Raw genomic sequence first — 144,179 nt, forward strand, 5'->3', positions numbered from 1 at the left:
GGCACAATTTCACAGCTGACTGGGTGAAACACAGGCAATATTGAAAAAGGCCATAATTTCTCGCGGTTCTTGGACATGTTTCATAGCTTCTTGGTAGATTTCTGGATAGAACTGTGATGAACCAACTGGATGCTGCAAAACAATTATGTATAAGTACAGGTTTTGAATGGGTTTTGTGTTTATTTCTGTGAGTTATAATAGTGTATACTGTGTGTTCATTCTGAAGTTTAACATCAAGACTGATGCCAACAAACATAGTGTATCATAGCTCTCTGAAACAAAATAAATAATAACAACTAAAACCACTGAAAGAAGACACTTACTTTGGTGTTTGCATGTTTCTTATTTGTCTAAAAACAAAACAAAATTAATGAATTAAATACTAGTATTAATACTGAAAACATCCAAATATTATCCAATGGAAGACCCAGCTGAGGTAAATGCTCATGTATATCTACCACAGAACAGAACGGTCAATATTTGCTTCCAGACTGCCTGGGGAGGGGGGACACTCACAAATGGTAAGATTAATAATTATAATAAAAAGATGGGTCCGGATGCAATCATGTAAAGAAGAAGGATGAGTACATAAAAACAAATATGGACGTATATGTTACTTGCTATTTTTTAAGAGGGTAGGAGAGAGGGGGATATTAAAATGCTGCCCTGTTCTGAACCATTAAAAAATGTGTAGGAACAATGGCTAGACAGAACATGTGTTCGTCTAAATCAAGCACACAGTGTAATATGGGCAGTGCGTTTAATATTTAATAGGATAGAGCATCATCCTAGATTTACTGTACAAGCTATAACAAACAGCATGTACACATCCTTTGTATTCTCCAATATCGTGTAACACTCCACTTCCTGGGTCAGGCCTTTCTTTACCAACTGAGACTAGTTTTGTAATATCCATCTATTTAAAAATAAATACAATATACATTTTTTAATTAACTGATGTTTTGCAGTAACTACTCATGGTTAAGTTTGATGGACTGGTGAATTTTCAGAATTTCTCAGTTGGGTCAATTAAACAGGCTCTACGGTTGGTGCCAGTCTCCAGATAAGTTGAAAGAATATGAATTACTTATGATTATATAAAGTTAATGCTTAAAGAATACCCATAACAATTTTCAGGTCAGGTCAAGTACACTCCAAAAATAAAATAATAAAAGTACTGTTATTCTACAGAGTGCTATTTGTAAAAGGATAGTCGAGCGACTCTGGTCAGTTCTTTCAAAACTGTTGTCATTCAATAAATGTGTAATTAGGTAGTTGCAATGATTGGTCGACCATCTGAAACAACAGTGGGTCAAAATTTATAGGCACCACTGTACATAAAGAGCACATTAGACTATCTGTCAAGTTTAAACTTACCCTTCCTTTAGGTCATTTATAGGAAGAGGGATTCTGCCTCCTCTGTTCAATGCTAAAGTGATATTAATGGCATTTAGCCGATCTGGGTGCCATACATTTTTCACAGCTCCAAGAAAATCTCCGAGCATCTGACTTGTCAACATCTCTTCAATATTGATGTTCTTTATAAAATATTCTGCTCTATCAGATGAGAAAGTTAAAGTTTAATTAGCTGATGTCTAGACAAGTATTTAATACCTATTCTAATTAACAGACCAGAATCATAACTGATATGTGAGGCTGTAATACACTTCCATATTCAGGTAGTCTATGAAATGTAGTTAAATTGATTTACAGGTACGGTCAACATAATAGAATTTAGCAGCATAACAGCTCCAAAGCCAGTGCCTCTGCTTGCATGCTGATCATCTGCAATAAAAGATCAGAAGTGTGCTTGTCAGTGTTTAGCCTAGAAATGTAAGCTATTCCAGGATCTCAACGGGTGACATACGGCAGGGAATGGTTGACATAGAACCATTACCCTCAGGTATCACCCTGCATGTTGGCATATATATATTTCATTGTTAGTATGTATTCACCCCCCTTGGACATTTTCACCCTTTGTTGTGTTACAACCTGAAATCTTGTTGCACTTAAATGGGATTTTTTTTTCCCCCTTTTATTTACACAACCTACTCAACACTTTGAAGAGGCAAGAGAATTTTTATTGTGAAACAACAGCTAAAAAAAAGAAATGTCTTGGTTAGATAAGTATCACCCCTCAGAGTCAATAATTGGTAGAACAGCCTTTGGCAGCAATTACAGCTGTGAGTGTTTTGGGGTAAGTCTCTAAATGTTTGCACATCTGGATCGTGCAATATTTGCCTTATTACTATTCTTGTCAACTCTATCAGGTTGGATGGTTATCGTTGGTGGACAGCAATCTTCAAGTCTTGCCACATATTCTCAATCGGATTCAAGTCTGGGCTTTGACTGGGCCACTCTAGGACATTCACTTTCTTGTTTTTAAGCCACTCCAGTGTTGTTTTGGCTGTGTGCTTGGAGTCATTGTCCTGCTAAAAGGTGAATCTCCGTCCCAGTCTTCAGTCTTTTGCAGATTGAAGCAGGTTTTCCTCAAGGATTTGCTTGTATTTAGCTCCATCCATTTTGCCCTCTACCCTGACAAGCTTCCGAGTCTCTACTGATGAAAAGCATCCCCATAGCATGATACTGCCACCATCATGCTTCACAGTAGGGATGGTATTACTTGGGTGATGTGTTGGGTTTGCGCCAGACATAATGCTTTGCATTTTGGCCAGATAGTTTTTGCTTCATCGGACCACAGAATCTTTTTCCATATCTTTTCAGTCTCCCACATACCTTTTTGCAAATTCCAAGCGGGATTTTACATAGACATTTTTTTAGAAATGGCTTCCTTCTTAAGAACATAAGAACATAAGAAAGTTCACAAACGAGAGGAGGCCATTCGGCCCATCTTGCTCGTTTGGTTGTTAGTAGCTTATTGATCCCAAAATCTCATCAAGCAGCTTCTTGAAGGATCCCAGGGTGTCAGCTTCAACAACATTACTGGGGAGTTGATTCCAGACCCTCACAATTCTCTGTGTAAAAAAGTGTCTCCTATTTTCTGTTCTGAATGCCCCTTTTTCTAAACTCCATTTGTGACCCCTGGTCCTTGTTTCTTTTTTCAGGCTGAAAAAGTCCCTTGGGTCGACACTGTCAATACCTTTTAGAATTTTGAATGCTTGAATTAGGTCGCCACGTAGTCTTCTTTGTTCAAGACTGAACAGATTCAATTCTTTTAGCCTGTCTGCATATGACATGCCTTTTAAGCCCGGAATAATTCTGGTCGCTCTTCTTTGCACTCTTTCTAGAGCAGCAATATCTTTTTTATAGCGAGGTGACCAGAACTGAACACAATATTCAAGATGAGGTCTTACTAGTGCATTGTACAGTTTTAACATTACTTCCCTTGATTTAAATTCAACACTTTTCACAATGTATCCGAGCCTTTTTTTATAGCTTCCCCATATTGTCTTGATGAAGACATTTCTGAATCAACAAAAACTCCTAGGTCTTTTTCATAGATTCCTTCTCCAATTTCAGTATCTCCCATATGATATTTATAATGTACATTTTTATTTCCTGCGTGCAGTACCTTACACTTTTCTCTATTAAATGTCATTTGCCATGTGTCTGCCCAGTTCTGAATCTTGTCTAGATCATTTTGAATGACCTTTGCTGCTGCAACAGTGTTTGCCACTCCTCCTACTTTTGTGTCGTCTGCAAATTTAACAAGTTTGCTTACTATACCAGAATCTAAATCATTAATGTAGATTAGGAATAGCAGAGGACCTAATACTGATCCCTGTGGTACACCGCTGGTTACCACACTCCATTCTGAGGTTTTTCCTCTAATCAGTACTTTTTGTTTTCTACATGTTAACCACTCCCTAATCCATGTACATGTGTTTCCTTGAATCCCAACTGCGTTCAGTTTGAGAATTAATCTTTTGTGCGGGACTTTGTCAAAAGCTTTCTGGAAATCTAAATAAACCATGTCATATGCTTTGCAATTATCCATTATCGATGTTGCATCCTCAAAAAAATCAAGCAAGTTAGTTAGACACGATCTCCCTTTCCTAAAACCATGTTGACTGTCTCCCAGGACCCTGTTACCATATAGGTAATTTTCCATTTTGGATCTTATTATAGTTTCCATAAGTTTGCATATAATAGAAGTCAGGCTTACTGGTCTGTAGTTACCTGGTTCAGTTTTGTTTCCCTTTTTGTGGATCGGTATTACGTTTGCAATTTTCCAGTCTGTCGGTACCACCCCTGTGTCAAGAGACTGCTGCATGATCTTGGTTAGCGGTTTGTAAATTACTTCTTTCATTTCTTTGAGTACTACTGGGAGGATCTCATCCGGCCCAGGGGATTTGTTTATTTTAAGAGCTCCTAGTCCCTTTAACACTTCTGCCTCAGTTATGCTAAAGTTATTTAAAACTGGATAGGAACTGGATGACATGTGGGGCATGTTGTCAGTATCTTCCTTTGTAAAAACTTGTGAAAAGTAATCATTTAACATATTTGCTATTTTTTTTTCTTCCTCTACGATTTTGCCATTTGTATCTCTTAAACATTTAATCTCCTCTTTGAATGTTCTCTTGCTGTTGTAATATTGGAAAAACATTTTGGAATTGGTTTTAGCTCCCTTAGCAATGTTTATTTCTATTTCTCTCTTGGCCTTTCTAACTTCCTTTTTGACTTGCGTTTGCAGTTCTGTGTACTCTTTCTGCGTACTTTCTTTTTGGTCCTTTTTTAATGCTCTGTAAAGTGCCTTTTTTCGCTGAATATTTTTTTTAATTGATCTATTAAACCATTTTGGCAATTTAGTTTTACATTTAGATTTGTCTACTTTAGGGATATAATTGTTTTGCGCCTCTAGTACTACATTTTTGAAGAACAACCATCCTTCTTCTGTGGGTGTTTTCTCTATTTTACTCCAATCTACTTCTGTTAGTCTCTGTTTCATACCTTCATAGTTTGCTTTTCTAAAATTGTAAACCTTAGCTTTAGTCTTTACTTTTGGGGATTTAAAAAACACTTCAAATGAGACCATGTTGTGGTCTGAGTTTGCCAGTGGTTCTCTGACCTCTGTTTTAGTTATTCTATCTTCGTTATTTGAAAAGACTAAATCAAGGCATGCCTCCCCTCTAGTGGGTGCCTTCACAAATTGTGTTAGGAAGCAGTCATTTGTCATTTCCACCATTTCTATTTCATCCTTCGCGCTACCCACCGGGTTTTCCCATTTTATTTGGGGGAAGTTGAAATCCCCCATTAGTATGGCTTCTCCTTTGCTACACGCATTTCTAATGTCATTGTATAACAGATTATTGTGCTCACCGTCTGAATCTGGCGGTCTATAGCATGCTCCTATTATTATGCCCTTTGAATTTTTGTCAGTTATTCTGACCCATATTGATTCGGTTTTATTTTCTTTGTCCAGGTTTAACACCTGGGCTTCAAGACTGTTTCTTATGTATAGCGCTACCCCTCCTCCTCTTCTGTCCTGCCTGTCTTTCCTATACAGTGTATACCCACAAATATTATATTCGTCCCCATCACTCTCAGACAACCAAGTTTCTGTAACACCTATCACATCATAGTTACCTGTTAGTGCAGTAGCTTCAAGTTCTAGAATTTTGTTTCTGATACTTCTAGCATTTAGATAAATACATTTAATGGTTGTCTTACCTGAGTTGTTGTTCTTGTTTTGATGCGGTCTCCCTTCTGTTTTTTTGTTGATTTCTCCCCCCTTCCTTTCTAGTTTAAATGCTTCCGAACCTGCTCGAGGATCTTTTCTCCGAGTAGACTAGTTCCCTTGTTATTTAAATGCAGTCCATCCCGTCTATACAGATAGTCCTCGTTGTAGAATGTGGTCCAATGATCAAGATAGGTGAAGCCTTCCCGTGTGCACCACGTCTTCAGCCATTCGTTTTGATTAATTATTTCCAGCTGTCCATATGGTCCTTTGCAAGGTGCGGGTAGTATACCAGAAAATACCACAGTTTTGGTTTTCTCTTTTAATTTCCTTCCTAGCTCTCTGAATTTGTTTTGCAGGGATTTTGGTCTGTCTCTTCCAATGTTGTTTGTACCGATGTGGACGACTACTACCGGGTCGTCTCCTGTTCGTTCTAGGAGCCTGTCCACGTTCTCAGTGATGTGCTTGACCGAGGCTCCCGGAAGGCAGCACACTGTTGTAGTAAGGGGGTCCACCCCCACCCCCATTTTTTCACACATTGAAAGTGGATAATACAATGGGAGTCAATGTGACTTTCACAAACATTATTAAAAAAAAAACTATAGCAATACAAATGTTGACGTGAGGGTGTGCATGAAGTTTAGAAGCTAATAGGGAAAACTACCCATATGAGCACTCAATAATGGATTTTTATATCTAACCCATTTTACAGCGAACAGCAGGCACACAGATACCAATGTGAGCCACTATTCAGATGTTATCAGCTATTTTGTCACAGTTGTTTTCTCTTACCCTGTGCAAACATTTCGTTAAGGACAAGGTTGTGTCTTGCAGTCTCAAATGTACGTTTGTTATAGGCAGTAATCTGACCGGGAATCAAGAAAAAAAGTATAATCTCTGATTAGAATGATAGAATGTGCTTTCCACAGTTTGCTTAGAGATTCTGTGTAATGTATGTTTAGATTTAATAAACACAAAAACTTTATTTTGTTTGAAAAAATCCAAAGTGGCAGATCTTAATACTTGCCACATCCCTAAAAGATTGAGTGTATTTTTACTGCAGTGTAACGACAGTGACACCAGCAGGGTTTTCATGAGAGCTACAGGATGCCAGTATTTAATGTATCTGCTGCTATATGAAGAGCATTAAAGAGACCCTAATACCATTTATTGTATTCGTGCCTGTTGCAATTGTGTAGATTTTTTTTTCTTTTCTTTTCCATCAATCAAACACAGTTGTAATACAATACATACATTTTGTACACAGAGTAAACATGTGAAACGTACTTCCTTGGTCTCTCCCTAGATGGTAGTATAACCCTTTATGCACCATGGTTACACAAAAAGGCTATGGAGCCTAGGTATAGTTAATCAATAAATCTTACTTGCCATTCTATTCACTATGTTTATCTCACATGTACAGCCATGGCCAGAATGTAGAATGAATTCATTTTGCTTCATAAAGTTGAATGAAATCTGTTGAATAATGTTACATTAACATATTGAATTACATACTGCTTTGTAGCTTTCAATGCACTTAAGGAAAAACTGACAACAATTGAAAAATGTGACATTTCAAAATCTAACATGAAATACTGTACTACTATTATGGCCTCCAGTAGACTTTTGTGATATTATTTTTGTAGTTACTTGCATTACATTAGGTTAAATAAAAGATCAAAAATTGTGTTTATATAGTAGTTTTTTTTTTTTTTTTTTTTTAATTATGTCTCAAACCTAAAATTCTAGGGTGATGCTTTTGGCCATAGCTGTACAGTTTTAAAAGGAAACAGATAAGCAAGGCATGCATTTGGAAGGGAAATGCTTAATACTATATATGTACCTCAATGATAATTGGTTTGCCCACAAGATCAGCTGCTGGAGAGCAATAAAGCACTCCATCACTATATGGTATTCTCTATATATTTAACAAAGCCAGACAGGTCTATCTGGGTGGCCCATTAAATATGTGTTAAATGTGATGGGGTCATTCCTTGCATCGCCTATGCAAACACCACAATCAGTAAACGGTATTAAACAGAAAGTATGGTATAAATTAAAGTGACCAAATATAAGAGTCCGAATTTAAGTAATATTATAGATGCTTGAATCCATGCATCCATTCATATTTAACAAAATATTGTGAAGGAGTTCAGTTAACTCAGTGACACATGCCTTTATGAAATTGTATCTGTGAGTCAAATGCTTGAGTACAATGTGAAATATTTTACAGAGTCTACATGGGATCTATATAAATCCTTATTGTACTACAATACACATCATTTCCACTGGTGTACTGTTAAAAAGGGGTTCTTCAGTGATGTAGATATTTCTAACAAAGTTCAGTTTAACCATTTGACTGCCACTGAATGTGCTAGGTACATCTTCCTTGAGTAATGCAAAAATATAGGATTTTCTACCTCCTTTAAAATGTATTTATTTCCATTAAAATAACCTTGACGTTTTTTATTTAACTTGTAAAGGGACTGTTGATTGTTCAAGGGAATCAATGCACTCAGTTCAACTGGGGCCATTCTCTCCTGTCAGTGCAAAACTACTTGCTTCTGTATGGAAGTACCCAATCAACTAGTTACTCTCTTAAAAAGGAAAAAAGGTTTAGATACAATAAATGTGCTTTTATTCAATATGCTTGGTGGTGGCATTGTGAAATGATTTTTATCCAGAGCTGTTCATACTAATGCACACTAAAGCTTTGCTTTGTTTACATTGGAAACCCCGCCCCATACATAAGAAAGCAGCTTGAACTGACAGAAGATAACAAGCGATTAGCCTCATGAAACTGTGCACAGGTGAATCACTTTGACAATCATAGTCACTTTAGATGTTAATAAAAACAAAATGTCTGTGTACAATAAATCAATGAACTTTTAGACTTTGAAGGAAGAAAAAAATATAACTGGTGAAGAGTTAAGGGGTTAACCAAATTGTACTAATGATTAATTAGTTAACATCAGCATACTTGGTTTAGGATAAGGAGGGAATTCCCCCTTAAAATACTCTCTTTCCAAAACATGAACAGAGGACCCCAGCAGATGGATGAACATTCCAATCAGCATGCACCTTAGAGAGGATAGTGTAAACTGGAAGAGAAAGATAATTGAGAGGTGCACTCGGCAGAACTGTCACATAGCCCCACTGCTAATGATACAGTACTGTAGGCATCCCCAGCAGAGGATACTAAGTTGAAATACATGGATCACATTATTGATATTGAAGAGCTGAGCTCCTCAGGACTGTGGAGCAGCAGATACTGTACATGACCCTTTATCAGAACTGTATCTCAACTCAGGGACCAGGTTTCAGATCCAGCCTTGAATGAACAGGGTGTGAGCCATGTCTATTACAGCCTGCATAACTGGCTACAGATTTAGCATTCTCAGCTTCAAGGGACAGAGAGTAGAAAGAATGAAGATGTACTCAAGGGCACTCTGCATCAGCTGGGATTGTGGTGTTCAGGCAGAACAGCAAAGGAAGAGTTGGATATTCTTGCTATTAGCACTTTTACTGACCTTTCACATTGTCAAAAGAAATGCTGGTGTGAGTTATTTACGCATGACAACTGCAGTTTACAGCTTTTTTTGTCATTAAAGTTTAAAGCTTTCCTTTGGTCTTTGCAGTATTCACATATTGTGCAGGAAACATTTTTGAAAAAAAAAAATCATTTAGTGCTTCTGGTTATCGGATTTTGCTATACAATACACTGTTGTTAGACTAGACCCCGTTCACACTTGCGATTTAAGGCGGCCCAGGGCCGGCCTAGATTTAGGCCGCCATTTCAGTCTGGCCCAGAGCCTGCAATACGGGACCAGAGTCAGCTTTTACATATGTATGAATGCAAAGCAGACTTACGCCGCCTTTTCGTATCACATTACCAAGTAAGCTTGTATCTTACTTAGAATTTGAAAGTGTAAAAAATTGTATTTTCACTGTAATATTTCAATGCCTGTTATTGTTAATGTTATTCTACTGTTGATAGAGCAGTAGTTTATTATGTGTTGTGCATGTTGCTGAGCAAAGTGTATTTGATATATGATGGTGTATTGCTAATTTAGATTAGGGCGCTTCCCTTAAAGAGGTTGCCGTAGCTACGTGTGGAACAAGGGTTTTGTTACAGCTATATGTTTGGTACTCTTCCAAAAGTAATGCTGATGTTCAATCTTTACTGGTAATGGTTAGGGACCAGAGAATAATAATGACAATGATAACAATAAGATTCATGCAGGTTAAACTAATATGTATAAATGAAAAGAAACATGTGTGATGTAAAATATAGGACTGTTTAAATAATATAATGTTAAATAATAGAGTTTATTTTTGTCTAAAATAATTCCAGGTGTAACCTGTCATTGAATAATTAATTCATTATTATTTAATGCCATGTGTTTCCTTAGGAGGGAGCAGTAGTATTAGATGGTCAGCCATAAGCTTGTCTTGTGAATGTCAGTCATATATAACCTGTTAGTCAGTTGCAATCTGAGTGAAGTATCCATTATGAAAAAAAAAAAAAATTATACCTGTGAACAACTAGCAAGTTGGTGTTTCTTTTATTCTAAATACCGCTGTGTTCTTGAGAGAATAATGTATACACCATAACATTGTTACTGTCCTGCATTACAAAAAAATATATTAATAAGAAACATCTACTACAAGGATTTGTATATCCCAGTTGCTCTTCCATTCTGAGTTCAGGCTATCGTTTTCATTAAACTGCAAATGTGAACAGGGTTACAGACCTAAATATGTGACGGCCCTGGGCCAGCACAGTAGTGTGACCCTGCAGTGGTTCTGTGATCCCAAGCAAAGAATGAATCTTCTATGTGTGGCCTGTTGTGAACACAGAAGCATTACAGAGCAGATGGTGCTCCACTTTAAACCTGAACCCCTGCTGAGTCTGAAGTTCAACACAGAACATCAGCTGAGCAAGTAGAACTACTCTGAGAAGGTGTAACATTGGACTATATAACCTTATTGATTGTTATTAGAAACCTAAATACTTGACATGACACGGTCTTTGTGGTGATTTTTCAGTTAATATGATTACCCATAAAATTCTAAAGATTAAATCATTAACATATGTGTATGTAACAGCATTTGCCTGGGAAAAGTTCAATACTGTATAATCTGCTGCAGTTTCAGAATTTAACACTTGACAGTCAACAGGTCACATACATTTAGTAACTTTCTATTTTAACTGTTAAACTGCAAACTATACTGTACATTTGTTTTGAAGAACAAATATTTTCAAATGTACGCTTTCCATTAAAAAAAAACCTGTTAACAGAGGCCAAGACCCCTACACAGCACCATCAATCAACATAAATCAAGACATTTGTTACTGAAACATTACTTTTGGTCACAGGAACATTACCGAAATGTTGGTAAGATAAGCCTCGCCAATGAAAAAAAAAATTATGAAATTACTTTCTGTGTGACTGTCAATTTTTATATATATATATATATATATATATATATATATATATATATATATATATATATATATATATATATAACATCACATTGGTTATTATCACACTCCAGTTAATTTTCATTATAACAAACACCCTGAAACTTCTCATTCAGTTAAAAAGCACACTGACCTTAAATTTAAGGCTTCCTGTATCTGTAAACAGCACAAAAACATATATGTACAGTGGTAAAATGACATGTGGCCTAGGCTGGTCAGCGGTACAAATCGTAAACCCAGACTCAGAGCTGTAGTTCAGCATTTCTTGCATACTTTTATTTCTCAAAACCAAAACAAATACAGGAACTAAGCAAAAGGTTTTAAACAAAACACTTTTAAATACTTCAAATTAACCCCCCCCCCCAAACTTCGGCTATCGTGGTGTTTAACCAGAGAGCCAACTTGCTGCTTTCTCGCTTTTCTCTCTCTCTCTCTCTCTGAATTCAAGCTGAACTATCTCTCAAATGCTCATCTGCTCACCCCAACAAACATTTCATTATTCTTTATATAGGATATGGCCAGGGTTTAATTGATAATCAATAATTCAATCACCACCTGGCCACATTCCACACTTTTCTAATACCCAGTTGCTCAGTTGTGTTCCTCCACAGCTGAGCCAAGATGGCTGCCTGCAACAAAAACACATTATTTCCGCGTGCAGGGCTTCCACATATATATATATATATATATATATATATATATATATATATATATATATATATATATATATATATATATATATATATATACACACACACACCCCATTACACTGGAATGTAATGGACCCCATTAAGATCACTTTACCCTCTTGTGGAGAAGTGACAGGACAAAAGGCTCAGATAGATGTTGATCCTAAATCCTCTCTCTAACCATTCTGCACAACTGGAAGGAGGCTAGATCTTATCATGGGGATGGGATCAATAAACAGTATTGTTGAGTATTCTTTAACAAGGTACAACCTTGTCATCATGCTATTGTTCCTTCAGCCATTTTCTACATAAACTATTTCAATGTCACTAACTTTCCTCCCTGCATGTAAATCTTCCTGAGTAGTAGATTCAGAGAAAAGAAAGAATATTTTGCAGAAAAAAAAAAACCCTAATAAATATTTAGTATGTAAGTTGTGTGTGTTTTTGCTGCATTGAAGATGTAAATAATTTTTCAACCTTAATTCAAGTATGCATGACAATGTCAGAGGACTTTAATAGGTGATGGTAAGTTGCAGGGTTTTTTTATTTTTATTTTTTACATATTAAATTATATATTTGGCAGAATTCTCCCTGAAAGTTATTAAACAATACCTTGTTAGCAACTATGTAACTAGCTTTATTTTGCAGACCTTTCTTTATGCATTCACATGGAACAAGATCTGAACTGTTAATTTAAATAATCAAGGACATTTTTGGGGAAAACTTTCTTCAGTGGAATAGGGTTAATAAGTTCATGGTCCTTGTAGTGCCTGAATGTGAATGTTTACACTGAAACTACAAATCTACTTAACATTTAACAAAGCTTTCTTAGAGTCATTAGGCAATCACATGTGCAATCACATCAGCATTCCCATCCCAGGTTTATAGAATTTCACATTTTTAGGCAGCTTTCATTGAACTAGTGGAGGCGGTGATTTTTGTCTTCCAGTTTTTTCAAGTTCTGTTTTGTTTGTGAGAACGTTTTGAACTGTAACAGCAACACACTTTCTGGAAGTTTTAAGAGGCCTCTTCTTTGGTTTTAAATGTTCATCTGAAGTGTTAATCACCAACTGTATAGCTGCATAGTAACACTATTTAGAATGGCAAGAGCATTTTTTCATAAATGGTAGTGTATGTGTCATATTTTCTTTTTTTTACTCTTTAAACCTTTGTAACAGCAAACTTACCATAATGCATATACAACAGTAAAGGTTGCACTTTTATACATAATAGATATAATGTTTAAATGTGTTTTTAAAAAAATGCCAAATGCAATTCTGTTTTTTATTATTTTTTTTATATTTCTCCAAGTCTCCAAAGAATGCTGTAGAAGAATGTACTATATGACATAATACTGAACACTTGTCAAGGAGTCAATGTATGGTAATAAAGTATTACATATCTTGGCTTAACAATGTTTCATGTTGTGATGTCCTTAGGCCCATAAGCAACCATTTGTTAATTATACTCTTGTTTTAAAACTAGCCAAATAGCTTTTTCCTTCTGCTTAGGCATAATGCACAATTCTGTCATTTAAAGTTATTTATATTGTTTTGATTACATTATTTTATTATATTATACCACTTGGAAGGCTATATAACATGAGCATCAGGGTCTAGTTAATTGTAAAAGTCTGTTTTAATCTTGTGAAGAAGACAACCTTTGAGGTCTTGAAAGCTTGTGGTTAATTTCTGTTTAGTTAGTACAATAAAAGGTATCACATCTCCTATTTGTCTATGATCTTGATGGTTAAAATGCATTTAACAAAGGAGTACTGGCAGAGTCACGGGAGAGGACAGCATTTTGGTTTATACCAATTTTGGTTTATACCAATTACCATGCCCATTGGGTTTCATAGAGCGCCAGCCACTTTCCAGCAGATGATGGATCACGTCTTGAGGCCCCATTAGCAGTATGCCGCTGCTTACATTGATGATGTGGTCTTCCACAGTGAGGATTGGCCTAGCCATCCTTGTAAGGCAGCGGCAGTACTGCAATCCTTGTAGGAGGCTGGGCTCACTGCTAATTCAAAGAATTATGAAATTAGAAAGAGTATTTGGGGTATTGAGCATGTGGTGCCCAGATCAGACAGCTGATTGCAAAGGTGAAAACCTTGGCTGACTGTCCGATTCCTACGACTAAAACCCAGGTGTGCTCCTTCTTGGGATTGGCAGAGTATTATCGTAAATTCATCCAGAACTTCTATGCTCTCACCACTCCCTTGACGGACATCACCCTGAAGGCTGCCCCAAATACAGTCCAGTGGACACAGCCTTGACAGAGGGCCTTTCTTGCTCTGAAGAAGAGCCTGTGTAGCAAGCCATTGCTGTGCAGTCTGGATTTCAGTAGGAGGTTCACCCTGAAGACGGATGTGTCAGAGACAGGTCTTGGGGCAGTGTTGCCTCAGGAGGTGCAGGGAAGTGAGCACCCAGTCCTGTATATCAAACAGGAAGCTCATTCCCCCTGAAAGGGACTATAGTGACATGGAGAAGGAGTGCCTTCTGGAAAAGTGGGCAGTTGAGGCACTCTGGTTGTACCTTCTAGGACGAAACTTCACCCTGGTTACAGATCATGCCCCCTTAGCATGGCTTCACAGGATGAAAAATAAGAACGCCCATAGTGGTACTTTGCCAGGATGTGAGTGGTGCAGATAAGGATATGTCCAAACAGAAGGTATATTTATAAGTGTTCATTGTTTTATTTCAAAACTGTTCCCTTTACTATCAGTGGTATTGGAAATCCAACAATTCTTACAGCTCCCGGGTGCAAGTTCTCGTGCGTAGTTGTGATGCACAGTGAAGAACTTATCTGAAGCAGCAGAAAGGAGCAACAACTGGCTCTGGTTGAGACAAAAAGGTTTTGGTTGGGGACCTCAAGCAGTAGAAAAAAAAACGTAGATGTAAAGGAAGGTAAGTAAGCTGGGCATAGCTGAGTGGGGGGCGGAGGGGGGGCGGACACCAGAATCACTGTCAAGCCCTCTTAAGGAGTTGTGGGCTAGTTGACGAAACACCAAGGATGGAAGGTACCCATTTGAAGGCCCCAGAGAAGTACTCTCCTCAGCTCAGTCCAGGCAGTTGTCATGCTGATGTGCTAGGGAAACCGCACTGTGATTGATCCCTGGAGCCAGCATTGTAGCCGTTGTGTGTGCTGATGCACCAGGGAGGCAAAATAGGGTGATTCCTGTAGCCAGCATTACACTTCATCCATTAACACCCGGCAGAAGGATATCTACATCATCAGATGGAAGGAAACACAGATAGATCACTTTAGTTTACAGTAAAAGAAGGTATGGTGCTTATCTTGCCGAAAGCTGAGTCCAATATCAGCATGAGTTTAACACCCACCTGTTATGGAAATCATGCAGTGGTAAGAAATGTTAAAATCACACAGTATATCTATCTATGCCCCATTGTCACACAGAAATGGTCTGATAGACACTGGAAGTATTTACAGTGAGAAACACAGGGGATACCAAATTAGACAGCCAACCATATCACAGTCTATGGCTGTATTATTTGGTACTCCCTGTATACATCATGCAGTGGTGCTGCTAGAAATGTCAAATTGACACAGTATGTCTACCTATGCCCCGTTGTCATACACAAATGGTTTGATTGATAATGGGAGTATTTACAGAGAGAAACACAGGGGATTTTCTAATTAGCCAGAATATAATATGTTGAATCTTTAATTATGCTTTTGATCAGTTTAGCTGGAATCGCAACACGGACACCTGGAGCTTTAGGACTGAATTGCAGGTTAGTCATGTTGTTCTAATTCTCCAGTGTATTTCAAAGGGCCCTAGTTATGAAGGAAGTAGGTTTTGAATGGATTGTAATTGTTTCGCTTAAAATAAAGAGTTACTGCCATTTCTTATTTTTCAGAAACATGTGCACTCACTTTAAAATATATCTTTTTACAGTACATCTAACCATCATAAAATTGTTCCACAGATAACACCGTGTAACAATTTTTTTTATTTTTTTTGGTTCCTGGGTAGTAACTGTTATTTCCTAATTGCTTATGCCTCAAAAGTATAGAAAATGGCTATTATTCCCCACAAACTTTGCTTTTGTGACCAGGACAATGATATTTTGAAATTTACCTATCTTCCAGAACATTCCAGATAGATAGTGCTGAGTAAACTTGGAGTAACTTCTAGAACTTTCTAGAACTTTCCAGTAATATAAAGTAGTATAAATACAGGGGCCTTAAGCCCACCAGTTCAGTTTAGTTCCAGCTGCCTAAGTAGATACATATCTGCATTTTTCTGAGATGGCATCAAGAGGCTGCAAGCATCTGGCAGACGCATTTTGCTATGTCTGCAGCCAATTTATCAAGACAAGAGCGAAAAAGCACTCCGTGGAAGCATCCGCTAAGATGTGTGAGGCCTACAAGGCATATTTCGGCATGCCTGTCGGGGATCTAAACAAACCCTGGGCACCTCATTTCATCTGTGAGCACTGCAAAAAAACTCTGGAAGGTAAGTTTTCAAATGTCGGACTGGCAAGAATGCACCTGCTATCACATATCCGGACCTTCCTTCATCCATCGCCCCAGTGCCACACTGCCATGAGCTCCCCGTACCCACTCCTCTGGAGAGAGAGCAGCCGCCTTTAGAAAAGAGCAGCAAGTCAGAGAGCGAGGAAGATGTTGTAGATCCAGATGACAATTTCAGAGGTGGGGCTGAGGAGAGAAACCCATACTACCCCAACCAAAAAGACTTCAATGACTTGATTAGAGATCTTGGGCTCACCAAGTCCAATGCCGAGCTTTTGACGTCTAGGCTCAAGCAATGGAACTTGTTGGATGAAAGTGTGCAAGTCGCAGATCAGAGGAAGCGTCACCAACCTTTTTCCAGCTTCTTCATCCGTCAAGATGGGTTCTGCTTCTGCCACAATGTGACCAGTCTGTTCGAGGCAATCGGAATCCCCTGTAACCAGAATGAGTGGCGCCTCTTCATTGACAGCTCATCCAGGAGCCTCAAAGCCGTACTGCTCCATAATGGTAACAAGTACCCGTCTCTTCCCCTGGCTCACTCAGTGCACCTCAAAGAGGATTACAACAGCATCAAGACCTTGCTGGACGCCTTGAAGTATGATGAGTACGGCTGGGAGGTCATAGTAGACTTAAAAATGGTGGCACTCCTGATGGGTCTCCAAGGCGGTTTTACCAAGTTTCCCTGCTATCTTTGCCTTTGGGACAGCAGGGACACGTGTTCTCTGTGGGGAGGAACAACGTCAAGTGGGAGCCACTGGTGGACCCCCGGAAGGTGCTGATGCCACCACTGCACATCAAATTGGGCCTTATGAAACAATTTGTCAGAGCTCTAGATAAGACTTCTTCCCTAAGCTATCTGAGGCAAAGGTCAAAGCCGGTGTCTTCGTCGGACCACAGATAAAGAAGATCCTGGAGTGCAATGAATTCTCCAAGAAGCTCACTAGTAAGGAGAAAGTGTCTTGGAACAGCTTTGTCGCCGTGGTTCGGGGCTTCCTGGGCAATCACAAGGCCGAAAACTATGTGGAGCTGGTTGAGACTCTGGTGAAGAGTTACGGCACAATGGGCTGTAGGATGTCCCTCAAAGTCCATATCCTTGATGCTCATCTTGATAAATTCAAGGAAAACATGGGAGCGTACTCGGAGGAGCAAGGCGAGCACTTCCACCAGGATATACTGGACTTTGAACGTCGCAACCAAGGACAGTATAACGAGAACATGATGGGAGACTGCATTTGGGGGCTGATTCGTGAAAGTGATTTACAGTATAATCATAAATCTCGAAAAACTACTCACTTCTAAATCTTTTGTAGTCATTTTTGTATTACTTTAGTATAAACACATGTTAATTTGGATTCATATGTTGTTTTTTTCTGACTTTATGTGAACGAAAAGACACAAATTTGCCCATTTTCTCATTGGAAACAGGTAAATTTTGTGGGGAATAATAACCATTTTCTATACTTTTGAGGCATAGGCAATTAGGAAATAACACTTACTATCCAGGAACAAAAATTGTGTTACATAGTGTAATCTAAGAGACCTGCACCAAACCTGTAGAGAGAAGAACACACTGTAACCTTCCCTCTGCCATTGCTACTGTTAACATAATTGATTTTGGTGTTTTTATAATATATTTCAATTTTAACATTGAACCACAAATGGCACATTAATATGAACCAACAGATTTCAAGAGAATTTTCTGAGATTCAATATTATATTAAATATAATAAAATTACAACATCTCTCTATATACAATTTCAAAACACCAGCACTTAGCCAGCCATTCGAACACAATATTGCCAACAGGAAAGCTTGCACAGGTGTTGAAGGTAAGACTAATGAAATCAGCCTCACTTTCATTAAGCCAACTTGAAATGGTCTTCAAAGTAATGAAACTTGCTGAACTTTTTAATAAATAATCCATTGATAGAAACAGTTTTCATTATACCTTGAAGTTTACAAAAAAAGGTTTAACAAGACAGAACAAACCAAACAAAACGAACAAGACGAACACTCAACCAAACAAGTATTGTGGAGGTGTTGAACCAGCATGAGTTTATGTTGACTCAGAAATGTCTTCATTTAGACAATATGGGGAAGCTGTGAAAAAGGCCAACAAGATGCTCGGACGTATAATGAAAAGTGTTGAATTTAAATCAAGTGAAGTAATGTTAAAACTTTACAATGCATTAGTAAGACCTCATCTAGAATATTGTTTTCAGTTCTGGTCACCTCACTACAAAAAGGATATTGCTGCTCTAGAAAGAGTGCAAAGAAGAGCAACCAGAATTATCCCTGGTTTAAAAGGCATGTCATATGCAGACAGGTTAAAATAACTGAATCTATTCAATCTTGAACAAAGAAGATGACGCGTCGATCTGATTCAAGCATTCAAAATCCTAAAAGGTATTGACAATGTCGACCCAAGGGACTTTTTCGACCTGAAAAAAGAAACAAGGACCAGGGGTCAAAATAAAATTAGATAAGTGGCTTTCAGAACAGAAAATAGTAGACACTTTTTTACACAGAGAATTCTGGAACCAACTCACCAGTAGTTTTGCTGAAGCTGACACCCTGGGATCCTTCAAGCTGCTTAATAAGATTTTGGGATCAATAAGTTACTAACAACCAAACAAGCAAGATGGGCCGAATGGCCTCCTCTCGTTTGTAAACTTTCTTAAGCTCTTATGATCTTATGAATATGCGTCATTAAGACGTGTTTCTCATTTAAATACCATATAGTTATTCCGCCACCTTATGTTATTTGCACCCATTCCACCTTTTGGAAAACAGCAGAAAAGTGCTTCATTTTTAATTCAGGATAAGAGTCGGCTTAAAACAAATGGAGCCCACGAGTTTCAGACTGCCAGAAGACATCTTTGATATTCAGGGCCATTGTGAGAAATAAGCAGCATCAAAACAAGCCTCTTAATAAAACTAATTGGTTCCTCATGAAGTTGTTTTCATTGTTCCCAATCAAAACTGTCCATAGCAACAGTCAGGGTCTACATTCCAGCAGTCACTAACAGTGTGTAGAATTGGTTTTCTGTGAATGGTTGAACTAGTCTAGTAACAATTTAATAACAATCATGTTATTAAATATAGGAACAAGCACAACAAGGTGCAATTTAATCTCAAAGTGTGTCTGGGTAGTTTTTAAGTGTTTAATGAGAGCTTCCCACAGATTACTGTTTCGACTGTGTTCCGCACTGTTTTGCACTAACTCCATGGTATTTCCAACCATTTCAGTTATGTTTTGGTATTTGCAGAACTGGAGTTCTCGCCCCCACACACCCCCCACTCTAAACTTCCTTTTGCAGTTTACTGGATCAAACCATTAAGAACAGCGAGGTACGCCACCTGTCACACGTATGTATTTATAATACAATCTGTACTCTGCAAGACAAATTATTTTTCCCATAACATACTATTGTAATAAAAAATGAATATATATATCCTTGTCGGTTACTTTTAATAATATATGCCTTGTTATGCTCTACCACCACCCCTGTATTGTGTGGTTGGCAGTGCCTCTCTTTGCCTGCAGTGGCGTTGTGTAGCGGTGTTAGAATTAAAACAGCAGTCTGTCAAACTGGTTGGAGACACAGATTGGAGTAAGACATGTGGAGAAAAAAAGGCAAACAAAAAAGGAAACAGATAGACGAAGACTGTCCAGCTGCACGCCACTGTTTCTTGGTGTAAAGTACCAAACAGAACGATGCCAGTTTTTTGGCCATTGTCTGTTCTGTATGAGAAAAGACATGCGCGTAAGTGTGACTTGTTTTCTACATTGTAACTACAAGTAAGGTTGGTGTTTAGTGAGCTGTTTTCTTGTATATGTTTAGTGGATTTATCAGCTAATGCTGCTGTGGCCAGACAGTTCTGTAGATGCAGCGGGTCCTTTCTGCTTGTGAATGTATGTATTGACATATTTTTGACATTCATTTTTATTGTAATGTAATCTAACATTATTGACAATATTTTATTTGGATTACAATATAATTTCAGCAATACCTTGTTGTGTTGACATGATGTATGCAAAACTGAGTTTATCAGGCTTATGTACTCATTGTACAGGAGCCTATGTATATTTACAGGATCGTTTTGAGGAAAGTTGTTAGAACAATTTGAGAACCTACGTGTTAGAATTTAATTACCTGTATGTTATTTATGTTTTATTTGAAGATTTACGCCAAAACCATTACATTAAAGCAAGATGTACTGTTGTTGTGTACGTATGTTTACGTCACGTGTTAATTCTTACTTTGCAGTAATATTTTCAGGCTTGATATCGTGTAGCCTGTTTTTGTTAGCCTCGCGGGTGTGCTGTGGTTGTAGCACGTTTATTCTGATTCGACGATGAATGATGTGCATTTATTCAGGTCTGCATTCATCTCACAAATCTGTGTGAACTGAGTACATGGAATTCATACTGTATTAAATCATGAGTTCATTCATGTTTCGTATGTACTGTGGTGTGTCTGGGGAAGAAATACGGTTACTGTATGTGTTTGCACTGCAGTATGCAATGCAAAAAGCACTGCCTCGTCTCATCTGTTTTTATGAATTTGTTTATAAGCAAACTACAGTGTTTTCATTGTAACACACTTGACAGGTAAATAGATATATTTTCTAAAGATTTTAGATTGCTCCTTTTCAAATCGGTAAATGTAAATCAGTACAGTACATCAGTAGAGCTGTTGCGACGCACACTAGCCTAAGCCTTACTGAAACAACTCTTAGCAAATGCGACATTTTTGGATTTGCAAAGAAAAAAAAAAAAGCATTTATTTTGTGCAATATATGTCAAATTATGTTCTGCCATTGCCCTAAGCACTTTTAAGACCAAAATAGTTGAACATATCCTGATGTTGCTGTCTGGCAGAGGATATTTGACACAATTTTGCATCATGTTGACATCTACCAGTATAGCTTTGCAGGGTTTTTTAAAGAACTGGTCTGCAGTGATGCATTGTAGTATATTAGAGCTCAGTGAATGTAAATGTCAAGAGTAAGCTATACAATAAAATTATGTTACTATTAATGTAATAATAGAATCTGCTGTACATTCATTCAGATAATTATAAAAACAGGTGTAGACCCAAACTCTTAACATTTTTTCTCTTATTCACTTTATTTTCATCAAAAGCTTACAGTGCATTTAATGTTAGTTAAGCAATGTATGTCTCTTTCTGCCTTAATTTATTACAGAACAATAGTTGACAATTTGCCAATGTTATTTGTGCCAAAACTTTTTTGTCGTGGGCCGGTTCTGTTTTGTAGAATCTGGCAGTGTTAAAATATGCACTTTGCAGTTTTTAATTATGAAATTATCAAGTGCTGCTGTGTGAAAAATAGTTTATTATTTCTTTCTGCTTTGTGTTTCTGACAGCAACACCTGTAAACACCTTTATAATTAGATGCTTGAAAAGAAAATGTGCAGGATTTGAAACTCTTGATATGCAGATTGGGTCTCCTGCACTGAAATAAAAAAAAAAAAAAAAAATGATGAAAACAGAGGCATCAGGAGAAAGATCAACCCTTCGAAGTGCCTCTCCTCACCGGAATGCGTACAAGACTGAATTTCAGGCACTCAAAAGCACATTTGACCAGCCCAGAATCGATGGAGAGCAAAAACCAAAGGCAGGAACTCAGAACACTCAGCAGACTAGAGGGAGAAGATATGGCTCCAATGTCAACAGGATCAAGAATATATTTATGCAAATGGAATCAGGACCAAATGAGATTACTCGGACGACATCTAAAGCGAAGGGAAAAATAGGAACTTCTCAAAAGATACAAAAACCGAAAGAGTTTGTGGATAAAGTGGATGTTGTAAAAGTGGTAACCACAGTTGGCAATCAGGTTAGCAAGTCTGACACTCGTCGGGATGGACCCTGTCACTCCAGATTCTCTGAAACGCGGAAGATGTTTGAGCAGACCATCCGTACAACATCTGAATACCATACTTTAAACAAGGACAGAAAAGGTTCTCAGGAGTGTTTGGATGACTGGAGGGTATCCCGTTCTAACAGAAGCAGCACAGATTCTCTGGACAGCTTGTGTTCAAGGACAGATGCTTCTTCTCCAACAGTAAGCCAGCTCAGCGCAGTGTTTGAAAATGCTGAACAACAAAATGGAAGCTTGTTGGAAAAATCTAATGATGAAGGACACAACAGGCTTAGTGAGGAGGACTCTAGCCTGCAGCAATCACAAGTTCAAAGAAATCAGGATTTTGTTGAGCGAAAACAAAGAATTCCACCTTCATCATCTTCAGAGGACCTCTTAAGCTCCAGTCCTTTGTCAGATAAAACAGAAGAAATGGGTCAGCTGAGAACTGGGGGGCAAGACGAGAATGAATTTGTTCTTTGTAACACTGTTGATTTAGATACTTTGAATAGCACTAGACCACTGGGAACAGTGACAGATGCAGATTGTCCATTATCACAATGTCCTGACCGCCAAGACAAATCAAAGAGAACGACTACACAGATTGAAATGATGGTGGGTCAAAAGGAATTAACAGCAAGTGAGGACTCCTCAGTTTGTTTTGAGACAGAGATCACTGAGGGTACTGACTTCAGTTCTACCTGGGTTTCTGATGACCAGATAAATGACCTACATGTACGATATGCAGAAAACAAGAAGACAGTTGATACTCCTGATAGAGACATTTGTAATCGGGGTTGGGGTGAAAGCTATACAGATCCTGAGGATCAAGAAGGCAGTGATGAGAACAAATATTATGAACTGGATAACAGTACTTGGGAAATGCCTGGCTTGCCTGAAGAAGAAGAAGAAGAAAAAGAAGTGCTCCTATCAAATAGAAAAATTCGATTTAGCACAGCTCCAATCAAGGTAAGATTTGTTGTACATAACAGCAGTTTATAATGTGAAATGTTTGGGAGAAGGTAAGTCTTCAGTTGGTAGCAGTCCAACAGAGAATGGTATGTATTTCATAGTCGCAATAACACTGTACCACTGCAGGCTCGAGCTGGCAGACAAAACCAATATTGCAGAGAAGCAAGGGGAATTAGGAGACACAGGAAAATGGATGAAGATCATTCATCTATTTCATCAAATCTTAAAAAAAAATGGTGTGGAAACAAATCATTAAAGATAAATAAGGTAGGACAGCAATCAATTGAAAAGTGCTGTTTAAATTAAGTTTTAGATGTATTCAGTGCCATGTAATGTGCCACCCCACCCTCCTTCCTTGCCCTTCCTTGGTCTTGCTCTTTTATCATTCTTAAATTAATGTGTAATTTTCAATTTGAAAAAATAAAAAATAAAATATTTTATAAAATATACATCTTTATCCCTTGCGTCTCCTTGCTGCCCTGTTTTTATTGCGGATATGAAAGACATTTTTATTTTCGCAGAATGGGGTGCAAATGCACGTCAATAAATTACCATGTGCATTTTGAAGAATGAGTTCTCCTGTTGCCCCGGGTCAGACAAGGACACTCTTTGTATCAAAATAAAGGAAAACGATTAAAGTTTAATCACGTATAAGGATATCCCGCGTTCTTCAGAGTCATGAGATATGTGCATCTTAAACTTGCTGGGGTGCAGTGACGAAAGGTTAATAACTGGTGGTGTACAGGACTGTTCTGGTATCTACTGACTTTTATTGTAATAAAACACCATCTGTTTTGGGATTATTTACGCAGAGATGTTTAGATGAGTGCTTGAAAACCTTAATCTTGTTTAAGACCTGGTAAAACCTTATTCTTTCAAGTAGGACATTAGTTTGTGGCGACAATGAAATGTAAAATGTACAAAATAAATAACATTTTGAATTTTTAAAACCTTTACAACACACAATGTGTGACCAAATTCATTATTACGTATACATACGTTGCATTTAGTATTTGTTTAGTTTTAATTTTAATTGTAATCATTGTTTAATATTCTTATCTTAAGCCAAGTAATGATTCATCAAGGCTGCTTCTAATTAACGACTTGCTGCTATGAGAAGCGAGGTAGGAGGCCCTGGATCCTTTTGTCAACCAGCACAGCTTAAAGACTCAGATCAGCCTTTCAATATGTCTTTCTTCTTCCCCTCTCCTCCCTGGCATCTGTGTCACCCTTTGGGGGTTAGATGGGTCCATGAACCCAGGACCACTGAGAGTGATTGCAAACATCATAAAATAGTATATATAATGATATATATATATATATATGCTAATTTTTTTAAACTAATTTCTCTTTAACCTAAGCTTATCCATCCTAAAATTGGGTAATGGTTAGAAGTAATGGAAGTCAGACTTTAACACAGAATTCATCTGTACTGCACTGCTAGTAATAAGGGAAAGAATCATTTTAACATAATTTACACACATTATTTAGTAAACAAACAAAAAAAAGACCTGTTTTTAAATTATAGAGGTTTGCTTCGTGACTTTGGTTGGCATCAGTATAATGATTTAAGTAGTCTGCAGCATCTCAACTCCACCAGATACAGTATGTGTTATGCTCAGTTCAGTTGAATTTTATAACTCACACAGTGTTTTAACTTAACTTGTATTATGGAGTTACACTGCTGTAAAACCGCTGCTTCATTGTACAGGTTGAGATAAAATGTGTCATTAAGCAAGTATAATATCCATGGAATAGTCTAAGCTGGATCTAAAAATACATTAAAAAAAAAAAAAAAAAGCTGTACAATTATCCCCTTAATTCGCTACACTCAAGTGAAATAATGTAATTCACTTTAATTGCTTGGACAATTAAAAATAATAATTAAAAAAATACAGTGGCAGCTGTAATAAAAAAACATTTGAAGCTAAATGACTAAATATTTGACATTTGAATCAAATCTACATTTTTTTTTTTTTTTTTTTTTTTTACTTAATAGCGAATATTTAACTTTTCCTCACCAATAGTTTACTAAACTTATCAAAGCATATTTGTTGGAGAGAGAAGTGCTGCAAAATAAATAAAATCAAAGAAGCAAAAACTAATTATGATTAAAAAATAGCAGCCTGTAGCTTTGGCAATCAGGCAAGAGCAATGCAAAAAGAATCAGATTTAGATGATGAGGCTCAGTTATTTCCACAAGCAACAAAAAAAAAAAAAATCAACAGTGTGGATGTTTTTTGGCTTCAAAAACAATGCAGACGGTGTGGTAATGGAGGATGACTTTCCAGTGTGCCAAACCTGCAAGAAAAAAATTATTGCAAAAAAATGGAAATACATCCAACATGTTTGTCCACCTGCGTGATCATCATCCTGCACTGTCTAGGGAGACAGTGGGAACTTCATCTTCAAATGTAAGTGAAAGTCTACAAAGATTGTTTTTGTATTTTAAAGCTTTATTTAGCTTTGCAAAGCAACCTGTCAGATAGCTAGTACTACAAAAGATTAGGATTGTATAATAGTGGATACTTTATCATGCTATAATGTTGAAATCTTTCAATCAATGGACAGGTGGGATTGAAAGGTAGTAAAGGCAGAGATTAAAACACAATCATGTGGCTCAGGGGATACGGAGAAAGAAGAGAAGATACATTTAATAGAACACAATAATAAAGCAAGTACCTCAGGACAAAGAGGGAAAAAAAGAAAAGTTAAGCTGGGGACACACTGCCCGATGCGATCAATAGCGACGCGATTTTTCAGTCGCATCGGGCAGTGTGTTATGCTTTGCGGTGCGATTTTACAGGATCGGCCGATCGATTTCAATCAGCTCGCAAAGTTTAAACATGTTAAATATTTTGCGATGCGATTCCCTCACGTCGGGGCAGTGTGTTATAATTAGGGGTCTACTTAAATCACGGTAAATTTACGTATTTTTCACGGGTAGGATGCAGATTAAAATTGGGATTTTGCTGACATTTCGCGGACCTGTTTAAACATTAAGTAAACCTAAGTAGACAGTATTTCAGAACACTATAAAGCCTAAAAATAGTGGTACCTGCTTCCTTACTGAAACAGAGTGCTGTCATTTGTTAAAGGCAATCATGCACTGCAGTTGACTTGCCCATACATTGAGACTGCACGTTCTACATCCAGATGTGGAAATCGATTAGAAACAGCCCCAAAACTCATTTACTGGCATACTTTAATAAAGGGAATATATGCAGCACCCTCATTGTCATGTTATTTGTCCTATCCAATAATTTATTTTATTAGTACCAAGTTAAAACAATGAAAATGTGCCTATTCGGGTCTAAAATTCCAACTGTGAAAAAGTAAGTAGCAGGTTGAATGGAGGCGGCTGTGTTGCTAGATCATTTTAGTAGTGATTTAACTTGCAGACATGAATACTTTTTGTCTGCGCTAACTTTCCAGTTTGGTTTCTGAAAGCTGTTTATTTTACATTGTGTTCAGCAGCCTCTGTAGTAGCCTTTTGTTTAATGTGTGATTCTGAAGCTAAATAGCGAATGATCATGTTTTCTCCAAAGACACATTAAGATATGCAAAACAATTACCTCCATCTGCATGTACAGTTTCTTTGGGACATACCTTGACACGATCAATCACCGAAATATACTTAGCTTTTTTTCTTTTGTCGTCCATTTCTATTATTTTACCTCCAATGCTGAAAATTTGATTTTAGCAACCTAAATCAAAACAATGCAGCACTGACTTTGTCCCACACCCTACTGCACAGTACAGGTCACAGATTAAAACTTCGTTGTCATTTGAATAGTAAACAAGAATGTTAACTGCTTTGGAGAATTTTTTTTTTGTAACTTATTTGTGGACGTTTTTTGTTAGTCTTTTTCTTAAGTTCAGTGCACACAGGACGGCGAAGGAATAAAAAAGGGAAATCTACAGAAGGAAGATACGTAGTTTGCGTCGCTTGCATTGTGCAGTAAAAGACTCCTAAAAGAGGTGAATTTCGCGATGACCCCTCAATTTCACTATTTCTACAAAATCGTGATTTAGGTAGACACCTAGTCATAACCACTCGCAAGTCTCAAAGTCAGCAACCAGTGAGTTCAACGCGTTCAGTCATATGACTAGAAACAGACTCGCATGTATTCTCTCTATTAATATTAATACACACACACACACACACACACACACGGTATTCCATTGGTTTGTATATGATGTGTACTATGATGTTAACTATTAGACTAAATGTTTACTAAATGTTTACTTAACTGCTGCTATAACCATGATTTATTTATTATTAATAGTGTTTCAATTAAATTATACCGAATAACGTTTTTATTTACAATGAAGGGAAAACATAATACATTTTTTCATTATAAACATTTGTTTCAACACAGTATGTTCCCTACAGTGTAAGTAAACATGTGATTAGTTATAATTAAAACACTATAGGGCTGTGTGGCAAAGTGGTGAATATGTGCAGGTGAGTGCAGTGCAGAGTGGATAAATGACACAGACGATGATATACAGGTGCAAGGGTGTTTATTAAATGAATTCAATGTCCAGAGCCTTATAGCAAACCTGCAAATAATAATAATGTTGGAAGTGGTACAGCGGCGTGTATCACTTGTAATTTATAATCCCACGGGTTTGACCCGTAACCCAAAGTCCGGTTCTTTCACCCACACAAAACACAAAACACAGACACAATTCCGACAGTGCGTGATTTTAGTGCTCGTGGTGCAAAGGAGACGGTTCCTGTAGTGGAAAGGTGAGTGGTGATGTCCGGGTTTTATGCTGGCCTGCGGCTGCAGCTCCGGATCGTGCTCAGTAGTCTTAGTGAAAACAACACAAGACAAACAGTGTTAATACACAAACAAGCAGGACACTCACGGTTTCGGTATACAGATGGGCTCCTTCTGGGTTATTTAGCGTAACCATCTGCAAAGGAACAGATCACAAAGCCACGCCCCCCCCATTTATACCCTCGCCCATGACCCCTAGGTTAACGAGTGCATCCGCTCCTCCAATCCTCAGATGCCAGGCCGTTTACCGTCCGGGTCAGTGAGCTTGGGTGCCGTAGCTCCACCCCTTTCCTAAATGGCCGACTTCCACCTACCCTTCTGAATAAATTGTCTTGCCATTTGTTTAAGGTTACTCTGTTCCTTCTTTCTAGTGCCCTCACCGGTCGGGAAGGAGATCTAACACCAAGCGTCATTCGATCTCTGTCACAGGCTGTCAGGACTTGTTTTTAAAAGTTGTCCAACCGGACATATACAATCCAATGAAATACCTTGTGTATGTATGTATGAATGTATGTATGTTGTGTGTGTATGTATTAATAGAGATATGCATGTCTCCAGTCATATGTGGTTTTCACGATCACGCCGGCATCTTGCCAAAATTGTATATAGTACTATCTTAGCCTTAGCCAGCTTTTGCAGATGTCATTGATTTTGCCCATTGCCGCTGTACTTTATCCATCCAGGGCAGGTCAAACATAAAAAAAAAATCACAAAGTATGTGATGCCCGCTGTCAGAGGTGTTTTTTGCAACGAGACCTCCGCCAGAGAGATGCCACGATCGCATCGGGCAGTGTGTCCCCAGCTTTAGAGAGCTCCTATTTTAACATAGCCTATTTTATGTATACTTACTGTATTAAATTATAATTTTGGTTATGGAGGATATTTAATGCCAAAATTTAAAATATTAATTAATGCATAAATAAATATAGAAATAAGTAAAAAAGATATAGACATTTATTTATATTTTTGTTTATTTATTAGTTTATGTACTTATTTATTTATATATTTGTTTATTTATTAATTTATGTATTTGTTTATTTATTTTTTACGACTTAGTATGAACAGCTCTTAGTGACAAACTAACAAAGTATTGTCTTAAGTATGTCTGGCGCAACTGAAATAAGAGAGTGCTTAGTTTTAAGCTAACTAGTAACAACTAAGGACTTAGAGACTGTATGTTCTAACTTAGGAATTAATTCATGCATAGCAGGTGCACAAGAATCAGATGAGCAATACTGTAGTTAATGTGTGTGTGTGCATGTGGGGGGGGGGGTTAATAAATATTTAAGATCTTTTTTTTCTCTCTTTTAGGTCAATCAAAGACAGGACAGCTGACTATTAAAGCAGCAGTAGAGTTAGGAAAATGATATGACCCTGAATCCAAGCCAGCGCAAGAGCTTAATAAGGCAGTGCTATATTTTATTGCAAAAGACATGCAGCCATTTCAGATAGTTGAAAAGGCAGGTCTTAAACAGCTTTTACAGAAGCTGAACTCAGAGTACTCTCTGCCTTCTAGAAACTATTTTGTAAACAGAGAAATCCCAAGCATGTATAATGATCTGAGATCTGAAGTTGAAAGCTCAATTAAATCTGCCAAATGTTTTAGCGCCACAACTGGGGCTTGTAGCTGAACCCTTCCTGAGACTTACATGGCATTTCGTAGCAGATGACTGGAAGCTTCAGACAAATGTTTTGGACACTTTTTTTTTTACCAGAAGACCACACTACAGAAATCATTATAGAGGTGTTTTTTTTTTTTTTATTTACTGGAAGAGTGGGATTTGATCCATTATCAGAGGTCACTGCTGCCACTTGATTTTTCTTCAAATGCAAAAAAAGCCTTTTCTGTGCTCCCTGGTGTGATAGGGCTAAGCTTCTATGGGCATAACCTTAATTTAGCCATAAGCAAGGCTTTAAAGATACCAAGAGTTGAGGCACCTGTAAAAGCCTGTCACCACCTGGTTTAAGGATTCACCAGAAGTTGGACGAGAATAAGAGAACTAAAGAAAAGACAGAATGAACTAGGTTATCATCAGCAATCTCTTATAAATGATGTTATTACCCGCTGAGGGTCCACGTGTGCAATTCTGTCAAGATTTCTAGAGCAGCAGCAAGCTGTTTGCGCAGTCCTTGTGGCTGATAGCAATACCTGGAGATGTGGCCCAAATGCTTGGCAGTCTAAATCCATTTACTGACTCATTGGCAAGTGAGAACATCAGCAGCATCTTATATCTTGCTAGCATCCTGGATCCAAGATTCAAAGAAAGCTTTGTTCCAGATGTTGACGCTACCCTTTTGCTAATACAACAAGAAGCATTTGCTCTTACAAATTGTAACCCAGGCACAGAACAAGATGCCATGGCTGCAGCAGCCACCAAGAGCCATCCACATATTTCAGTGCTTCCAGGCTATGCAGTGAATTTGGTTTCTCTCAGGCAAGTGTGACACAGCAATCCAGTGTACTGGATAAAACCGAAGGTCTGCCTGGATTACTCAAGTACATAACTCAGAACAAGCAAGCTAATCCTTCTACAATCCCCAGTGACTTGCGTGTAATGGAAGAGCTCTACCCCTACAGATCTGTGGTATGTCTTTCCATGGATGAAGGTCCTCTGATTTGGTGGAAACTTAATGCTTTTCATTTTCCAAGCCTAGCAAATTTGGCCAGCAAATATTTGAGCATTACAGCTACCAGTGTACCCTCAGAGCGCATTTTCAACACTAGTGGGCACATTCTAACACCGTTTCTTTCACGTGTAAGCACGGAACATCTGAATAGTCTTCCCGGGCGTATTGATTTTGACTGCTGTTTAAGAAAATAGGAGCATTACTTAGGGGCACTGTGTTTTCTTTATTTTAAGTATACAGTGCTCACAGTACTGAGCTGTTTTTGTAAACTTTGTTTTAATTAGAAAAAAAACCTTTTTTGGATATACTTAAGGCTGAATGTTTCTTGAATTTGTTTAAATGCAATAACTTTAAAACATACCTTTTTACGTGTCCAAATTGTTAGTGAAAATGTGAATGTTTCAATGGTATTAATCCCTGTCTAGCTACTGTAAGGGTGATTTGATTGTGAATAGCTGAATAAGACATTAGTTTGGGTATTTTAGTAAAATAAAAATAAAATTGCGGGTATATTTTTGAAACAATTAAACAGACCCAAATTGGTGATTCTTATTTGTGTATGCCTAAAATCATTAGAATGGCTTTTCTTTTATTTTGAGGCAGTCCTGATTTCCATTGAATGTGTTTGTTTTTATAGAGGTGTTCATTTTTGAAGAACATGAAGGGCCCCATTTTGAAGGGAGTGCAACGTTTGCCCTAATTTTTCTGAAAAGAATAAAACCATTTTAAGATTGTTTCTTACTACTTTTACAACTCAAAATAATAATTAAATTCCTCCAACCTGCAACAAATGTGTTTCTTGATAGTCTCATGATATTGACCATGCTTTTTCCTTTCAGAATGGGGGAAAACTTTGCATTTACTTCAAAATCGGACCTGTAATATCATGACACTATATCGCGATCGTTTCTGGACTAATTTCGTGATAATGAAAAAGTTAATATCATGACATCCCTACTAACAACCCTCCATTCCGAATTGTAATCTTGTTTTAAATCTCTGAAGAGGAGTCTCCAATAGAAATGTAGGAATGTGCTATCACTCAGTAGTTGGGGCAGAATGTGCTGTCACTCAGTAGTTGGGGCAGAATGTGCTGTCACTCAGTAGTTGGGGCAGGTTTAAAGTATTCAGAAGGAATCAATGATAGATACAAGGCAGGAAAGCAGGACACTGCTCAGCTGTGCTGGGAAATGTATTTTTGTATTTGTTATAGGTTTTATTTTTTAATGGGAAAGGGGTGAAGTCAACGTGAATTGATGAATCATTTCCACTGTTTTTTCTGGTGGTTTCCGGTGTTTATTGGCTATCCACCGATTCGTATTTTTTTTTTGTATCTGGTGTTTTATCGGTTTCTATTGGTTAAAACTGAAAATCAGAAGCTCTAGTTGTAAGCTCTCTTTTAGTATCATAGACTTGCAAGTATGAAGAATACACCTGACACAAGCAAATTAGCTATATTATCAAGATCTTTGTAATTCTGTATTAGAAAATATAATATTATATATGTGTCTTCACATGTGTTGATATTAACAAGGCTTATATAAATGTGACATTAGTCTGGCATAGCAGCAATAAATACGATATGTATTATATAATGTGACAGCAGTGTTGGCATTGTGGATTTTGTCTTCTGTTCTTGGAAAAAAATGTCATGCCTGGAGCAATGTAACAATTTGCTTGAAAGTTCCAGAACAAATAAGAAAGGCTTGTCTAAACAAATTTAAACTGACACCTGTTCCTGTACATTTTCTAACAACGTTTCACATTATTCATAGGATCTCTATCTCCTTCAAGTCCTTGGGTAATTATGTGTTGCTATTTTGCCATATTTTGCTCTTCAGTGTACTTCTCATAAAGCAAGCCAAGAACATTTTGAAACAAATTTCTCCAAGTGTTTCATGTGTGCGATGGATTTTAGAGCAAGATTTTATGGATGTACTATATTAAGATTGTAATGCCCCAAATGATTTAGTTATGAAAAGGTCCATATTTAGTCATATATTTCAGAGAACAAAGTAATGTGGCTTTAAATGCAGACACTTTTTCTTAATCTGTGACCCCTAAAAAATGTAAATCGGCCTGTGTGGTCACCACATCATCAATGTGTGCGGCGGAGTACTGATGATGGGGAGATACTGGTCCATCAGTCTATGAAAGGTGGCAGGGGCTCCAAGCAACCAGAAGGGCATGATCTGGAAATGGAACAGGCCATCTAATTTCATAATTTCCATTACCAATTGTCTAATTTCAGTTTACATTACCAATTCTCCCTTATCACCTCATATTTGCCACTTAGCATACTGCTTAGATTCTGAAGTAGGATATAGCAACAGTACCTCATCTCATGGCTGAAAAGTCAGAATCCGTGCTTGTTTATTGTACTGCTTGCTGCTCCTGGCGATGCTGGGCTAGTTTTAAATTCTCTTGGGCCAAACGATTCCAGGCGGTCTTTCAACATTATTACAAACTTGACTGTTTTTAGAACTTTTTTTGCTCCTCCCACCCTTCTTTCGCAAGATCAAGGATACCTTGTTGCTGCCTCCCATAGAGCATCTCAAAAGGAGAGAACCTCTCGCACTGCGAACATGAAGTAGGGGAGGAGTTTAGCACAATGTTTCTGCTCTTGGTTGACAAATTGGTTCAGTATCTGTTTTAAAGTCTGATTAAATTGTTCCACCAAACCATCGATCTGCAGGTGATAAATGGATGTCTGAATGGAACGAGTTTGCAATAATTTATACAATTCCTTTAAACATTGTGACATGAAGTTCATTCCGTGATCAGTCAGGATTTCTTTGGGAATCCCTGCTCTTGCTATGATCCCTACCCTTGTGCAATTGCAGCAGCACTAGTAGATCTCAATGGTACTGCCTCTGGATATCTGGTTGCGTAGTCCACCACTATTAAAATGCGTAAATCCAGAGTAAGACTGGCTCAGTGGGCCCACTATGTCCATAGCAATGTGTTCAAAGGGAGTCTTAATCAGGGGCAGTGGGACCAGTGGGGCTGGCAAGCCCGCACCGGCACTACTTGCTGACGTTCCAAGCATTCCGCTACATATTGTGTCACACCACTAAAAACTCCCATCCAATAAAATCAAGCCAATATTCGTTCTCGAGTCTTGTCGATACCTAAATGTCCTGAAGCCAGGACATTCTCCGCCAACTGCATGATCTAACATTGTAAAGATTGCGGAACGAGTAATTGTGTTACAATCTGACTTATGCTCATGGCCTGGGATACTCTATCATGGTTCTCCCCAGGCCTTTTCAGCTGGCTGAAAAAAACCTGATCCGCCCTCTTGCAGATGCTACTGTGCCTTTAACAGTAAGGATTGATTGCGCTTCTAGCAGACTAGATCAGTTGCTCGTTGCTGGGTTAAAAAAAAATCTTTGCGCCATATGACAGCTGTGTTATGTCTTGACACAACATTTAACCAATCAGAGAATTGAAGAGGTGGGTGTTCTGTAAAGCACTTCGAGAGGCTAAAATATTAAAAATGACTGCAAAAAAAGTTATTATTATAACCAATTATTAATAACCAATTATTTTCAAAGTAAAAATAGTGACAATGAATGCAGGGGGGTCAAAATAAGCCGGCGATCGGCGCAATCCACCACCTAATACTATATTTACTATATTTATTAAAAAATATTAAGATTATTTGGGGGTATTATCATTCAGTCCATTTTTTGTCACATTGTACTGTAAGGTGATATATAGTACATAATAGCTATACATATGCGACCAAAAAAAAAAAGCATATTCCTTTTGTTGTGATATTGTAACAATATGTACCCAGGAGCTTGTGAAAGAGTGTACGTCTTTAAGAAGAAAGGCTGGATGGGATATCAGCTGTTGTCAGCTGACATACAAATGCTTAACTGCAGAGGTGCTGTATTACACTGTGGTTTCATGCAACAGTTATGATGGTGACCAAATGTGTGTGTGCACTGTTGTGTTAAAAAAAATGTTAAAATTAACAGTTGCATTCAAAAAGTGCAGAATAGCGAAAAACTAAAATAGACGTGCATTAACCCTGAAAACTTAACATAAAGAAAACAATTTAAATGAAGCAGTAAGCTCAGTAATTAAGCTAAAAAGGAGGTGAAAGGGTTGCTGTTTTTTTTTTTTTTTTTGTTAACTCCAATAAACCTACGTTATCTTTCCCCAGTCAAATCGTAGCGTGCCTAAATAAGCAGGTAATTTACCATAATAAAAACAGTAGTGAAAAAGAAAATGTAGAACATAAAAAAGCACAACCAGGTATAGTCAATAAAAGACAACACTTTCTTTAACTTCTTTGTGGTATTATATATTTAAGGTAAGGCAAGTTTATTTTTCTGTTAAAAGTGCTCCCGGCTATAATATTCTGCTGCTCGGCTTTACAGCTCACTGCCCTTGTCTTTGGTAGGAGCACTGTTGGTTTGTTCACCGGTTTCCTCCTTGGTTTGGCTTCCAGGAACATGGTGTGCATCCTCTCCATCATGGTTGCCATTCCCTCCTGATGTCTCCGCTCCTGTGCCTCCAGCATCGCCGACAGTGTAGCCAGGTTCATCTTTCTATCCCTCTTCTGAACACCAACTGTGGTCAAGTGCGAGTGGTGCGGTGTACAAACTGATGGTCCAGGCAGTAATTCTTCCAAAAATGTCTGTGTTTATTAAATACAAAAATAAAAAGCCACCCCTCAACCAGAGATGGTATCGGGGGGTACATGGCGGGTTTACAAAACCCAAAACAAAATACACAGTAATCCAACCCACATCCGCGGTGCACGAAACAGTGCTCCTTTTAATCTTGGGAAATCGTGGTGTGTGTTGGTAATGTGCAGCGAAGTGAAGTGCTCAGGGTTTAGTGCTGGCTTTTCCTAATGAAAGTTTTTCTTTTTTTTTTCTTAATAAATGTCTTTGATTGTTTTAGATATATATGCCATAGTTTTGGCCTAGTAACATGATTACTCAAGGCATCTTAATCCAGTCAGAAAACAGTTTTCATTGGCTGGAAAGATTGCTTATTGCTGCATCTAGAGTCGTTAGTTTGAATCAGCAGTGCAGCCGTTGAGGCGGCTCTTATTTTCCTGAACACTCACATGAGAATGAGATTAACAACAGCTGTGGTAGCAGTAGGCTGAGCCTAAAAATAATTGAACATTACTAAAGTGGGGAGAAAACGATAAATATAATTGGCAAAACACAAAATATATATATATATATATATATATATATATATATATATATATATATATATATATATATATATATATTTTTTTTTTTTTTTAAATGCACTGTACAACATTAATATAGCATTTAGATTTTAAGACCATGTCACTAACATACTTTGCATTTAATATTTTCTGGCTTTGCTTGGCTTCCATCATATACAGGGGTTACAGTTTTGTTCATTGGCTTTCAGCACCCCCAGTTTAAAAATTGTTCCAGTGCCACTGCCCGTTGGTGATGCATATTCCCAGCGACAGGGATGTAATATGTCATATAGTATGAATAAGGGAATGCATGAAAGAATCACTGTGACTAGGATGACTGCAAGGGTATTTTCAGACCAGGAAATGAAACCAAAACAGAGTGGTAAATGGATTGAATTGCTCTGTTGTGCTGGTTTATTATAAATCAAAAGGTTGAACACTTTGTAAAATAAAAACAGCACAGTAGCCAAAACAGACAAACAAAACTAACAGACACTAACAAACGGGACGAACACTACACAAACAACTACTACATGAACGACTGTCGTGCTGGCTCTACAGCGCTCGTAGTAATTTTTATATTTATTTATTTTCTCCTCTTTCTCCCCTGTTCTTTCTCCCTGAATACCCAATCTCGAGCGAGTGAAACAGTCACCCTTTTATGCAGCTGTACTGAGATTGGATTGCTAATCAATTGAAATCTCGGTACATCTGCACGTGAACTACTTTGTGCACTTCCCGTGCTTCCATACAAATACCCCTTTTAATCAGCATGTGAAGTGATTGTGCCATCCTCGTGTCTATATAGAAATACACCTTTTATAACAGTGGTGCTACATAACCCCACATGATATCCCTTGCACCAATACATGTACACCAACATTAATACACCACACACAACATGTAAACATAAAATACACACGGGCGGGGCACACTGCCACAATCTCACTGACATTTTGAGGGCTTCTGGTGTTAAAAGATACATGTGTAGGGAGTTTTTAAGCCAATCATAAAATACACATGTCTGCTACATTGTACGTGTCATATTTTCTCATACATCCAAATTTTTAAGAGCTTTTGACAAAATTAAATCCCCTTAAACACTATATAAACACTGGGCAGTATAAAAATAGGGCAGAGCTGGATTTGCTGATGCCTTATAGCAGAAATAACTACTATTCTAATGAGATTCACAGCCTAGAAAGATTTCGAAATAACACACATTTACTTCTCAACTGTTTTCTATTCATTAAACCAGTTCTTCAAATTGTATTCAATTTAATTGTTTTACATAATCAAATGAATTAACCAGACCTAGTAATGTGTAGTTTTATTAAAATGACACTGTGTACTTTAATAGCCTACTGTAGGATTTAGTTGCAAAAAAAGAGATTGCTATAAGTTAAAGGTGAAATAATTGTAAATAATATAGATAAAAAAGAAAATGTGTAATTTGTATGACACATTATACAGAACTATATTCTGTATTTTACTGTTCATAGAAGTTTTTTATTCATGTTTTATGTTGCAGCAAAGAATGAACAAGGTATTTTCAAGAAACTGGTTTAATTTTTTAGATATTTTAGTCTTTTGAATGTAACTTGACTTGTATCCCCCAGTTTGGATCTGGAAGCAGTGTTTTGAAGATGTGGCCTGCCAAACCGTACAATATGTAGAGAATTCTACCACACAGAAGTGCTGCCCTTAGCAACAACCTCTCTGACTAGCTCAAAGGCATATGTCTGCAAAATGCTAAGACCCCTCTAAGAATGTAGCACATCTGAAACTTCCAACAGAAACAAGAACTGTCAGGTTATGATTTATAAACAGATTCTAAGGGTAGGGAATCCAAGATGCCACCAACAGTCTGAACTGCATTGATCAGAGTTGTGTTACAGTTTATATGCAGGGGGAGCAATAATGGTGTACCAATTTCACCCCCCCCCCCCCCCCCCCCCCCCCCCAAAAAAAAAAAAAAAAAAGCTCAAAGCCTTACATTGTTGCCTCATTGTTGCCTGCAAGAAAATTAAAATAACTCAATTAGGTCATCATAGACAACATGTTGTGTGGGTACATGATTGCTGCAGACTGATGCTTGCAAGTCAAATGAAAAAAAAAAGGTAAACACAGTTTTAGAATTGTAAATATATGTTTGAAAATAGGCATCTATACTGTTACGTTCAGACAGTGTTTAATTGTTACTACTTTTACTGTACAGAATGAACCATTCAAAAAGATACTATTAATTATTGTTATTCATCGTGGCAGATAACCGTTCCCATCTATCTCAAATGTACTGTATATCAAATAAATAACAATAACAGCAATTGTATTCACGCACAAGACACGGACAGCAAAACAGCTGTCTTGATTCTTACCATCTGTGGGCTGTACTGTAGGTAGGAGTCATGGCACCAAATGTTAATAAGCAGCCAAACAACATGGAGATGCATTCTTGAGGCACAGAAGCTTCCTACAGAGTTAGCTGTGCATTGTGTGAAGAAATATTGATTGTGAAAGTTCAACCTTTAAAGCTGAATGTTCCTTTCAGACAGACTGGCTGCCAATAGAAAATACTATTTTTATAAAATGTTCAAACAGAATAATAATATGCAATCATCAATAAAACATTTATGTTTTATGATTAGGCCTTCCTCGTTTTACTGTAGTGGTGATATTGTTCAATTTAAAGCTTTGGTGAACCCTCATTGACTTTTTTTCACTACAAGCATGCTACCTCACATGTAATACATATTATAGGAAATGTCCTCTTCACAATTGTTTTATCTACTGGTTCTCTTGGGTCATAATCTGCTGCTGGAAATCTGAACTAGTGGTTGTGATTGGCTGATACTGGGTAAACATAAACATAGATTATGTAATAATACTGAATTATTGGTCTTTGATAGTGTAAACACTCAACCATATTTTCAGTGACTTGCCCGATCTCTTAACAGGAGTAATGCACTGTGGCAAAGTTTGTGTCGTATGTTGCGAGTGGTGTGTTAATGTTGGTGTATTGTAGTTGGTACACGGGATATAATATGGGTTATGAACACGAGTGATTTAAAATGTATATTTGTATTTAGGCATGAGGATTGCACAGCACTTCACATGCAGGTAAAACGTAATAATATGTGAGCACGGGAAATTGCACTAGATTAATTCACGTGCAGTTGTACTGAGACTCCAATTGAATGATTGATTAGCAATCGAGTCCGGTACAGCTGCATAAACCTCATTCAGGGTTGTGTGTTCGTGAGTGGAGAACAGGTGAGAGAGAAGGAGATAGGAATTGTTATTTCGTGCTGGAAGCTCCAGCACAGTACTTGTTTTCTGTTCGTCCACTTTGTTTGTCTGTCTATTTACTTTGGCCAATATGACGTTTTGTTTGTTCAGTCTGTGTTTTCTGTTTTGTACAACTTTTTATTTGCAATAAACCAGCGCAAGCAAGCACCTTCATATAATTTCATCAGTCGTCTCTATTACTTCCTTGTTCTGACGTCACCACGCCACTGTCCTTGTGACATGCACAAATGCTACTGAGGAGCCCAGCAAACAACATCACAAACCTGAGAATTTTTGTATAAGATAGAGTGCCACGACTTTAAAATATCTCATGTTATGGAAACCAAAAGCTGCGGTTGTAAACCTTTCTAACAAATCTGTGTCCATCTGTATCTGCAGCAGGCCCCATAATGCCTTGCCTCTCTGCTCTTCAAATTGTATTGCTGATTGCAACATCAGTGCCTTCTTATATTAAGGACATACCCTCTGATATTATCGGGCCAAATCAATTTGGATTTCTGTCACAACAGGAGCACCTTGAAACTGTCCTCTATCATAATCAGACCTGCTAATGTCACTCATGTTCCTGGCACTCCGCGCTATTTATGACAGTTTGAAATGACCTGGCCAGAATATAAGGGGAGTCTACGGGGAAAAAGCTCTGGATAACATCACATTGGTTATTATCACACTCCAGTTAATTTTCATTATAACAAACACCCTGAAACTTCTCATTCAGTTAAAAAGCACACTGACCTTAAATTTAAGGCTTCCTGTATCTGTAAACAGGACAAAAACATATATGTACAGTGGTAAAATGACATGTGGCCTAGGCTGGTCAGCGGTATGAATCGTAAACCCAGACTCAGAGCTGTAGTTCAGCATTTCTTGCATACTTTTATTTCTCAAAACCAAAACAAATACAGGAACTAAGCAAAAGGTTTTAAACAAAACACTTTTAAATACTTCAAATTAACCCCCCCCCCCCCAAACTTCGGCTATCGTGGTGTTTAACCAGAGAGCCAACTTGCTGCTTTCTCGCTTTCTCTCTCTCTCTCTCTGAATTCAAGCTGAACTATCTCTCAAATGCTCATGTGCTCCCCCCAACAAACATTTCATTATTCTTTATATAGGATATGGCCAGGGTTTAATTGATAATCAATAATTCAATCACCACCTGGCCACATTCCACACTTTTCTAATACCCAGTTGCTCAGTTGTGTTCCTCCCACAGTGTCGAGTTCTACCGACGGACTTTGTTGTTTTTGTGTAATAAAGGCGCACGTATATATATATATATATATATATATATATATATATATATATATATATATATATATATATATATATATATATATATATATATGCTGCATCACCCTGTTTCTAGACTGCATACAAATGTTTTATGAGATGCAATTTCAAAAATGCTCAGTTTACTGGGGACCAGTAACTATTAACAGGAAGCAGTTATTCACAGTATCTTGGTAATCTAAGATTGTGGTCAGTTCAATTACAACTCTGAAGTTGTGAAGTGCTAAGCATTTTCTTCCTACTGGTACACCTTTAGCTTTGGCAGCTGGGTTTAAATAAATGATCAAACAGCTTATCTTGTACAGTATAAGAACATAAGAAAGTTTACAAAAGAGAGGAGGCCATTCGGCCCATCTTGCTCGTTTGGTTGTTAGTAGCTTATTGATCCCAGAATCTCATCAAGCAGCTTCTCAAGTACTTTCCTATCGCTTTCTCTGGCCCAGCTTGCCCACAATGATATTTAGGCAGGATTTGGCACTTTTTTAATTAGTTTTTTTTTCCCTTTGAAGTCTTTAATTATAATAATTATAATAATGTTAGCCAAGTCTCATATACTGTCAATTTTCTAAATACAGATTGAAAACCTACTGTGATTTACCATGTTGACTTCACCAATGGTTTGGAGATGGAGATGCTATGTTTTCTTGCATTCTTATAATAGAGCACCTCACTAGAGCACTCACTAAATTATATTGTGATTCATAAACAAAACATCTAAATGATTAATATAACATCAAGAAGCAATTTATTATACCATGGGGGACAGTCATTTATAAGGTCAATGTGATATTTAAAATAAACAAAACATATACTGTAGACAAACCAATTTTGCCTTTGTCTTTTTGATCAGTTAGTCTTCTAATCTACGAATCAGACATTAATGAATTATATATTATACATTATAACTGTGCTTTATGGAAACCTCATAAGTAATTTCTGGATGTTGTGACAAAGAAATGGGTCATTATAGAAATGTATTGTGTGATGAACTATAGGGGTCTATTCAGTTGACTTAAAAGGTGCCAGATCTAAATACCACCAATGCATTCAAACAGGCTATGCAAGTCTATTGAGTGTATTTCTATATGTGCATATGTAAAATGGAAAGGTGTAGAGAAAAGAGGACATTATCATTTATCATTGAACAAAAAAATGTGCCCAGTGATGGAGCTGCCAGTTTGGGTGATCAAAGCTTTACTCAGTAGTCGTTTCATTGTTGAGGGGTCAGTTGAGGAGCTGTAGCTGATCTTCTTGACCTTAAACCAGAAGCTGTTTATCACAGTTTGGATGTTTATAGTTTGGTTGTTTATATTGAGCCCCTGTGCAATGGACTGATGATTACTCAGTGCCATACAGTGTAGATATAGGCCATTACATAGTGTGGTTGACCTCCAAGGACCCATCCCGGATGTCTAGTGTACAAACCTGTGGTTTTATAACATGCCCAATATCTGGAAACCACAGAAGGGATCACACCGATTTGCCCAGCTACACATCTTTGTGTATACCCAGATTCTAGCATTTAAACAGCTCACCTAGTATGTACACTGAGGAAGGCAGTAGTAAAAACATGTGTCTGCTTGACTTCAAATTAAATGAGTTAGCACATTATTCCAGTGGGTGTCAAGTTCTATGTTTCAGTAAATTACTTGATTTTGCCACTTGCAGAAATCCCTGAGATCCAATGTTACTTTCAAACACAAAAGGGATGTTTGTTGCGGCTGTGTGGCAAAATGGGAATTAGTAGAGCAGGTGAAGTGCAGTTGCAGTAATCCAACAAGAAAAGACAGACAACAAAGCACGGGTGAAGTGGTTTCTGTTTTATTTGTAATCCAAATGCTATAATGACACAACAGTAAAGGAGGTATGGCAATACACAGCGATGTGTATTGCGCAGGGAATAATTAGTATGGGTTGCAGTACCTTAAACAAAAATAAACAATAGTCCAGTACAAACACACACAAGATACAAACACTCACCAGTCCAAAGTGCGTGCTGTAGTGCTTGCTGTGAAGTACAATTTATCCATGATACAGTGTGCAGGATTGTCCGGGTTTAGTGCTGGCCGTGGGCGACAGCTCTAGATCGTGTTAGTCTTAATAAACAAACAGACAGTACATTTTAGACTGACAGACAAAAAAACAAAACACTCACTGTAATAATCACAGTATCGGTCCTTTCGGTTCTTAGCATAACCATCACAAGGAACAGATCACCTCACTACGTCCCCTTTATACACCGTCAACCATGACCCCTTGGTTAACGAGCTCACCCGCTCCTCCAATCCACGGAAGTCACACCATTAACCTTCTGGGCCAAACTTTCTAGTTGGCCGACTTCTGCCTAACCAAATTTTCCAAAGTTAGTAAAGGCATTTACTCGTAAGTGCGTCCTCATTTCCGGTTTATTCAGATTTTTTTTTGTTTACCTGAACTTTGGTTTTTATTGATTATACCCTTTTTTTTAGTCTACTATTCAGTATTTTCCTGGTACTATTTTCTAAGAACATTGCATGTGATTGGTTCTCTGTTGCTTCACGAACACATTATCACCGGATTCTATAGTAACTAGCTTGATCAGAAACTAAATTGAAATACTTACACAAAAATGTTATATTTTTGTGGAAAATGTGGCCTTGTGCTATGCATCATATTCTACATGTAAGGTGTGTATACTGGGAGTTTTATTTCTGATTTTTAGCGATGTTTCAGCTAAAAACATTTTTTTTACAGATTTTATCCCTATTTTAATATTTGTAAACTCTATTAAGATAAAACCTGTAAATGTGAAATGCTACTCATAAGTAAAACATTTTAACAGTTTTCCAAAGCAAAGTTATACTTTACGATCATTTTTTTTAGTAAATGTACTTTACTACCTGCCTGCTCACACCAAGTAAATTGATGCTTTTGAGTAAATCTACATTTCACTAAACTTAAGAAGTGATTTTTCAAGCTTGTTAAAGCCAAGGTGCACGTAAATTCAATGTGGAAATGTATACCATTGAAGTTAATGGTCTAAATGTACACATATTGTATAAACTGGGATTTTGTTTTTATCAGAGAAAGGCAGGATGGCTTTGTTGCTTTTGTTGCAGAGGAGGTGAGATCAACAGAGGACCAGACCGTACCCTGCTGAACAAATTTCTTGTTCCAGGGTCAGTGATGGGGTACACCCTGCCTGTGTGTGTATTATATTATTCATTTAATTATTATTTAAAATGTATTGTTTTGTATGTAAAAACACAATGTTTTGTTATTATTGTTGTTTGCAGCCTGGGTGGGGTTAAAATGGCCCATCCAGATAAAATCGTGAGAATGCGCGGTCAACAGCAAGTGGTTATTGACAAACTGGCTGTTGACCACACATATGACCCTGTGCCGAATGTGTCAAGGGATAAACTAGGTAATTAATATCCAGTTAATCCCTCTGCCACAATATAAAACCCCATAGCTTTGGCTGAACGTGATGTGCGTCATGAGACAAGAGAATCTATATTATTAGAAAGCAGGAATGCCTCCAATAATTAGAATAATTGATTGTACACATTTAGCAATAAAACCTCAGGCAGTCTGAAGCTGTTTTTAGAAACAGGAAACAATTCCACTCCTTAAATGTCCAGTTCATCTGCGGTGCTCGTTGTTATATCACAAATGTATTTTCTAATTTCCCCGGATCGTGTCCTGATTCTTTTATTTTACATCAGAGTGAAACTTGGAGAATGTTTCAGAGTGGAGAAATCACGGATTGATTTCTACTTGGTAAGTGACATTATTAGCATATTGTTATGTTTAATTACTTATAATTATGCACCTGTAACTTAACAGTTATGCAATTGTATGTTATCTGTTGCAGGTAACTGTGGATATCCTTTAAAGAAGTGACTTTTGACACTAGTGACTGGTCCTACAATAAGAGCTGAGGAAAGCTATAGTGAGGCACATAGAAAAACACAAAGCAAAATAATAAAAGAGAACAGAAGTCTACGATACGCGCCAGAAAAATGTTGCAAAATAATTCTGGTGTGTGCTTTGTTGCACAGTATAACATTAATCAGAAATGTCCCATAAATTTTGCAGAGGAACAGAAGACAAATACCAGCTTTGGAGGACCCAGATGTTCAGCCTAACAGAGATCAGCCACCCATGCAAGCACACAAATCAGACAGAATAATATAACTTAAAAAAAAAAACTTGTACGTCAAACTGACCATTAAAATTGCAATTGTATTTTTTTTTTTAATATATTTTTTCTCCTTGCAGAAAACAAGGAGACAATATGTAAATAGTTAATATTTACAATACATAAAGTACACACACATCTTACTAATAAGAGCACGTCAGTTCCTTTCAGTTCTACAGATCCTCCTCCAAGACTGCTGGTCAGATATGTTAACAGAACTATATGAAATTATAACATTTTGGCTATACTTTCATCAGCGCTCTTTGTAAATAATTTTTTTAGCAGTTAGGTTGGTTTATACTTTACACAGGATACTACAAACAGACTCAAATAAAAGTGCATAAAGTAAAAATAAAGTTACTTTACTAAAATTACAAAGCAAATGTGATCATATACCCTTTTTACTACCATTTAGGGTAACAATTGTACAATACTATGCCTTATTATAAAGTAATGAAAATATAAAAATGAAACATTTTCATACTATAACCCACTTAACCCTGGCCAGTCCAAGCACAATAAACTATGAACAGGAAAGCTAGTGTTCTGTATATGGGAACAGTCTATAGGTATGAAGCTAGAACTGGAAAACTGAAGATTGTTTAATTTTCTGCCCTGTGGGAAGCATTCTTAGGAATGTATTTATTTTGTATTGACGTGTAAACCAAATGTATGGAGTGATAAACCTTACATCTTATAATAATATTCTGCACAACGTGGTTGTAGATCATACTGGCACATGTTTTCATTGGTAATGTGTTGATGTTGACTGAAATACTTTGTTAGCGTACATGACCAGATGGCAGTGGACTTCGTCCAATAATATGCAAGTTTAAAAGGCACCAGTCAGATGCACAGTGCCATCTAGTAACTTTGACACGCCCGGTGTGAGCGGTAATGTTTGCTTGAAATTAATAAACCAGTTTGAACTACTGCAGTAACTGAGATTCCCAGTCACGTAACTGGCTAATCCACAGATTGCTAATCCATTATAGAATCAAGAATTCTGAATGTGCATGAGTCCATAATCTGAACCATGACCCAGATCCACTACTTCCCTAGTCTAGCATTGCCACTGAGTTATAGTCTTCTTTATGTACATGTGCACAGATTAAGCTTCTAGTTAAAATGCCCTCAAAGCATCCCATTTTCCACTTGACTTTCTAAGCAACATTAGCAAAGAGCTAGTTCTCTGAATTTATAGACGTGTATCTTAATCCATGGAACCAGATAAAGTCTCCCTCAGTCCTGGGATGTGTATGGACATGTTTACAGTATTGAGCATCAACAGGATTCTTTTTTTTTTTTTTCTTGTGAATTTATAAGTCCACGTATTGGGTTACTGTACTGTTGGTCAGACTTTATAACATATAATACAAACCTCAAAAATGTTGTTAAATATGTATATAAGCAAAGTTTAAATGTAGTAGACATCCCTGTGTAGCCTCTGCTGTTGCACAGATTTGTAACCTACTAGAACAGTGGTGCACAACTTAGTCCTGGAAGGCCGATGTCCCTGCAGGTTTTTATTCCAACTTTATTGGACCTTATTAGAAGCCTAATTGGTCCAATTAACTAATTTAGGGTATGGTTAGAACAAAAACCAGGAGGGACACTGGCCCTCCATGACCTGAGTTGTACACCACTGTACCAGAACATAGGGTCAGTAACATGCCTTTCTGACATGCAGAGTGATGTTCTGGCTTTAGAGTTTAAACAGGTAAAAGAATGTTTAAAATTCAACAACATAACGTAACTAAGCAAAACAAAGGATTCAATTGAGGAAATGAAAAAGCAAAGCATATTTACGTTTTTTACATCAATAAAGTGAGTAAATTACTCAAAACTCACATACTGTTCAGGTTTTCAAAATCAGACTCATGTTGCATATTGTGCATGAAACACAGACACTGGTACTTACATTTCTTATATCAAGACTGTGAGGTCTTTTACCATAAAAAAACAAATGTTGAATAGGGTCGATTTTCTAGGCATTTTTGCAGGGCCCTTAAAAGGGGGGAGCAACTAATACACCAGTGCGACGTATGCGCTGGTGTGTCTAATAAACTACTGTACCAGTGCCACAGTGGGATTACTACAGCCACAGTTATGTCTCACACAAACTTAACTGTCAGCAGCTTGATTTAGTTGTTCAGGATCTATGGCATTCAAGTTATGTTGCTAGGTAGAAACACAAAACCACTGTTCTAATTAAAAGTTTTAATTTCTTACTCTAAAAGTCCTTAGTCATTTTGAATGTTAAAAGCAAAATTTCAGACTCTTGACTGACCTCCTCTCGAAAATATCACAGCTATACTGCTTCATTTAGTGTTAACACAATAGCTGTCAGTCTGTGAATTTCCTTATTTCCACCTACCTGTGCTGTTGATTTGTTATCATTCAAACTGAATCCGCCCCTGGGATCCGTACTAAACAGCTATTGGTGAGAAAGTCGAGTAGTAAACTTTTCAAGACTTCTGTTCATTTTTGTAACTGCAATGCTATAATAATGCAGGTGACTTTGAGACTAGATAAAGTAGGACAGAAAGAAAAAAAAAATACTACTCAACAGGTTTGCTGAAATACATGTTAATCGCAATGCTGAAAAAACACTACGTCACTGGAGAGTGATTATCAAAACAAAATGCATGTATTTGCACAGCTGGAAATTGAATGCAATTGTACTGCACCGATGAAGCAGCACTATTTAATACTTTTCTTTTAAATTTGAATGAATACAACACATTTTTAGTAGCCAATGCAGTGGGAACTATTGTCTAAGTATGGTTTTGGAAAGAAATGTTCAGTTATGCAAAGAAGTTATGTTCTTGAACTTGTTTGGGTACTTGATAAGCTAAAATAAAATATCAGTAGTTTTATACAGATGTGATGTGCGATGTTTAACTTGATTTTACGCTCTGTTAATTATTACTTTTTAAATTTTTGAAAAACAAATAGTTTCTAGCAGTTCAACTAAAAACTAAAAACAACACTGTAAAATTATTAATGGAATACAATGTTGCAAACAAGGGTTATTTTGAAACCAAATGTGTGTATCTTTCTTTATTTATCAGTGTTGAGCATGCAGGGAAAAAATTAATTGAAAAAAAGTGTTTTAAACACAAAAAAGGTGTTTTCCTAAAATAAAAGTCTCAAAAGGGGGGAGCGACTTTTACGCCAGTGCGACCTATAAAACGATTTTTGCGGTAATCATCTATAATCACCCAATTATAAGATACCAAGTGGCACTAGATGTCTTTCCTGCTAAAATATGATTCATTTACAGTAACATTATTATTAATTAGTCATTTAGCAGACGCTTTTATTCAAAGCAACTTACAGAGACTAAGGGGTGAACTATGCTGCTGCAGAGTCACTTACAGCAGGACTTTAATTTCACATCTCACCTGAAGGACAGAGCACAAGGGGGTAAACTGACTTGCTCAGGGTCACATAGAGTGAGTCAGTGGCAGAGGTGGTATTGAACCAGGAACTGCCTGATAACAAGTCCCTTTCTTTAGCCACTGGACCACCAAGCCTGATTTATTTACTTTATTTATTTATTTATTCAAAATAATAAAGCTTTTATGAAAATGTTAGGGTTAATTTCAAGCCTATATATGTACTGTCCATTGTGATATGTAATGTTTTGTTCTGTTAGATACTTATTTTGTAAGGATAAAATGTAGTCTATATATAAAATAAAAAACGGGACCCAGAGACTTAACTTGATGTTTCCAGTGCACAAGGCACACTTTTATTATACAAAACAAAAATAAACAAACAAAAACCTAGCTCTTCCAAGCACTTGCTACACTTGTACAGGTCTCTGACTAACTTGCAGGAGAGCAAAGCCGTTTACCTGACATACAAAACATATAAATACTTTTACACAAACGGACACAAACCAAATGTAGGTTTAACTTTTACACAGTGCCTTTTTACACAGTATACGACACACAGTCGGCTCTTCACACAGTAGCCTTGAGCAGACTGGCTGCTCTCCTATTATACTTGGCAGCTGGCCTCGATTTACAATAACGAGGCCAACTGCCGAAACAATAATTAAATCAAACAATAGTACAATTAAATCATTAAACAATTAAATTAAATAAAAAATAATTCACTTGGCAGGGAGACTTTTCACCAGAGAAAAAAATACACACACATATATATATATATATATACACACACACACACATGAAATACAAATGTCATAGATGGTGATTGCACTAGCCATTTATATCTGAAGGCCAGTGCTTAGATTACAAGTTAAATAAGTTTGGTAGCCTCAGTTGTTCACTTGCTCAGCAGTAAAGGAAAAAAAAAAAACACAGAATGTTATACTGCCTGGATACTGAGCAGTCTCAAAGGCATGCACTACATGGTCAATAAAATGCCATTTTTGTTTTGCTGTAATCAGGTTACTCTTAAATACTGTATTGATTCTTAAAATATACATTCTTATTAGTAAAAATATTGATACTATATCATTTCTCTTGTAAGTGAGCGGGTTGCTATGTATTTTCACAGGTCTTCAATACATATTCAAATAAAGATTATGACAGGAGGAATGAGGAGGTGGATCCAGTGGCTGCCTCAGCAGAATATGAGCTTGAAAAGCGTGTGGAAAGGCTGGACCTTTTCCCTGTCGAGCTGGAAAAAGGTAAGTGAAATTTGGTACTTTTTGACTTAAAGAAAAACAGGGTTTTTGAGGTATAAAACTGCAAATAACTGTTCTATAGATCATGGAGATCATGGTTTATATGAGAACAAGTTTTAAAAAAAATAGTAGGGAAAGGTTTTTAATTAGTTAAATGCATTTTGATTCACGTTGATTCTCAGTACAGGAATGTGTGCTGTTAGGATCAAATTAAACTTAATTACCCATACTGATTTGCTAATCAACGTTTCAGTCTTAATTAGTGTGTTATTGCTACCAATGTACTTTTCCTTTTCTTTGCTCAGATGAGGAAGGCCTTGGGATCAGTATCATTGGCATGGGAGTTGGAGCTGATGCCGGTCTGGAAAAACTTGGCATTTTCATCAAAACGGTGATAGAAGGAGGAGCAGCTCAAAGGCATGACAGGTAGATCACTGTGTTTCCCTAGATACTCAATGAATTAGAAATACTTTAGTAGCTCTCAGCAGGTCTGATCATTTGGATGCTAAATAAAAATATTGGCTCATTAAAATGTATTAGTCAGATCCTGATCTCTCTCGCCCTTCAGCTCTTTTCTGTGCATTGCCTACAATCTGCTAATTGTGCCAGTTCATACCAGTAGCTGATCAGACAGGCATTCTTTTACTTCAGAGATCTGAAACTCATTACCCATCTCTCCTTTTCTGGATTGCTATATTTCACAATCCATTCCCTTGTTCGCTAGTCTGTGATCAACCGTATCCTGCTTATTGTCAGAAACTCCCTATCCATTTCAGTTTACTTTAAAGTATCTTATTCCAGGATGTAATTTCCAACTGTTCCATATTATTTTCTTGCTTGGTTTTGTCCTGTTATCCAGGGGTTAGCTCCTTATCTTGTTGTTATTCACCATGGAGAATCCGCTATGAATGAGTGACAATGAATGAGTAATGATGATTGCAGTTGCAGATGATTTATGAACTGTGAAAGGCACTCAGGCCCAATGACTGTGGAGGGTCAGAGTGAAAGATAAAATTGGCTGGAGGCCTCGTCCATGGGTGCCTGACAGCAACCTGAATGAGCCCGGCTAGAAAAACATGAAGAGTTACATGCATCCCAATGCCGCAGATAGGAAGTGGCTGTGGCCACCTCTCCCTGAAAAAACGAGGCTCCCAAATCATAAATGAATAATAATAAATAATTAACGTGCTCCACGGTTCAACTCTGCCATCTATCTCCCAAACATTGAATTTAATGAAAATCAGCAGCTGAGAAATAAACCGACCCCCACAGCATGACTGCACTGGGGGAGAGAGCCCAGCCTCTCAAACCTGACCACTCACTCCGCAGAACTAAATACGAACCGCTCGGCACTAAGGTAAGGAAAAAAAAAACTACTCACATATTTAAACATTTTTTAGGCTCTAAGCGGTCAACTCCCGTTTCGGCTTCCCAGCACTTGACGGAGCAGCCGAAACGAAAAGAAGCAACATGAAAGAATAACGCACAGAGATTTTATGCGCTTGCTGATGATGTTTTGGTTAGGGGTGGATTCTCCTTGCAGAAAAGCAACCAAGTTTACAATTCCCATAGTTTCTACTACATACTTTACATACATTCTCCTAATGTAGAATTGACCAATGACATTCTGTGGGATATGCACCCCAGGACCACTTTAGTGTGCCCAAGATAAACTGTAGAGTGCTGTGGGACAAACTGAAAAATGATTTTATTAACTAGTCTTAACCTAACTTAAAGATATCTAAAACAAATGTTTTTGTATATATATAACATATTTATTTGAAATGAATTGTCTGTTTTGGCCAGAGTAAATTGAGTGGGATATGAGAAATAAATATGTTATTGGCACAAATAATTCATGTAAAGAAAGATCGGGCATAAGGCATTTCTTACTATCTGATATATATTAAATATTTTAGTTGTTTGACATTTAATTTAAGGCATCTTCCATTAGTATCTAATTTGATCACTTATTTAATCAGCATTTACTTCCCTGCAGCAGACAATGAATCAGGTTCCCAGGAAGTCTGAGTATTCTTGGCTATGATACCTTGCACATTAAATAGAAATAATTCAATAAAAGCACGTATGTTAATAGCAACTTTAAAGTATTATTAATATTCACATTGTTTAGCTCAATGTAAAAAGTAAGTAATGATTTACTTTCTTGTGTAACCATTCTCTTTAGCACTTCAAAGATTATAACAGAACAAAATGAACTGAGTTTAATACGAACAGAATGCATTGTTTAGCCTTAGCTATCCCTTGTAGTAAATTAGTACTGTCTCTAACACACATTGACTTTGACCTTCTAGTTTCCTGTTTAACCCATTTTCATTCCCCACCAAGAATCCAGGTTAATGACCAGATTGTGGAGGTGGATGGAATCAGCCTGGTGGGGGTAACACAGAACTTTGCTGCTGCTGTCCTGAGAAACACAAAAGGCACAGTGAGGTAAACAGACTGTTCTACAGCAAGTGCTTATGTTGTGTGCAATCCTTTCTGGCATGCTGTCATAGAGAACATGCTCTGCCACCTTTAGATGTCAGTACTCATGTTAGGACCCCAAGCCGAAATATGACCCTGGGAACAGGGGACCTCCTAGTTATAAGCCCATTCCTTTAACCACTGGACCACACAGCCTCCTTTTAGTACTCACTGTGGACTTGTGATCGTGTGTGTGTGTCTTGTGGGTGTTTAATACTGTATATATTATATATTATTGCCTGGGATTATTGTTTATGGTCACAAATGACCTGGATTACAAACCCTCCCCCAAATAATACATTGTTTGAACATTGCAATCACTTGTCATTACTTGTGCACCGCATCACGTCTACACCTGCGCATTACAGCCACTTTGCCACACCTACACTTACTGTCCTTACATATATCCCACAGAGAATAAAGCTCAATTGACAATATCAGAGGCAGAAATACATAAAAGGTAAGATAAAACAAAAAAAATATATACAGAGATATGTTATTTCCTTATCTTCATTCAAGGACAAACTCTGAATAACAACCCTCGATATTTTAGACGAAAAGAACACAAAAGCACTGCTGTGCAAAAACATCCCATCTCCAAACAATGGGAGAGCACTGTACAAATAATCTAATCTTAGTAAACCCCCACCCAACACACAAATTCAATAAAAGAAAAACACTCAACATAAATTCAGACTACATACATGAAACGGGACATGTAACCCTGAAAACAAGCTAAATTAGACACACCATTTTCTCTACCCAATCATCCCCACTAAGTTATTCAAACACTCTCCAAACCCCCTTCCCTCAGTAACAAGAAAAAAAAAACTTGCAGTGTTTAATAAACTTTGATTAAGGGACTAGATTATGACTCCTCTAATATGGTACACCCATTTTTCAAATTAAACCAAAGAAATTGTCATAATTGGGTACATTAGTATATTTGATATGATAGTATATTTTAACAATATTGCGCTGCAGAAAGATAGTTTTTTTATTATTATTTTCTTCTCATTTCTTCAAAAACAAAAAAGGGAAAATTAATTAAAAAAATAAAATAAAAAAGATAGATTAAGGTACTATAGATTATGTATCCTCTAATATGGCACACCCATCGTTCAAATTAAATTAAGTAAGTTGGTATAATGGGGTACAGTGGTATCTTTTAATAATACTGAGCTGCAGAAATATAGTTTATTATTCCTTAAGGTTGCACTATCACACTGCATCACTTCTCTGCAGTTTCCATGGGCTGCAGAGTATTCAAGAGAGTCTGTGCATCTTTAGGACTGAATGATTTGGTGTGTCATGGAAGAATACCCTCAGAGTTGCCAGGAATAGCATCCTGAAATGAATGTTCAGATCTTTAAGTTGTCCACTTACGCCACTGAAGATACCCAGTGTATGAATTTGTTACAAAAAACACAGGTAGTTGTAGAGTACAGAAACAAGGGAATTTAATATTTAGGTTAAATCATTTTCTTTGTCAGCTCTGGTTATCTGATTTGTTTTCATTTAGTTTCATTTTCTGCATGAACTTCTGCCTCTGATGTCTGTCTTTCTCTGGAGTAGTTGCTTCACAGAAATGCTTGAGGCTGATGCAGTAAAATTTGTGTCAGACTTAAACTGAGGGTTGTATCACATGCACTGCCCAAGTGTCATGAAGAAACAGCACCCAGTAAACCTATAATTTGGAGCTGAAAAACAATCCAGCCAAATATAGCATTAATTACACTTTTGAATTGGTGGCTTTGTAGCACTGACAATAAAAAAAAAAAAAAAACAACCTTGCATTTAAAACACTGTGGCAAAGTGGTGAGTGAACACAGGTGAATGCAATGCAGTGCGGAATAAGCAGACAGACAGTGATAGCCAGGTGCAAGGGTGTTTCTTGACAACTGACAATGTCCAGAGCCTTATGGCAAACACCTGTAAATAATAAATGAATGAAGTGATACAGCGGCGTGTATCACTTAGTTTGTAAATCCCCGGGTTTGACCCGTAACCAAAAGTCCAGTCTTTATCCCACCCACACAAAACACAAAACAAACACAGTTAACAGTGAGTGATGGTGCTTGTGATGAAAGACAGTCCTTCTTGAAACAAAGGGGTGAAAGTGCTGGTATCCGGTTTGATGCTGGCTTTCACTACAGCTCCTTTTAGGTTGTTCTAACCATTTACAAAGGAACAAATTACTTTCGCTACAACCCCTGTTTATACCCTCCCTCATGACCCCTTGGTTAACAAACGCACCCGCTTCTCCAATCCACAGATGCCACGCCATTTCCCGCCTGGGTCATTGAGTTTGGGTACCGTAGCTCCGCCCCTTTTCTAGATGACTGACTTCCACCTTCCCATGTGAATAAATTATCATGCCATTTAGTCCAGGGTACTCTGTTCCATTTACACAGCACCCTCACAGGTCAGGAGGGAGATCTAACACCAAGAATCATTCGATCTCTGTCACAAACACATATAACTATTTTTAATCCCTTTTATTTCACCATGAACAGAAGACCTTTTTGAAAAACACATACTATTTAAAAACTTGGGTTGAGAGAAAATTTAACAGTTTGTGTGTGAGTCAAAAATATGTAGATGCATTCATGAAACTGAATTCTGAACTTTCTGAAATAATGGAATTGAATGGAAATACTGTATCAAGACTAGAGAGCTGGTGTTATTGCATGCTGTACATTACTCCAATGCAATAATAGTGAAATGTTGTTGGCATCTAATTTAATTTATAAAACAGATTAAATGACAACTCTCTGATTCAGAATTGTTTAACTGAATCTGTAACAGTAAACATTTTAATATCATATACTGTAAATAATATGTTATTGACTTGGCACTCAATTAAAGCTATTTAAATCCAATTGAATTTAATATAAATATATAAAAATAAGAATCTTCTTCTCTTGAAGATGTTGATGGAATGTGCCTTATTTTGCATCGAACACATGCCAGCTGTTGGCTGTATGTTTCTGTGCAGCCTGAAAATTAAAAAAGTATGACTCATGTTCCTGAGCTACTTACTTTTTTTTGGATTTTCAAGATAACAACCAAGATTACAATTCTTGTATCAGCTTTAAAGGGAGAGGGGTTACTGTTCTGTACGATGCTTCTGAAGTTGATTTTGCAATAAATTGCCTTGGGAGTGTTTCAGGATATCTAGAGACACCCACCAATAGCTTAATGGCACACCTAATGGCACAAAATAGACACTTTCCTTGCATATTTTCATCAAATGCTAACCATCTGTAATCTTCAGGTGGTAGAGCTGTCAGTCGCTACACACCTCCTGCATGCTGTAGAACTTGCTGCCCTGATGCAGAATCAGTTTACAGCTTCATGCTTTTTGTTCTGCAGTAGTTTGTGTTGTATGTACCTTGAGATGCTTGTACCCGAAAGGAACTGTAAGAGATACATTACAGTTGCAGTTGTAAATACTATTCTTTAATCCAAAAAACGTCTTTCTTTGATTACTCTTTGGGAGCAGTTTGGGATCAGAACTACTCATATATATATATAGTGTGTGTGTGTATTTCACACCAAGCATAGGCCTGTCTCAGGAGAAATCATGTTCTACATCAAGACGAGATAGATATTTAAGACGGCCTTTGTCCGCAGGTTCCTTATTGGACGAGAAAAACCTGGACAGACCAGTGAGGTTGCTCGTTTAATAAGCCAGACTCTGGAGCAGGAGCGACATCAAAGAGAGCTGGTGGAGCAGCAATATGCGCAGTATGATGCAGATGATGATGAGGTGAGCTGTATAGACATGCTAAAGGTTGGTGCAGTGTTATACACACAGTGTTAGCAGTACTGTTCTAATATGAATCAAAGTGATAGCGAGTGCTCTTGCAGTTATAGCTGTTATAGCAGCACATTGTACTGCTAAGAAATGTTTAACTGAGACCTTTCAGGTCAAGGTTCATCCATTGTTTTATTTTTGAAAGATGTTTTTATGTTACTTCTCCACTAATATGGGTAACTCTATGTCTTTGCTTTTATTGCTTACTCTTGGAAACATTTATTCATGCAGCACAGAGTCTGTTAATTAGTAGGCATGCAGGCAGGCCATCAAAACATCTCAGAATTGGCTGCATTGCACCTCTTAACAGTCCATTTGCAAAGACAAAATATTAATGATGAATTTTTAAACTTGAACCGTTCATCTAACTAGGATTTCTTTAAAAACATTTTTTTTAATGATTTTGTTTTTGTTTAATGAAGTTTTGTAACATTTCGATTACGTTTTTTCATGCAGCAAAAGCCCTTACTTGGTTCATAGACTAAAATATAGATTTAACTTTTTGAACAATACTGAAATGAAATGACACAGTTTAGTGATGACGAGGCTGCACTTTTCACAGTGGTGCCTTTGTGTCGCACTTTTACTTTTATGCACTGGTGTAAAGCAAGTGTATTACTTGAATCGTGGCTAATTCAGAATCACATAAGAAGCACCTCCTTTGCGAGCCAGATCAATATTCTTCATGTACCTTTCATTACCACTGAAACAACCCTTTTTACTAAAAAATGAATATGATGAACAATAAAGTACCTTGAGATTTTTCATTAGTTCACATTTCCCAGTATGTTGATGAAAACATTTACAGACGGGGCAATACACCACAGATGGTGAAGAGGATGACACAGCCCCAGAACTCAAAGGTGCAGAAATGGCAATAGAAGTTTTTGACCTGCCTGAAACAGAGGACATGTTTTCCCCAACAGAGCTGGACACCACAAAACTTTCCCATAAATTCAGAGAGGCAAGTGGACTCATTTACACCATTGATTTTCTAACTGTATAATACCAGTGTCTTCCCCTCACTGATACAGTAAATCACATGACAAAAGCCACTGTATTTTTTGTGTTGATTTTCAGAAAACCAATCCATTCTGCTATACAGTTTTATCAATACATAAATCTCCATGATCCTGAATTTAAAATGGCCAGTCTTCAAGTGCAACGTAATATTAGATACAGTTCTTTATGAGACAACATACTCCACATGTTGGTTTTAATAATCTCAGTGAATTCAGTCACAGTTTAATTGTGCCATTGTTTAGAACAAGTTAATGAAATAGGCCTCAATATGTTTTCTTAGTCATAGCTGTCACTCAGAAGAGGTTATTCTTTTAACATTCTGCATCGCAAGCCTGTGCATGCTAGATACCATCATTTATAGCTTACTGCAGTGCAGTACTTTGCACAGGCTTTCACTCGGAGTGAAGCATCTTGATCAGTGAAGCTAAGAAGCTTACTTGCCTTGTTGCATTGAGTCGTTTGTTTTTAATCTTCGTACAGTTACAAGTCAAGCATGCGGTCACTGAAGCAGAAATTCAGAAGTTGAAGCACAAGGTAAGATGGTTTGAAACATTATATAATGCTATTTTGAGAAGTGCATTACTGCGGCACATGGAGTTGTCTTTGGGTGTTAGAGTGCAATACAAGTGTTTTAAGCATGTTTTTTTGCATGTCTTACACCCATGTAGGTACTACTGAGCATATTTCAATACACTGTATGAACTTTATACTGCTGACAATATTATTGAAAATGTCATGCCCATAACTAGACTGGCAAGTCTTTCATAAAATCACATGCTTAGCATTTATAGTACAGAATTTAGCCCACAGAAAACACATGCAACTTCTACCAAAGTCAGGTTAAAGGTTTAAACATTATGAATGTGAAGAATGTGAGCAGAGGATGAGTTTGCCATTCTAGTTAAAGGAAATAGTCTAAAATTCAAGTGCGTAACAGCCTGAGGGAAAAGATAGGTGCTGCAATCAAGCCTCAGCTTGTTAAGCCTTAATCCAGGTTATCCTAAATAATGCTGAAGTAAAATTGTGGTTTGGGTTCATCATATGATTAAAGTTCTTCTTTTAAAAAATAAAATGTTTGCCACTTATCTGGTGGCCAGTTTCATTAGCTTTGTGATCTTCCTATAGCTGCAGACTGCTGAAAGTGAGAAAGTCCGATGGGAGTGTGAGAAGAACCAGCTGAAACAAAGCATTGAGGACAACAAGAGTAGGATGCTGCAGCTGGAAAATTACTGGATTGAGGCGCAGACTCTCTGCCACACCATCAACGAGCATCTCAAAGAGACCCAGAGCCAGTACCAGGCCCTGGAGAAAAAATACAACAAAGCAAAGAAACTCATAAAGGACTTTCAGCAAAAGTAATTGACAAGCAACATTGTTATATGACTAAGATCTTGTAGAACATGTATTCATTTGCCACTGTATTTTTTTTACATGCAGTACATAAATTGGTTTAAAAAAAACATTTTTAGGAAGTGGAATATATTTAATATTTTGTTTTAATGTTAACCTATTGTCTGGTTTGGGGGTGGAGCTAGGCTCCCTGCATCCTATCATCTTCTTTCATCAATTAAATCTACCTTATTTAACTATCAGTCACCCCTTTCTAGCTGTCTTGTCTTTTTTGTTTTTGGCGTAAACCTGGATTTCAAGACTCTCAAATTCTGTCGAGCATAATGGAGAATTTTCAGGATCTGTTTTCCAATTCAGAGGATTCTGGGGATTTCCTGTCTATACCAGATTATTCTCCTCCAGCTTCAATCCAGGGTCCCTCCAGACCCCAATTTTTCTCTCCCACCGGCATTTCAGTTAGATCCGATCAGGCTACCATTTCTCCATATCTACCTGCCACACAAGGTCCTAATCTTTGCCGATCCAAGTGTCTCCCGGCCTCAGGATGCTCCTCCCGAGCGACTGTTTTGGAAGGACTGGAATCTTTTTTATTTCTGTATTGTAGTTCAATTTCAACAAAACCAGTTTTTTCACCTAAAACTCTTCAGCAGCGCCCAGCTGTTCAGCCTCTCCAACCAGACAATATGCAGCCTGTACCACAGAAAGTCATCACCACAGCCAGCACTTCTAAACAGCAGCCAGCCGCGCCAGCCAGTGTAATTCAGAGCAAGTCATCCCCACAGCCAACAGCCGGCCACACCAGCCAGTGAAATTCAGCAACACCACTTCCTGATCTTTAACGAAACTTAAATTATTCATGCAGCCTTTCGCCGACACATTATCTTCAGTCAGTACCAAACTGAGCGATTTGGATAAAAGGGTATCTAATATCAAGCAAGAGAAACAAAGTTCAGCTCTCTCATTAATTCCTGCAGTAAACACTGCAGTGGCTGCTACAGGTTCTTCCGGTTCCACTCTGTCATTTCTTCAGACCCTCCAATCTACAACCTTGCTACTGCATCTTTATACGACTCCTCCTCTGCAGCCTCAGCTCGCCATCACTCATCATCTCCGCAAATCGGACACAACATAATTGAAGGTAAGGATGTCAATGTCATTTCATTATTGACGGCGATATCAGAGTTTCTGGATCACAGACTTGTGGATTGTGGCGATCTATCAGTTACTTCAAAATCCAGAGACCCCAGACTACTTAAAAATTTAACACTAGGGGAATTCGTCCTTGCCTGCTCTGTGTTCAGAGATGTGGTATGTTCTATATATCCTAACCGAAGAGCTGAACTAGACTCCTGTGAATATTACATAGTGGAGTTTTGATTATCATAGAGCATTTTCAGCAAAGCAGCAGCTATCCTGGCAGACGATAACCACATAATTAACTGGGCGATTTATTTAATAGGATTTTTGGCGATCTGAGAGCCAATGCATGTGGAGTTTACGCATCTATAGCTCACTCAACATCCTTCTTCCCAAAGGCAGCAACAGCAGCAACCTCCAAATCATCACCTGGCACCTCTGTACCTCACTTCTCAAACAGAGCTTCCTTCAGTAATCCTACGCATGCTTCAGCCCTTCCAAATTCAGCTCAAGACAAGACAAATACGGGCGCAGAATTAGATTCTCCGGAAGGAGGCAAATTTGTAATAATTTCAATACTACAGTAACTTTATTCATATGTGCACTACTTGCTGGGATGCACATTCCAATACTATCTGCCCTCTAGCTCGCAAACGACTCTCTCAAATGCTCACAGCTTCCTCTCCTATAAACATTCTGGCTTTATTCAAAAAACTCCAGAATCACCCTGACATAATTTTCACCAGCTACTTAATCGATAGACTCAGTCAATTTCTGTCCTCCTCATTTCTAAGTAAGAATCTTTGTTCTGGCGTTCAAGAACCAGAGGTAGTTCATTCTCTCATAGAAAAAGAAGTTAAGAAAGGTTTCATAGTCAGTCCTTTTTTAGATCCCCCATTTCCAGTCTTTCCAGAATTAATCCCATCGGCATCGCCACTCGGAAAATGTCAGGAAAAAAGCGTCTCATCATCGATTTTTCAGCAACAATCAATGGTTTTCCTGTACATGGTCTCAGGAAATTGAAACTATCTCCAGATCTAAAATCCACAGCTCTTCACAAAATATACCCAATAGTTGCAGCTACACAGCTATGATATCTCTGGTCTAAGAAATCATTATTATTCTACTGCGATAATATAGCTACAGTGCACATTATAAATAAAGGATGTTCCAGTTCTACTCTTATCATGCAATTACTACTGTAACTAGTATGGATTTCAGTTTCCAACAATTTCCAAATACAAACTCGCCACCTAACGGGCTTTTATAATAATACAGATGATGCTTTTTCTCATTTACAGATTTCCAAATTCCACAGTCTGGCCTTGTCATTTCCAGCAGCAACTCCACAGTTCAATCAGCTGATATTCAACTGAATCCAACTATGAATAAGCTACTTAATTCAGCTCAAGATTACATGGCTTCAGCATCTGCCCCTTCTACTAGATTCTCATACTCTACAAAACAGGATTAATCCTACTCCATTTAACCAGGATTGGCTCATGGCCTTTATAGTTCATGCAAAGGACTCTCTACATCAGTCACCAGCTACAATCAAATCCTATTTATCAGGAATTCAACACCAGTTTCGCTTGATGTCCATCACTTCTCCAGCTATACTATCAATATCAGCTGTCCGTCTCCTCCTGCAAGAAATTTCCAAGTGCTCATTTGTTCCTTCTCCTGCTCGCCTGCCTATCTCTACAGACATTCTCGGCAACTTGATTTCAATTATCCACCAAGGGTGCTTCTCTCCATTCTATGATTTAACTATGGAAAGCATATGCCTGTCCACATTTTTTTTGAGATGCTCTGAATATACCGTTCCTTCTATTTTCAGCGTTCCTACACTAGGTATCCGCTGCAGTGACCACAAGCTCATCCCAGATTCCCATTTCATCCTATTCCTTTGCATTTTAAAAACGGATCAGCTGCAGCAAGGACAATGTGTTCAGCTTTCAAAAATTCGTGGCCAAACCCCTCCTTTAGCATGCTTGATTCTATGTCTTCATCTCTTTCAGGTTCTGATGCCTCCATTTATGTGAGGGCCCCCAAGTGGCGGAACCCTTCTTGTTTGTCAGGTCTCCTCAAAGACGGTGACCCCTTTCCTATTTGTCGGGTTTCCTCAGCAACAGAACCCCCCTTCTATTATGTTGGGCTTTTTGAAGATGCGGAACACCCCACTCTGTATGTTCTAATATCTACTAACTCCATCTTCTTTTTTCTGGTTTGCGAGCCTCTTCATATGTCGGGTCACCTCAGAGACGGTTACCCCTCTTCGTATGTTGGGTCATCTCAAAGACAATGACCCCTCTTCTGTATGTCAGGTCTACTCAATGATGGAACCCCCCTTCTATGCGTTGGGCCTTGAAGAGACGGCGCCCCACTCTCTACATGTTTTATATGTTACTAACTCCATGTCTTAAACACTACATCAGGTGGCCTTGCTCCACCCCGTGAATTATTAAATACTTTTTCTAGTTTGGCAATGTATTGGTCCTTGCTAATTGTATACCACTACAGTTTATTTTTTATTATTCATAATTGTCCTTTCTCTTTGCACGTCTTTCAATATAGGGCCCTACATGATATGAAGGTTTCATCTGCATTTGATTATTTTTCCATTAAGCTGAACTATTTGAATTGTCTGACAGGGAACTAGATTTTGTCAAACGTGAAGAAGTTGAAAGGAAGAAGTTTGAAGACACAGAGAGAGCACACCTGGTAGAGATCAAGGGACTGCAAACTCGGGTAAATAATTGTCTATAATTATTTTATGGTAATACAATATACAAAGGACTACAGTGCCGAGAAAAAGTTTGTGAACCCTAATGATAATTATGGAAATTCCATAGTTTTACCATGAATCAAAACGAGTTGTTCTTAAATATCCAATAGCGTTTATATTAACAAATGTATGAATTAGACAAATTATTGATCAATTATGATTCAGGGTATGTGAAAAAGTAAGTGAACTCCTGGGTTTATCAGCTCAATTAAGGGGATAATTAGAATCAGGTATTTAACTAATTAGTAGATCTTCTGGGGTGAGTTTAGGCTGCCCCACCCTATGTAAAGATCATAAACTTTGTGAGTTTGGTCTTCACCATACAGATGTGTGGAAACACATCATCCAACGATCAAAAGAAATCTCTGAGGAACTCAGAAAAACAGTTACTGATGCTCATCAGTCTAGAAAGGGTTACAAAACCATTTCTAAGGATTTGGGGCTCCACCAATCCACTACAAATGAAGAAAGTTCAGGACCATAGTCACTCTACCCAGGAGCGGTAATCCTACCAAAGTCCCTCCAAGAACAAACCGGGAAATCATTAAAATCATTAAAATCTGCAGGCCACTCTTGCCTTGGCTAATGTGGGTGTTCATGACTCAACTATCAGAAAATGACTGAACAAGAATGGTATTCATGGATAGCCAGGAGGAAACCATTGCTGTCTAAAAAGAATATTGCTGCCCGTCTGAAGTTCGCCAAAGAGCACATAGATGATCCACAAGCCTTCTGGAACAATGTTCTCTGGATAGACAAGTCAAAAGTAGAACTTTTTTGCCTCAATGAAAAACGTTGTTTGACGAAAACCAAACACTGTGTTCGAACAGAAGAACCTCATCCCAACCTTAAAGAATGGTGGTGGGAGTGTGATGGTTTGGGGCTGCTTTGCTGCCTCAGGACCTGGACGACTTGCCATCATTGACATAGCCATGAATTCTGCATTGTATGAGAAGATTCTAGAGGAGAATGTCAGGCCATCCGTCTGTGAGCTGAAGCTGAACCGAAAGTGGGTCAGGCAGCAAAACAATGATCCTAAACATGCAAGCAGATCTACAAAAGAATGGCTACAGAAGAAGAAATTCCGTGTTTTAGAATGGCCTAGTCAAAGTCCGGACCTAAACCCCATTGAAATGTTGTGGCAGGACCTGAAGCGAGCTGTCCATGCAAGGAAGCCCTCAAATGTCTTGAGTTGAAGCAGTTCTCTAAGGAGGAATGGGCCAAAATTCCTCAAAACCGATCTGAGAGACTGACCAACAGTTTCAGGAAACACTGAGTTGAGGTCATTGCTGCTCAAGGGGGTGACCAGTTACTGAATCTAAATGTTCACATACTTTTTCACACATGGATATTGAATGTTGAATCATTTGTGGATAAATAAATGTGAAAAAGTTTCATGTTTTTCTGTCATTTGTTTAACCAGGTTATCTTTATCTATTATTAGGACTTAGATTAAGATCTAATAACATTTTAGGTTTGAAATATGTGAAATATGTGAAAATCCTAAGGGGTTCACAAACTTTTTCATGGCTTTGTATGCTTTTTTCCATTGTGAGTTTATGGGACAGAAGAAAGGGCTCCACGGAGGGTACCACAGGAATTGAAATTAGGAGAGCAGTGCTTGTGACTTGGAAAAAAGGACAACGTTTCTCCTTAGCTCACGGAGAGCTGCCCTCAAGGAAGTGAGCAAACTGATCGGCCTCCAAGGCTGGGAAGCAAGTATTACTTCCCCCAAGGGGAAATTAAACAGGACAGAAACAGAGGACAAACAAAAAGATAAAGAGAAATCAAGAGGTTTCCCCTGCTTGCAAGTGTGGCCTATGCTGAGGGAGGCTGGTGTGGCCAGACTTCCAAGTTTGAGTAGCAAGCTTCAACTCCATCGCTAAGAGACTGGAACCCTGAAAAAGAAAAAATAAATAAACATGTAAAGGGGGCCAGGAGTTTCCCCCCAGCTCTCAGATAGCCTCAGAGGAGTTGAGGCAACATGGCTGAGCTCCAAGGCTGAAAACAAGCTTTGCAAAATGGATAGAGCCCCAGCTCCTGCCCCTGAACCACACATGGGTTACAAAAAAAACTTTCTCTAAAACATTGAGGGATACATTAGACTACAGTACACCTGTAACACAATGGGAGAAATATATTTGCACAAGACCATTGGTTGCTCTACAGTACATAAAACCAAGCGAAGCCAACGCTTGTTAGGTTGTCATCAGCATACTTTGGAGGAGACGTAAAACTGAGGTCCTATTGTAAGTGACTCTGCAGCAGCATAGTTCACCCCCTAGTCTCTGTACATCACTTTGGATAAAAGTGTCTCCTGAATGACTAACTAATTAATAATTAATAATAATAATAATAATAATAATAATAATAATAATAATAATAATAATAATAATAATAATAATAATACTTGATTAACATGTGCTTCTTACAGATCTCAGTTCTGGAGATGGAACTCCTTAAACTGATGAAGCAAAATGTGACTCAGGTGAACAACAACAACAACACTGCAGAGAGCCAGTCCTCCCATGGGGTTGTGAGGAGAGGTCCCTCAGAAGAAGCAATAGAAAGCTTGGAAGGAAGGCAGAAGTCTTACCAGGCTGGCCCAAATGGGGGTGAGTCTAAAATGTAGAAATGTATTGTTTTTAGCAAACAGTTTAGGGGAAATCCAGAAGGCTTTAAATCTAAAGTGTGTCCATTGTTTTCTGAAAAAAGAAAGAAAATAAATCATGAATCATTAAAAAAAAATGGTGCTCAGGCCACTAAAGAGCAAATGACTTTGTGAATTTCCACATTTAAATTTGAATTGTAAATTGCATTGTGTTTGTGGTTGTTTCTCTTAGCTTTAACTATACATTAAATTTTACTGTTGGCTTAGCTTTTTAGTATTTAAAGGGTACATAAGGACCTTTTTATTTTATTGTTACATAACAACTGTTTCCGTAAGGTGTGTGTTTTATTTTTTAACATTTTGACCACTTTTTTAAAACTTTTAAATGCATTCCCTGTCTCAAGATGGCTTCTCATGTATGCACATGAACCTCTCAGAAATACATTTCTCATCATCCTCCTGCTCACTGGTAAATCCATATCAGTTACATATGTGAGAAGGAGGATGATGGGAAATGCAGTTCTGAGGGGTCCTTGCTGGTACATGGGAAGCCATCTTGAGGCAGGAAACGCAATTTAAAAGTTTTAATTAAGTGGTCAAAATGTATAAAAAATAAAATAAATTAAAACAATACATACACTTAACATAAACAGTTGTAGCAACACATGGGAACATGTAACAACATGCAATAAATAGGTCCTTAAGTACCGTTTAAGAAATCATTTAGTACTAGGAAATATCTGTAATGTCCTAACTGCAATATGTTGCATTTTGTAGATCTTTAGTTGCAGAATATTGATACAAATGTTGAAATAAATAATTGTGGTGGATATTTTTTGAATGTTTTATATTTCCTATGTGGGCATTGTTAAGGTCATTTGTATAGTGTTTTTTTTTTTTTTTTTTTTATTAAATTACAATAAAATACACAATCAATTGATTCTAGTTGATACATTTGTTGAAGAATTGTAATAGGTACTACTACATGTACTAACTTTGAAAAAAAAAAAGTGTTTTCTTGCTCATATTTTGAAATAACTTCTCAAGAGAGTCCAGGTGCACAATATTAAGAATCTGTACAAAAAACTCATCTTGACCCTCTTTAAATAATTAATTAGCCTTTTGTAATAAACAAGATCACCCACCTCTGCTCTGGATTGCTTGGTGTAAAAGCGATTCTGGCTTTAGGCTTGTGAGATCGGAGGACGCTCACACGCCCGCAGAAAATCTGTGGACATTCCAAATTGGAGGAAAATAAATTTAAAAAAAAAATTGGTCACTGTATTACAAAAAAAGTTTGTAATTTTGACAAGACAAGTGTGCCTTGATAATGTGTAACAGTTATTTAGTCAGTATTTGTTTCACATAAGAAAGCTGTTTCAGTTAATGATGGCTTTAAAGTCGATGTTTGGTATTGCATCAAAGGGTGCTGTAATATTAATGTATAAACACATCCAGAATAAATGAAAAATGATAAAGGAGGAAAATGCAGACTACATACATATCTTATAATGACATATAATGTGGTGAACCCTTTAAGGACTGTGAGGGAGTTGTTACTTCCAACCCTCACTAAAAACCATGAGAACTAACGTTGCTGTCTCATTGTAGTATGCTTAATAATGCACTGGCTAAGAAGGTTGACAGGACGTTAACTGTACAACCTGCTTGTTGTAGTTGTACATTTAAACCATAGGTTATGTATTACAAAAGTATATAATTCAATGTACTTACCGGTGGGTGGGGGGAGACCCGTGAAAGATAAAGAAAGAAAAGTTAGTAATCTGGGTAAACATGGCAAAATGCTTATATTCTTTAATGAAAGGGTGCACACTTTTGATGGTAGAATATTGCTGGAGGGGTGGTGTTGGAAAATACTAAATGCACAGTAAAAAGAAAATAACTTCCTTTTGAATTCGGCCATGGTGTGTTCGTTTGGGATGCCGCGTGTAAAGCACCTGCATTTATAGTGTAGCTAGTGAGAGAGAGAGAGAGCTCACTACTCCAATGAAAGAAGGGGGGTGAGTGTTAATTTTAGAGATATTGGAGAACACCTATATTAGAAATAATAATGATCACCATAATATTAGTAACCAGAAAATCTAATTGTTTGGTTATTGTGGTTTGCCAGCCTGAAGTAGCAGCAGCAGACAGGAGCTCAGTAACTGTTTTGATGTTTGGAGAGGCTAGAGGGCAAGCTAATCCTCTGTTAAAACCAAGCTTAACCCAGTATATGGGCTGGCTATTAATTACCTATTATTTTGGACTTTTGAAGAGCTCTGTTATATTTCCGTGTTGATAATAAAAATTCAAATATTGCACCTTCCATGTCTGACTTTCTGCCTTGCTTTCTGCTCACCATTACTGCTGTTTGACAACCTCACAAAGACCAAGCATTTTTTAGTGGGATGCTCCCCCAAGACCTATATCTAGGGTTGAAAAAAAAGTGAAAAGTTTGTATGGTTTCTGAAGTACATTATAGTGTTCCCCAGTCTTCTGGAAAAAAGGACACCAGTTCCAAGTTGCTGCTGTAAAAAATTGATTTTTTGTGAATTTTTATAGGAAGAGAGTCAACTACAGCCAAAAAACAATAGGTTATTTATTTATTTATTTTAGTTTTTAAATATTTTTTTATGACCCGAGGGACCTTACAATACTTCCTGGAAGCTTTATTGAAAAATACTGATGTTTGGGCAAATTACAAGAGATTGTTTCACTTGAGTGATTGCAATGACATAATACATGTTTATTGTCGGTCTTTACATTCTCAAAATAAATATTTGTTAATAAAATAGTTAATTTATTCCATTATTATCAGTAATAAGGAAAAACGTGCCTGACAAATTTAGTTCATGAAATAGTATTTGCTTATACCCACTCGTTTCTTGATGTTTTTAAATGTTGTAAAAATATACTGTATATATATTAAAACACATGAGACAGAATAAATATTCAAATGTAATGATGTCAAATGCATCAGATTTACAGTGTTTTTTCTTAGCTGTAAACAAGTTATTGTGTCTGTAAACAAGTTCTTGTAAATACTAAATGCCCGTTTGTGACAGAGTGAGTGAATCCAAGTCATAAGTCTCCTTCCAGATCTGTGAGGGCACTGTATAACAGGAACAGTGTGCCACAGACTGGATGGGTTGGCAATTAATTCCTGGGTCAGTCAGAAGTCGGCCATCCAGAAAGGGAGCGGATTCACGATACCAGACGTCATCGCCTTAATGCAGTATGCGATGTGTCAGTCATGGATTGGAGTAAAAGCGATTGCACTTGATGCTGAAGAGGGCGTGACTGAGGGTATATCAGGGGATATGGTGAAGCAATCTGTTCCATTGTTAGGGTTGTGAAAAAACCTGTAAAGGACGTGTGAGTGAAAAATAACTGTGAGTGTTTTGTGTAATCCCTGTCTGTCTATTAACTGTCACATCTGTAATTCATAGACTAAAATCTGTGAGTTGTCGCTATCAGCCAGCACCAACCCCAGACTACATTGCACTACTGTTTCACTAATTGCTGTATAATTCACCACTTGCACTAAGAGCACTCACTGTTGGATATTGTGTGTGTGTATAGTGTGTGGTATTATTATTACAGGACTGAACCCTGTGGTTTTAACTGTGCCATACAAATCGTTTTGTAGGGCCAGTTATTTACTATTTTGCTTTCAAGCAACTAGCCTAATAAAAGAGCTGTTTTTCACTATGAGCTGTCTTGTGTCTGTTATTCCTGAGCACTGCATCAACTCTACACCTGCACACTGCAAACTCTTTATCGCACCATCTCAGGGACACGAAAAAACGAACAAGCAGGCAGTGAAATTTAATTCCTCCCCTATCCAACAGCTGTACTGCAAACTGTACTGCAAATTATGGTGGCCCACAACGAAGTGCATTTATCATGTTTATTCAGTCACAGGCCCAGAATGACACTGCAGTGTGGTCATGTTTACACGATAACGAACTGCTTGTTGTGGTGCTTAGAAATGCATAACCAAATTTTGGGAGTTGTTTGAGGACCAGCTGGAGTTTTCTCACAGACCACAGGTTGGGAACCACTTGCCTACCATGCATTACTAGCCTCGTTGTCAAGATAAAAGACATTTAAAAAATGGCTTGCATGATTAGACAACAAGCTGAACTGTCCAGGTTAATAAAAATATTTCAGTAGTATTAAACTTCGTATAAAATGGTATAAAGCAAGGTAACATTTAGAGTTGTTATCATGCTGTATCAATTGCTGACCCCCCAAAAAAACTTTAGATTTCAGATAGATAACATATACCAAAAAGGTCTTGTTTTTTGGGGGTTTTTTTTGCCTTGTTTTATTTTACATAAACATTTTCACACCACTTTTTATATTATAGACTTTTGCTTTTGTAGTTTCTTTATAAAGGATCAAACTAATTTTAAAAATGCACTACGTTAGTGAATACTTCTACACAGAGAGAGTAATCTTAAGCAGAAAGCATCTTGTTAGGGAACAATTCTACATATACAATTAAATTCCTAAAAGATCCAAAAGAAACTATTGATGTTAGACTTCAAGCTGCACGGCACGATAAACGTGGCATACGCTGACATACATCGAGTTACCGTGAGTTTACCACGGTAACGGACTGATTTTCCATTGAACCCACTGTTGCTCCCCCTGTTGTTGCCATTTTATAACTTACAATACTATAGTGTTTTTGTTTTTGAAATGTATCTTCATAAATTCCTTTCACCTTTTAAAGATTTTAATGAAGCCGTCCCTGAAAAAAAAAGGCTAGACAGTAATGCGTTGAAGGCACGAGTGCAGCTTTCAGTGAAGAGTAAAAGACACAGGCCCTCACGAGCCAGGCTGCAGGACAGTGTCAGCTCCACTGATGGGAAGGACAGCCTGGAGAGGAGGGTAAGAGACAGAGAACCTGAGACTGGGTATTAAATATGCAGCTTTTTCAAATCATACGATATTGAAATATTTGAAATAAAACAGCTGCAGATATCATTCTGCCAGTTTCTGTCCTGTACCCTGGAGTTTGAAGACAGCATTACAAATGTAATTTAGTTTTTCTGGCACCCCTACTTTAATGAAATGTCACAAGCTTATTTTTAGACTGAACATGCCCTGCCTACAGCCTCAAGCTTTAGAAAGTGGTAGTAAAAGTAATTGGCAAAAAAAAACAAAAAAAAAAACACATCTCTTGAAATTTGTCAGCTTCCAGACAGACTTCAATAAAAATGATTTTTTTGCCAAAAAAATGTTCAGAGTGAGTTCAGAGTGTACTGCCATCTCAGGATGTTTTTAATGCTGGGCATTTTTCAGTCTTCTATGGGGGAGTTTCCATGTGTGGTTGCAAGTGAAGTGGCGATGCGCGTGCACATGTGGAGAGAACAGCTCGAGAGGAAAAAACGGAAAAAAGAGAGGGATAGGGTAAATCTCAATTTACTTGTGAGCATGATGTAAAAAACAAGGTAAATTCACACCTATTTTCACATGGAAACCCACACTTCACGTGAAAACAACCACTGCTCTCAATACAGACAGCCTTGGGAGCATACGTGGAAGGTGTCTGGTGTCTGGTGATCTGCAATAGCTCGGTTGGACAGTTTCATTATATACCTCTGGGTTAATTATTTTCTTTTTTCTTTAATTAATAAGTTGTGTGATAAATTAGTTGAAATATTAGTCACGACTAACGACATGCCACCCCACCAATGAAAAACAATTTGAGCAAGAGTAGTAAAACACATTATTAAACAACCAGGCACGAGGCATTTACAAATCACAGCTTTATTACATGAGCTTAACATTGAGCATTAAAGTTTCAGTCAAACAAGATGTCATCTGACAGCCATGGATTTCCAGGTGAGATTCTCTGCATGGAAACCACATTTTCACAAGCTGTCTGCGAAAACAGCATGAGAACTCTATGCATGGCTAATTTGCATATCGACTGCCTCCTTTCCCCTTCATTTGCATGATGTCAGGTGAAAAGAGGGTAAAATAAACTGAGCCAATGGGAACCCGAAATGTATAGGGTCATTTTTCATTTGGCTCGAGCACAATGTCTCGAGTAAAATTAGAACACACGTGGAAACTCCCCCATTGAGATGTGAAAGCTACAATCTCTGACTAACAATGCCACCTTTTTTTGTTACAACCTAGTTTTCAGTTCACTGAGCTACTAAACTCTATAGTTACAAGTTGGACTTATCGTATTTAATATTTAAAGTAGAGTTTATTTTTGCAAGCTATATACACTAGAAAGACTGCAGAATTAAGGCATTTAAACATTCCAGTTTATCTATAACGAGGAATTCACCATTAACCCTAAATGGCACTTAAAACAGACACTTGTTACACTAGTTTCAAGCTGCGTCCTTCATGCTCAACTTCAGAGATAATTACTGTATTTTTAAACAAGTCCCCTCTCCTGCCTGCCTCCACTGTACATCTTGCCTGCTTGGCAATCACAGTGTTCTAGAAAAGCTACAGGCAGTTTCATTAAAATGAAGATTGTACGATGTCAGCAAGCATTCACTTACCAACACGATTTTCTGGCATCATTAACCATTTACTGTGTTTTTTTTTTGTTTTGTTTTGTTTTTTTAAAACCTGTTATCCAAAAGAAAATAGACCTTTGAGAGCATGATTGATATTTTCTTGTTACCTTACTTCCTCAGGCTTCGGCTGGTTCTGGCAGCCTTTTGCGTAGTGCCGGGTCCCCTCTCCCTGCGACTCTGAGAACCTGTTCACCTGCATCAGACTCAGGTGCCTCACTGTCCCCTGCAACCCTCTCATCTGAATATATACCAGAAAACCAGGAGGAAGGGCAGGAGCACCATCACCCACAGCAGAATAAAGAAAGGGAAAGTATTAAAATGTTCTAAAAGGGCACCTGCATATGCAGTATGCCCCTCCCTTTTCAGTAAAGTGTTTTAATACAATACATGATACCAGTTCAAGTTTCTATTGAGTTTCAGCTGGCTTATGTTTTTTGTTTTAAGGTTGGTAAACTGAATTTGCTTTTAATATGTCATGATGACAATGAAATCCAGAAAACCAGTAAACACACAAATTACTTCTGAAATTCATTTACATGCCTTTTTATAGTACTGTGGAATGGTGATGGGCAATTCACTGTCACACAGGAGACAAAACTTTATTTGCTACACTGCTCAGGCGCACTGATTTATTTTTGCCTGCAGAGGGCACTGTTGTCCATAGCCTGAATACTGCCAACAGTAAACAGGAACACAGGGTTACCAATACCGGTGTACAGTCCAGTGCACATATTCCTGTAAAGTGCTCAAAATAATAATGAAAACATAAGGCACAAAGAAAAAGGGAAACAAAACTCTGTTAAGAAAACTATAAAATAATGGTGCTGTACTCTGCAACGTTTCCCCGACCGTCGCTGACCACACGGTCTGGGTCTTCGTCCTACACTCTACCGTTCCCTCAGACTACGGTTTATACTTTTGGGGCCTGCCCATGGTTTCTCCGCTAACCCTATATTTCTTTTATTTTCTTTCCATTCTCCGGACGTTCGCAGAAATAGAGCTTCCGCTCGCTCGTTTGTTGTCCTATAAGGGCAGACCTGAGGGAACAACAGAGTGCTATTTTATAGGCCCAACAATCCCCCAAGGCATGCCTCTCAACCATTCAGAGAGAAGGAGAGACCAGGCACCCTCGTTCCAGCTCTCTGTGTCATCTCCATGACCACCACTGACAGGCGGATCTTACAGGGCTGCTGCCCTCTTCCTGCAGAACCACACCTGCGCCAGACAGTCAGCACAGATCTCCCATTATAAGTGCACAAACTCTACATGCAGCATTTAAGATTACACTAAGATTATACCAGCCTTACTATATTAAAATACATTTTTAAAAATGTTTTACAGAAAATTATTTGTAAGTTTCCAGCAGTTTTCTTTTTTTTCTTAGTTCATCTACTCAGGCTGTGACCTAGTTGTTGTGCACGTTAGTAATCTGACTGTGTGTTGAACATATCTGACTTTGCAGATCTTCAGTCTCCAGTGCTTTCCAGCCCTTCCCTTGGACAGGAAGAAAAGGCTAAAAGAAAGCTTATTGGCCTTGGGTAACATATTCAATACATACCTGAGCTATTTCCTTAATCACACTCTTAATCAAATGTAGAACTAGAGAATTACTCATGGAAAGTCATGCAATTGACCTCATGCAGAGTATTAAGACAAATAAAAAAAAAGGTTTTGTAATATACTGATAATGTCAATAAAAGGAATTAAGAGCTGTATCACATCCTACACGTGAAGTTAAGTTTGGTTTGAATGTTTGCTTTGTAATCACAGGGCTCCCCAGCGATGGAGCGCTGGCAACGGGAAGAAGGAAAGACAGAATGATAAAGAAGCTAAAAGCTTATCATCTGAAAGCAGGTATGTAGAAAACAGCATCACACCAGAACTGTGAATATGTCAGTACAAATAGGAACCGGGCTGAAAGTATACCAAAACATCTGCTTTGTTAACATTTCTGTAATTAGTAAACTAGGAATTTGAATCCATAAAGCATATTTAGTCATTTCCTGCCTTCACTCAGTGGCCAGCATTTACCAGCAAGCTGTATCTCATTTAAGATATTAAAAGCCACTGCCATTTCTAACTAATTAGAAGCCACGTTCTTTCTAACTTAATTTGCACTATTTTGCCATTTTGTTTTGATACATGCATTATTGGTTTTAAAAATCATATATTATTTCTTATTTCATATATTTTTATTTCTGCCTGGTTTATCATTTTGTCACACTACTTTATGCAGTCCTGGATTGTTTATTTCATTTCACAATTCATAGAGCTACTTGTGCAGGTTTGTGCTACTAGAAGTGGTGGCGATTGGGGTGTTAGAAACATCATGATGAAGAAAGAACTCAGTATGTCACTTACTTGGAAAAATTAGTCAAGGGTTCACTTGAGTTGCTCTGCTGCAGGATTCTACAGCTGCAGCCAAAAGGTTTGCATCACCCTATAGAATTAACTAATTGCTTCATAAAGTCAAATGAAACCTGGTGAATAAGGTTACATTAACATATTTAATTAAATACTACTTTGCAGTTTTCCATATACTTAACGAAAACTGACAAACAATTGAACAATGTGACGTTTCAAAATCTAACATGAAATACCGTACTACTGTTATGGCTTCCGGTAGACTTTTGCGATAGCATGTTGTAGTTTCTTTCACTACATGATGTTCAGTAAAAGATCAAAATGATGTCTCACTCCTAAAATTCAAGATGATGCAAAACCTTTGGCCATAGCTGTAGGTCTGCCTCATTCACTTGCTTGGAAGGGCTCTGCTGGCAGCTGCCTCTCTCCCTCTAATCAAAAGGGTGAGATCAGACAGAAGTAATTGCACTGAACCTCAGGGTATTTTACAGCTCTGAACAAAGCAGTGGATATGACACATGAAGTTGAAGTCATTAGGAAGACAAAAAATCAGCTTTGATTATTAAAAGATTTAATTTAGATCATGGTTTGAATAATGCTGTCACCTGGTGTTACCATGCAATGGAAGTTTTAGTTCCCTGTGTAGACCGTTATTTTTCACATGAAGCTCAAAGCATGCTAGGAAATGTTTTTTAAGTATTAATGGAAAATTCTGTCCTGTTCTAAGAGTAAATTTGTATGATGGTGTTATGCTTTTAGCAGCTTTAAAAGTGCACTAAAAATACAATTATGTTATGTTGACTTCTAATAGTGTCCAAATACCAGCCTTAGAAGCCATATCTTAGTTTTAGAAATGTATACAACGCTACATCCTTTTTTGATTTTTCAAATCGAACTTTGAAACATATCTCTAGGGCTTCTAAAGAGACCCAGGAACACTCTGTGAGTACAACCTCCTTAGAGGGAGCGATCTCCTCCCCCCTGCGCCCTTGTGTACTGATCCCCTGGTTTGGAGAAGGGGCCAATTATTCCACATCATCAAGCAACTTTCCCTCTCCCATCAGCTCGACAGAGCCTTCCTCTGAAAACAGCCCAGAAAAACACAAAGCCAAGGTATGGAAATATATAAACACATTGTAGACACTAATTAGTTTTTCATGACAGGCAGTCTCTAAAATCTGACTACCTGCAAGTCACTTCCCGCATCCCTGCCGTGCACTTTTCTATAGTGAGCTGATTAGCTCAGCAAAGTGCACTTTGTCTTCTGGGTCATTTGGGGTACTCGTTACTGCTGCCACCATATGTAAACCGAGCTGCAATTCTTTCCATTAATATGTTGCACCTGGCTCTACTTTACAATAATAGCCAGGTGCCGGTGATAATTAAACAATAAAATAATAAACAATTTAGGTTTGGCAGGGAGATTTTAACCCTCTACCTGCAACCAACACACATTTCCTGAGCACAGGGCTCACAAACCTGCCACATTTATATATATATATATATATATATATATATATATATATATATATATATATATATATATATATATATATATATATATACACACAGTGCCTATAGAAAGTCTACACCCCTTTTCAAATTTTATAGCCTAGAATTAAAATGCATTAAAATCTATAAATTCTACCCCACAACTTCCAAAAATATTTTACAGATTTGTAGAAAATTAATTAAAAATAAAAACTGAAATAGCTTGGTTGGCTAAGTCTCCACCCCCCTTGTAATAGCAATCCTAAATTAGCTCAGGTGTAACCAATCATCTTCAGAATTACACACCAAGTTAAGTGGCCTCCACCTGTGTTACATTGTAGTGATTCACATGATTTCAGGATAAATTCAGCAGTTCCTGTAGGTTCCCTCTGCTGGGTAGTGCATTTCAAAGCAAAGACTCACCATTGAGCACCAAGGCGCTTTCAAAAGAACTCCAGGACAAAGTTGTTGAAAGGCATAGATCAGGGGATGGGTATAAACATATCAAAGGCCTTGAATAACCCTTGGAGCATGGTCACAACGATTATTAAGAAGTTGAAGGTGTATGGCACCACCAAGACTGTGCATAGATCAGGCCGTCCCTCTAAACTGGATGACCGAGCAAGGAGACTGATCAGAGAAGCTACCAAGAGGCCAGTGGCAACTTTGCAAGATCTACAGGCTTTTATGGCCAAGACTGGTCAAAGTGTGCATGGAACAACAATATCCCAAGTACTCCATAAATCTGGCCTGTATGGTAGGGTGGCAAGAAGGAAGCCATTACTCAAGAAAGCCCATCTTGAATCCCATTTGAAGTATGCAAAAAAACACTCAGGAGATTCTGTAGCCATGTGGCAAAACATTTTTTGGTCTGACAAAACAAAAATGGAACTTTTTGGCCTAAGTGCAAAGCGTTATGTTTGTCGCAAACCCAACACAGGCCATCACCCAAAGAACACCATCCCTACTGTGAAGCATGGTGGTGGCAGCATCATGTCATGGGGATGTTTCTCATCGGCAGGGACTGGGGCAGTTGTCAGTATAGAAGGGAAAATGAATGGAGCAAAGTACAGGGAAGTCCTTAAGGAAAACCAGCTGCCTTCTGCAAGAAAGCTGAAGCTGGGATGTAAGTTCACCTTTCAGCATGACAACGATCCAAAGCACACAGCCAAAGCTACACTGGAGTGGCTAAGGAACAAAAAGGTAAATGTCCTTGAGTGGCCCAGTCAGAGCTCCAACCTAAATCCAATCGAAAATTTGTGGCATGACTTGAAGATTGCTGTCAATTGCATTTCTATGAAGGACTGATTTTATTCTAAGATTTCAAAAACTGAGAGGAGGAAACTCAGGCATATAAGAAGTCCTCAACTCAGCAGAGTTAATGTCATTTCAGACAAATTGGCCAGTCAACTGTTTCGCATACTTCATTCAATTGAGGCATTTGTAGATCTGGACGAGTCGAATGACAACAGCAATGTTGCTGAGCTTTCCATGTGGATTCGATGTGTAGATTGCATAATCCACCTGGAGGCACTCTATGCAAAGCTAGATAATGAGATAGTCTGAAGGCTGTGATGAACAAAGTGGTGCATATTGTTAATTTTATATGTGTGCAACCACTGCACCACCGGCAGTTTATTGAACTTGAGTCAACTTGATACTGAATATGGGAACCTCATCTTACACGCTGAAGTACCGTACATTGGCTAAGGTACTTAGTCAGTGGTCCCATGAACAGGCTGAACCTGACAATGAACAGTGGGCACTGGATTTGACATTTCTCACTGATATCACGGGTCATCTCAACACGCTAAACTTAGCTGTGCAGGTGACATATCACCTCTTACCTACCCTAATTGCCAGGGTCAGGAAATGTATGCTACAGTTACAGTTAACGCAAACTCAGTTGCAGTCTCATGATTTCACGCATTTCCCCCATCTGAAAGAAGCAATGAACAACTGCTTTGATGCCAGCGAGACAGAGTATGATGCATTCGTTCACGCAAGCATGCTTACTGGATTGGTGGAGCTGCTTACAACCCTGTTCGAATTTGACTTTGCCAACAGTGGATGCGTGCACTGGATGAAGACGTCATCAACCAGCTGAAGAAAGAGGGCATTCCCCAACTATGGCAAACCTTTCCAGGCCGTGTTCTCCACCTTTGCACTGCAAAGCTGTTGTCAGTTTTTGGTTCAACCTATACATGCGAACAGACATTCTCTGTGATGGAAAACGTCAAAAACAACAAACGGAATAGGCTGACAGATAGAAACCTCACTGCTGAGGTGTGATGTGCCTGCACCTCCCTTACTCCTAACTTCAAAAAACTGGTGGAAAATATGATCACTCAGAAGTCGCGTTAAGTATTATATTTATGACTTTAAATGTTTTTTTCTTTTGTACTGATGTGTTCAATCCTTAATTCTACATTCTTAGTGTTTATATAGTGTAATATATAGCTCTTTATCATTTTGGTTTTTAATTGTGGTAAAGGTGGTCTTGTGGCTCATGGAGTTGTTTGAGGGCAGGACCTGCGGCCCTCTGATTAGCTTAGGTTGTCCACCACTGTGTTAAGGGATATTTTGCACTGTATGTGTACAGATTCTTGATGAGGGCCAGTCACCGAAATACAACCAGTGGCAGAATCGAACCGTTCTCGAATGGAGCTGCCAACAGGTTTCACATTGGTTGATGGGGCTGAACTTGGAACAATACATACCGGAGTTCACTGCCAAAAACATTGATGGGAAGCAGCTTCTTCAGCTAGATGGGAGCAAACTGAAGGTATTAATGTTATCATATTAAAGCTGTATATGGGTATTTGTGTTTAGGTTATTTTTTATTATTATTATTACCAACCGAAAAACAGTCAGTCATTTTTTGCTAACCTAATAATTACCAGTACAAAACTGCAATGCTGTGGATTGCTTAAGAACATAAGAAAGTTTACAAATGAGAGGAAGCCATTCGGCCCATCTTGCTCGTTTGGTTGTTAGTAGCTTATTGATCTCAAAATCTCATCAAGCAGCTTCTTGAAGGATCCCAGGGTGTCAGCTTCAACAACATTACTGGGGAGTTGATTCCAGACTCTCACAATTCTCTGTGTAAAAAAGTGCCTCCTATTTTCCGTTCTGAATGCCCCTTTGTCTAAACTCCATTTGTGACCCCTGGTCCTTGTTTCTTTTTTCAGGCTGAAAAAGTCCCTTGGGTCGACACTGTCAATACCTTTTAGAATTCTGAATGCTTGAATTAGGTCGCCACGTAGTCCTCTTTGTTCAAGACTGAACAGATTCAATTCTTTTAGCCTGTCTGCATATGACATGCCTTTTAAGCCCGGAATAATTCTGGTTGCTCTTCTTTGCACTCTTTCTAGAGCAGCAATATCTTTTTTATAGCGAGGTGACCAGAACTGCACACAATATTCAAGATGAGGTCTTACTAGTGCATTGTACAGTTTTAACATTACTTCCCTTGATTTAAATTCAACACTTTTCACAATGTATCCGAGCATCTTGTTAGCCATTTTTATAGCTTCCCCACATTGTCTAGATGAAGACATTTCTGAGTCAACAAAAACTCCTAGGTCTTTTTCATAGATTCCTTCTCCAATTTCAGTATCTCCCATATCATATTTATAATGTACATTTTTATTTCCTGCGTGCAGTACCTTACACTTTTCTCTATTAAATGTCATTTGCCATGTGTCTGCCCAGTTATGAATCTTGTCTAGATCATTTTGAATGACCTTTGCTGCTGCAACAGTGTTTGCCACTCCTCCTACTTTTGTGTCGTCTGCAAATTTAACAAGTTTGCTTACTATACCAGAATCTAAATCATTAATGTAGATTAGGAATAGCAGAGGACCTAATACTGATCCCTGTGGTACACCGCTGGTTACCACACTCCATTCTGAGGTTTTTCCTCTAATCAGTACTTTCTGTTTTCTACATGTTAACCACTCCCTAATCCATGTACATGTGTTTCCTTGAATCCCAACTGCGTTCAGTTTGAGAATTAATCTTTTGTGTGGGACTTTGTCAAAAGCTTTCTGGAAATCTAAATAAACCATGTCATATGCTTTGCAATTATCCATTATCGATGTTGCATCCTCAAAAAAATCAAGCAAGTTAGTTAGACACGATCTCCCTTTCCTAAAACCATGTTGACTGTCTCCCAGGACCCTGTTACCATATAGGTAATTTTCCATTTTGGATCTTATTATAGTTTCCATAAGTTTGCATATAATAGAAGTCAGGCTTACTGGTCTGTAGTTACCTGGTTCAGTTTTGTTTCCCTTTTTGTGGATCGGTATTACGTTTGCAATTTTCCAGTCTGTCGGTACCACCCCTGTGTCAAGAGACTGCTGCATGATCTTGGTTAGCGGTTTGTAAATGACTTCTTTCATTTCTTTGAGTACTACTGGGAGGATCTCATCCGGCCCAGGGGATTTGTTTATTTTAAGAGCTCCTAGTCCCTTTAACACTTCTGCCTCAGTTATGCTAAAGTTATTTAAAACTGGATAGGAACTGGATGACATGTGGGGCATGTTGTCAGTATCTTCCTTTGTAAAAACTTGTGAAAAGTAATCATTTAATATATTTGCTATTTTTTTTCTTCATCTACGATTTTGCCATTTGTATCTCTTAAACATTTAATCTCCTCTTTGAATGTTCGCTTGCTGTTGTAATATTGGAAAAACATTTTGGAATTGGTTTTAGCTCCCTTAGCAATGTTTATTTCTATTTCTCTCTTGGCCTTTCTAACTTCCTTTTTGACTTGCGTTTGCAGTTCTGTGTACTCTTTCTGCGTACTTTCTTTTTGGTCCTTTTTTAATGCTCTGTAAAGTGCCTTTTTTCGCTGAATATTTTTTTTTAATTGATCTATTAAACCATTTTGGCAATTTAGTTTTACATTTAGATTTGTCTACTTTAGGGATATAATTGTTTTGCGCCTCTAGTACTACATTTTTGAAGAACAACCATCCTTTTTCTGTGGGTGTTTTCTCTATTTTACTCCAATCTACTTCTGTAAGTCTCTGTTTCATACCTTCATAGTTTGCTTTTCTAAAATTGTAAACCTTTAGTAAAGCTTTAGTCATTACTTTTGGGGTTTTAAAAAACACTTCAAATGAGACCATGTTGTGGTCTGAGTTTGCCAGTGGTTCTCTGACCTCTGTTTTAGTTATTCTATCTTCGTTATTTGAAAAGACTAAATCAAGGCATGCCTCCCCTCTAGTCGGTGCCTTGACAAATTGTGTTAGGAAGCAGTCATTTGTCATTTCCACCATTTCTATTTCATCCTTCGCGCTACCCACCGGGTTTTCCCATTTTATTTGGGGGAAGTTGAAATCCCCCATTAGTATGGCTTCTCCTTTGCTACACGCATTTCTAATGTCATTGTATAACAGATTATTTTGCTCACCGTCTGAATCTGGCGGTCTATAGCATGCTCCTATTATTATGCCCTTTGAATTTTTGTCCGTTATTCTGACCCATATTGATTCGGCTTTATTTTCTTTGTCCAGGTTTAACACCTGGGCTTCAAGACTGTTTCTTATGTATAGCGCTACCCCTCCTCCTCTTCTGTCCTGCCTGTCTTTCCTATACAGTGTATACCCACAAATATTATATTCGTCCCCATCACTCTCTGTGACAGGGTCTTCCTCGGGTCACACGCGTGGGTAGCCGCTGTTCAAGCATACAGAGAGACAGAGGTGGTGTTGAAACGCCGGCACAGGCGCGCAGGATTTATTAACAACAAAAACAAAGTGAAAGTAAAATAAAGGCGGTCATGTGACGTTACCAGCGATGGTAACGCACAGAGGACAGATACAGAAAACCGTACAAAAAGTGCAAAATAAAACACAATACCCCAAACTATAACTCAAAAAGGTGCCGTGAAAACGGCAGGCCTTGCAGCAGCTAAACAATTAAATCAATATTAACAATTAACAAAAAGACATACAATAAACTACATATTCCATTGTGCAAGGCTTACGCTTTGCCACATATCCTCCCGCTCAGAATGGAACCCATAGGGGTCCATTCGACAAAACAAAAAAAAAAACACAAGGGTGGGTGGGAGGGAACATTAGAGCCAGGTGCAACCTCCATACCATCATACCAGACACCAGGCTCCAACGTCAGCATTGCTATAAACAATAAACATGCACACACATACAACCACTATCCATATACCAATAATTAACAACAATACACCCAGAATTATTATCCCCTAAACCCAGTGTCCCTTCACGGGGCTCCTCTCCAGAGGATTGACCCGCCTCCTTCTGTGACGATCCCCCACAAACGACAGGTCCTCCTTCGCTGACGCTCGGCAGGCAGTTCCTCCCGCTGGCGTCCGGGCAGGCAGTCTCTCCTCCTCCCTCGCCAGCTTCCAGGACCGGAACTCCTCCTTCTGCAGCTCTCGGGAACGGACCCTCCTCGGCCTCTCTGGCGTTCGGGCAGGATGTCTCGGCTCCTTCACAGTGCCTTTAAGGACAGCGGCTCCATCCCTCTCCTTCAGCAGCCCCTCAGGGTTACCTGCGGTCTGCCCTTGTCCCCCCCAAAAAATTTCAGGGGTTTGCTCCTCCTGTCTCTCTGTAGCCATCTAGCCTTGCTTCGGCAGGATGCAGCGGAATCCACTTCCGACACCATATGTGACAGGGTCTTCCTCGGGTCACGCGTGTGGGTCGCCGCTGTTCAAGCATACAGAGAGACAGAGGTGGTGTTGAAACGCCGGCACAGGCGCGCAGGATTTATTAACAACAAACAAAGTGAAAGTAAAATAAAGGCGGTCATGTGACGTTACCAGCGATGGTAACGCACAGAGGACAGATACAGAAAACCGTACAAAAAGTGCAAAATAAAACACAATACCCCAAACTATAACTCAAAAGGTGCCGTGAAAACGGCAGGCCTTGCAGCAGCTAAACAATTAAATCAATATTAACAATTAACAAAAAGACATACAATAAACTACATATTCCATTGTGCAAGGCTTACGCTTTGCCACACTCTCAGACAACCACGTTTCTGTAACACCTATCACATCATAGTTACCTGTTAGTGCAGTAGCTTCAAGTTCTAGAATTTTGTTTCTGATACTTCTAGCATTTAGATAAATACATTTAATGGTTGTCTTACCTGAGTTGTTGTTCTTGTTTTGATGCGGTCTCCCTTCTGTTTTTTTGTTGATTTCTCCCCCCTTCCTTTCTAGTTTAAATGCTTCTGAACCTGCTCGAGGATCTTTTCTCCAAGTAGACTGGTTCCCTTGTTATTTAAGTGCAGTCCATCCCGTCTATACAGATAGTCCTTGTTGTAGAATGTGGTCCAATGATCAAGATAGGTGAAGCCTTCCCGTGTGCACCACGTCTTCAGCCATGCGTTTTGATTAATTATTTCCAGCTGTCCATATGGTCCTTTGCAAGGTGCCGGTAGTATACCAGAAAATACCACAGTTTTGGTTTTCTCTTTTAATTTCCTTCCTAGCTCTCTGAATTTGTTTTGCAGGGATTTTGGTCTGTCTCTTCCAATGTTGTTTGTACCGATGTGGACGACTACTACCGGGTCGTCTCCTGTTCATTCTAGGAGCCTGTCCACGTTCTCAGTGATGTGCTTGACCGAGGCTCCCGGAAGGCAGCACACTGTTGTAGTAAGGGGGTCCAAACTGCGAATTGAACTTGCTGTGTTTCTCAATATGGAGTCCCCAACAATCATGACCTCCCTTCTTTTTGCTGTCTGGTCACCACTGTCAATGGGGTCCTGGATGTTGTTCCTTTCATTCTCTTGTTGTTGGTTTTGCTCATCAAAATTCTGAAGTGACTCAAATCTGTTGGTTGTTTTGATTTCTGGTGGTTGTGTTTGACGAAGTTTCTTTTTTTCCCTGCTTCTGCCTACCTGAACCCAGCTGTTCTGACCTTCTATCTCCCTGGTGGCTTTCAGTCTGTTAGGGGTGATGCAGACTTCCATGAATTGTGGGTGTGCCAGTTCCTCAAGATCCTGTTGCTGTCTCACTTCTTCCAGCTCCATTTCTAGCATACTTACTAGTTTATGCAAATCCTGGATCGCGCGGCACTTTACGCACACTTGGTTTAGCTCCGCTGGGTTTTCTCGGATTTCCCACATCAAGCAGGTGTCACAGATTACTGGCTTGAAGACCATGTTGAGGTTTTTTTTTTGAAGTTTAGTTTCTTCTGCAGCTGTCAGCCTGCTTTCAAACTGCTTCTAAACTGCTCTGTACTTTTCCACGCCTGTACTTCTCCCACTCGCTGTCGCTTCCACTCGCTGTCGCTGGGAAGACTGCCTCGTTTAACTGCGTTGTTCTGCTGTGCTGTTGGCTCCTCCCCTCGCCCGTGTCTCAGAACAGCGCTGAATTTGAATCAGCTGCTCCGAGTTTCAGCTTGTTTGTTATCAGAAAAACACACGCGGCTGTTTGACTTTGAGCTGCTGCTGTGTTTCCCCAATGTCCTCTGTTTTCTGATTAAAGCAATTCAAGATGCAATTTCTCCTTTCTGCTTCTAAACTGCTCTGTACTTTTCCACGCCTGTACTTCTCCCACTCGCTGTCGCTTCCACTCGCTGTCGCTGGGAAGACTGCCTCGTTTAACTGCGTTGTTCTGCTGTGCTGTTGGCTCCTCCCCTCGCCCGTGTCTCAGAACGGCGCTGAATTTGAATCAGCTGCTCTGAGTTTCAGCTTGTTTGTTATCAGAAAAACACACGCGGCTGTTTGACTTTGAGCTGCTGCTGTGTTTCCCCAATGTCCTCTGTTTTCTGATTAAAGCAATTCAAGATGCAATTTCTCCTTTCTGCTTCTAAACTGCTCTGTACTTTTCCACGCCTGTACTTCTCCCACTCGCTGTCGCTTCCACTCGCTGTCGCTGGGAAGACTGCCCCGTTTAACTGCGTTGTTCTGCTGTGCTGTTGGCTCCTCCCCTCGCCCGTGTCTCAGAACAGCGCTGAATTTGAATCAGCTGCTCCGGGTTTCAGCTTGTTTGTTATCAGAAAAACACACGCGGCTGTTTGACTTTGAGCTGCTGCTGTGTTTCCCCAATGTCCTCTGTTTTCTGATTAAAGCAATTCAAGATGCAATTTCTCCTTTCTGCTTCTAAACTGCTCTGTACTTTTCCACGCCTGTACTTCTCCCACTCGCTGTCGCTTCCACTCGCTGTCGCTGGGTAGACTGCCTCGTTTAACTGCGTTGTTCTGCTGTGCTGTTGGCTCCTCCCCTCGCCCGTGTCTCAGAACAGCGCTGAATTTGAATCAGCTGCTCCGAGTTTCAGCTTGTTTGTTTTCAGAAAAACACACGCGGCTGTCTGACTTTGAGCTGCTGCTGTGTTTCCCCAATGTCCTCTGTTTTCTGATTAAAGCAATTTAAGATGCAATTTCTCCTTTCTGCTTCTAAACTGCTCTGTACTTTTCCACGGCTGTACTTCTCCCACTCGCTTCCACTCGCTGTCGCTGGGTGTTGGTGGGCACATATCATGAGATACAGAAACTACATTTTGATTGACTAGTCCAGATCACAATAAAGTGCTTTGTGAAACACTGTGCCAACAAGAAGTTTTCCTTTATAGACAGTGGCAACAGAGGATCCCTGAATGATGCTGCCATCGTCGGCATACACTTGGGTCACTATTGGTTCCTTAGAGTGAATGTTCTTAATCAGAATAACCAATGAGTGAAATGGAGGAAACATACCAGGAAGATAAATCAAGCATTTGATCTTAAGATGCATTTTGCAATGTACATGTTTCACCTACCTTAACAGTACATAAGAACATGCTTACGTTTGCACAAATTAATGAATGAGACTAGTGAAGAGAAAGAAAACAGTATAGACATTAATAAACTGTGACATTCTTTTTGAACCTCTGATGCAGTATCCCACATTATCCCTTAAAGGGACATGTTTATTTACAAACAATTACACTACTTACCTCTGATCCAGGCATATCGTCAGGATTGTAATTTATGAATTTCCAACCATTAGGGTGACATCCTCCCCACAAATCTCCAGTTTCACAATCCACTTCTATATTATCTATCAGTGTTCCCAAATGTATTGCCTGTTAATCAATATAGAAGGGTTTAAGGTGGTCTTACTACGTTTCTGTACAGTATATTGTCCAGCAACCTTGCTAAAAAGTATGGCAAATTGATGCACAATGACCAACAGAAACAGCATAGTCCACATTTTTTTTTTGTATCTGCCAGCAATACTGGCTGCATTGGCCATTGCACTTCCTTGGGATTGGAAGGAAAGCCAACCCTTACTGCTTAGTTGACAACAAGTCAAGGTGGAAACTTGCCTCCAGGGCTCAGTAGCTTGGAAACAGCTTGGCAAGTGACAAGGGGCAAGTGGCATGACAGCAGGATTAGAGGTCACACTGGAGACGTCGCCCACTGATATTCAGGCAACCTGATCACTACATGGATTGCAGCAGTGAGGCAGAATGAAGGGTTCAATTAATTTACTACAGTATTTCATAATCTACCACTCTGTATCCTGTCTTATTCTCAAATAAGGTTTTGGTTACCCTACTCCTGTAAATGGGGGCCTATTGCACCTATAAAGCATAAATATCTCAATGAAAGAAACATGCATACATTTACTTTTATATTTTAAATACTGTATAAACAGGACAGGTTTGCAAGTTTTTTTCTTTTGGTTGTTCATCTTACCTTTATAGGAGTCAATGTATAATTTTTGTTGATCTCCATGACATGAACAGCGCTATCAATAGCGTAGACATCAAACGTAGACATACCTGGAACCGAATAAACTATTTGAAACAAGTCTTTCCAGCCATTATCAGTCTTCTGACTTTAAACTCATTCAAATTGTGTCATTACACCAGAAAACCAGCTGACCTGAGCGTTTGACTTAGGCATACAAGAACAGTACAAACCACATTTAAGTTATATTTTAAAAAATATGAATAAATAAAACAAAGCTAGATATGTTAAAGGAATGTGAAGCCTTCTTTGGTGATACAGTGTAAACGTACTTTTTGTCTGCAGAGATGTTTATCCCGTTTGCTCCATAGAACCCACTTGCAGCCTCCTTTACTTCTGTAGGGCTATAGTAGACCACGTTACACCATGCCATGCAAAAGAGAGTCTCCAAAGATCGCAGAAGGTGTTGCATGAAGTAATGATCATTAGTGGCATAAAAGCTCTCCGGTCCCAGTGTTACAATATCATTCACACTGCAAACAAAAGAGCATGAAGAACACAGCACATTAACCAAATAATCACAAGATTACAGCGTATGTACAGTGTTTGAACAAAAAGCACATCAAGAGCACTACTGCTACAACCACTACAGTAAGTTCATAGTTTATTAAACAGGACTTAATTCTACATCTTTTTGAAATAAAGAAAGGATAAAAACTTTCATTTGTCTCCTGGATTATGTAAATTACAGCCCTTTACTTTTTAGAACTGAAAAAAAAAAAAAAATGAAAATTACAAGCTTATCCAGTTTAATAAATAAAGCCAATTATATATATATATATATATATATATATATATATATATATATATATATATATATACCTCCACTGTGGTGCTGAATTGGGGGTGATTCACGACAAACAGGTACACTGTGTCATCTGCAAGTAGAATGATAGGGAAAGACGAACATGAGGCCCAGAATAAAAAAAACTCCAGCATTTCCAAATTTCAAAACAAAATGTAGTTAAAAGTAAAATTTGTACAACTAATTTTAAGAAATCTTCAGCACTGACCCGATAGAAAATTATGCACATGCCCAACCGCTATTCCAGCAACAGCTTTTCCAAAGAAAACAGACACATTCCCCATACCATTCTAGTGTTAACTGGCTCACTGGTGCGAGTCTTATTGTGTGGATTCACCCAGAATGCTTTGCTCAATAATACACTTATCAGTTTAAAACTAATGCTTTATTAAACATATCAAAGTCAGCATGAAGTACAAAGAAGGCACTTTATGTGCATAATTCGTTTTTTCAGAGTGTGCAGTCCTAATTCTAATAAACGATTTCTAAAGAATGGTTCTTCTGATAAGCTCACACAATACAAGCACCTGACCCCCCCCCCCCCCCCCCGATAATAAGCTGTATAACTACAAGACATTGACAGACAAGTACCTGCTTGCCTTCAGATTGAGTTTAATGAAATAGACAAAGCACAACAGAATATCAAATTGAAAACTATTAGAAAAACACTGAGATTACGTCACTCACTTGAGAGATCTATTACCTTCTTTGTCGATGTACGTGCTGATTCCATGTGGGTTAAATGAATCCACATCAAACCCTCGACTTATCCTCAGCTCAGTGGGTCTGGGTTTCTGATCCTCCAGACCCAAAATAAAGATCTTCCCTGGACTATCAAGAGCAAAGCTTGGAGTTTCTGGATATTTTAACCCCTACAACATAACAGACATTACCATAAAGACCACTTTCAGACACAAAATGTCTCGTTTTCAATCACTTGACAACACCCACAATTTGCAATTTTAACAAATCTGTCTCTGTAAAGATTTACAATTATCCTCAACCAACGGGAGCACCAAACAAGCGAGCGAATAATCTTCGACTGACAGCGACTAAGAAAAAAAAAAAAAAAAAAAAAAAAACATACCCCTTGAAACACTTTTTCCTTAAACTTTATTTTTTGCAGTTCATTATCTACCCATTTTAATTCACCATTCCTGAAATATCAAAATGAAAATTATATTCAAGATTCTTTAATATTGACGTTATTATTATTCATTAAATTCAGTTGCAATTTGAACCTTAACACCTGTTTACTGTCTTTGTTATTACATACATTAATATCCATGTATTATAAAAAAAAAAAAAATAGATGGGCTTCAGTGAGTTAAAGGAAAATAATTAAAATTTGGGGTTTCTGTGACAGTTACTTGACCCAACAGTCTCATAGTTTATGACGTTTAATGACGTCACATAAACCGTAGATGGAATTATTGTCCTGCAACTCACTGAAGCCAATCTATTGTTCTCTCTCATCATCAAAAGCAAATGTGCTTTCTATAGTATACTACAGATTTGTTTGACAGTTCTGTGGCATTTTTTTATGTGGTTGCATAAACAAAGGCTGTGCATTTATGAACAACCTTACAGAGCTTATGAAAGCCAGTCCACTTGGGAGAATGGTGATGTCTTCAGAGCCATATTCTGTAAACAAGGAAAGAAAAAAGAAGTATTACACTTTCTAAAAAAAAATAATAATACTAATTTAAAAAGCACTGCACTAAGGTACTGAAAAATAAAAGCCAGTTGAAGGTCAAGGAAATTGGTTTTTAAGGTAAAGGTAAATGATCTAGTAATTGACTTTTCACTGTGCACTTTTAATGTTCAAATAAAAGTGTCAACCACCCTCTATTTTCAAAATTAACTGTCATCACATATTTTGCTAAGTTTGTCGACAGTGTGACCGTTTTGGCACATTTTAATAACAGCCATAAGTTGCACCTTGCACACAGTCACTGTAGGGTTTTTGCAGATTACAAATTTCAGTAACTTAATGAGCTGATTAACATTTTAGATTGATAGGGGACTGAACACTTTTTCCATTTAGAGAATAAAATAATAAAAAAGGACCATCCACAACACAATACAGTATTATTTATCCCAATAAAGTGTATGAAACTCTCAGTATAATGCAGTAATACCGAGCACAGTATGTACTTAAATGTTTATGCTTACCTATGCCTTTAAGTAAGTGACAGTTGGATAGATGCTTTTGCTCTACCTCTCTGGAAGTCCATACTCTTTTTCTGCAAAAAGAAAACCTCTTAATACTGACTTGAATCTATTTTGGCAGCCCAGTTATTGGCCTTTTCAACAAATGCTGAAAAGCCATGCCATGGCAGCAGTTCAGAGCTTTCTCCAAGAAACAGATGGCTGGTTTTACAACTCTTTGGAAATGCACTAAATGAGGAATGTAATCTAGAAAAAAAAAAAAAAAAAAAAAAAAAACACTATCTATATGTAGGAATAACTTTTTTTCTGGGACAATTCTAGGAAACAAATCCACAGATTTTATTTTGAAGCTGGAAATATTGCAAGCTAGCTCAGGCAAATGTTGCAGGCTGCTTTCCAGTACACAACATGCAACTGCCTAATATTTCAGAAAGTTTACTAGACACAAATTGCATTTACTATCTAGGGCAACAGGGTTCTCCCCAGGAATTCTGTACAGCTGGTTGGCAGAACATTATAGCCAGTAGCACTTACGTTAAATATATTATAAAACAAAGAATCTAAATAAGATTTTTTTTAAGACGAGCATTCCCTGGTTCATTTTTATTTTGTTATGTATGTAGTGTTAAATCAAACATACTTTTTATTTACAATTGCAAAATATTTTAAATGTTGAAACTTGTCTCGACTCATTATTTAAAAATGTATGGCTTTAGCTATTCACTTAAAGTTTAAAAGGCGGTGTATTTTCTACATTAATTTTCTTCCAAATTTGTCTGGTTCTCTACATTACATGTCACCCCTCTTTGAGAGAGTTACAAGCCTTAGATTCATCATTAAAGGGCAGTATGTATGCTCCATAGGCGGACTTTGCCTGTTTTCAACTCTGCTCCATACTAAAACCCAGCAACATTAACAATGACGTAAATGTGAGATAAAAAAACAATATGTTATATTCCCCGTCTCTAGTTTACACCCCCCACCCCCCACTTTTATCGTTATTCTTCTTATTCTTTATTATTATTATTATTATTATGGAAATCCATCCAGATCTTTCATCACAGGAACGTATGCAAGTACAAGGTACAAAGTTTGAAACCGATTCACTCTTCTGTTTGGTTCTCACTCAGAACTGTATCCAGGCAAAGTGACACACGAATTTATAAAACCGACAAGTTGCCTGCTGTCTCTAGGCTACACGCCTTGCTACATAAAAACAAGAACAGGCTCGTTTTAACTCACATTCCAAAAGCTCCTGACGCGCACAATATTTTTTTTTTTTTTTTTAATAACAAAATGTAACTTCCTAAAAGTGCACACCCCTCGTGTGACGAACGCAGTTTCCACCATGCGTGGATTGTTGTGTCTTCGTGTTGTTTAATCATGGAAGTTATGCATAGACAATTAGTACAATTTTGAAGTGAAAACCACACTGAATTCTTTAGTTACTTTTACATAAAACTGTTGCTGTGCATATGAGGACACACATGCGTGCCGTGTGTACTTGTATTAACTAGTTACGGTATTCTTAAATGTAACAAGTACTAAAAAGAACAGTTACCTTACTTTAAATTTACTAATCGCTCTCCCAAAACAGCTAGTATGATGGCAATAATTGTAGTTACAACTACAATCTTTCCCATTTTGCTACACGTTATCTGCTTGTTTGCTGTGTTTGTAACAACAAACGAAAACTCTGTCCAGAGGGCGGAGTTTTCGAGGTACACCTGTGAAATGGACTGGGAGGGGGATTCTCTCTCTCTCTCTCTCTCTCTCTCTCTCTCTCTCTCAATTAAAATTCACATTCAAAAAGTCTTTTTGACATGACAAAATAAAATTAAGTATTGCCAAAGCACTTAAACAATAAATATTAATATAGACACGATACAGACAGATACCCCCTCCCCCGCCCCCCGTCTCCACTTTCTTCCACCTTGTATATCTCTTTCTTCCCCACCTTCCCCTATACACCCACCTAAGGTGCCTACTGTAACAGTTTTAAGTACACCTGTTGCTAATTGCATACAATTGTGAAGTACATTTCTTTGAAAATGTATGTTGCTCTACAATAAACTGTACTTGCTCTGCCACAAGTATTCGGGCCCCACCTGAGCTCCTCACTCAAATTCTATGCAGCACAGACTCTGTGGGCCCGGGGGTCCTAATACCAGCTGCACGTTAAGTGATCTTATTTAAAAAAAATAAAAAAAAAAAAAAAATATATATATATATATATATATATATATATATATATATATATATATATATATATATATGATTGATGTGCTACCTCCAGATTACAACTCAGCAGAAATTGAAAATTTATAGTTCTGTAGGGAAAACCTCTGATCTGACATCACTGACCTGTGATCTGTGAATATTGACCTGTGATCTGACAGCACTGACCTCTGATCTTACAACACTGACCTCTGATCTTACAACACTGACCTCTGATGTGATAGCACTGACCTCTGATCTTACAACACTCACCTCTGATCTAGAAACACTGACCTCTGATCTGGCAGCACTGACCTCTGATCTTACAACACTGACCTCTGATGTGACAGCACTGACCTCTGATCTTACAACACTGACCTCTGATGTGACAGCACTGACCTCTGATCTTACAACACTGACCTCTGATCTAGAAACATTGACCTCTGATCTGGCAGCACTGACCTCTGATCTGACAGCACTGACCTCTGATCTGACAACACTGACCTCTGATCTGACAACACTGACCTCTGATCTGGCAGCACTGACCGCTGATCTGGCAGCACTGACCTCTGATCTGACAACACTGACCTCTGATCTGGCAACACTACTGGGCAGCGAGCTCTGCTGCCTGCTGCTCTTCTACTAACAGGAATAGTATTATCTCTGTGTCAGAGAGTAAAGGGAATTCTGTGGACTGATTGGCCAATTTGAGGAAGAACGTGTCCCTGGTTTGTTTGTAATTGGGGGCAGTGTAACAGGAAGTGCATCTCTGTCTCAACATCTCCCAGGTAACAGTGACAGCACAGCCTCTTTGGCTAGCCAGGATTTTTTGTGCCGGCCAGTTTCCCTGGGCAGGCTGTGGTTACTGAGTCAAGATATTCTGCCTTTTTTAGGGCCAGATAGCTCTTTAGTTTATTATGTGGTTTAATACTTTTTTTTTTTCCAATTGGATTTATATTTGTTTTCCAAGTTTAAATGGATTTCTCTCATTTGTGCTGTGTTGAGTCTTTTCTTGCAATTGCTAAGAACCTCTCTGGTGTTAATTTGGCTCAATTGGCAAAGCTTCAGTACCAGTTTAACGAGAGGACTCTCTTCCATGCTATGTGGTGGTAGGGCTGCAGATCAGCCTGCTGTAGATGGGCCCAGTAATCCAGTGATCGTTTCTGTGTGGAGTATAGTAAGGGGAACCATCCCAGTTCAGTCCTGCTGTGCTTTGAGCCCATTTGTTATAATTGAAGTTTAAAAGTGGACCCCATGCTTCATTACCATACTGAAGAATTGGCTGAATGATGGTTTAATTTTGTAAAGCTTTTTTTTTTTTTTTTTTTTTTTTGGTAGCATAGAAAGCCCTGTTTGCGTTGCCTTTAATGCATTTATTTTCAGGTAGTTGTAACTGGTGCTGTGCTACAGTATAAGGTGGTGTTGCCCAGAGTGAAGTGGTATCTACTTTCCTGAGATCTGGCTTTCTTCTGGAATACTATAACTCTGGTCTTGTCCAGGTGTATTGTCAGTGGCATTTTCTGACAGTACTGCTCTAGTTGTGCCTGTGCTCTGTGGGTGAGAGCAGGACCAGGACCATTTTTATCTTTTACTGTCCCGGGACAGTATATTGAAAGTCGGGTCACCTTCCATAAAACCGGGACGATCAAGAAAAAACAGATAGAGTTGGACAAAAATGGTATTGAACCTCTTCAGTAATATATACTGTAGAATTACAATAAGAATTTTTGTGAAGTAAAAACAGTAATATTTTGAGACACACTAAATCTTAAATGTGTATTATAGGAGTATTGTAGCAAACCTGTAGTAGTTCATTTTTACTGTACTGTAGCAAGTTGGTGGTGCAGCTCTGTCACCAGTGTCTCTCAATCACCAATGAACAAAAGGAACCAAGCAAAGCTTGCATTGGATGTGGGCGATAAAAATCCAAAATTAGGGTTACAAAAACGTGTTTATATTATACTTATGTTGTATTCCTATGTTATTATATTAAATTACTAACAGGAGTAAATGTATTCATATTTCTACTACTGTATCCCCACCAGACATTCTATTTGAAGCGAATTTATTGCTATTTGAATGTTCATTTTAAGTAATTTGTTTGCTGTTTGTTCAATATTGTTAAATAATTTATTACAGTATGTGACAGGATGACAGAGGGCTGAGGCTCAGAGACAATGTAAAGGCAAAAATAAAATTCTTTATTTAAACAAAATAAACAGGCATAAGGGTCAACAAAAAGAAATTCAAACACAAATAATCAAAGCAAACTTACAAAATAAGTGGTCAGGTTCCAAGTCTTTTAAAACAAGACACTCCTTTTTGCTCAACCCAAAAACTCAATACAAAACAAACTCCCAAACAGAAAAACACACCTCTCAGCCAGGGCCTCTCCCCTGGCTTTTATCCCCTGTGGCTGGAGCCCAATTAATCAATAATTACTGATCATTCAATTAGAGCTCCAGCCACATTCTCACACGTTTTCCTGGCAGGGAGGAATTTAACCCCCTCCCTGCCAGTTCCAAACACATTCATATAGACGGGGCAGTTGCCCGTCACACAGTACTATTAAAACACACACACACACACACACACTACAGACCTGTAATTGTATTTCTATATTTCAGACACCAGGGGGTAACCTAGAGCCAGAAGTGTCAGTTCCCTAAGTTGTAAAGATAGTAGTACAGATACTAGGATCAATAAAGCATTTGTGTTACATTTATACAGTGTTAAGTTACCTATACAACCATAAAAATATAAATTATTGTACAGAAGGACACTAGGATTCCTGAAGCATGCAACATTGTATTTTATTTGGAAGGATAAAGTGTTTATTTATTGGTAATATCCAGCTCTGAATAGACATGAAGAGTAAGTTTAACCAGTAAGGATGGTAAAAATATCATCTTTTGGCATTTGGGGTTTTGCATGTCACCTCTGTAAATAGTACAGCTCCAGTGACTGTGCAGTGATTATGTTTCACTCTGCTTCCAGGCCTGTGACATTGTCTGGAACACTACAGCATTGAGATCACTCACAAGCTTTTGAAATAGTTTAAACAAATGACCATATGTTTTATGTGCCAGTGGATATAGATTAGGACTCAGGAACATGAACAGATCTACAGCTATTAAAGCTCTGAAGGAAAGATTTCTACTTGCTTTGACATGTAATGACTATGAGGAAGTGCAAGCAGTCCTGTAAATGAAAAAGATAAATGTGGACACTGTGTTTGAAGTTCAAGACAACAATATGGTTCTGGCATCCTATAAGCAAGGTACTGTGTACAGCCATTCCATAAAACTGAAATACCCTCCATATTGTATTATTGTCTTTTGTGGTTTATAAGAGTGTCAATATAACACCAGGACACCAGCAGCCCCAGTAGAGTTTAAGGGTGGCCACAGTGCAGGACTTTATAATACAGCACTATATTTTAATTGGTTGACTTCATTATAGTTCATGCACTTAACTATCAAAAATGTTTGCTCTTTAAAGCTTAGCTTGGTACATGTATAAAGACATTTTGCTAAGCGGATACAATGAATGAAACCTGTAACTGTTTACCAAATGGACAAAAATAGTTTATTGTTGCATAAGGTTGTCACTGTTATTCAAAAATCTTTTAAGTTAGCATACTGTACTGTTTATTTTTTTATTTTTTTCTTAATATATTTAGCTGTCCCCTTTCATTGTGATACCTGCATGTGTATACTAGTGGAATTCTGCCAGAATGAAGAGATTATTAATATGATTATATTCCAAAAGCAACAAAATGAAACTTATTTTAAAGTAACTGATTTATAACTGAAATTATAACTGTTTACTATGTGCTCATAAGTAGATATTGTCTGTGATAAAAAGAAAAACTGAAACAAGTTTTCATCTAGGTCTAACTGTTTGACTGGTTTTATAACTAATCTTTACCACTGGGTGGAGACATATCTCCAGGGAAGAGTCATAAAATAGTCACTTTTATATTATCGTCTAGTTCACTGACAGTATAGGTCTCCCAAGTTTACTTTTGAGGTTGTCATGACAAATGTGTATTTTATTTTAGAAAAGTACTTATTTGGTATAAATGTTTACAGTAAGTCTGTATTTCTTGTACTTCCTGAAGGACAATTTCCATCACCCATAACTTGAAATGCTCTTGCACCACACCACCATATCTGGTGCTTTGCAAACTTGTGTCAAAAACAATTTATAATACTGTATGGCTTGGACATTCCCTGAATCCTGATTGGATGGTACTATTCCAATGCCTTGTGATTAAAAGAGTAAAACCAGTGGTTTGAATCTCATTCCATTCTAATCAGGAAAATGGTTGCACCAAAAGAACAGTAGACCATTTCATAATATATGTTAAACCTCATGCCTCACAACTCACCTGAGGCATTGTGAGGCATAAGTGCCCTGGTACTGCTAGAACATAATGCCTCCATCAACAGCAAACCTAATGGGAAAACACCTTTACATGTGGCATGTTAGGTATCCAACAATGACAGCATTGCTCTGCTTCTTATTCATGGAGCAAAAATCAACAGTTTTTAACTCGAGTGGACACACTCTATTGCATTACTGCACAACAAAAGAAGCAACAGCGAGTGCTAAACATCTCATTTGGAAAGGTAAGAATAACCATGTTATACTATTCATTTCTACAGTATCAATGGTTTTCTTCTTTTTTTTATTCAAGTACTGCACATCCTTAATAAGTTGACAATTGAAAGGGTTATAGCTAATTAAATAAAAATCATATGTAGTTTTGAAAGAAACACATAATATAGCTTTTTTCCTTGGTCATTTCACCTACAGGGTGAAAAATTCACCACCCCAAAAAATCCTTCTTTCCTGAACAAACCAGTTTCTTCCTTTGCTGCTAATTGCTTTGACCCCAAAGTCTTTGCTGAGGGAATAACACCCATTCACTTTGCTCAACTATCTATCGAAAGTCTATCTGAGACACATGTACAGTTGCAGACAATGTATTTGGGCAGTTAAAAAAGAGAAAAACCACAAAGAAAGTGATTTCCATCATTTCTAATTGTTCTATTGAAAGATAGAAATTAAAGTAGAGATTCAGCTTTATAATAAATCAACAAATTATTACATAGCATGCATAAAATGAAAAATAACATGCAAAAACTAATTTCATTTTTCACATTGACAGAAGTGTTTGGGCTGTCAACACATTTGATATGAAACTCAATCATTGCTAATTATTGACAATTACCATGATTGAAAACCAACACCTGATGATAATTATAGAATAAATAAATACTCATCATAAAAATAAAAAAAATGACAAGAAAAATTACAGAAAGACTCAGTTTACCGAAAAGCATTATGTGGCTATGTGGCAGGCTGGTGAGTGGAAAGAGGCCCAGAGACAGTCTGCAGTTCAAAAAAAATACTAATTTTATTATAAATAACACAAAATAAAAGTGCACAAGGGCAAAATAAAGGGATTTAAACACAAAAAGAAAGACAAAAAGCAAAATGTACAAAATAAAGGTTTCCAGGCTGGGCAATGCCTTCACTGGATTCACAAATCTCAAAAATACACACAAACCAAAAACTAACAACCTGCTTCCTCAACTCCCTCCTCCCAAATGAGAAGCAGAGGCCTCCTTTTATGTCAGGTGGCTGGGCGTTGATTGATCATTAATTAACCTAATCAACTAATCAACCCCAGCCACCTGAACATAATAAACCCAGGCAGGTAGGGGAAATTAACCCCATCCCTGCCAATTTAAAAAGGGCAGAGCTTTGCTCTGCCACACACCTCCCCCCATGTACAACGTACTGCAACCCTAGAAAACAAATAGGAGACACCAGCAGTCCCAGGTGATGCGGAGCAGCAGACAACCCCAGGCGACGCGGAGCAGCAGGCAACCCCAGGCGACGCGGAGCAGCAGGCAACCCCAGGCGATGCAAATGTGTCATCCCTGAGCGGAGCGGGTGTGGCATCCCTGGGTGGTGCAAGGCAGGCATCCTTGGGCCATAGCTCCTCCCCTCTGGGCTCTGAGAGCGGCGGCTCCTCCCTCTCGGGCTCTGGGAGCGGCGGCTCCTCCTCCCTCTCTGGCTCTCGGGACAACGGCGGCTCCTCCTCCCTCTCTGGCTCTCGGGACGACGGCAGCTCCTCCTCCCTCTCTGGCTCTGGGGATGGCAGCTCCTCATCCCTCTCTGGCTCTCGGGACGACGGCGGCTCCTCCTCCCTCTCTGGCTCTCGGGACGACGGCAGCTCCTCCTCCCTCTCTGGCTCTAGGGACGGCAGCTCTTCATCCCTCTCTGGCTCTGGGGATGACGGCAGCTCCTCACCCCTCTCTGGCTCTGGGTGCTACGGCAGCTCCTCACCCCTCTCGGGCTCTGGGAGCGACGACAGGTCCTCACCCCTCTCTGGCTCTGGGAGCGACGGCAGCTCCTCACCCCTCTCTGGCTCTGGGAGAGGCGGCTCACCCCTCTCTGGCTCTCGGGAAGGCGGCTCACCCCTCTTTATTGGAGTGACCGGGGCATCTCCCGTGTCTACCGCCAGGTAATTAACCACCATGAGGTCAACCTTTGGGAAGGATGCCGGGTGGTGTTGTTCCTCCCACTGTTCCCACCTCTCCCCATCTTGACGCCACAGTGGGTTGATAACTATGGGGAGATCGTGGACCAGGTCTGCCGCAGGGTGCATCAACCAGTCCCAGATCTCCTGGGACGGTGGTGAAGGTGGTGGTACTGGAGGTAGTGGGGTGGCCCTGGTGCTAGCCGGGTCCTCCAGCGGTGGCTGCAGCAGCTTATATTTCTTCAGCTGCTGCTTTTCCTGCCTTTGCCGCTGTTTGCTCTTCTTTCCCATAATCCAAAAAAAAATAAATAAATAATAATAATTCTCCCAAAAATTCCCCCCAAAAATAAAATAAAATACTGCTCTGAGCCTCTAGGTGGTGCTATCCCGCTTCTGACACCAAATGTGGCAGGCTGGTGAGTGGATAAAGGCCCAGAGACAGTCTGCAGTTCAAAAAAAAATACTAATTTTATTATAATAGCACAAAATAAAAGTGCACAAGTGCAAAATAAAGGGATTTAAACACAAAAAGAAAGACAAAAAGCAAAATGTACATTTTATGCATGCTATGTAATAATGTGTTGTTTTATTATGAAGCTGAATCTCTACTTGCAATAGAACAATTAGAAATGATAGAAATCACTTTCTTTGTGGTTTTTCTCATTTGTTTTAACTGCCCAAATTCTTCAGTCTGCGACTCTGTGTATTTCAACAGGAGCTAATCTGGATGTTCACAGTAACAACAATGATGAGGACACACCATTGCTTACTGCTGCATGGTTTGAGCTAGCAGAGCTCTTGGTTTTATATGTTGGCAGTTGTGCAGTCGTTGATAGCATAAACAGTCACATGGAGACCCTGTTGATTACTACTGACTTTTGGTCGCTAAATCACAAGGAAGAAGTATACAGAACACAGCACCACTTCATCTGCAGGATGCTGTTGGACTATAACGCCAATGTCAACATGCAGGAGGAAGACAAGAACACAGCCCTTCAGAGGCCTGCCTGGAACTGTGATCACATTCTCATGCAGATGTTGCTGGATGCAGGGGCAGATACTTACATGATGGACAGTAATGGGTGTGCTCCTATCCAGGGCACTCTCAAAATGACATAAATGCATCCAGCCGGCCTGCTTGACATCTGTTACCAGCTGCTATTAAACCATGGAGCAGCAAGAAATCTTTAAACGAATAAAGATTAGAGGCGATTAAATGAAGATATTGTGGTGTTTTGAAAGTAAGATATGTACAGCAATTTGTTGTTTTCACAACTCTTTTTGATTTGTTTTTTTTCTGATTTGGTAACTTATTGGGTGTGTTTTTTTACAGCCATTTTAGTGCCATATCACTCATTTTAACTAATAATTTAAGATAAGATAAGCCTAACCAGCTGATAGTGGCAGCAAAGCCCATTCACCATTTCAGATGATGTTGTCATAGGAGGCTGCACTGCCCAATAAGCCAATGGTATTCTTAACAGCAGCAAGGCCAGCTAAAAGCAGTTCAACAGAAAAGAGGAGCAACTGCATACAGGAAGAATCACAGAATCATCTAGAAAGAGGTGCTCCAGTGATTCAATCAAGGTAGAAGTGGCTGACCTGCTGAACTTTAGACAGGTGTCTGTACCAGCCATGCTATGGAAATTATCTTAGCTGCTTATAACAAGCATATCATATAGTGAGATACAATTACAAAGTTAATGTTTTTATTTGATGTTTTCTAATTCCTTTCGTTCCCCAGGGCAATCTAAACATTTAATGTTTTGGGTTTTTTTTTTAAATATAAGACTTACATAGAAATGATTTGCAAAGCATTACAACATATGTATAGTTGTGTTTAAAATATAATCCTCATAACATAACCACAATTGATTTTACATGTATGTTACAGCAACGCCAAGATTTCTATAATCCACGCACGCTTATGCACACACCAAGGTGTGTAGTTCGGGCAGCCTTGAGAAATAGATGCCATGGAAACGCAGACAAACTGCTGCTTCCACCTTCATTAAAAAATAAAGAAATTACTTCTGCAACCTGAAGAGGGACTAAGCTTTTAGTTTGTGTCTTTTTACTATAGTGTGCAGCATGTTTATCCTGTTGCCTTTGCTTGAATTGGACCACAGTAATCTTGACTTGGGTGAATGTACCTCATCACAACCAGTCTAATGTCAGTTCCAGTAATTAAACAATTAAAATAATTCACCAGTTCACATCCTAACTTGAAGCGATAATGACAACAAATCTAATAATGCTAACAGTAAATCATATTTATGTCTGTGGAAATAAATATGGCCAAATTTTGAATGGATGGTACAATATGTCTTATCTTTGACATGATAAGGATCAGTTATGATGTTAATCGTGAATTGTAAGTTTCATATACTGTACAGATAACACTAAATGTCATACATAATGGAAGTATTGTAGTGTTATTTTTTTGTTAAATATTAACGATTTAGAACGATTGCTGTTTATTATTTTTATTTCAAAGTAATGGTTTAAGATTCAATTATGTCAGTGTGCGAATCAGATGATTTTATTTGCTTACTGTTCTTATGCTGTAATAGAAATGTGAACACCCTCTCCTCCTGGATATTTGCATAGCAAATCACAGATACGTATGGTAAAGCATGTTAAAAACCAAAGTACAAGTATGGGAAAAGCATCGTAAACAGCACAATTACCATGCTAGGCTTTTAGGAGGCGATCAATCATAAACAAATAAAGTTATATTCTATATACAGTGTACTACCCCCCTGTAGGTAATGGAATAGTCCTGTGTCAGTACTTTTTGGTGGATATAGTTTATTGTATATATAGAAATTGCAGGGGCGCCCTGTGTCCCAAAGCAGTACCAATATTTGTTGGATACAGATGTGCTTTTAAACTTTTAAAATTCTATATTACAGGAATATCTTTCTTTAAAAGCAAAAAACTTGAGAGACAAGATTTGTTTACCTAAACAGAAATTAATGGTGATATGCCTTATTAAAATGTGCACAACTGAAATAATCAAATAAAGCACAACCAATACGCATTAAAACCACAAGATTAACATTCCTTCTCTTCAACCAATAAACGAGCAGTTATCAAACTGTGCTAATATAAGATGCCAAGAAAGTATTAATTCCCACTGGTTTATATATGAACAAGCAGGCTATGATTTAAATCACAAACACATTCAGAACAATTATGCTTTCTGAAGCATAGATCATTTTTCACAACCAAGAAGACTGCTGTATCTACGAAAAAACGCAAAATTCCAGCCAGAAAGTATTATTGTTACACACACTGTGCCAAAAACAACTTAGCCAGCAAGGAATATAATCACTAACTAGGCTTATGATGTATCTTTTCAGAGGACTCCCAAATGCAATTCATGACATCTGAAAGCCAATTTAGAATGGTGCAGTATGACTGGATATAAACTGAATTCAGCCACATTTTCTGGCTGTTTTGTCTATTGGTAGGTTTAGACAAGCAAGTTAAGCTGTTTCACATTTTTTACCACATGGCAGTCATTACTTGTGTGGGCCTCTGGAATTGGCCTTTTTATTTTCTTCCACTTAGCAGGAAAGTTTTGGCCTTTGATTACAGACATCAGTAAGAACTTTACTCCAGAACAAAAGTAAAACATTTTAAAAACAAAACTTAAAACAAAACTCCTTCTTAATATTAAGGCCCACATTTTTTCTTGTTTTGTACGGTAACATTTGTGCAAAGTTTGTGTTCCATTTGGCCATTGACTATTTTGTGTTTAAGATATCTAGTGAAATAAGCTGATAAGACACAAAGACAGTGCCATTAACCCTGTGTGCTTCTGTCTGGACACTGGTATAGGTTGTGAACTTGGCAACATGTATAGACACAAATAGCAGGAATAACTTTAGATGTACATTACTATAATGTAATTTAACAAATGAATGGTTTCAGAAAGCTTGCAAAGTACTGATTGGGATATTCAATAGTGCGTCACGACACGGTTCAATTTTTCCGATTAAATGTGGCTCACGTCCAAGAATTTGCTGCCAGTTGGAACAAAGCCAAAACTGAACACTGTTCTTAAAAAAACAAGCAGCAAGAAAAGACCAGTCAACTAAAGTCATGGCTAGAGATCTGAAATGTGTATCCATGCACAAATCCAGTCTGCCTGCCCTTCCTATGTCATCTCCTAGAACTGTTTCACAATAACCTGCAGCACATCCAATCTTTGCTTTTCCAACACATTGTAAGCCCAAAGAGCCTGGTCTCAAAGTGCAGATACACTTCAGCAATTCTTTGGAGACCATAGAAAAGTGTAGGTTACACTCACGCATCAACTGCAATGTGTGTGTGTGTGTGTCTATCTATCTATCTATCTATCTATCTATCTATCTATCTATCTATCTATCTATCTATCTATCTATATAATTATTATTATTATGATTTTATTTGGCAAACAACTTTATCCAAGGCAACTTGCAGGTGTTATAGTACAGGGTTACAATGCAAGATTAATATTTGAGTACAGTAGAGTTTACAGTGCAATAATACTAATAGAATACAATATGAAATAGGATGCAACAAGTTATGAATATGTTTGTCAAAAGTAACATTTTCCAATAATTTATCTGACCACAATTATATTCTTGTAAGTGTTTCCCTGCCTTTACCCACACATCACAATTATTATTGGCATTGTAACTGCAATTTACTACAGGTTACTCTGGTTAAGAACATGCTTATTTTATTATGGGAGAGATAGAGAGAGCAGAGACATCTGTATGAGTCGCTGACACATTGGTCAAAAAGTTCTGCTAGATAGATGTAGATATACTGTAGATAGACCTACACACAGTATACACAATAGCATTGTAAGTATGGGAACATGTTAAATCATATACTGTAAATACTATAGTTAAACTTTTCAAAATCCAAATTAAAAAATAATAGCCACCAAAATTATAATAAATTGTAAGTCTACCTATAGTTTGTTATTCTTAGAAAAGCCAGTGGGATTAATACTACTCGTTTTTGTTTTAATAGTGCGACAACTCAATCAGTGACTCATTTGCATTGTTGTATTGGCCAGCTGTAATTGATGCAAGTACTAAGTCACCTACAATAAATGTATTTTATTTTCTGTTTGATAAGCTCTATTCGTCATTGATTTTATACTGGAATGACTGGCTCAGATGTAACCATTACAAAAACAGTCAGCAAATAGTGGTCGAACCAAATATTGTTACAGGCGTATTGAAGCTAGAGCATTTCTACTTTGTTCCTCTATTGCGGTTCGTTCCTCGGATAACAGGGGCCCTACTGGTGGGGGTTACTGTATTACTGTTGACCAGAACAAACAGCTGAAGCAGGAGTTTAAACTAGATGACCTCACTATTTCATTTACTCAAGTCCAAAAATAAACCCTGGAAAAAATGTCAGTGAATTGGCATCTCAGCCCATTGAACGAAATGCAAAGGCTTGGGCTGAACGTGAACCACAAACCATATGGTTCAGAGACAAGCTACTTACAATTCAAGTGAAGAGCAAGCTCCGTAGTGGAGAGGTAGATACATGTCTTATGTTGATGTCAGTATTATTAACTAAGCCGCTAGGAGGAAATTCATTACAAAAATTACTTAACTGTAACAAAAGATATACAATGCTAGAAACAATTTGACTATGAATATATGCAGTTAAAGAGAACTTAATTTTGTCATTACATATGGTATATATATATATATATATATATATATATATATATATATATATATATATATATATATATATAACTTTTACTTTTATCTTTTAATATATATATATATATATATATATATATATATATATATATATATATATATATATATATATATATATATAATGTTAAAAGTTAAAATCAAGTTCTAGGAACAAACTTAACCTGGTTACCAGTGTACAAAACACATTAACAGCACAAATGTTAACATGACACAGGAAGTGGATAACAGGAAATAGTAGAGAAATAGAAATAACATACTGTATCATGGTATCATTTAATAACCCTTTCCATGTTTTAATGGGAGCTTAATAAAACACATCACAGAGCAACTTGACAATAAAATAATTAAAGATATTTCAGGATTAAACATGATATTTGTTACAGCAGAAAAAATACAGCATCTCACTTTCAAAATTGATCATTTTCTTATTATACAACAAATGTTCCTAAATATTTAAATACTTACCTGAAAAACTTAAATTGTAGTGAGTTATCAAACACAATACAAATTAAATGTAAAAACAGGCAGGTGAAATATCCCTGTGAAATGTGAGCAAGTATGGGACAGAGCGATCTTTAGAAAAAATATTTTTGAACTTTGATGCAGGTGTCTTTTTCATTTAAGACATTTTAAGAAATCGAGCAAACTAAATTGACTGCATTGTTTCTTAATTCAGTATAACTGGCAGTGCGTATATAAGGCAAATATTTGCTGCATTTAATTTTCACAGGGAATTATATATTGGGTAAATTTCATGGAAATCTGTGATGACCGTGAAAAAAAAACACAGTAAATTATATGGTTGAGTATGTATGAAGTGGGATTGCTATGAAGCTGGTCTTGAACATATATTCTTACCAATGGAGTATTAAGAGAGTCCATGACAGGCATTGGAACTGTAAAATACATGTAACTGGAAAGTCGGTCAATCTCTCAAAGGAACGCCTCCACCTCTATCTAACATCTAGAACAAAAGCTGTCAAGAAAGACTGACAGTAAAACATTTTAAAAACAAAACACTTCTTATATAAAAGGGGTATGTTGTTTGGTGACTTATCTTGAACCATTAGAGCAGAAAAATGAGCAACCAAAACTAGAGGCTTCTCATTTAAACTTACACAATTTATTTAATGTTTAAACTAAACTGTGAGAGATCAACCACTAAACTGATTCAGAAAGACATGTTTTTATAAGTGCCTATTTTAGTAAATTTTGTATTGCTTACTAAATAGAGAGCAAAACATTATAATAAATTACATAATTGCTGAATGTTAGTTTTACTTAATAGTGTGTCCAAGTTTAAACTGTGCAGTTCAGTTTACTGCAGTTAGAGTAAACATTTACAAATGTGTGTGTGTAAGCATTTGATCTTTAAAACATTAACTTTATCTTTATTGTTGGGTCTTCATCTCTCAATGAAACCATCACTTCTATAGGAGGGAGGGAAGGACTGGACTCATAAGTCTCAACAGTGGCTCTCAATGCATTCTGTAAATGATCCGAAATGCTTTACTACATAAACAATTTCATAAGAAGAAAGACAAAAAATAAAAACGCACTTCAAAGTTTGTCTAGATTGGCACTTTGTTGGCAGTCTCTACCCAGTCAATACACAAAGATTAGTTGGAGCTCATTTAATACAGCTTGTGTTAAAGCTCAGTATGAAGTACTGTGTCTGCTTAGTGGAGAAACAGAGCTCTCATTGTTTCCAGTGCTGTAAATCTAACACATTGTACAATAAATAATAAATAGAGAAGTACACTCAACTTGCACTTCACATATACAGAGTCTACACAAGGGTTAGACAGGGCAAACAGGGATATGACGCACACATGTGGAAATGGAGTGCAATCAAAACAGAAACTTGAGATTGCTCATTAGATTTACTTAGAGATCCATGTGTCCAACTCCATATGCATTTCTCTTAATGAATAGAGGAATACATATCCTTTATAAAAACAGAAAACATGCACAGTTGATCATAATACAAGACACTTCCTTTGAAGTTGGGCCAGTGTTGAAAAACGTGAGTCATTTTGGAGTGGCGTTCCTGATCTGTATCGTACGGCAGACAGAGATGGACCCCGATTGACTCACTTTCCAGATCTGAAGCAGCACCAGCATCTTTATGTAGAGATGACTATTTGACAGACTGTGTTGGGTCTACAACTGTGTGCCATACTGCTGCAACAAAACAGTGTGTCTAACAATTGCCCACGAACAACCCTCAAAACAATGTGTCCAACAATTACCCACGAACAAACCTCAAAACAGTGTGTCTAACAATTACTCATGAACAACCCTCAAAACAGTGTGTCTAACAATTACTCATGAACAACCCCCAAAACAGTGTCAGGGCTTAATCTGGGAGTGTTAGCTTTGGAATTTGGATTTGGTATTCAGACTTTCAGGTTAAAAACTAGCTTATGTACTGCGGCTGCCTGCCAGAACTCCTTATCCTTATGTCTTTGCTATCTCAAAAGTTAAGTCACTAAATAAAACTGAACACATTTTACTTTTTGTTTTACAAATCTAGCAATAAACAACCAAAACACATACATTATATATATATATATATATATATATATATATATTATATATATAGAGAGAGAGAGAGAGAGAGAGAGAGAGAGAGAGAGAGAGAGAGAGAGAGAGAGAGAGACACACACTGTAGTGCAGAATCGGTTATAAGACGGTACGGTCGTGACTCCCATTTGCACCATAATGCCATTAAAGTAGCCCTTTTATACTTGTTATAAGGCGGAACACAAATTCTGGTCTGAATTATATACACACACATTTCTCGAAAACAAAGAATTTTAGGAAAAATCTTTTGTACAAATGTTTTGCTTTTGTGGATGAGGAAAAAAGTTTCAATAAATAGAGGTCTATCGTTATTTATTTCAGCAACTATTTTGCAGAACTGTAAGTAAATATGAGAAAAAGTAAAGAGCTATCTGAATGAAAATGATTTATTGTCATAAAGCTGGAGAAGGATACAAGAAGGCTTCCAAGCATTTGAGTATCCCAATTTCAACTATTGTTTCTATTATCAAGAAGTACAAGACGCATGGTACTGTCACAACGCTTTCTTGGTCAGGAAGAAAGAAGGTTCTTTCACCAAGAACAAGTAGAAGAACTGTGAGGAAGGTTAATAACAATCTGAGATTGACTGTCTTGTAGTTTATGACGTCACAGCAACCCTACATGGAATTATTTTAATTTAACTCGCTGAAGCCCATTATTATTATTGTTATTATTATTATTATTATAATGTAAGTGAAACAGATCTGTTTATGAATAAAAGAAACTGATAATTGTAAATGCAATAAGGTGAGTATTAATAAACTGATTTAGCAGTTGGTTCTAACAATTGAACAACAATCCTGGATTGTAAATAAATATAAAACGATAAAGAGAATCCAGAAATAGGAAAACAAGCTTTTTATGTTGGGTTGTTTTTTGGATAATAATAATAATAATAATAATAATAATAATAATAATAATAATAAGTATAATATAATAATATAATATTTAAAATGAATTTACTCTAACGTCATTAAAATAGATTGGATGGTTGTAATTTCTATTTTTTTAAAACCAACATTAACCTTAGATAAAAAAAATAAATAAATCGGAATCACTTGACAGCCTGTGACAGGGTACACCCTGTGTTTATTTTGTATTTTATTATTATTATTATTATTATTATTATTATTATTATTATTATTATTATTATTATTATTATTATTTTTATTTTATTATTTAATTAATGTTTGTTTGTGTTTTAAACCAAGTTCTGTTATTATTGTTTGACAGCATGGATGGAGTTAAAATTCCCCATCCACTAAAACTTGTGAGAATGTGTGGTAGGCAGCTAATGATTTATTGACAAATTGGCCATCGACCACTGTATCAGAAATTCGTGAAGAATGTGGTCAAGGGATTAACTAGTTAATTGTTAGACAGTTAATCCCTCGACCATGATATACAAACCAGCAGCTTTTGTTGACTGGGGTTGGGAACAAAGCAAAAATAAGGACTGAAAATATAGACACCAATTGCTACCAAGCCATCCTGCCATACAGCCCTAATATACATAAATAAATAAACTGAGACATACTGATAGTACCGGTAAATCTGGTCTGTTGTGAAACGTCAAGCTACATAAAACATGTTAAAAAATATGACCTGTTTTCTTTTTCCAAAATAACCTGTAAAAAGTCCCTATGGGTTGCTGGGTAGCTATGCCGAGTCATTTAGAACTAAATAAGTCCATCTCTGGTCCTCCAACTCGAGGACGGATGCCACAGCCTGTATGGGATGTCCGGTATCACATTGGTCGTTTACAGGTTATCTGACTACTAGGATATGGATGCAATTTTCAAACTTTCTTAGGCAGCATCTGGACTATTGTAAGTATTTTGAACATTTTACCCTTAGAAACAAATATGGCAGACCAGAATCAGAGGTTTCTCAATCACAGTTTTAATTAGCTTGGGCAATAAGCCATACTTTCGTTTGCTTTGGCTCCACATCTGTCACATTTTAATGTTGCCAACATATTATTTCAAAACATGTCACTATTTGCATGTATAATTATCTTATTGAACAGTATTTTATTTTTTTAATAAACAATCTGATTTAGAGAATGGCTTTATCTGCTTTGCACAGCACCATTTTGAGACTCCATTGGTAAACTGAGTATCAGATCAATTGGTTTGTAAACATAAAATGTAAAAAAGATCTGAATCAAGGTACATTTTTACTGGAACTTTGAGAAGATTTTAGAACAGCTTTTAGAACGAACTAGACAATCACAGAATACAGCTGTGAACCGAATATGAAACTAACATCTCAAAGAGTCATGTAGAAAACAAAACAGTCACGGACATCTTAGCTCACAGGTCAAAGTAAAGATAACATTTTTAAGGTTTATGTTGTCATAAAAAATGGTAGTGAAACAACTGAAATAATTCAAGTGTTAGCCAATTCTGAATACTGTGTCATGCTCTGATCAATGTTTTTTCTTTTCTTTTTTTCTGTTAAATCATCAAATAATTGTTGTGGAAGGACAGCCATTACTATGAATTCAGGTATTCCTAAGCTGTAACAAAATAAATGTTTAAGTTGATTTGACAAGGCCTTCCAAAATATACTGATTATAACATGCTACCCCATGTATGAATTTAAATCAGAAAAAACGCACATAATAAAACGACACAAAATAAATAAATAGCAATACAGAATATCCAGTTCTCTCCTGGTGATGGCTTTGGACTTTGCCTGTTAGCTACTTATAACTTCTGACAGCCAACGTCATGAATCAACATGCATGTTTAACTTCTGACCTTGCGCACAGCAGCTTACAATCACAACATTGGATATTTGCTCTTATGAAGTAACTATGCACAAAAGAGGACATGTGTTTTGTTTCACCAGTTTTGAAGGAGGAACATGGTTAATTAGAGTAACCATGGGGGAGTTTCCATGTGTGGTTGTTTACATGTGAAGTGGTGATGCGTGTGCACGTCTGGGAGAACAGCTCTAGACGATCAGATTTGGGGCTGAAAATAACAACAGGGAGAATCTCATTTACTCATGAACATGATGGAAAAACACAGGAATTCCACACCCATGTCAACATGGAAACCAGCATTTCACATGAAAACGTCTACTGCTCCCAATCCGGACAGATCTGGAAGCATACGTGGGAAGGTGTCTGGCACAGACCTTTATAATCCCACGTCTTCGCTGGTGTTCAGCCACGGTGATCTGCAATAGCTGGGTTGGACAGTTTTCATTCCCTAACCTTGGTTAAGGCTTGGTTTAGGATTAGTTAAGGCTAGGTTCAGGCCTGGTTCAGCCTTACTTATGGCTTGGTTAAGGCTAGGTTCAGGCTTGGTTAAATCTTGGTTCAGGCTTGGTTCAGGTTTGGCTCAGGCCTGGTTCAGTCTTGGTTAAAGCTTGGTTCAGGCTTGGTTAAGGCTTGGCTCAGGCCTGGTTCAGTCTTGGTTAAGGCTTGGTTCAGGCTTGGCTCAGGCTTGGTTCAGGCTTGGTTCAGGCTTGGTTAAAGCTTGGTTCAGGCTTGGTTAAGGCTTGGTTAAGGCTTGGTTCAGGCTTGGTTAAGGCTTGGTTAAGGCTTGGTTCAGGCTTGGTTAAGGCTTGGTTCAGGCTTGGTTAAGGCTTGGTTAAGGCTTGGTTAAAGCTTGGTTCAGGCTTGGTTAAGGCTTGGTTCAGGCTTGGTTAAAGCTTGGTTCAGGCTTGGTTAAGGCTTGGTTAAGGCTTGGTTAAGGCTTGGTTAAAGCTTGGTTTAGGCTTGGTTCAGGCTTGGTTAAGGCTTGGTTAAGGCTTGGTTCAGGCTTGGTTAAGGCTTGGTTCAGGCTTGGTTAAGGCTTGGTTAAAGCTTGGTTTAGGCTTGGTTAAGGCTTGGTTCAGGCTTGGTTAAGGCTTGGTTCAGGCTTGGTTAAGGCTTGGTTAAGGCTTGGTTCAGGCTTGGTTCAGGCTTGGTTAAGGCTTGGTTCAGGCTTGGTTCAGGCTTGGTTCAGGCTTGGTTAAAGCTTGGTTTAGGCTTGGTTAAAGCTTGGTTCAGGCTTGGTTAAGGCTTGGTTAAGGCTTGGTTAAGGCTTGGTTAAGGCTTGGTTCAGGCTTGGTTAAGGCTTGGTTAAGGCTTGGTTAAGGCTTGGTTAAGGCTTGGTTAAGGCTTGGTTAAGGCTTGGTTAAGGCTTGGTTAAAGCTTGGTTCAGGCTTGGTTAAGGCTTGGTTCAGGCTTGGTTAAAGCTTGGTTAAGGCTTGGTTAAGGCTTGTTAAAGCTTGGTTCAGGCTTGGTTAAGGCTTGGTTAAGGCTTGGTTAAGGCTTGGTTAAGGCTTGGTTCAGGCTTGGTTAAGGCTTGGTTCAGGCTTGGTTAAAGCTTGGTTAAGGCTTGGTTCAGGCTTGGTTAAGGCTTGGTTAAGGCTTGGTTAAGGCTTGGTTAAGGCTTGGTTAAGGCTTGGTTAAGGCTTGGTTAAGGCTTGGTTAAGGCTTGGTTCAGGCTTGGTTAAGGCTTGGTTCAGGCTTGGTTAAAGCTTGGTTAAGGCTTGGTTAAGGCTTGGTTAAAGCTTGGTTCAGGCTTGGTTAAGGCTTGGTTAAGGCTTGGTTAAGGCTTGGTTAAGGCTTGGTTCAGGCTTGGTTAAGGCTTGGTTAAGGCTTGGTTAAGGCTTGGCTTGGTTGAGGCTTGGTTAAGGCTTGGTTCAGGCTTGGTTAAGGCTTGGTTAAGGCTTGGTTCATGCTTGGTTAAGGCTTGGTTAAGGCTTGGTTCATGCTTGGTTAAGGCTTGGTTAAGGCTTGGTTCATGCTTGGTTAAGGCTTGGTTAAGGCTTGGTTCAGGCTTGGTTAAGGCTTGGTTAAGGCTTGGTTAAGGCTTGGTTAAGGCTTGGTTAAGGCTTGGTTCAGGCTTGGTTAAAGCTTGGTTAAGGCTTGGTTCAGGCTTGGTTAAAGCTTGGTTAAGGCTTGGTTCAGGCTTGGTTAAGGCTTGGTTAAGGCTTGGTTAAGGCTTGGTTAAGGCTTGGTTTAGGCTTGGTTAAGGCTTGGTTCAGGTTAAGGCTTGGTTAAGGCTTGGTTAAGGCTTGGTTAAGGCTTGGTTAAGGCTTGGTTAAGGCTTGGTTAAGGCTTGGTTCAGGCTTGGTTAAGGCTTGGTTAAGGCTTGGTTAAGGCTTGGTTAAGGCTTGGTTAAGGCTTGGTTAAGGCTTGGTTAAGGCTTGGTTAAAGCTTGGTTCAGGCTTGGTTAAAGCTTGGTTAAGGCTTGGTTAAGGCTTGGTTAAAGCTTGGTTTAGGCTTGGTTAAGGCTTGGTTAAAGCTTGGTTCAGGCTTGGTTAAAGCTTGGTTCAGGCTTGGTTAAGGCTTGGTTCAGGCTTGGTTAAGGCTTGGTTAAGGCTTGGTTAAAGCTTGGTTTAGGCTTGGTTAAAGCTTGGTTCAGGCTTGGTTAAAGCTTGGTTAAGGCTTGGTTAAGGCTTGGTTAAAGCTTGGTTCAGGCTTGGTTAAGGCTTGGTTAAAGCTTGGTTCAGGCTTGGTTAAGGCTTGGTTAAGGCTTGGTTAAGGCTTGGTTAAAGCTTGGTTCAGGCTTGGTTAAGGCTTGGTTAAGGCTTGGTTAAGGCTTGGTTAAGGCTTGGTTCAGGCTTGGGCTTGGTTAAGGCTTGGTTAAGGCTTGGTTCAGGCTTGGTTAAGGCTTGGTTAAGGCTTGGTTAAGGCTTGGTTCAGGCTTGGTTAAGGCTTGGTTAAGGCTTGGTTAAGGCTTGGTTAAGGCTTGGTTAAGGCTTGGTTAAGGCTTGGTTAAGGCTTGGTTAAGGCTTGGTTAAGGCTTGGTTAAGGCTTGGTTAAGGCTTGGTTCAGGCTTGGTTAAGGCTTGGTTAAGGCTTGGTTAAGGCTTGGTTAAGGCTTGGTTAAGGCTTGGTTCAGGCTTGGTTAAGGCTTGGTTTAGGCTTGGTTAAGGCTTGGTTAAGGCTTGGTTAAGGCTTGGTTAAGGCTTGGTTAAGGCTTGGTTAAGGCTTGGTTAAGGCTTGGTTAAGGCTTGGTTAAGGCTTGGTTAAGGCTTGGTTCAGGCTTGGTTAAGGCTTGGTTAAGGCTTGGTTAAGGCTTGGTTAAGGCTTGGTTAAGGCTTGGTTCAGGCTTGGTTAAGGCTTGGTTAAGGCTTGGTTCAGGCTTGGTTAAGGCTTGGTTCAGGCTTGGTTAAGGCTTGGTTCAGGCTTGGTTAAGGCTTGGTTAAGGCTTGGTTCAGGCTTGGTTAAAGCTTGGTTCAGGCTTGGTTAATGCTTGGTTTAGGCTTGGTTAAAGCTTGGTTAAAGCTTGGTTCAGGCTTGGTTAAAGCTTGGTTCATGCTTGGTTAAGGCTTGGTTCAGGCTTGGTTAAAGCTTGGTTTATGCTTGGTTAAAGCTTGGTTCAGGCTTGGTTCAGGCTTGGTTAAGGCTTGGTTCAGGCTTGGTTTAGGCTTGGTTAAAGCTTGGTTCATGCTTGGTTAAAGCTTGGTTAAAGCTTGGTTTAGGCTTTGTTAAAGCTTGGTTCAGGCTTGGTTAAGGCTTGCTTAAAGCTTGGTTCAGGCTTGGTTCAGGCTTGGTTCAGGCTTTGCTCAGGCTTGGTCAAGGCTTTGTTTTCAAATGAAATGTTTCTTTCTTTTATGATGTTTGCAATCATTCTGAGTGCTTCTAAGTTCTGTTCAGTTTCTAAACAATTTGTCAAAATCCACAGCAAGTTCGATAGCCAGGTTACTTTTTACTTGTGAAGCTGTTGTTCTTCTCTCGCTTGCATGTATGCTTTTGCAACACTATTACAAGGACACCTGCCCTTGAATGACATATTAGAAATGTGAGTTAATATGGAGAAAAAAATCCATATTCTGCAGGGCTGCAACCACAGTCAATAACCCCCTCCTCACGGTGACGTGGGACTCCACACAGAGGTCACATTGTCACTTGATTTAAATGTAATGAGGAAGAAAATTGTAACAGCAGCAGAACCAAGAACCACTCACACCCGAAACATCATAAAAAAGTTAAATGTTAAAACAATCATCTCTTCTTGCTCTAAGTATTTGTCTCTGATTATTGCACTTTTCATTCTAAACTTTCTGAACAGGAACAACAGATTTAGGTAAGGATTAGTGTGCATTGTGTTGGTTTTGTGTGTAATTACTGGGTGCAATTTCCTGAACCTCAGGTGAATTTATGCAATGTCTATTAGCCAGTAGCTATTTTAATTATTTGGATCATTAAGCTAAAGCCGAACTAAAACTTACAGTGTAATTTAATACCACTTCAAATAAAATATTTCCTAAACATACAGCATATCCCCAGAAACATCCATAAATACAAAACTGTAGTCAGTAAATCACTAAGATCTACATCCACTGTGTGTAAAAAAAATATGTTTAACATGCAATCAGAGGGATGGACAGTCAGACCTTCCCTGCATGGTCCACTTAAGATTCAAATTCTTGAAGCAAATAGACTGACATGTTCTGCTTGGTCAATGTGGAACTGGGAACAATATGTATCATTGAACATACCAAGGAAGAGTTAGTTGGTCCAATATATTTGTACTCACGAAATAATGCTTCTAGTTTATCTGTGTGGCAAAGATGTGCATTATTCTTAGTTTGTTAGACGAGGGCAGATGGATGAAGGAATGGAAACTATAATTCTAGCCTCTCTTTGCATGGCTGCATATAATTAGTCAGCTTATAGTATACATGTATTGGCACATTAGCCATTTAAGGGACACTGTAGCAGGAACAACAAATATATAAATTAACTTACTGTGAAATATGTTAGAATGACAGTTTTAATTTTAGGAAGCTTCTTATGTATTTGGCTCCCACTTCAGCCTTCTCCCGTGTATTTACTGCAGACACATGAAAGCTCTTTCAAGCTCAAGTAATAATATTGTAAAGCATGCAGAATCTGTCTGTTTCAAATGCAATGTAGCCTTCCCCTAGGGGTCACACTTAACCTATGATTGAGTTTAATATTTCTTGGCTGTATCTCATTCTGTGGTTCACAAAGAGCTGTTGTCCCGCTGTTGGTGAGATTACCAGAACAAACTGGCAAGAGTAAGCTATTTCCATTGGCTTCAATATAGATACAGCCTTAGAGCATTCAGAAAGGGTAATCTAATCCATCAAGTTGCTACTCAGTGCCAAAGAATTGCACCTCCCCAATAAAAAGATGCATGCTCATGCCTGGGACTGTGTTCCCCATGCAAATGTTGTTTAAATGATTTCTTGGAAAACAATGGCTTTCATTCATTACTTACCTTTTTACTCATGACATCTGTTTACAGAATAGTTCAAGTCTTATGACTATAAATAATGACTATAAAAAAACGCAATATAATATACAGTATATAGAATGGTCAATGCAGTATTACTTAAACAAGATGTGCAGGGAAACTTTGTAGTTTGTAAAATATTAATTTTGCTCATGTGCTGTTTTTGGCAGATTTCTATAAATCTGCCAAAAACATAAACTCATTGACGAAATGTTTTAATGTAAGGGATTCCAAAGCATTTCTGTGGGTCAGAGGCCTTTACTCACATACGTGACTATAAGCTAACGTACTGTATATGTACTATAATACAGTGTTAAAAACATAGGATTTCTCTTACTGATACTGTAGGTATTTGAGCTGCCTAAAAGGGATCATTCGTACTATCTTCAAAATATACTGCTACCTTATTAATGCATTATTGAATTGATTGATATAATCAACTATGTTTATGCCTGATTATTTTTTATATTTGTGCCAAATAAAACATCCTTCAATGTAAACATCCTTCAATGTAAACTTCTTTGTCTTATAGTCATATATGGTGGATGGGTTTGCAGACATAATGCACTGTTTACATAAAGAATAGCAGATGGGCTGCAGTGAGTGACAAGGTTGTGATTGCATCGAAGGGTTCTGGTTACATAAAAACCATGAGAGCAAAGCTTGAGTGGTTTATGATGAATTCACCAAAACCCTGCAAATCAATTACAATCTAGAGTAATTCACATCAGCCCCATTTGTTATTTTTATATACTGTATTGATTCTGTGACTTTAAAGGTTTATATTGAAGGCAGTTTTCTTTGTTGTGTTTTTCTTGGTCTCCGATGAATGATTCGCTGACTTCTTGTGTGGGGATTTCAAAATGAGAAGCCTTTTTTTAGGGCTTGGAATCTTTTTAATAAAAACGTCAGTCATCAGTTCAAAATTCCAAGGAAAATAATTGGGCAAGTGATACATTGTCAATCTGCTGTCCTATTACTTAGCTGTGACTTTTTTAAAGTGGGGTGAGATGCAATTATAGTACGTATCCATGTATTATATTTTAATAAAAAATGTAGTAAACTGATATAATATCATAAACATGTGCAATAGTACATCAACCCAAACACAACTTTGGTAACAGAGGCAACTCTACCGATTGTAAATGAGTAGCTTTGATATACAGTAGTCAAGTGAGGAATAAAAACAAGTTGTCTTTAAGGTTTCCTGTAGTTTTCTGAACACATTTAAACACCACAGTCCTGCATTACAGAAACCACCCTTTTTATGAGCAGTTATCATACTATTTAAGTTTTTGCCACAAATTATACCCTTGCTTAAGTATATTGACCTTTTTGCAAAGCAGTACATCTTCCGCCAACTAAAAATACAAAGGATTTTTTTTTTTGTTTTGTTTTGTTTTTTTTTTAAATTGTTCCAGCTTTAGAAAGTGTAGCACAGCATCTATATTTAGTGGTGGGCATAAATACTGCATCACACATTGAGTTTTACCATCAAAACATTTTAAAGGTGTGTTAAACACAAATAACAAAAATAGCCTATTGAGGTTTCTCAATACAAGTCAATAAATTCACCATTTTATTTTTTAAAAGAATTGTGAAGAGGTGAAGATTATTACAGATTATATACTAATCATCTTTTGCTAAGGGTCAGTCGTGTAGGTCATATTAAAATCAGTACAGGTTCAATGAAATTCATGTTGATGCTCAGTTATTATTTTCATCTGTCTGAATGTAATGTATATTAAAAACTGAGAGAGAAATGAAACATTGCTTAACAAGGACCTGATAAATCCAGATTATGTCATGGTTATACTTACAGGTGTGCCTTGGCTGTTTGATTAGTGGGATATGCAAGCATTGTCGAAGTGTCATTGTGTCTCTTGACAAACATACATGATTACAGTATGTGCAAACACACAGGTAGTGACTCTTTAAAAATATGTGTTCATTTCTTTCAATTTTCACAAAACTTTGTCTAATTAATGGCTTTATGAACCTTCTTTCTGTTAGACTTGTTTAACAGTATAGTAAAACAATCAGCCAATCAATAAACGGTACAGAATGAAACTCCCATAGCAAAACTTGAGCAGCATCTTAATAATAACAAGTACATATGATCAATGCACAAAAATGTTAAGAATGGATTTAAAATGTATAGTGGTGCAATGCAACATGCATGACCACCAATGTATAAATACCGTCATTGCTGAATCCAGAGCATCAAAACAGTTAAAGTGGGACACAGAAACTGGAAAAATAAAATGACTAATGAGCATTAGGGTAACAGACCCCATAATATACTACATAGAATACTGCAACTGAAGTATACAGTGCAGCTCATTTGAAACATTCAACTTGTATTAGCACTCTCCTACAGTTAACCATTGTCAAAGTTTTATCCTCAAAAAAGTCAAGCAGGTTAGTTAGACACAATCTCCCTTTTTTAAAATCATGCTTACTGTCTCCCAGGATGCTGTTACCATATAGGTAATTTTTCATTTTGAGCACCTAAGTTTACATATAATAGAAGTCAGGCTTATTGGTCTATAGTTACCTGGTTTGGTTTTGTCTCCTTGTTTGTGGATCAGTGTTACGTTTGCAATTCTCCACTCGGTACAACCCCTGTGTCAAGAGACTGTTGCATGATCTTGGTTAGCGGTTTGTAAATAACTTCTTTCATTTCTTTGAGTACTACTGGGGGGATCTCCAGGGGATCTGTTTATTTTAAGAGCTCCTAGTCCCTGTAACACTTCTGTCTGTTATGCTAAAGTTATAAAACTAAGAACAGGTCGGCATGTGGGGCATGTTGCCTTTGTAAAAACTTGTAAAAAGTAATCATTTAATATATTTGCTATTTTTTTTCTCTTTATCTGTGATTTTGCCATTTGTATCTCTTAGACATTTTATCTCCTCTTTGAATATTCTCTTGCTGTTATAATATTGGAAAAACTTTTTGGAATTGGTTTTAGCCCCGTTGGCAATGTTCACTTCTATCTCTCTCTTGGCCTTTCTTACTTCCTTTTTGACTTCCGTTTGCATTTCCGGTACTCTTTCTGTGTACTTTGTTCTTGGTCCATTTTAAACACTCTGTAAAGTGCCTTTTTTCTCTGCATATTTTTTTTTTTATTGATCTATTAAACCATTTTGGCAATTTTGTTTTAGATTTAGATTCGTCTACTTTTGGGATGTAATTGTTTTGTGCCTCTAGTACTACATTAAAAAAAAAAGCCATTCTCTTCTCTATTTTACTCCAATCTACTTCTGTTTCATTCCTTTATAGTTTGCCTTCCTAAAATTGTAAACCTTAGCTTTAGTCATTACTTTGGGGGTTTAAAAAACACTTCAAATGAGACCATGTTGTGGTTTGAGTTTGCCAATGGTTCTCTGACCTCTGTTTTAGTTATTCTGTCTTTCTTATTTGAAAAGATTAAATCAAGGCATGCCTCCCCTCTAGTCGGTGCCTTGACATTTGTCATTTCCACCATTTTAATTTTGTCTGTCGTGCTCCCCACCATCTTCTCCCATTTTATATGGGAGAAGTTGAAATCCCCCATTAATATGGCTTCTCCTTTGTTGCATGCATTTCTAATTTCATTGTATAACAGATTATTTTGCTTGGTGCCTGAATTTGGCGGTCTACTCCATGCCCCTATTATTATGCCCTTTGAATTTTTGTTCATTATTCTGATCCATATTGATTCTGCATTGTTTTTTTCTTCCAGGTTTAACACCTGGGCTTCAAGAATATTTTTGATGTATAGCGCTACCCCTCCATGTCTTTTGTCCTGCCTGTCTTTCCTATATAGTGTATACCCACAAATATTATATTCGTCTCCATCACATATCAGGGATCCGGTTACAGTGAGTACTATTATGTATTTAGTGAAATTGATTATTAAAATATTAATTTGTCAAATACATTTGGTAACTATAATTGACATGTTCACACTTCTGCAAAATATTTATTACAGCAATAATGAGGTTTGTAATTTTTTTAATTTTTATTTTCCTGGAGAATAATTCAATCTCACTTTTTTACATGAAGGGATAAAGGCTTTGGGTGAAGTGAATCTTCTGCACTTTGATGGGATCATTCACAAGACAACCCCAAGCTGAACACGACACGATTTCAGCTATCTAAAGCAATTTAACCCCAAGCAGCTGGGATTGTATTTCGGCTTGGGATCCTAACATACACTGACCCTTTTGCACATACCATGTGGTTAAAGATGTTTTAATTGAATAAGCTTTGTGAGATTTGCAGTTAACATGGTTCATATACAAGCACACAATGGCTTTCACTGTTGTAATAAACTCTTAATGTGCAAACTATTTATTGATTTTTTTGTTAGCTTTAATTATACAGGACGATTTCGTAGATTGCACAATATTGTCAGAGCATCGCAAAAGCAGCATCTTTTATTGATCATATGTTATCTGTACAGTGTCCAATATTTTTCTTTTGCAAAACATCTTTTGGAGTGGGAGCAGTGCCAGAGGCTTTTCGCACCCACGCTCTGCTCAGACACTTGTGATGAACCTTGGTGTTTATTTGTAACCTGCGTGATGACCAACACTCTTACATACAATAGTTAAGACCCTGTAAAACATTGTATATTAGTAGCTAGGAGAAGAAAAAAAGACATGTACTGAGTTTATGTATGCCTGCTTGTTTTTTTTCCTTCTTGCAGATTCAGAATGCACAGACTGGGAGTATCAAAAATCTCACAGGTGGACTTCCTACCAAAAGAAGTGATGGCATACTGCAAAGAGTCTCAGACACCTCTTGCAGCTCATCCAACTGAAGATAAAATGCTCTTTATACATAATGCAATAGTACTGTAAACATTAATATAGCAGTAATGTAAACACTGTTAGAAATTGTGATTAGTACAACTTTGTTTTTGTTATTGTTAGGCCTCCATACTCATACAGCTCTAAAATATCTAGGAATATGTTTTCTTATTCTCTATCATATTTATTTAGCTGTTTAAAATACCTGAATGGTCAATGAACCCTTTGGATTGGTGCATTATGTCACCCTGAAACATTCCCTTTCCTCACCAGTCTATGTGAGGAGGCTGCCCATAACCCAACCACAATTGGCTACAACCTCCCCCAGTAATGGGGTGGGGATTCACAGTAATGTCCACATTTTAGGAGTTTGGAGTGTGTTGGAACTGATGTATCTTGTTATAGAACAATGTTAAAACATTACCTATTTAGAAGTTTTACGCTTCAAAATGCAGCTCACACAACTTTTATCTATATATATATATATATATATATATATATATATATATATATATATATATATCACTCTTTTCACATTTTGTTGTGTCAGTCCCTCAGAGTTTGATGCATTTAAATGAGGATTTTGTTCCACTTATCTACACATCATACTCCACACTGTTAAGGGGACAAGTTTTTATTGAGAAAAAAATTATGTATTTAAAATACAAAACTGAAATATCATAATTGGATAAGTCTCCACCCCCCTGAGTTAATACTTGGTAGAAGCAACTTTGGCTGCAATTACAGCTGTGAGTCTGTTGGGATAAGTCTCTACCAACTTTGCACACCTAGATTTGGCAATATTTGACCATTGTTTTTTACAAAACTGTTAGAGCTCTGTCAAGTTCCTTGGGGATTGTTGATGGACAGCAATCTTCAAGTCATGCCACAAATTTTCGATTGAATTTAGGTTGGGGCTCTGACTGGGCCACTCAAGGACATTTATGTTTTTGTTCCTTAGCGTAGCTTTGGTGTAGCTTTGGCCGTTTGCTTTCGGTCGTTGTCATGCTGAAAGGTGAACTTCCATCTCAGTTTCAGCTTTCTTGCAGAGGGCAGCAGGTTTTCCTCAAGGAATTCTCTGTATTTTGCTCCATTCATTTCCCCTTCTATTCTGACAAGTGCCCCAGTCCCTGCCGATGAGAAACATCCCCATAAAATGATGCTGCCACCACCATGCTTCACAGTAGGGATGGTGTTCTTTGGGTAATGCGCTGTGTTGGGTTTGCGTCACACATAACGCTTTGCATTTAGGCTAAAAAGTTCCATTTCAGTTTCGTCAGACCACAAAGCTTTGTGCCACATGGTTACAGAATTTCCTGAGTGTTTTTTTGCATACTTCAAATGGGAATCAAGGTTTTCTTGAGTAATGGCTTCCTTCTTGCCACCCTACCATACAGGCCAGATTTGTGGAGTTCTAGGATATTGCTGTCATATGCACACTTTGACCAGTCTTGGCCATAAGCCTGTAGCTCTTGCAAAGTTGCCATTGGCCTCTTGGTTGCCTCTCTGATCAGTCTCCGTCTTGCTCGGTCATCCAGTTTGGAGGGACGGCCTGATCTGGGCAGGGTCTTGGTGGTGCCATACACCTTCCACTTCTTAATAATCATCTTGACTGTGCTCCAAGGTATATTCAAGGCCTTTAATATTTTTGTTTTATACCCACCCCCTGATCTGTGCCTTTCACAACTTTGTCCTGGAGTTCTTTTGAAAGCACCTTGGTGCTCATGGTTGAGTCTTTGCTTTGAAATGCACTACCCAGCAGAGGAACTGCTGAGTTTATCCTGAAATCATGTTAATAACTACAATTTAACACAAGTGGAGACAACTTAACTTGGTGTGGGATTTTGAAGACGATTGGTTACACCTGAGCTAATTTAGGATTGCTATTTACAAGGGGGTTGGACACTTATCCAACCAAGCTATTTCTATATATTATGTGTCTTACAAATATATATATATATATATATTATATATATATATATATATATATATATATATATATATATATATATATATATATATATATATATATTTCGGATTTGTTATTCGGTGGATGCTTTGGTAGGAAAGTTAAACAGATTATTTTCCATTTATGGTTGTTGAGGAGTGTACTCTTCAAAGGATTTCAGGAATTTTCTATACTTTTTAAATTGCTTGGCAACATGGAACTAAACTACAGTTTTGTACTTGAATGGCTGTTCTGTTGTTGCAGTAACATCTACAGTACTAGTATCTGAAATATTAAAATATATGCACTTTCTGATCAAAAATAAATAAATAAGTTGTATCAGCAGAGTTGGTACTTACTAATGAAGTAGTTTTCTGAAAAGGAAAGCCCTTAATTCTGTCCATGAAATTAAAAATTGGAAGCGCTAACCGTGTTTAGTTAGACCTAAGTGAATTGTGGTAATCCAGGATGTCTTATAGCAAAGAGCATCACCTGTATTTGATGTTCCTTTTTCCCCACAGTGAACTGAACTTCTCCTGTTAGTGCTTTCAACAAATCAGATTGTATGTCGTTCATTGTTCAGCTGTATTAGTCATCTAGAACATACGCCTAGACTGTAACATCCATAATGCAAATAACTAAAACTGCATGTGTTCTGTTAGGAAACAGCCTACAGCCTGAATGGCAGTCTTTTTAACTGCATTCGATTTTCATTCATAAAGAATGAAACACTTTATGAAAAATAACATTCAGATCCCTCCTCTTTATTCAGCAGTCATAGCTTTTTCCATGGTGGTAAATCCATCAAAAACGACATTAAGAATTTTACAAGCACAGTACTAGTGGCAGGAATAGGAAGAATCTGCTGAATGGAGAATTGCCAAAGAATATGTAATACTTGTTAATTAGAAACATGATCTCATGATTTTTTAGAGAAACTTTATAGTAATATTAGTCCTTCAGTCATTAAAAAAAAAAAAAAAAAATGCTACTGCATTAATGTAATACAGAATTTACCTTGAAAGATTAATTCTAGGTAATACAATTAAACACTGTAATTTGATTAATTGCCTCATCTGTGTATTTACATTCTAAATGCTACTCAAATTTAAACCAGTTAATTTAAAATATGTATTTTATGACTTTGTGAAGAGAAGTACAAAGACTGGACTGAAATAGTATACAGAAGATGTAAAATTACAAAATGTATCCTAAGGAGTTTACAATAAGTAACCCTATGTAGGAACATTTGTCAAAATATGAATTTCATATTTGCATTCTTAGCAAAATATACTGTTTTTTTATCAATTACAAAACCAAAAAGACTGCAAACTTTTATTCAAACCGACTGTGACTGTTATACATCAGAGAGTGATGTCAGCATTTCTTTTCTTTTTTGGGGGGTTTCACCAAAGTACCACATTCTTATTAAGACTCCACAACCCGTCTGTTGGCAACAGCTGGTTGCCATGTGATTTAAGACTTCCTGTCATTATAATTGATGTGTTTTTATTCTTTCCACTTCCTGAAGCCTGATCAGAATTAAAATTGCAATTGGAATTTCCTGTCAAAGCAACTCATTTATTCAGCGAGTGCTGCATTGACAGCCTCTTAGACTGGATACTGCCTTCAGCGATGCACAGGCTAGGGTTTGTTTTCTTCTTTCGCAAGATTCTCGCTTCTTGCACCGGTTTGACTTCAGCTTACACCACATCTGCAAATGTATACAGGTTGTCCATCATACGGTAACCTTGCCCTTAAGAAAACCCCACACAGAAAATGGTAATGATTTGAATATCTAACACAGCCACCTGCTATGGGGCCCTGGTTTTTATGTTTATTTAGGAAACTTTGCAGAACTTTTAACTAATTGTTGCACCAAAGCATTTCCAGTCACCTATCAAGGGTGTTCTGCCTAATGTATTCTGGGAAGTTCAGACTGCCACCCTTTTACAGACAGTTTCCCTCTGTGGACTGCAAAGCTGTGGTACTCTACTACCCCATTCTGTCCATTTGTATTTTTAAGGTGCTTTATATTTATAAACCAGGTTTGTTTTGAACCCCAGATTCTTGTTTTACAGTGATAAAATACAGATAGGAACATATGTGTTGTGTTTTTAATGTTTTAATATTAAATTTGTACTACTGAGTGTATTTAAAACGGAATCAACCATTTTCCTGTTAGTGATTGATAATATACTATATTTTAAATGCAGAGCAAAGAAAAAAAAATTAATCCTGGAAAAACTCTAGTACATTCTTTTTACATCAGTATATGATGTTTCCTATGCTGTTAACCCCTTCCTCCAGTTGTGGATTCCTGCATCAATTCGCAGCTATTGTTGGAGGTGGCCACTTTGTGACTATTGCCTATTCATGACCCACAGGTGCCCATCTGGTTTATGTCAGTAAAGCCTAGTCTTAAGAGCAACCACATGCTTCAGATAGGTCATATGCAGTTTGTACAGCTACAAGCAACCTCACTGAAATGTCTCTAGGTGGAGCTGTTTTTTTTTTTTTTTTTTTTTTTTTTTTTAAATGTACAGTGTGACAGGGAATGGTTGTGGTGGTGGTAGGGGGGGCCTAGCTGTGGAATGGTGGTGGTGGTAGGGGGACCTAATTGTGGAATGGTGTAAATGCTATTATACTGTGGTTGTGGTCCTTATGTCTGCAGCTCCAAGCATAATGAGAGTTCCTGTACAGTGACCTGTCTAAACAAACAGCTGAACAGAATTACCTTTATAAAATAAAATGAATCAGGAGTGCTGTGAATATTGTCATTTTTTTTTATTCTGAAGATAGGATTGAGCTTTGTCTAATTTCCTATTTAAGTAGAGGAAAAATAAAATAAAAAATAAAAAACCTCAAAACTGCTTTCCAAGTGTGGATGGTCCCAGACAAGCGGATTATGTGACAGTCAATATGTTCCACCCGCTTGGCTCCTGCTCGTACTGGCTGTATAATTGGAATGAAAGAAAACTCTTGTATATCTGTTTTTATGCCTGCAGTGCTTGCATGAACCGAGACCCTTGAAAAATTGTGGGGAAAAAGTTCATCCAGAAATCAATGAATGATGTCAGCCAACCTAATTTCCTCACTACATCTTTACAAAAGCCTTAAAACTGGTATTCTTCAGCATTCTGCAGGCCAAAGCATAACTTAAGGCTTTGTGACTAAGCTAGCTCAAATTGGCCTTTTATTTTAAATGCGTAATTTGTGATGGAAAAGTGATACGATAAAAATAAAATGCTTAATCTGATGGGAGAGCACATAATGCTGACACTGCAAGGAACGACAGTAGATGTTAAAAATGATTTCCCTGCCCCAAAGAAAAATAAAAAGTAGGCCAATAATAATGATTGGAAAACAGAATTTTGCTTTAATGCGCTGGATATTTCAAATCCAGTCACGTCAGCTGGAGGTAAATGCCCAGTTTAAAGTGGGCCAAACCGTCAGTGCCTTGGATTGTGGGAAAGACAAAACGCTGACACGACGTTAACAGAGTTTCCAACTGATTTCCATCAGGAGATGAATATCACTTTCAGCAGTAAATGGTATTCCGCAGTATTCATTTTGTGCCCAGTTCGGTTGGATTGGTGTCATTTTGGCTCCAGCTCAGACCAAATGTATACCGCTCACAAGTTCTGGACCAGGATCTATCTTGTTCACTGAAATGCCATTAATGAGCTACAGTCAAAAGGACAAAACGCTTCACCTGTTTAGTCTAAAACACCATGGGACTTGTTTGCAATAGTTATGATATTAACACCGTAATTATAGTCAGTGAACCACACATATACTGCAGCCATAGAGTTTGTAAGGGGCGTTACTGCTTTGGAAGCCACCTCCACTAGATTATAAGTTCATAGGTTCAAGTAGGGGCTTTTTTATTATTCTTTTAGATTATTCGTAAATATTTTTCTGGGATATTACCATTAAGGGTTCTTTGAGGATACAGGGCAATATTCATATTACTCATTATTTATGTTCTATTAGCATTTCAATCAATCAGTCTTTATTTTATACAGCAGCTTTCATAGTGGACCACAATCACAAAGTGCTTTGTCTTTTTCGTGCTACCACAATATCACTGATCTAGCGTATAGGAATGTATGATTCCACTGCCCCTTTTTAATTTTGCAGTGGTTAGGTTGTTTATAAGACAAAACAACTCATTGTGTTATTGTTGACATAATCATGACTTGGATGGAATTCACTTTAAAAAGCTTCTTACTTGTATTCACTTACAGAAATAAGGCACTACAAAATGAAAGCCAAACAAATATTAGGTAGAGGGTTGCTAATGAAATATATATATATATATATTTTGTCCTCTTTAGTCATAGAGAGTGTGAGAGAAAATTGATACTCAAATCTGTCTGCCTTGCTCATATTTAACTTTTTCAATCACCAAGAATTTTAGGATTGAGGCATAAAAAAAGCAAACCAAAAAAAACCCAAAATGATAGCTCAAAAGTCTACTGGGCCATAATAGTAGCACAGTATTTCATGCTCGATGTCACATTTTTTAATTTGTCAGTTTTTCATTAAATATATGAAAAACTACAAAGCAATAGGTAATTCAATATGTTAATGTAACATTATTCAGTGGGTTTCATTCAACGTTATGAATCAACATTTGTTCATTGTACAGGGAGATGCAAAACTTTTGGCCTTAGCTGGATAGTGGTAACAGCACATGCACTCAGCGTGCACTGTAGTTGACACTTGTGTGTTTAGCTTGAGATCATAAATATCATAACAACCAAATTAGAATCTGATAATTTTGTATACACTGCTCCCTGTTCCTAAATTGTCAATGATTTTATTCCAGTAACTCTGTTAAATAAAAAGCACGGTATTCTCTGCAATATAGAACTACTGTATGTTTGAAAGCATAAGCCTTTAGTCACTTGAATTAAAGAGCCATTTCAATGCCTGTGGTTTGTACTTAGACATTTATCAGTAACTCTGACAGGCTGGGTAATCATGAAGTTCCATTACAAACCACTCTTTCTCTTCCACATATCTATAAATTCAGCAATTGCATGTGTAACCTTAAATAGCTCCACCGAGTTTTGTGCAAGTGCATTTACAAGGAAGAACAGGTCACATATGGAAATGTTTCTATTCAAATGTTATTTTAAACCTTCTCATGTGTAAAAAAAATAAACCTCTGGATGTCAGTATGCTCAAACCAGAGAGCTGTAGACTATACTCTGTAGTTTGATGCAGCTGACACATTTTAGTTTTTAGTGAAGGTTTTAGGTTGATTTTTTTGTTGTATTTATATTTGATGTTGTATATATGATGTTGTATGTAAAGTATAAGATTTCTTTAAGCAGAAATTGGTCTAAATATTCTAACAAGTTTTGGTACCCCAGAAAAGATTGACTGTTAGTTTCTCAAAGGGCCAAATATATGTAACTGAAAGTGGTTGCCAGTTCTAAAGAAAAATACTGTTTTGAAAAAAAAAAAAAAAAAAAAAAAAAAACGTTTGAAGTATTGAACCGATGCCAGGCCATCCCAGATGTAAACAATTACCCTTTCTTTTACTACCATATCCAGAAAAAAGGGGATTTATGTTCTTCTTCTTCTTCTTCTTCTTCTTCTTCTTCTTCTTCTTCTTCTTCTTCTTACTGGCCATCTAAAGCACTGTAACATTTCCCCCCATAGTTGAATGCTAAAAACGAAAATAAATAAATAAATAAATAATAAATAAATAAATAAATAAATGAAAAGGAGGTGGTTTTGAGTTGGAGCATATAAGTCAGAGGTGCAAATGCGAAGTTATCTGCCAATATGAAAGTCAGCATTGGTGAAGTATCTTGGGTGGTCCTGTTTTGATTTCTCATGAAACCACCATGCAAGGTTGGCATTCTTTGTTCTTAATTTGACAGCCTTATTGAAGCAGGGTGTCTTGAGGTCAGTGTTAAGCTGCAGTAGCAGAAGTACCCTCTCTATAATTTCATTTAGATTTGTGGTCTTACCAGGAAATACTTTACAAAAGGATTCAAAGAAAAGAAACAAACCAAAAGCAAAACAGAACTATGTTACTTTAAGGTATCACATAGCTTTTATTGTACATAAGTTACAACATATGACAATGACAGTAAGTAGTTAACAACTTATGTATGCTGTATATTACGGTGACTTAGGAGGTGAATATATATATATATATTTGTCAAGGTTAAAAAAAAGAAATAAACAAAATGTATTAAAATAAATAAATCTATTTTTTTATGCACTTTCATAAATTACCAGCAGATGGCACTCATAGCATACAGTGACAGCACTGCAGAAGGCAAACCAAATTCTTTCAACAGTGGAATCTTTCATTCTCAGGCTACCTAACTCTCATTGCCAAAGAACTATGGAATGACAGTAAGTCCATAAACATAAAGATGCATCTTAGGCTTCTAAACAGTATTTTTTTAGACCTGATTGGTAAAAACAGACTCAAGACTCATTCGATGTTGATCTATGCATCTAAAAAAAAAAAAAAGTTTTTTCTTTAGAATAATTTTGTACATTTTATAAGACTAGGTTTCAGTTTGTTGTTTTACATGTTCTTCACCTTGAATTGGCAGGAATGTTCTAGTTGTTGTGTGGCTTATAAAAAGTTGTAGCCTATTACGTTATCTTTAAGAAAATGCTCTTTGAATACAAAATGATTAGATTTTTAAAACTTTATTTTCCAGCGATTTGGCTTGCTTGAAAAATATTTTAAAATATCATTCAAATAGCAATTAAAATGTTCTGTGTGGCAGTTCTAAATATTTACAGGTTTAACAAAACTGTGGTATATAACAATGCATATGTTAATATAGTTTAAAAAAAAAAATCTACATCTATTTAGTCATTTCTAGACAGATAGCATAGTTGTAAATGTATGTGTTTTATTTTTGTCAGATTCGAAACATATTCAAAACAAACTGTAAATATTCTAATGCAAATACAAAAAAATGCCTTTTTTGTTTAAAACTAACTAGAACAGACCATCTTGTTTAATTGCTCGTATTGACAGGCATACATTTAGAAAATCTGAAGTTATGAAATGTAATCATAAGCTGAGTGTTTGTGCATGGCATGACATTTCAAAATGCTGTGGGTACAGTTTAGACAAATGCCAGGACATCGTGGCATAAGAGTGCTCACGATATATATATGATATATATATATATATATATATATATATATATATATATATATATATATATATATATAGATAGAGAGAGAGAGAGAGAGAGAGAGAGAGAGAGAGAGAGAGAGAGAGAGACTCGGTTGAAAACCGTGACATTTTATTTACTTAGAAGGGGACACTGTAGTTTATTTACTGTTAGAAGGGGGACAACATCTGTCAGTGATTGTGCAAAGAATTAAAGGCATTTGTAACAGAATTTTATGTAAACACAGAAAGAGCAAATTAATGACATTGTAAATGTAAGAACACATATCGGTATGTATCAGTATATATTTATTATCGACTGAATTGTTATTGTAAAATTTTCTGCGTGGTTTAATAATTTATATTGTTATTGCATGCTGCGTTTTTTTGCTGTAAGAATTATATTTTAGTAGAATTAGAGATGAAACAAGTAGTTTATATAGAGTAAAATCTTTAGTGAATGTATTACAGCATTTCGACTATTTTTTAGACTTTTGTATGTATTCATTTTTCCCCTAAATTTGAAAAATAAAATATGTTAATAATAACACATAACACTTCATGATTTAAAACACATATTAGCCAGAAAAAAAGTTAATAAATCAAGGACACTAAAAAGAAAACATAGTCAATTTAAATAAAGAATATAAGATAAGAGAATGTAACATTAATACACTACATGCATAAAAGTTGTTTATCCTTGTATAATAAAAAGTAATAAAATTATTATTATTATTATTATTATTATTATTATTATTATTATTATTATTATTATTATTATTATTATTTATTATTATTATTATATAAAGCAAAACATTTTTAAATGCAGATATCTAAGAACTACTATATAATGTTTTCAGTGGTCATGTTCAGGCAGATTTCCGATAGAAATTCATGTGTCCATTAAGACATCACAACTCTGCTGCGTGACTTCAAAGAAAGTGCTGCTCATGCCACATGTTCTGAACACCTGAGTCATCACGTAATGCACGGTATCATTATCTAACTTTGAGCTGGTCTGCTGCTTTTGTCTGCTGTTTCAGTTTCCTTAAGCCTCTTGGGTTTACAGTGTATTAAGCAGTCATAAGGAAAAAAATAAGTTTTTTTTTTTTTTTTACTGTTAACTTGAAAGGATAGGGTGGTACATCTTACTCCTTTTAAATAAAGAACAGTGACTGTTGCAGAGTTAACAATTTTTCAGACACCTCAAATACAATTACTTTTATATTAATCAAAAAACACTTGTTTAGCTGGTATGTGTCTATTGACTAATTAGAACAACAGCTTTGCCTCTCTTTAAATAATAAATCTTTTGACAATATTGTAGTTCATCTTTATCTTGTGCTAACTGAATGTTTTATTAGTTATTTATGTGTCATTTATTTATGAAATAAAATACACAATGTGTTGTTGCTCTCAATGAAGTATTATCAGCTAAACCTTTCATTGAAAAGTTGTATTACTAAAATGCCTTAAAATATTATATAAAAAAACAAAACAATAACTGAAGTTCAATTATTGATTTGGTTAACAGCATGCAAAAATCATGTAGCATATCTAGAAAAATCTTGCATGCAGAAACACACGAAGAAAACAACCTTAAAAGCTGATTATGGAGGAACAAGATTATTAAAGATTATAAAGCTGTATTAATATGCAATAAACTGATTTCCTTAAAGATATATGAAATACATAAATGTTACATTTAAAATTGTGTTATACATTATAATAAAAAAAAAAACATGTTTTATTAGAAGAATGTTATATGGATTCATATACATATATCACATTACTAAGATGTAAATATCCTGTATAAAGTATGTGTATCATTCTGTAACATACTGGAGAACATTCTTTAGGCTAGTTGCTGTTTATAGAATAATTTTTTGTCTTTACTCCTTTGAATTTTCTATATCATAACCAGCAAAAAACAAACTCTTCATTTGGACAACATTGCTATTTTTTGTTGTTGTCAATATACACATTGCATTCCAAAATAGACATTTATCAGATAGAAAATATTTATATTAAACCAGTTTCGTTAATTGACGTTTTGCCGCAACTTTTATTTATGTATTTGCTTGCCTTCCACAATAAATATTGTATTTACACTTACAGGATATGCGTGTGTGATTGTGGGAGGGGGTTAGTACAGTATTAGCTTTCTATAAAAATTCCAGGCTTTTATATACGGGTACACACTCCCGTTTGCACTGTGCTAAATTGTAGCCCTCAGCACTTTGCCTTCCGTTGAAGTGCATACACACAACGCTCAACGTTGGCTTTGGCCGACTGATACTTTAGGAAGTGGCTGTGAGTGCTAGCAGTCAATTAAAACTGGGCTGGCGTTCAACTCAAAGATTACTCTGGCTCATTTTACTGGAATATGTGTTTGATGCACAAGTATTTGAAAAAGGAAATGTATTCTTTTCCACAGCATGTTTTAATTTGTAAATGTGATGTTCACAAGGGATTTCAGTCAGAGATTTCTTTGTTTATCACTTTGGGTTTCTAAGCAATAGTAAATACAGTAACATTACTAGAATATGTTCCCAGTAGTATTAACCTGTACCCAGTCCCTTACTCAACTCTCTCTCTACCTCTCTTTGTATTTTTCTGCTCACATCTATCTTGTTGTAATGTAATCACACCATGTGTAGATTTAGGTATGTTATCATTTTGCTTTTAAAATTCAGCAATCACAGAGGAAATGTGTTTTTTTTTTTGTTTGTTTTTTTTAAATCTTGTTATTAGCAGGTGTGTTCTACTCAATATCAAGTAGAATTCTGCCCCATAGATTATTTTTGTTATGGTAATTGTAAATCAATATTAAGTATTACATAAATCACTATTAAGTATTACAAAAAGTTCCTGGGTACAATCTTCTTTTTGTGCTTGATAGTAATTTCATGTGTGCTGTGTAACGTATTATTCATTTTGCAGTGCTGTCTCCCAAGTTGCACAATATGACATAGCTTATAACAATACCACGCACCAGCAAACAACATATTAAGTTAAATAATTTTTTTTTTTTAATTCCACAAATGTTTATTTATTAATAAGACTTAATTCTTATTATGGGAATGCCTGATTATTTTAGAACAAAATGTTGTTTAAATATGCAAATGCTGCTAATTTCTGATGTGGTAAATGATGGGTGTAAAACTCAATGTAGCAGTGCAGACAGCCCAATTGCACACATAGTGACCCATTTTGAGGTCCATCTGCTGTATTTCACAATGCATCTTTTCAAGTCAGCCCAGCTGCAATAAAAAAGCTGTGCACTGTTGCTGGCCCTCTGTGCCCTGACTTTGAGTCCAATTATCAGTGACCTACAATTATTCTGGGCTAAATACTGTTAAGAGTTACACTTGTAAAAAGATCTTGGGGTTTCAGCCCAGCAGTGGATCTTGGAAACTTCAATTTCAGAATTGTAATTATTCCACATGTTTCTGATCGATCACAGTTGTATTTCATTCTAGTGGTTTAGTATCTGTTCTGTTTATTTTCGCTCTGTCTTTGGTGTCACTATAACAGCTGGTGTTTTTTTAAGTGCGCCTCTTTGAATCATGCAAATCACAGTGACCAAGCGTCACACTTACTTGGATAATACTGGGAATGTGTGACATAATGGAGTCTATATTAGTGAGGGACTCCTGCATTAAATCAATTAATTCAGGGATTATTGTACATGGCAGATCTTTATTTTCATTCATGGGGTTTCCATGCGGGGCAATTCACATGTGAAATGGCGATGCACGTGCACGTTTGTGAGAATTACTCGGGTAAATCAGGTTTGTGGATGAAAAAAAACAGCCAAAGAGAGGGATAGGGTAAATCTAATTTACTTGTGCAAATGATGAAACGTTCCAGGAAAATCCATGCCCAGTTTCAATGGAACCCTGCATTTCACGTGTAAATGTGAATGAGCTTGTTTACCCTTAAGTGACATCACTATAAATATTGCAAGGGAGCAGGTCAGTTGTTACTGTGGATTCCAAGGCGGCAGAATGTAATGGCTGATGGATGGTTTTATGGTTAGTAGTGGTGTAGTTTACCTTAATGATAATGCGGGCGGCTTTTATTATTGGTTTTTGCTGTGTCTGTCCTGTCATGTTGTATCTCTTGTCGGTTTACAGTTCTATATAAAACCACTTACCATGAACTGTGTTACGCCCTCGTTATAGTATTAAAGCATCTGCAGCACCTGTTGGTAAGTTTCATTTTATACCTCCAAGTTTATTTTTAATTAATGAGTCGTAGGATAAATTAGTTGAAACAGTTTCACTACTAACGACATTTCACCCCACTAATGATATTTGAAAAAAAATTGGGCCAGAGCAGTAAAACACATTATTAACCAACCAGGCACAAGGTATTTTGCTTTATTACAGCAGCTTAGATTCACTCGTGTACCAGTTCTCTGCGCATGGAAATCACATTTTCACAAAATTTCACTAGTAATCTTCAAAAACAGCACAAGTACTTTACGCATAGTTAATTGATATATCAACCTCCACCTTTCCCATTCATTTGCATGAAGTCAGGTGAAAAGCCTTGTTTACTCGAGTAAAATAAACTGAGCGAATGGAAACCCCCAAAAAAGCATTTTGCACAAGACATTTTTCTCTAGCAAATGTCTCGAGCTAAGAAAAAAAACAGGAATGGAAGCTCCACCGACTATGCTTCGACACAAATTCATTTTTAAACCTGTTTAAATTATTTCAGACATTTTATAAAACATGTATCAGTGACAGTATTGCTTGAACTGCCAAAGTGCAGCTCCAGTCTGAATTTCACCAGAACACCAGTGGATTGGAATGTAAACAAAGACAGTCTCATTCTAGATATCCCCACACTCATGGTATAAAACAATATATTTTCTGTCATGTCACTCATCTAGGAAATTATATACAGGATGAAAGTGTATAGCTTTACATTATTTCTCAAAACATGTGGATTGGTTTGTCTTGTGACTCCAAAGAATAATAAAAAAAGTTCAGATTTTAAATAGAAAACATATGTTAGCATATTAGCACCTAAGAATTATATAACAAATTGCAGTCTTCCCAATGGAGCTGTTTTTTTCCAACAGTATTCCATTGAAAGCAGTCATACCTTTATGAGTGAGACTATATTTCTCCATTTTAGGGAGAGAGGTTTGGCCCCACAGATGTGACACCTGATCCGGCCCTTGTCACTTGAAAAATTTGTATATGGGACTATTAGTCAGAGCTGTTTTATCAACTGTTGTACGTGTTAGTACAGTATGGAGACAATTATAGCATTGTTTAACCAGCTGCCTGTAATTTTTCAAAAGGTACACAACCTAGGATCCCAAGGTAGCAGATAATGTTGCCCAGTAAGATGTTAAGTCTTGTGGCATGTTGGCTTTGTCAATAGTTACTACTGTTAAAGTGTCCTCCATATATGAGCAATAATTCAGTCTCAACACAAAACCAGGGGTTGTCAACTAGTTAAGCTACCACCCACATGGGTTTACAGCAAAGGCAATGCTATGGAAGCAGGATTTATATTTAAACCGGATACAATTATGGAATATTTAGCTATTAATTATTACATAGCATGGGGCAGAATATTGATGCTCTTGTTCTAGTTTTGTTATTTTGTTTACCTATGGTAATACTCTGTTATGTATACAATTTTATATATATACCCATACAAATAAAAATGCAAATTATAGTACTGTGTTACAGCTTTTTCACTTATAGGTTTTCACAAGTAATATAAACCCAATAAATCTTCAGTCTGGAAATGCTGTTTCGTGAGATGACGGCATTAGCTGCTTCTTTCAAGTTTGCGGAGTGTACTCCTACACATGAGATGTTTCCCTTTGTTGTGGTCTCCTTGTGTAGAGCAGTCAGATTCTGAAGGATTCCTTGTGTAACCCCTTTCATGCCTGTCGCCTTCGAGACTTCTCTCAGACAGCTCGCCAACGAGCCCTCGGGAAGTGTTGCTCGCTGGAGCTTCTTTCTTGTGTTTTTCTGGCGTTGCTTTAGTTCCTGCTTCTCTGTGGAATATATTAGCCTTCATGTTCCCTCTTTTGTTTAGTTTTTTTTGTATACAGTCTTAGCCCCCTCCCCAAACTGACAAATTGTCAAAACAAGGGAGGGTCTTTGAATTGTAATTAACTCCATGCCCCTTTTTGGATTGAAGTGCTGTGTCTTTAACTTGATTAAGTAAGGATGAAAAGTTTCGTGACACCCTCTAACCACATGACTGGATCTTTTTAACAGGAGCGATGCAAATAAAATCATTGTAAGTCTTGACTTTCCTCTGCTGTATCCTGAATGTAATACTCTTGTGTCAACATGCATATGTCAGGGATAGGCAGTAATACTGTCTCAGTATTTTGGATTTTATAAAGCGGTTGGATAGTAACCAAGTCTTACTGACAACCTCATGTTTAACATATCCAGCAATTCTGATAAGAATATTTCGAGAAGCATGAGCTGTGATGTTATAGAGACGTTTTGATGATATTGATAAACTGATTTTGCATCAAGCACCTAATACCGTTCCAACAGGAAAAATGCATATTTTTGAAACATCAACTAGTGTTAAACACAATACAAGTAAAAATGGCTTTGACACTGTTGGAATTAAGAATGTACTTATTCCAGATAACTTTTCACCCAGTATTTTCAACTTTGTCCAGTTTTTTTTTTCTTTTCTTTTTAATTGCGTTATAAATTGGCTTGAAATATATAATAGTTGCTCATTCAAATAATGATTCTGTTTACCATACTTGTAGCACTTCAGACCAGAAGAATGATTATGTGAGTTTCAAACAATTCCCAAGATATTACAGCTTCAAGAAGTCCCTGTGATTTTTATCTAGTTATATACTGAATAATAAGCAGTTGTTATAAAAGGAAAATGTTAAAAGTAAGATGTGATTAAGTGATGTTTAACAAGATGTAAACCCAGGGTCTTGGTATGGAAACTGTGTTTGCAGACAGAGAAGGCAGCTTGAAGTTGAGCTGATTTAATATGGCATAAGCTGCATGAGGAAGTCAAATAGATTGAATGCTGCTTCTTGGAGGAAAGGCAATATTATTACCTCTGTGGCTGGTCTTTCATGTCAGCCACCAGAGATACTAAAACAAGTCCAGCCTCACGAAGCTGGCTGTAGCCTAGGTTTGCCGAGCAGTTAGTTAAAGGCTGATCCTGCTGAGACCTTCCTCTTATAAATCAAATGGCAGAAAAACCTCTTTACTTTTCACTTAAATTAACACAGACACACGATACAGGCTCCTGGCAGGCAGCCTCAGTATGACAAAGTTATCATTTTTGAAGCTTGGTAAAACATTTTTTTTTTTTAAATCACAGTGGAATTGAAAAACATTTTTTAAATCCCAGCCAATTATTCAAGCATTTTTCTTGTTGGTTTGGAGAATTTAACTGAATATACCCATGCAAGAGATCTAATTACACTTCATTCATTTTGAATAAGAGCTGAATTTATTTTAAATAGGTGTGCACCATGCAAAGATCTGTTGCTACTATGATAATACAGCCTCTGATTAAAAATGTGCTGGGTGTACAGTAACACAATATGAAATATTCACACTGGGTTAGGTCACTGAGGTACTTTATTTACAAAGTTGCACTGTGCCAGCTTGGTATGTTTTGACTCAGAGGCAAACTTAGTACAAAGCTGTGATTACTAAATAAATGCCCCTTCTGACACACACACACAGTACATAACCAAGGTGCATCTTGTGTTTGTGTCTAAGTAAACTCCTTGACTTCAGATTCAGATAACCCTTACAACTGAAATGGCTGCCTGTTTCTGGGCTGAGACTATGGGCTGGGAATTCTGTGTATTCAGTTGGTTTCTGGCTCTATGATTCTGTCACATGAAGCAAAACCACTTATTAGGTCATCCCTGATATGCACTTGTTCATAATCACTGTGAGTATTGTATTCTCAGTTTTAAAGCAGGAGGTGGAAAAGTGGCAATTTTGGGCCTTTTTCAAATTGTCCTGACAAAATAATTGATCATAATACTAGAACACTTGGGTGCAATAATGACTGTTTAATACCGGTAATACACTTAAAAAAAATGCTTTCTTTTTCTGAGAGGTGAAACATAATTTTTTGGAGTGTAGCAAAAATACAAATATATTTGATGAAAGGCAAATGCAGGTCTAATAATAGCACATCCATCAGCCATTGTGAAGCACAGGAGAATAAATGGATTCCTATCAATCAGAGTGAATACATTGCATTTGCATTAGGTTCTAAGAAAATAGTATTTTTAAATAGAGGAAGTGCCCATATTTTTTTAAGCTCAGAATGCAGCTGCCTTTTTTGTAAAATGAACTAGTTTCACTCCAAATGATGTGGGGTCTGCAGAGAGCATTTTGACATGCTTTTTGTAAATGAGTGCTTGCAACAGACAGCGAATGAATCCTAGTCAACAATCTCCCTCCCAACCTGTGAGGGCGCTGTATAACAGGAACAGAGTGCTTCGTACAGGATGGTCTGGCAGTTCATTCCATGGTCAGTCGGAAGCCAGCCATCCAGGAAGGGGTTGGAGTTACAATGCCCGAAGTCATCTCCCTAATGCGGTATGCAATGTGTCAGTCATAGATTGGAGTAGACGTCATTGAACAAGCTGTCGCAGGGGGCGTGACTAAGGGTATAACGGGGTGTGACGATGTAATCTGTTCCTTCGTTATGGTTACTGAAAGGACCTGTTTGGAAAATGGAAGTAATTAATTACCGTGAGTGTTAAGTGTTTTGTTTGTTTCAAACTGTCTGTGCTTGTCGTTATAGAAGGCTAACCTCTGGGAACTGTAGCTAAACCACCAGCAATTAAACACGGACTCCACTTCACCACTGTACACAAATAAACCTGTAAATCACCACTTTCACTAAGAGCACTCACTCTGGACTTGTGACCTTGTTGTGCTTGTGTGGGTCTTATTAAGTGTATTATTTTTCATGACTGAACCCCGTGGTTTGCCTGAGCGATAGACATTGTTGTGTAGAACCAGATATTATTATTTCTCAGCAGATAAAGAGCTGCTTTTTCACTGTGAACTGTCTTGTGTCTATCATTCCTGAGCACCACATCACCACTGCACCTGTGCACTATGAATCACTTTGTTACAGTGCTACATTTATTTCCAATTTTATTGAATTCCCCAGAGTGTCATCAAGCCACCACTATGTTTCTCAGAAGTATATTGCTCCAAAGTCTCAAGTGGTTTAAGAAGCATGCACAGTTCTGGCTATCACATTGCAGTAAAAGATTATACTTAGGGCTTCTGTTTTTCGGTTTTTGTTAATTGCATTTTTTGGTCTTATTTTTTAGCTATTTTCATCGTTTTTTTCGGGGCTTTCATTCTTGATATACTGTATGAAATTAGTGTTTTCAGTTACTTTCCAAAATGCTTGAGCTTTTTTTTTCTGTCAAAATATGTGTAGTAGTAACTCGACAGTACTTGCACACTTAAATTGTATCTTCTTTCCTTTGCTGTCTTGTACAATGGAATCCATATGGTCATGGGCACATTCTTCCCAGGGGTTTTTGTGTGGAGGCATTTTTGTACATTTCGCCACAATTCTGTTTTAAATCCTCAGTATCTTAATTGCAATACAGCTTTAAACCCGCTAACAAACCGCCATTCCTAATTGTAATCTCGTTTTAAATCTCGCAAGTGGAGTCTCCAATAGAAATGTAGGAATGTGCTGTCACTCAGTAGTTGGGGCGGGTTTAAAGTATTCAGAACAAATTAATGACAGATACAAGACAGGAAGGCAGAAAATTACCCAGCAGCACTGGGAAATGTATTTATTATTATTTTTGTAGTAGCTTTTATTTTTTAATGGGAAAAGGGTAAAGTCATTGTGAATTGATTAACCAACAGTTTTTCCGGTGTTTTCCGGTGTTTATTGGCTAGTCACAGATTTTTTCTAATCTGCCCTCGGTTCACCCAGCGGCAAAACTACAAGCTTGTTAATATGATACAATATCCCAGTCAGACAAAAAAATAAATGCCTGGGCAGTAAATAGTTAAATGGTTTGCAAACTGTACAGTACATCAATCAATCTTTAACATCTGCTGTTGCGTATTTACTGATAATTTCCAGGACCCTTAAGAGTGTCATTAATGAAAGATGTGTTGTTCATTCTTTACTGCACACTGCAGCCTTTTGTGGCTTGACTGCAAAACTCTTGTGATTAAAAACAAAGTTTTTTTGGCACTGTGTGGTTGCTGTTAAGCTGCCTGAAGCACCCGACCTCTCATCAGACCTTCGTTTAACCCTTTCCCTAAGGTCAGCTGGCAAATTGCTCCATTGAGAATTGAAGTGGAAATTGGACTACAGGTGACCATGTTGGGAGAAAGCAGCAGGATCAGTGTTGTTTCCATCTGCTCCCATGCCATCCAAGCCTAAGGCCCAAAGGTTAGGAATACAGTACGTTCCAAATGCATTAGGAATGGAAAGTTGTCACAGGCAGGGCATAGCAGGTGTTTATTGCTGTTTCCTATTATGGGCCCACAATCACTTGATAGCCATTGTTATGGCTGAGCAAAGATAAGCTGCTGTTACACAAGTTTTACATCATTTGAAGCTGTAATTTGGCTGCACAATGTCAGGTTGTTCTTGTTGACGTCAAAAACAACTCAAAGTATATATTATGTGTCAGTAAAAAAAAAAAAAGAAAAATCCACCAGTAAATAAATTGTCTTCCTGGGGCAATGTTAGTGAAGGTATTAATAAGTAGTACTTATTTTCTAAAATGTAGGCTCTTTCAATTGCTCCATTGTGCCCTGTTTCCCATTTCCTAATAGATCTATTTGTTGCGCTTCTTTGGATGACAGTCTTTCTCTCTCGCTGCACTTTACTGCTACACTTTTGGTAACCCATTTTGAAGTTTCCCCTTAGCCTTTTCCAACCTTTGTTCCCTTTTTTGTTTTTCTCTTTTTGGGATTTCTTTGAACAAATTGGGTTTAGTAAAGAGGAACATTTTCCGATGCTCGCTTCCTGGTTATTTCCTCCTGGTTCTAATTTGCAAGCAGGTTCATTCAGTTCTCCTTTCATTTACATCAGTGTTAAACCCTGGAAAATCCTGTCCCAATACTACTGAATATGGAAGTCTGGGTACGACCCTAATCTGTACCTCAGATAATCTCTCTGAGGTTTTGATCTGTTCATTGCTGGTGGGGTAATAATTTACATCTAATACCAACTTTATGGTATGAAAGTATGCATCCCTTCAGCAACATTCACCAGGTTAACCAACTGTGGCAAAGTGGCTGATTGTGTACAGGTGCAGGAGTGATGCAGTACGCAATGAACAAACAGAGGTTTGTAATCCAGTTAGAAAAGTACTTTTATTATACAATCCAGGTCTGGTGACCAAACAATTATCCCTGGCAATACACAGCAATGTGTAGTGTATAACGGGTATGCAGTCCCAAACAGGCACAAGTATCCCTCCCACAATGTATGAACACGGTTACCAGTCCTGGGTGCGCGCTGTAGTGCTCGTGGTGGATAATACAGTTTAATGTGTGACAATAGTGTAGTGTTGTTCCGGGTTTTGTGCTGGCTCTTAGCAACAGCTAGTTAGTCGTCTATTAATATACAAGTAACAATTATTGACAAGACAAAACAAACACTCACTATACGTTATCACAATACTGCACAGGTCCTTCCAGGTTATTTCTCATAACCAAAGCAAAGGAACAGATACATCGCTTCAACTCCTGCTTATACCATCACTCATAACCCCTACGTAAACAATTGCCGCCATTCCTGTAATCCGGACCTGCCACATTATTTACCTTCCGGGTCAATGAGTTAGTGTACTGAAGCGCCGTCTCTTTTCTACCTGACCGACTTCCTCTTAACCCTCGGAACAAAATGTCAGGTCAAGTAATCCAGAGTATAGTGTTCCTGTTATTTAATGCCCTCACATTCCCCCCCCAGTCCCTTCATGGTTATTGACTGCTCTTCAGTGCCTCTATTCCTCGTATTAGTCTTGCCCTGATTCATGATGTCTTGATTCTTTGGGTTGTGGGGTCACCAGTTGCTCTGTAAAGTAGTATAGTAGGTGCAGGATCAGTTCTTCCGCCTCCAGGTTCTACAAGAGCTAGAAACTCATCGAGATAAGTAGGATCTCCTTGACCCACCCACTTCCTCTGTGTTGGTGGCATGGCTCGAAGGAATCGGACCATCACAACTCTTGTGGAGATGTTGGTTTCTGGTAGTAGTTACCTTCTGGCCAAGTGTACCCGGTCAAACATTTTTAAAAATGATAAAATCAGGGGTTCACTTACTTTTTCACATACCCTGAATCTTAAATACTCATTGTTTGTCTAATTCATCCACCATTTTCTTTCAAAAGACATGGAATTGGTTAATATAAACCCTATTGTGATATTTAAGAGAAGACTGGTTTTGATTCAAAAAGGCTATCATGGTAAAATTATGGAATTTCCATAATTATCATTGGGGTTCACAAACTTTTTCTCAGCACTGTATAGCATTGATATTATGGGTTGCCAAACAGTTTGATGAAAAAGATCTTTCCTAACGAAATACCAAAGTAGATTTGGTGCTGAGATAACTATTTGTTGACTTTAAAAGATGGGTAACAATAACTAAATGAAACAAGAAGCACAATCTGTTCTTACATTTTGTTCATAACAGATTGTAATTAAACTAAAAAAAAAAGTGAAAGTGCTTTCCTCCTTTATTAATTGTATAGATTGCTTGTGCTAACACACTGTATTGCACCTCTGTCTTTTGTTCTGAAGTGTTTATGAGTGGTAGTATTAAATCACTGGAGGAAATTGTGGTTATCTGTCTGTTAATTAATATTAATTTGCTTGGCTAGTAGTGTGGTCTGTTAGCACAGACTATTTTTAGAATCTCAGGGTGAGGATTCCAAGCAAATGGAAAGAAACCTCTGTTTATTTTTCCCCCAGAAGATGACGATGATGAAGAGATTGCAGAAACAAAACCTTGGCTGGAGTTGGAACTACAGGTTGAGGAGCAGAAGGAAGAAGCAAAAGAAGGTAATGGTGAAACAGTTAACATGCAAAATGATAAGATTATAAAATATACTGGGCCCTATTGTGTAACGAGAGCAACGGCACTTTTCAGAGACAAAGTCAACCATTGTGATGGTATAAAACTCTCAAGAAAGCACATTGTAGCAGGAAGGCGAAGTTAAATAAGTGTTTTACTGTTAAAATTATTTGATTTCTCTGAAAAATGTACCTTCGCACTTGCTTCGAGATAGGACCCCGATTATTTCTAAACAGATTTTAATTTATGTAAATTACCACCAGAACCAGTTTGTGTTACAATGCAATCTCTTTTATGCTGGTAGGAGATAGCACAGACAGGAATGGTTAGCTGCTGATGCCAGCAGGAGAAACATGACTCCTTTTCACAATCTTAAACTGTTGTTGATTGGAAAGTCTTGATAACAATGCTATGTTATGTGGAGAGAATGTAATTAAAATCACACCTGTCATCACATACAGTACACCATACAAATCACTTATATTTTATCTATGGGATTATTATTATTTTTGCAGCATTTTATTTTTCAGAGCATCTAAAATGCAACATTCACATGTGTTGCTCTCTGAAATGAGGATAGACTTGCATAGCTTCTTTGGTTCTTGCAAAAGATTTTAATGAGCAATCCTTCCCACAAATTCAGTGGTACCCAAATAGTATTCATTTACTACCAATGCAGCTATTAATTTTGAACATTAAAAGTTACTGATAATTACCGTGCACAGACTAATACTCTTTATTATCAAATTCAAATCAGTCGACATGCTTTGTCTTATCATTCCATGTCATTAGAGATCAGAAATGTAATAGTCAACTCCTTGTATGCAGCAAGCAGTGCATCATTTCTCTGTCAGAAAACTGCTAAAATCTGTTCTGTGTGTGCTTTGGGTCTTCTGGTTTGAAATTGTCCTCTGAAAAAAAAAACTTTGATCAGCCTTTTGTCTTCCTTATGAGTTGTCTGAAAGAAGGACACACATATCTGGAAGCGAAGATCAAAGTGGAGGCCAAATACTAGCTTGGGAAAGATTTGACCGAATTGCATAGAAACCTTGCCTAGTAGGATATGAACAATGTGTTTCTGCGTGTACCTCTCTGTTTGTAGTAACTCAGTATGTGTACATTCTTGTTTCCTTAGAGAAACGTATTTGCGTTAAGGAATTTGGTTGTTTTTGTCAATTGCCAACATCACCTAACATTTTCTACTTTATAATGTTTCTCTCACTTTTAGTAAATTCCTTTTTTCACTTTTATGAACTAATTTCAGATTTGTTTTGCCGCTTGTATACAGTAGATCTGGTCAGCTTCAGTTTGGAATGATATAATGTCCAGTTTATTTCAAGTTAAAGATTTGTTTTAGTTAAAATAATAGATTAAAAATGAAGTATATGAATAGTGGTCTATGGTGACTTAACCCTGTGTGTGTGTGTGTGTGTGTGTGTGTGTGTGTGTGTGTGTGTGTGTGTGTGTGTGTGTGTATATATATTATATATATAATATATATATATATATATATATATTATATATATATAATTTCAAAGAAAACATTTTTTAATTTTAGTAAAAAAACTTCAACTAGTGTCAATGTGCCGAGGTTGTAAAAAATAAGTATGAGCATAAAGTCTAACTTGTTTTGAATGGACCATGTATCCTGTACAAACCTTCCTCCACAACGATGAAATCTCATCTGCAGTTTTTAATGTTGAAAGACACAGTTTTTCAGTTTTCCAGATATGTTTAATCTAAGACCCCATGCTGCAATGAAACCTGTATTCAACTTAAGAAACAGAAGAAACATTCAACTTTTAACGCTATAAACCAAATTTGGTTTTAAAAAAAAATGCATGATCATATTTTGAATATCCTGCTGAGAATGTGTCCACCCTGTGCTTGTTTTAAATAACTCTAGAAGTAGAAAAGAAACAGGAGGGTGTTAATTCTCTCCATGAAACTGAACAGACCTTGGAATCGTGACTGTAAATGGATACAAAAATTATTCTTCTCCCTTTTATTTAATGTGAAGCTCACCCAAGGGAGCTGACTGAGGAAGAGAAACAGCAGGTTTTGTACTCAGAAGAATTTCTCCTCCTCTTTGATTGTACCATTCTCATTGTGGATCGAGCTCTTACTGAGGACTCTGACATCTTCTTTGACTACAGTGGCCAGGATCTGGAGGATAAAGACGGGTGACATGTTTGAGTTCGCTTAATACCATCTTTAAAGCACAGAGGGAAAAAGAATGAAAGAATACTTGTGACCACGTTAACGGTTTTGATGGGGACTAGCTGGGATAACACAATTAGATTAATCATACTTATTTATTGCTCAATGGAAATTGATTTTTTCTTTTTTTTTTTTTCTAGTAGTTCAAAGAACAGCACTGGTGCCCATTTTGTCCACTGTGAACCACTTAAAAAGAATGTGCACATAATGATGTCACTTAGAGTGTTCAGCACAGTAACATGTTATGCATAGCATAACTACGATAGCACATTATGGCTGCAGAAAAGAGTTGGAAAATAAATGTAATAAGCTACAGAAACAAACAGTAGTGAACAGTTATGAGAAGTGATTTGTAATAATCACAGCTTCTGGTCCATATTGCCAACATGAGCCCATCATTTCAACTGATTACAGAAGCATAGTTTATATGTAATACTTTTCTTGATACATACAGCATGCAGTCCAAAGAAATCAAGACAAAACATATTTTTAAACATTAAGTTCACTGGTTTTCATGTGGTAACTGACCTTAGAATAATTGTATTGACAGTTAACTCAGTGCTGCCATTCTGTACTCAGATTAAAACTAAATCACGGCATCGCTCAAGAGAATAAGCCAATTCCTGGAAAAATCATGACCATAATGTACTTTAGCCTTTAGATAAGAAGGGACTCTGCATTAAAATTTAGTTTTAAATTGGAAGGGGGTTGGTCAAAAAGCTATTTGGCAGAGATTTTAATTTAGTTCAGTGCGTGTTAAGATCTAAAATGCCCCTGACACAGTAAGCTTCTTTATCCAAGAAAAACAAAAAAAAACAGTTCATTATTATATATACAAACTTAAATAATTTGCATGTTATATCAACTGCAGAACTGAACTCTTTATTTTTTTAATTGCTTGGATGTTGTTCATATTTGTGAAGCTTTTTATTTTTATTTTAGTGATATTCAAGCTGGAGCCAACCTCTCCTTCAATCGATTATTCTACAATGAACACTGTCCAAAGCATCAATTGTCACCTGCTTAGACTGGTCCACTCAGGTATAATGCTGTTGTTTTTTTCTTTTCTTTTTTTTTTAT

General features: G+C 37.5%; 2 protein-coding genes and 4 pseudogenes across 2 annotated transcripts; 4 read left to right on the plus strand and 2 right to left on the minus strand.

Annotated features, from left to right (window-relative positions):
- Positions 1-473: 473 nt before the first annotated feature.
- LOC121309509 lies at positions 474-13,782 on the minus strand (annotated as a pseudogene).
- A 6,109-nt stretch (positions 13,783-19,891) lies between these two features.
- Positions 19,892-64,909, plus strand: LOC121313556 (neurabin-1-like). The gene is made up of 11 exons (XM_041246236.1): positions 19,892-20,079; positions 21,705-23,170; positions 49,110-49,242; positions 49,545-49,665; positions 51,589-51,693; positions 55,363-55,498; positions 56,355-56,510; positions 57,050-57,103; positions 57,695-57,924; positions 61,711-61,807; positions 64,279-64,909. Exons 2-11 carry the CDS (start codon positions 21,818-21,820, stop codon positions 64,474-64,476), a joined length of 2,583 nt encoding a protein of 860 aa, XP_041102170.1. The 5' UTR covers positions 19,892-20,079; positions 21,705-21,817; the 3' UTR covers positions 64,477-64,909.
- A 2,788-nt stretch (positions 64,910-67,697) lies between these two features.
- LOC121309514 (sterile alpha motif domain-containing protein 14-like) lies at positions 67,698-77,670 on the plus strand. The gene is made up of 9 exons (XM_041242486.1): positions 67,698-67,761; positions 69,197-69,354; positions 69,769-69,876; positions 71,130-71,319; positions 72,472-72,547; positions 72,780-72,863; positions 74,288-74,486; positions 76,932-77,150; positions 77,467-77,670. The coding sequence occupies exons 1-9, from the start codon at positions 67,698-67,700 to the stop codon at positions 77,668-77,670; spliced, it is 1,302 nt and encodes a 433-aa protein (XP_041098420.1).
- Positions 77,671-84,374: 6,704 nt separating this feature from the next.
- On the minus strand, positions 84,375-90,220 carry LOC121308740 (annotated as a pseudogene).
- Positions 90,221-94,001: 3,781 nt separating this feature from the next.
- LOC121309523 lies at positions 94,002-98,541 on the plus strand (annotated as a pseudogene).
- A 10,072-nt stretch (positions 98,542-108,613) lies between these two features.
- The window catches only part of LOC121309530, an 85,877-nt pseudogene continuing 50,311 nt past the window's right edge, over positions 108,614-144,179 (plus strand).

This window comes from Polyodon spathula, chromosome 3 (assembly GCF_017654505.1).
Source record: "Polyodon spathula isolate WHYD16114869_AA chromosome 3, ASM1765450v1, whole genome shotgun sequence".
Taxonomy (NCBI): domain Eukaryota; kingdom Metazoa; phylum Chordata; class Actinopteri; order Acipenseriformes; family Polyodontidae; genus Polyodon; species Polyodon spathula.

Bases quoted from the DNA above. Each gene is read 5' to 3' on its own strand.
- LOC121313556 (XM_041246236.1), top strand. From the start codon at position 21,818: ATGATGAAAACAGAGGCATCAGGAGAAAGATCAACCCTTCGAAGTGCC. The intron at 23,171-49,109 runs GTAAGATTTGTT...GTATTTTCACAG, and splicing joins TTAGCACAGCTCCAATCAAG to GTCTTCAATACATATTCAAA. The intron at 57,925-61,710 runs GTAATTGACAAG...ATTGTCTGACAG, and splicing joins ATAAAGGACTTTCAGCAAAA to GGAACTAGATTTTGTCAAAC.
- LOC121309514 (XM_041242486.1), top strand. From the start codon at position 67,698: ATGTGTCAGTCATGGATTGGAGTAAAAGCGATTGCACTTGATGCTGAA. The intron at 71,320-72,471 runs GTATTAAAATGT...CTGACTTTGCAG, and splicing joins GCAGAATAAAGAAAGGGAAA to ATCTTCAGTCTCCAGTGCTT. The intron at 77,151-77,466 runs GTGTGATGTGCC...GTATGTGTACAG, and splicing joins ATAGAAACCTCACTGCTGAG to ATTCTTGATGAGGGCCAGTC.